This window comes from Cebidichthys violaceus, unplaced genomic scaffold (assembly GCF_023349555.1).
Source record: "Cebidichthys violaceus isolate CVI_PGR_0920_01 unplaced genomic scaffold, fCebVio1.0.p SCAF_21, whole genome shotgun sequence".
Taxonomy (NCBI): Eukaryota; Metazoa; Chordata; class Actinopteri; order Perciformes; family Stichaeidae; genus Cebidichthys; species Cebidichthys violaceus.
This window is the reverse complement of record NW_027176384.1, coordinates 670,156-814,334: the sequence shown is the minus strand read 5'-3', so window position 1 is coordinate 814,334 and position 144,179 is coordinate 670,156. Positions and strand designations below refer to the sequence as shown.

The 144,179-nt window shown below is 42.7% G+C and overlaps 2 protein-coding genes across 4 annotated transcripts; one reads left to right on the top strand and one right to left on the bottom strand.

Annotated features, from left to right (window-relative positions):
- Window positions 1-24,054: 24,054 nt before the first annotated feature.
- On the bottom strand, window positions 24,055-30,985 carry LOC137877118 (uncharacterized). The gene is made up of 4 exons (XM_068716815.1): window positions 30,131-30,985; window positions 29,117-29,175; window positions 28,687-28,778; window positions 24,055-28,092 (listed from the first exon to the last, which is right to left on the bottom strand). The coding sequence occupies exons 1-4, from the start codon at window positions 30,907-30,909 to the stop codon at window positions 24,862-24,864; spliced, it is 4,161 nt and encodes a 1,386-aa protein (XP_068572916.1). The 5' UTR covers window positions 30,910-30,985; the 3' UTR covers window positions 24,055-24,861.
- A 13,478-nt stretch (window positions 30,986-44,463) lies between these two features.
- Window positions 44,464-138,021, top strand: foxp2 (forkhead box P2). Of its 3 annotated transcripts, XM_068716818.1 has the most exons (17): window positions 44,464-44,521; window positions 45,162-45,227; window positions 95,049-95,138; window positions 104,276-104,413; window positions 106,184-106,273; window positions 108,402-108,582; window positions 109,841-110,126; window positions 111,999-112,103; window positions 118,290-118,377; window positions 120,178-120,261; window positions 124,056-124,266; window positions 125,337-125,440; window positions 125,602-125,703; window positions 128,173-128,294; window positions 128,574-128,643; window positions 129,565-129,896; window positions 134,237-138,021. In XM_068716818.1, the coding sequence occupies exons 4-17, from the start codon at window positions 104,294-104,296 to the stop codon at window positions 134,379-134,381; spliced, it is 2,040 nt and encodes a 679-aa protein (XP_068572919.1). In that variant the 5' UTR covers window positions 44,464-44,521; window positions 45,162-45,227; window positions 95,049-95,138; window positions 104,276-104,293; the 3' UTR covers window positions 134,382-138,021. The 3 variants fall into 3 exon arrangements, with proteins under 3 accessions (XP_068572919.1, XP_068572918.1, XP_068572917.1); XM_068716817.1 differs by lacking the exons at window positions 44,464-44,521; window positions 45,162-45,227 and adding an exon at window positions 76,460-77,011 and having other exon boundaries at window positions 125,364-125,440; XM_068716816.1 differs by lacking the exons at window positions 44,464-44,521; window positions 45,162-45,227 and adding an exon at window positions 76,460-77,011.
- Window positions 138,022-144,179: the final 6,158 nt, after the last annotated feature.

Sequence of the window (144,179 nt, the reverse complement as noted above, 5' to 3'; positions counted from 1 at the left end):
CTAATGACTTTGGCGTTCCTTTAACTTTTCATCTAGCTCCATCATCAGGTCAAAATGTCCATTTGTCCGAACCTTGGTTAATGAACAACTACTTGCAAAGCTAATGACATTCATCTGCCTCAGCCATACTTGTTTTACTACCAAATAGCAAATGTTAGCATGCTAACACACTAAAATAAAACTGTGAACATAGTAAACATTATACCTGCTTAACGGTAGCAGTAGGCATTTTTTCACTGTGAGCATGTTAACGTTTAGCTCAAAGCACCACTGTGCATGTCTACAGCCTCACAGAGGCACTATAGCATGTCTGCAGACTCTCATGTCTACAAAGGGTCTCAAAAAATGATGGCATACATTTGTAATACAGTATGAGTGGCCTTGGTGGTAATCATATTCCTAGCTTTAACTGTATTACTAGTATACTCCTCTCACTGGATGAGAGAGAGTTTAGTCACGCACACTAGTGTTGGGGAGGTGCTGACCATGCTGAAAATGCAAGTGTAAAGGGGAGTAGTGGCAGACTTGTAGCCAAAATGCACAAAAAAAGTATTTAAGGATTTCCCAAGCTTTCGACATGACAGAATGGGGTATTGCAGGACAGAAAAATGGCAATAAACAGGGGATAAGGCACAGATGTGCTCAGTCATGGGGAGGAGTGTCCTCAATCACGTTGACATACCAGGTAGAATCTTGCAGCTACCTGATGCATCAGGGATTAAGAAATAACATTAGAAAAACACGTTACAAAAACAGTTTGAACAAAAACTTTATCATCTCTCCTCGCTGCTCGCCCATTATTTTTATTCATTTGCTGCCATATTGTGCACCCTTTTCATTTTCGATCTCATTTGTGTACTAGAAAGGACACAAAATAGCTGCAGTAAAAGGCCTCGAAATAGCACTCTGACATCAGGTGAAACTGAAGGAGAAGAGAAAGGAATAACTTCAATAGCTCAGCAGTGCAAGGGAATTATTCCAAAATGATGAAAGAGGGAAATAACCTTGGTTTGCTGTAGCATTCATTATGATTCTAAAACATTTCTAAAGGGGAGCCTATATATATGGCATACAGCCAGGTTCTTCAGTTCTTCCAAAATGATGTGCCTTATATATTAAAAATTGTGATAATCCAATTGAGTGTTTTCTCTCTTTCTCTATTTTGTTAGGCCTCTGCCACATCACGGCTTGATCTAGACCCCTGTTCCCTCATGCATCATGTCAAATTGCCGCCGTAAACAACCTATTAAGTGACCTATTTATCTGGGCCAATTCTGCTGGCTCACTCACCCCAATTACTTTGCCGGTGGAATGTTTATTCTGGACCACTTCACATTGGTTTACACTTAAATCAATACTTCTGCAGAACCAGACACAATTCCATGTGCTGGTCCCCTCAGCACCACTTCTCATGCATCCTGAACATGTTACATAAGTAAGTTAATGGCTTTGCAGGGAGAGCGTGTAGCTGTACATTTGATATTCTAAAGGGGCAGGAAGAGAAATTCATACTAACTATTTTGTTTGTGTTGTTTTTGCTTTGTCGTTTCAATTCAAAGATAGGCATCTGTTGGGAACATGCATCTCAATGGCTGCCAGACGGAACAGATACAACAACAGAACAATATTATTAATTTGTGTTCTTAAAAAATATGCACTTCTCTGAGTGCAGCCTCCCAGGCTAAAGAATGCTAAGGACGTCCGTTCCATTTACTTATGAATTTGTACCGTGCTTTTTCTGCAATTGAGCCGTCAGCGGCTGTCAGTCAGGGGAAATTAACGAGTCTGCTGATTGCACTGCTGGTAATTACAGAGTGCAGCTGGAGCAGTGCTGTGTCAAGCCTCGGAGATATTTTAAGCTTACGCCTGTCCTTTCTCCCAACAGCCAGGTCAAGTAATGCTCTACAGAGGATCAAGTAAGGGCTCCATTCTCACCACAGCTGATATCTGCTACCAACAGGAATGTCTAGTGATTAGAGACATGCTGCCGTAACCAGAAAGCTGCAGGTTCATGTCCTGCAGTGGCTGATGCATCGCGTGTCCTTCAGCAAAACACTGCTTCTTAACTTCTTGCCCACTTTATCACTGCTCCGAGAGATATATGTGAGAGACATATGCACTGCATACTGTAGATCAGACAGCAAATACTTTTACTCGCTTAGTATAGCATGAGCAAAATATTAGATCATAATGGTGGATTGGTCAACTGAGAAAATTTGGGTACGGATTGTCTTCGGTGCATCTTCTCTTTAAGACTACCAGGATTTCAAAAATGCAGCTTCCTGGTCTGATAAAACCATGATGTGCCTTTCTTTAATTCAGGATTCACTTAAGAGCTGCAATCTTCCCAGTTAGTCAGGTAAAAAAATACTAGGCTATGTCATGGACTGAATAAAGTTTAAGTGTTCTTACAGCAGTCTATAAAACTGTGTGTAACAAATGACCCTGCCACTTAGCCTCCACTGTGGCTTTTAACAGAGCTATCTGGCAGAGAGGAGACGAGGAGACAATGTAACTGTCCTCAGCAGGTCCATTTATTAGTCCACGCACATGGATTTTCCACGATGCAGACACATATTCTGCACACATCCACTCTCCAAAAGGCCTGTGCTCACAGAATGAATGGAATCACTGAGAGTGGTTGCATATGCATATTAGCATGCAGCTCTCTCTCCAGCTGAAGCCTGTCAAAAAGTCAAGATGACACCATTTCCATATTGCCTGTGTAGTCACTTGTAGTCGTGTCAAACATTGGGGTCAATGCTGAACAAAGCCACCACCATAAAGACTTTTATTACCAATTTCCCATTCGTGTAGGTGTAACTAAAATATTTGCTGGAAAACAAAATAAATACACAATCACAATACATATTTTGTTCTTGTGTGCTGGTCATGGCAACAGCACCATCTTAGTTTATTTGTGCATCATTTCTGCTCATTTTGTCTCCTCCTGTCATTCCAGAGCTGGCCTTTTTTTGAACCCAGCAAGTAGTTTTCCTCAGCCCCCCCCTCATCATCTCCTCACCTGATCATCACCTGCTAGAAACCCGTCATTCATTCCCTTAATAAGCCACTCAGTATATATACATCCCCACCTACACACTGTTTACACTTACCTTACCTGACGTGTTACTGACATTGCTTTTAAAGGAATAATTTGACATTTTGAAAGCTTATTTGCTTACAGTACTTGTCAGGAGTTAGGTGGGAAAACTGGACCAGAAAGACATACGCACATTTACAAATAAGCGCATTTCCTAAAAGGTTAGAAAAGGTAACAATTTACCTTTTGAGTTCACACGCCATTTACCAGAATTGTCACAATGCCAACACTTTGGAAATAGTCCTCTGGTTGAACATGTTAATTGACAATGCTGCAACCTTTGTGTTGCGGGCCAGACATTGTTGATATCATTTGTGATCATTAACAAGGGTTAAAAGCATTTCAACATTCGTCTCATCACTCTCCCACCACTTCACATGCTCAATTTACATAGTTAGCTACTTGGAAGTGCTCACATGCCATAAAAAACGAGTGGGCACGCTCTCTGCAGAGTCAATCAACCTGAGGGAAAACTAAATCATACAATTCTGTGCCAGTGCAGCAAAGATGCTATATTGAGATTTTGTGCATAGCAGTGCTTCAGATGGATGTTTTCACAAAATGTAATAAGGACACATAATCCCTGGTTTGTATTCCATGTCTCTGGGGTCAAAAATAGGGCAGTCTGTTCATATGTTGAGACTACCAAAACGTCTAAATATCGATTCTTATTTGCTCAAGCACAACATTTTGCAATGCACTTCTCACCTTGATGTGTCCATCATAAATAACATGGCTGCATTTGCTACTCTGAATATAATAATGTGTTTAGCTGATGCACCTCCCTCCATTTTGTGAGAACATTTGTTTATCCAGGAAATGTCCAAGCGTGTCCAAATCCTTTCATCGCCTCTAGCCAGCACCCAGTCATGCTCACCGAGACAACACAATGTCAGAGAGCAGGCACGATTTGACCCTATCCGAGCCAATCAATCTGACTCGAAAAGGTGTGCCAGCTAGCATGATGGGAAAGGACCCAAGTCCATTCTCTCCTTCCAGCAAACACACCCGGATACACACATACATAGAGCTCAGAATTGCTGTGCCTCAGGCGGCTGTGCTCCAATTTGTCCTTTAAAAGTGTATCGAGATTTACAGAGGTCTGAATCATCCCATTCATACTGCAAGTCAGAACATTATTTGTTTCTAATTTAGTCTCTTTAGAAAGCTTCTACTATGTTTATTTCTCTGGAGGTGGTGGACAGAGAACCACAGCCATCCCGCCTACACTTCATCCAAACCAAAAAAGAACGCAGAAATTGTTATGTTTTATCCATTGCAAAGATGCAACAACAAAACAGTGTCACCACTCCCTAATACAATCTTCCCCTTTCAACTAGCAGTAACTGGCCTGAGTAAAACACGTGTAACAATAGAACGCAGAACAGGTCAAGGAATGAATGTATTGGTGGGGTATATTTCTTGGTCATTCTACTGTTGTGACTCAGCTGTCCATGCATTTGTCACAGCTCTCAAAGCAGTAGCCTTCAGATACTCTCCAGTTAAGGCTTATTGTAACATTATAAAGAAACAAATAACATTTTGTAAAGAGGCTCAGTGCGTCTTGTCCTTAGCAGGAGAAATTCAGAAAATCTAGTTTTAAAGATAACCTTAATTAATGATGGGAATTTGGGATTCTAGTTCATTAGGAAGTGTTTTTATGGCTCGGATGTTGCACAAACAATAAAGAGTTAGAAGTTTAGACCTTGTGTATGTGCATGCTTTGTGTTTAGATATAGTCATTCAGCAAAGGAGTGCTGAAACTCTCACATTATTTGTGTCTGATGAATGCTGCAATTCCACTGCATGGTACGGCACTGCTCGACTCCTCGCTTGGAACCATTCTTTTTAGGTTTTTCATTGACGAAAGCTGCAGATAGTACCTGGTACTTTTTTTGGTACCACCTTGGTCAAGGTGGAGTTCAAAACACTGCAGACCACAACTGATCTGAGATAGTTTCACTATTGCGACTTACCAACTTAAAGCTACCATCAATAGCGGCCACATTTTTTTATTCACTCGACCCAGATTCATAAAAATGGCGGCCCGTGAAACCACGCAACTGAAGAAGTGCAGATGTTCCTCTGTTTGGAATGGGTCGACATGCGCTGGGAGATGGTGTCACTGCAGTTTCACGCGGCAGCGCTGTGTCACTGAGCTAGGAATCCCGCCTATATTGACAGGGCACTATCTGCAGCTGAAAAATAAAAAAGCACCTAGTCGAGTAGAGTCGGGTTGGGCAGAATCATACAGTGGAAATTAAGCAAAGTGAGTAAATGGCACATTTCAGAATTGTCCTTATATTTCAATACATATTATCGCAAAAATTACTGTGCTATTATAAATACCTGCCAATGCCCTCATAGCTACTAAGCTCTTTAGGGAAAGCAAGCCTTCGAAACAGACAAGGAATAAATAACCAATACCTTGTAATTGTCTAAGAGAAAGATGCAGCTCATTGGTTGGAAGGAACACTTCAGAAGCTGCGTAACTTGAGAGCATGATACTGCAGCTGCATCTAATTTCAAACCATGTTAATTAGGAGATGTGGAGATATTGCTGTCTTCCGAACAAGATCAAACACCCTCTAGGCCAAACCGCCGTGTGTGCAGGGGACTACCGGCTTCTGATGTGACCAGCTATCACTATCCTTACGGGGCTGTATTTCCTTTATAAATAGAGTAAATGACAAAATTATATATAAAAAGGATTTAGAAAGCACCACTAATTATCACAATATTTTGCATAGTCCGTAATGAGTTATTGGTCAAAAATGTTGCAATGTTATTAATTGTCTACAGAAGCAAAACACAACTTCTTTGGGAAAAGTCACGCTTGAAGACACAGAACTTTGGCATGAGCAGCTCTCCAAAGCTTTATATGAAGTTTTATATTATTTAAGTGTAAATAAAGACTCATAGAGTTCTTAACCAAACATTAATAACTTTCTTGGAAAAAGAGCCATTGGTTCAGGGTCACCGCTTCAGTTTAGAGTGAACCTTTCATCCAGGGGCAAAGCATTACATAACCCTTTCTTTATTCTCTGCCTCACAGTGGACAGGCCTGGGCCGCTCCAGATGTCTGTGTCTGCATTTTGTTTAACGCTCATGTGCTTGCCAGCATTCTTGTTTGGAGATGTATGCATGCTTGTGTGTCCACTAAGGCTACATAAGGTTCCCTGAGCTGGTGCCAGGAACACAGAGAGAGGAGTGATGTCAGGGATTTAATAACATAATCCCTACAACCTTATCAAAACAGAAAGGGAGATGTCTTTGGAGCCTAATTTAAAAACAACAGCAAAATTAAACCACATTCTTTTTTCCCCCCTCACTTTCTTCTGTTAATTAATTTCTCCCTGCCATCACCGTGGCTTCATTGGTATGGCGTTTCCATCTTTGCCTGGAAGAAATATTCACAATGCAAAGAAATAATGACTCTTACTTTGCTTTGTCTGGTTTGTTTGTAAGCACTTTTGCGCCAATCTATAAATGCATGATTTTGCACACACGGCTTACATAGATTTTTTGCAGATTCCTGGCATTGATTGGAGATGCAATTTGCCAACCTCTGAAATCCTTCAGGCCAATTTCCATATACTTCTTGCTTGAATAACAAACAATGAAAAACAACGAGTGGGGAGTGGAATAATATATTTTGACAATGCAGTGCAGGAGGGAACAGATTGTAGACAGAAATGAAGTCTACTGCATTAACTTCAGCTAAAATTAGGGCCATAGAAAATCTGCTGTTGTGTCACCTTACTGCATGGTTTTATGGGTGTAAAGCTACATTGAAAAACATTTTATCATTTGGTTGCAAAAATAGAATAAAGAGCTACTTGTGAGGTTTAAAATTGAAATACTATGATTAAAATTGAAAGTAAACCGTATTAAATATTGTCAAGCTTGGGTGAATTATGCAGACAAACACAGCCTTATCGCATAAGTCATTGTACAGCCTGAATGCCTGCAACCTTTTGATGGCAAGTGCTTGTGTTACGTAAAACCACAAAGCAGGCATGCATTCACAGAGGGGCATTTTCCTTCCAAGAGACATCCATTTTACACAGAACAATAATACTGTCATGCATTTTCTTCTTCTCACATGTTTGGGCCTCGCTCTCGTGCCAGGCAAAATAAACATAGAGAACGTTCTTAGCCAACAGCAGTTGACCCTCCATCTGACCTGGGGAGACTTGGGAACCTCTGGCACTTGGCCGAGTCAGCACACACTCACTCACACACACACACACACACACACAAAAACGCATCCACGGGTTGCACTTTTTTTTTTCTTCTATGTGGGGAGAGATATCAGCCTGACTGAACGTTATTGAGACCCAGAGGACTACATGCACTCAGGCATGCATGCACACACACATACACAGAGGTAGCTAGCGGAGTAGGACGCAACCTTGAAAAAGCTCCGGTCCCCGGGGAATATCCCTGAATGGCCTGTTTGCAAGAGCAGAACAATTGCTCGTTCACTCCATCTTTTCATCCCTCCCTCCATCCTTCTATTTATCCAGGGAAAGGATACCTTGATTCATGAGCTACTAGTTCAGCGGACAGATGGTTTCCTGGAACACGACACTGGACTATGTAATACGTAATAATGAAAACAAGGAAGTACGGAAGCCAAGGAGGAACACATTATATTGCTGAGATTAATCTTCTGTACATCATTATAAAATTTATATTAACAATTCCATAACGCATAATTTTTTAACATAGCTATCTGCACTGGGAGGTTATGACCCAAACACATCTGTGCTCACTTTCCCGATTCCACTTTCCAGTTGTCCAGAACATCTAATAGGAGTTGCTATTGCTGTGTCAAGGATACATGATCCGTCACTGGCTTCCCATTCATGAACACTGCCAATTGACTGTTCGCTTAACCCCTGCCCCCAACATAGATTGTCCAATTATAGTTCAGCAATGGCTTTGCCTGCCATTTTTGAAGCCATGGATTCAATAATTGCAGTGAATTTTGAATGGTACATCTTCCACTCTTTTCATTTTAAACTACACATGCGCTGCATGAGTATGGAAAGTTGACAAGCATATTAGCAACAGTAACTAAAGGGAGCTGGGCTTACCAAATCAGTCAGTTGTGGTGGGCAAGTGTTTTCTCCTATACTGCCCATACATTGAGATTTGGTTGGAAAATAATCACACAAGTGTTTTACAATCTCTACAGCATGACTGCAAAATACACTGAATGATGACAAAACCTGGAAAGGAGAAAAACTTTGTGGCGCCTCTTACTTGAGATGATGCCACCAGCATCGATATCTTCACTTCATTCACACCTCTAAGCTTCTGTGCAAAGGGTTCATCTCAAAAAAGTCATGTAAGGTTATCTCCGCCAAGGTTCAATCCCAGCCATAATGAGGCTCAAGCACTCAGCAGAATAAAAAAAAAGAGTGGAATGCTAAGTTGTGCTCTCAGTTGGCAGAGGCAAGAGGCTTTTTTGACAACCCTAATATCATGCAGCAACAGAGATAATACAGCTGCTGATATGAGATATGACCAGTCAAATGTTACTGTGATTCCATATCACAATATAATAGGTATAGCATATCTGCTCTAAGCCTTTAAAGCGATGAAGGATTTTATTCTGGATTTGCCTCTGCTAGCTTTTGCATTATTTTCCTGTTTCACCTTTTCCCCACTGGCAGGTTGATTTACACATTCATGCTTCAGCTGTATTGGACCTCAGCAGAATGAACAGGCCCTCGGTGTGAGCTGTGATATGTTCTTCTCTATCTCTCTCTCTCTCTACTCTTTCTCACTCTCTCTGTTGCTGGCTAGGTTCTGTCCTTGGCTCAACCTGCCCCCAAAATGAGTATACATTTGCATGCATTAGGGCTCTCCCGTGGCTTGCCTTCTACCCGCTGTGCCGTCGAGTCTGATTAATGATCCGAGTGTGCCACTTCTCACAGCAGCTGAGCAGACCGCCTGCCTGCCCTCACAACACACCAAAATGCGGGAAAAAATGTAGAATTTAATTTGCTACAACAGCAACAGAAAAGAAAAAAAAACAGATGCTTGCTGACATGCATGCAAACACACAATAATACTTTATCTAACGGCATGTGCGCTCTTTTGTATCCTCACATGCGTGCACATCTGTACATGCTTATGTATGTCATGCACGTACATCTCCCAGCTTGCAGATTTCATCCCTGTGCTTTCTTAGTAGTAATAAAAGAGAGACTAATGAATTCCCAGTTTCTGTAAGAATGAACACACGCTCATCTGCAGAGAAGGTCGCCTCAGGCCATCACATTTCTGAAGATTCCTAGGTATCATACGCTCATGGTAAGGGGACATGGTGAGCACAACCCCAAATGCACTGCAGGAGGACAGTACTGGAAATATTGCACAATGGACAGAAGCCTGTAGCCTACATGTAATTTTATAAAAACATATTGGGCATTAAATCTCTTTGATTCTGGGTGCTTGGCATAAAGAGTGGCTGCAGCTGGAGAGTGCGGGGGTGGCGACTGTCCAACAGTGCATTGGACCAGTATGCCATGACACAGCGTAACTGAGTAAAATGACATTTGAAGGACCTTTTTAGCCGTATTTAGTCCAGTACGTAAATTAACATTTTTGTTTAATTAAATAATACATCCATCCATTTTTTTCCATTATTTTTGCATGAAGATTATCATTTGAACTAGTCCGTAATAGTAATATAATTTTTTAACACCATATTGCATAATAATACAATGTTATATGTACAATAGTGTTGAAGCTACGAGGGCAGTGTACATTGTGAGCAGAAGAAATACAAAAATGAACAGCCTACAAACTTGACATCAATCATGGGGAGGGTGTAATCTGCCTTAACGAACATGGCCAACTACGGCGGTCATTTGGTGCAGCCGCATGCGCTGCTGTGTTTATTAGCCGTTTGACATTTATTTCAAGGCAGAGGAGAGGAGGATGGAAGGGAAGAGAGAGAAAGGGAGGGAAATGGGAAGGAATGATGCTGAGGAAGGTTGGGGGTAGCCGTGGAAACCCTCCATGCGTCGGCCCATGCGTGAGCTGCCATTGGCGGAAACGCTCGCTATGTTGCTGCTAAGGATTGCATCGCCTGGTGCATGGAAGACACCTCTCACATGCTCTCTTCCTCCTTTCTCTCCTCTTCTCTCTCTCTTTCTCACTCTTTTTTCGCTCTCTGAGTCAAGCTGTCTCCTACAAGCGAAGCAGGGGCTAGTTCGTTCAAATGGAATACCCCCCCCACCCCCATTTTCAAAATGAGGGCAGAGAGAAAGAGCGAAAGAGAGGGAGACAGATTTGAGAACAGAAGCCATATAAATACATTCATCTCTTTAACTCTCTCGCATGCCCTTCTGCAGCTGTGTTTGTGGAGGTTAATGAGTGTTCTGTTAGTGTCACTATACCACAGTGGTCACATCTCATTTCCGCTGTGTTTACATTACAGTGCACTCAGCCTGTCAGGTTCGTGATTACTCTCCCCCATCTCCAGTGTCACAGACACTGCCTTGTGAGCTTGGACTGATTTGAACCCTTTGTAATATCAGTAGAGGTGCTGTCTGTGATATTTTATGGATGTTGAGGGATTATAATTGGGCTTGCTATTTAGTGAACAACTATGACAGCACCTTCTGTGTACGTGTGTAAATGTTTATGTGAATATACATGGCTGTCATTTGGTTTTTCAAGACGGAACACACTACTGTCTTATCCTCCATTTGCTTTGGCAAAGCAATGATATGAACCAGCTGCATTTGAGTCCCCAGAGATCATAATATATTAGAAAAATAAACTGAATTCAGACGACTAAAATCATTACTTCTTTAGGTGGTGGCGACTGTAGAGCGTTGTCATGGAAATAGGCTTAAGTACAGTGCATGAGACTCTAAAACCGGTCTGTTACCATGGCAAAGGCTTCATTTATCCGAGCATCAGTCGTAGTTGTGTTAATCATGGCGCGCTCTGAAATGTATGCCTCATAGCGCTTTTTACACATAAAACACATTCATTCCCAGAGATCAAGCATCTGCTACAGAATGATCATTATGTTCCCGCGCACAGGATCCTTTCTGTCCGTTCTAATTCTATGATATGAACCTGCTAATCTTTCGCTGTCCTTCTGGTTTTGCATCAAAAACACATTTGATCAAAGGATAATTGGAATGACACATAATACAAGACCTTACACTTTTATCATTATCTACTCATCAGAAAGGGATGAAAAGAAGAGGCGTTTGTAGTAAAGGGAATGAAAGGGAACCTGAGGTCTTTGTTGATTCTGATGCAAGGCTTTGAGACTCGACCCGCCAATCCTCAAAGGTGACCTGAGGAGAAGTCAAAAGTCGTTGCCACCTTCACATTGCTTCATCGCCATTCTGTATGTATCGGCTGCATTTTATTATGCTGGAAATGTTATTTCTTCAACCTGATTTGTTTCTATGCATTTCCCTTCCATCCCACAGATGGAAACCTAGATGGTGATGGGGGAGGTAAAAGGATAAGACCTCTGTAAACTGCCCACTAAGAACTTGTGGGGTGTATGATTAAATGTATGTGTTGTTGTTGTTAGGTTTTTTTTGTGCAAAAATGTGTGTGCACAGAAGTCAACAACGCCTGCAGGAAGAAAGAAATAAAATAGGTCTGGAAGAAAGAAAAGCAGGGAAGTGTGTCTCTTTTCTATTGATTCAATGCAAAGGCAGTCGCCATGGCAACACAGCGGTCCCACTGTAAGCGGCTTTCACTCTCCGCCCCCTCTTGCTCTGCTCGGCAACAAGGTATACAGGCACCCGCCGACACCGGGCGATTATGATATGTTGCTCTTCCGTTGGAGCATTGACAGGTGGGCTCCACTGCTTTCCATTCATTCTCTAAGTCTATCTGCATTCTGAAGCAGCTTTGAAGACATTTGCTCCGATACTCAGAAAAGGGTGTCTGTCTTCTTATTAGAGAGTCCTCTTAGAAATTAGGAAGTCTTCTTGCCTGAACGGTTCACGAAAGGTCGCGAGGATCGGGGCTCAGTCGTGTGTCTGTGTGTTTTTATTGTTTGTGTGTTGGTGAGGATGGACGAGTGTGTGTGAAAGGGAAAGGAAAGGAAGGGATGTGAGAGAGAGAGAGAGAGAGAGAGAGAGAGAGAGAGAGAGAGAGAGAGAGAGAGAGAGAGAGAGAGAGAGAGAGAGAGAGAGAGAGAGAGGCAGTTATTCACATAAGCTGACAGTAGCAGGCTGAGGTGCTGTTTCCTTTCGCCTGTCACTCAAACTAAAATCAATTGGTGTATAAAGCAATGAGGGAAACTGGACTTGGGCATCCTACTCTCTTTCTCTCTCACTCTCTTACAAACACACACCAAGTCCATTCACACTCTATTTTACTGTACTCTCTCTCTCTCTCGCTCTCACTCTCACACACACACACACACACACACACACACACACACACACACACACACACACACACACACACACACACACACACTTACAGTATACCACACACACCCATCCTCTCACATTTCACTAGCCTGGTAGCTGGTGAACCATAACAGGCCTATCTCCTCTTACTCTCTCCTTGTTAGCAGAGAGAGAGAGTGAGAGAGGGAGGGAGAAAGAGGGAGAGTTAAAGAGAGAGAGAGAGAGAGAGAGAGAGAGAGAGAGAGAGAGAGAGAGAGAGAGAGAGAGAGAGAGAGAGAGAGAGAGAAGTGAGAAAGAGAACTACTGTACATTTTTGAGAGAGGAGGTTCATGCACTTCAAGGAGAAGGATAATAGCTGCTTCCCAGAGACATAATTTCAGCGTAGTGAAGAGAGGCTTGATATACTTTTACTGATATCTTTGGTATACACTGATGAAGGTCCGTTAAACCAAAAGCTCAAATACAGTGTAACACTGCATGGATCTAAGTGAGCAGCTATCTATTGTATAACTGATATCTTTGATTAAAAAAAATAATTAAAAAGGTCCTTTTTTAAAAGCCTAATATAAATGGATTCTATGTCCATCCTTTTCCTTCAATGTCTGACTTTACGATCCTGCTCACAACAATGTCTTCACACAGGTCAAACATTTTTTCTTGGAACACGGCTATGGTAACTGTAGGGTTACGTTAGTAAAACTACTGTTGTCCTACTCTATACAGGTATTGGCGTTAACCTTTCTGCCATTTAAGTTTGCTCATTGCAGTTGCAGATATGCCAGATCATGATTGTGAAGATGACTATTTCATGAAGGGAAAACAAATAAAAAATTACCACAAAAAGAAGTGAATGGCAGCAACACAGCTATTACTGTGTGTCTGGTGAATAGTGTATTCAATATCTCCTATGGTAAAATGTACCTTAACGATTCATGATAGTTGCGCTGTGTGGCTGTACTTCAGTGAAATGCTTACACCAGTATGCCAACGTGCTTGACAATGACCACGTTAACATGGCAAACTTTAGCCGGTAATGCTTACTTTGTTCACCATTTTAGTCAGCATGCTAACATTTGCTAATTACCACTAAACACAAGGCAGTCTCATCTTCTGGGGACCCGTACAAAATTGAACGTCATGCACTCTAGACACACCTCAGATATCGCTTTCACAAGAATTAAATGAATGTGAGGTTCATGCTTGAGGTGAACATTTGTACAAAATTTGAAGAAATTCCCCCCAGGTCTTCGTGAGATTGCGCACTCACAAGAACGGACGCACGAACAGATGCACAGACATAAAGACGTTCAGACGGACAACTCAAAAACATAATACCTCCGGCACAGAGGCATAAAACCTTTTTTTTCACTAAGTCAAAGGACACAAAAGAGAAAAACACTTTAGATCAGACTTAAAAATGGATCACCAGAATTGTTTGTCTCACTTGCGTCTCAGGGCTTTCATACTTTCCATTAACAGAAAAATCATCATCAGTATGTCGTTTTCCAATACTTTTATATTGGGTAAAATAAAAAATCTCTGTGGGACTTCTAAAACAATCTGACACAGCCTGAAATGCTAGAGAAGCAAATGATTTGCTTTTGAGGAAAGATATTGAAAACTAATTCATAACATCCAGACAAATTGCTTGTTGTGTTGAACCCTTTTCATTAACAAGGCACAAAGACAATTTGACAGGGATTCTTCCTCGGCGAGATAAAAACATACATCACTCTGTGAGATAAACCATTCTCAGATACGTTTAAAAATGAGCGGAATGATGAGGTTACAAGAGTTTGGCTGTCTTGCTGTGGATTGGAGCGTTTTAAAAGTATGGTTTGTATCTTGAGTGCCTGTGTGCAATAGTACGCTTAATCATTTTCACAAAACTGAAACACACACTTCCACAGCAGCCAATGAACTGCGATGAACTCCACAGCAAATAAATTGCTTTTTGTACCACAATTTAGAGGAAAAACAGTAACTTTATTATCTATTGGTCTGTTATATGACACTATATTATTTTTCTGTGCTGTGAAAGTCTAGTGCAGTCTCTCTCTCATACATACACACTGATGAGGTAACATATTTCGATACAAAAATGTCCTCTCCTAGCGCCTTATTAACTCTGAAGACATGGTTAGCAGGTCTCATGTTGTACTCTCAGTATGTGGCAGTGTGCGCATGCATAAACCACAGCAGAGTGTGTGTGTGTGTGTGTGTGTGTGTGTGTGTGTGTGTGTGTGTGTGTGTGTGTGTGTGTGTGATCTCCTATTGGGAGTTCTGTTGAGAGAGCATTAATCAGACCCAGGGGACCTGGGGCTCAGACAGCGCCTTCTACAAGGCGCGCGTGTGTGTGTGTGTGTGTGTGTGTGTGTGTGTGTGTGTGTGTGTGTGTGTGTGTGTGTGTGTGTGTGTGTGTGTGTGTGTGTGTGTGTGTGTGTGTGTGTGGCAGTGTTAGAATGACTGCTTTTGACAGACATCTGATGAGCGGACCCAAACGGAATCTGAATTTAATGGAATTTGCTTGTAATAACATTATTTTAAAGGTAACAAAGCAGCATCTCTATTCGTAAAAAAATCTGGAAAATCAGCTTTTTTGGTACCCGGTACTTTTACGGGATCTGAGTCAACGCAAATCAACATTTCCATTCTTCATGATAGGTGTGAAGTGGAGGTGGGGGCTTTTGTGTACGATATTTTTGTGTGTGTGGATAGATAAAATAAATGCACCCCAAGAAGGATTATATGTGCATGCAGTGCTAACACAAGGCCATTAAACAGCAACGTACACTGAGGACTTTAACACCGGGTAACACTTCGGCCAGGTGATTTAAGTCATACACGCTCACATGCACCAAACATATTGTCATAAGACACACACAGACACAGTCTTTCGCTGGTGATCTATGGTAGTGGAACGGTAAAAATCAATTGGATTCAGGGTCATACACAGCGGCAATGTGCACTTCTCATACCTCTATCTGTCTTATCCTCCTTTCTTTACATCCTTTAGAATCCATTCATCTGTTCAACACCCAACATCTCACATATTTATTCTCTGATTTTGTCCATTCCATCTTTCTTTCCCAACACTTGCCTGTTCTTTACCTCATGTTTCCACATGGCTTGTAGCTCTTGTGTGGCAAGTCAAGCGGATTACTGCTGGGCATATCAGTGGGAGAAAAGAGGAATAGTGTAGTTGTGGAGAGAGGGAGGCAGAGATAGGTGAAGTAGGGACACATTCTCAGAAAATGAGAGGAAGCAAGAGCATCAAAGGGATGATTGGGGTGACAAAAGCAAATGAGAGTGGACAAAATAATTCCCTTTCAAAACAAGTAAATTCAACGTTACAGTAATTGCACCGCTGAGATTTTAGATTCTTTTTAAAAAAGTGAAAATGTCAAAACACTTGTTGCTTAATTTGACAGTCAGAATTTTCAATTTACTTCAATGCCATACACTGAAGACAGAGTGCAATTTCTGAGCCAGATGAAATGTATTTTTGATTTGTTCCGTCAGTACCATGATGTGATTCAATCCTACAAAAAAATAGCTTGAGACGATTGCTGCAGGGTGAAACGCAAGTGTAAAATTAGGTAGCAACAGCAGCAAGAGAGTGTAGAAAATAACACAAGTTGAAATGAGGAAAAAGATTGAAGCCAAATCAAAAGAGAAAGACAGATCATACTCATTGTGTGACCTTTTCCCCAAAAATGGAGAGACAGACAGAGTGAGTGAGGGAGAAGGCTCTGTGATGAAACCCATTTGTGTAAGCCCGGCTGCCAACAGTATGTTGGTTCTCAATATGGTGCACTCTTTGTGTAATCCTAACTGCCCACACGCAGCCATATAATGCAGCACACTAGCAGAGACACACATACTCTACACATTCTGCAGCAATTCACACACCCATACCCCCACACGCCCACACGTGCTAAGGCATCGCTATGGGTGCAGGCACACATGTGAAGTGAGGCTTCCCACACATACACACAAGGGTGCACAAGAAACACACACACATGCAATACGCAGGCACAAAACATGACACAGTTTACCTTGGCTCCAGACTCACTGAATGAATCACCCTGAAATCTGTCCCTTCTGTCCAAAATGCTTAGCCTCAAAATCCCATTCTGCTGTAAAGAGCAGGCAACTAAATCATTGGATAATGTTCCTTTATGTCTCTTTGACTGGTCATACAGAGGACAAGGACATTATACAAAAAAATGCTGTAAAAAAAACTCAAAAAATCTTTAAAAAAAAATTAACTTATGTATTGTGGCTTTTTCACCACCAAGTTTTCTTTCTTTTTTTACACTTAAATTAGAACCACAATTAAAGTTGCCATATGGTTCCACAACAGATATATGTATCTTTAGGCATTACAATGTTCTTAGGAGGCTCCATTACCTGTGCAGTTCCCATTTTACTAGTCTTAAAGGGTCCTGAGGGCCTTCGTAATGAACAGACACCGTGAGCTGTGTCTGAGTGATATAAACCTTTTGTATGACCAACATCCAGGATGGGGAGAGAGAGAGAGAGAGAGAGAGAGAGAGAGAGAGAGAGAGAGAGAGAGTAAATGTGAGTTATATGGTTCTGTCGAATGTTGCTCTGACATTTAGGTCAGGCCAACGCTCTAAATGGCATGCAGACAGATTTACTGAGGGCTTTCAGAAGGACCAACTGCTTGTCTTCTGACTGTCAAACACTCAGGGCCTGCCTGGTCATCACTAAAGCTTTTCTTAACCCTTTGCTTCCTTTACCTACATGTCAGTTTCAAAATGTCTTTTTGTCCTTGACTTACCTGAAAGCACTCCTGAATAGCACTTTCTCAATGTATATGTTATTGAAGCTCAGACAGTACAATACATTTGGTCCATGCATGACTGTAGGAGGCTCTCTAGTGCTGCTTTCGCATTCAAGTGCTCTAGTTCAGTTACCAATTTGCAGAGTTTCAAATTTTTCACTCAGTCTTAATATTCTGTTTTCAAACGTTGGTGCTCGCAAATGTGGAACAGCAAACCTAAGCCCACCTAAAAAAGACGGACCAGCCTGAGATACACTAACTCTTTCTATCACTGCAGCGATAGTGAATTAAGTTAGTTTAAGGGTAGTTTTTGCAGCTGGGTTATTTTAAGGGGAAAATATTGGAATGCTTAATATTTTATAAGCTATAATAGAGTGCAGTCAACCTTTAAAAGAGATATATCTGTCCTTAAGTTTTCGTTAAACCTTCCACCCCAATTCACCAGACACTACATTAGCGTTAAGTCAAAAGTTGGTGAAAACAGGCCTTTCTATTGGAAATGAATCGCTATGGAAAACAGCTTCGGTATACTTTACTCTCTGCCGGCTGCAAAACACTGCAAGTGGAAAACAAACTTCAAGTCATTTATAACGTTTCAGCTTTGTTGTCTGTGGAGGCTGAGACTGGACTAACCGAAGAGCGTTTGTGCCTGAACATTTCGACTTACTCAGGATATTTGAGCAATGTTGTGAAACAAATGATTCCATGCATCTACATTAGTCCTGTGTTCCTACATTAGTCTCATATTTACAACACCAAGATCTAATAGTGATGAGGTTATTAATATAAAACCATTTTTTCTTTAGTAGATGTAATGCAACATGTCTGAGGGTACAGGCACATTTTTTAACCTCAGCAGATATTCTTTGTGTTAAAGGGTGACCTTGTTACTTTAAGAGAGTGTTGCTTTATGGGTTCATGGGTTGTTTGTAGCTACAGTGTTGCTATGCTTCTGAGTTTCTAGCCCTGTCTGTCTACAGTGTGTCAACCGGTTGTTAAGTTGAGTAAGTTGTTTTTCTGGCATCAGGAAAAATAAGTGCGAATTGTCTCGATGTTTTTTACTTTTAACATTTTTCAAGAGCTAATGTTGCCTGACAGAAAATATTACTGTCGCGCTCAAAGTGCCAACATCCAGGAGCTGGACAGGACAGCGACACCACTTAAAGGTCACATTTATACTTTATTGGACGTACTTTCAAACTATATGTTCAACTTTACAAGAGAGAAAGCTTCAAGAGACAAGACTAGCTTAAGTGATTGGTTCCATCCAGACACACGGCTAGCCTAATAACAACTATCTGAGTCCACTGATTATTGCAAATTCTCTGCATATTGAGATAGTAAAATACAAAAATGATTCCTCTTTCCGATGACATGCTAAAACTCTTGCTGTTGGCCTCAGTGTCAGCCCCAGAAAATATCAATTATAAACTGAGGTAAACCGGGTGGTCAACATTGTGTTGTCAGGAAGTAGTTTGAGTTGGAAATATCTCTTCTTCACAGAAGACATTTTGGCACGTCACAGCAGGAAAAGCACAGGTGTAAATGATACAATTAATGACGGCTGGATTCCATTTAGCTGCCTGGGTTTCAGCTATGGTATTGTGCATACTGGCTCAATGTCGCACTGCTGTGGCTCACTAGGACAGAACAAAGCCACTGTTGGTTAGTAATTAGTAACGCCCGTGCTTTTCCTACAATGTTTGCTGTGAAAAAAAGGCAAATAGTAGCCAGACGAGGCTTGGGATTGATTAAAGTCATTCATATATAATGCTTTTAGTCGTGGTGGTTTCTGCCATGCACTATAACTAGGAAATGGCAACATTGAGACTTCAACAATGTCTAAATGAGAGAATCATAATTAAAAGGGCATTACTGTAAACCACAGGACAGGGTTTATACACTTCCTGTATTGCCATCCTAGACACGCACAATCACAATATTAACAGTTAACCACTTTCAATTGTGGCTGTCTATGTCAAAATGAAGTATCTTAAAGACTTTGGAAGCATGAGTGATCTACCTGGAGTAGCCTTGTGTATGAATGTATTGGGTTGCTGACAACGTGTTTCCATATTGTTTGCTTTTGAGAAAAAGTCAAATGTGGGTTTCTGGCCTTGAAAATATCAACGAACAACAGCTCGTGGCTACAATGCTTGTTTTCTTGCAGTGAACAAAGAACTGCCTGGCACCGTGGTTTTCTACAAGGTTCAGAGAAAGGCAGCCGAAGGGAAAATGTTCTCAGGAATGGCATGTCTCCTTGTATTAGTTGGCCGAGTTGCAGGACAGCAGAGAAAAACAGCTCAGCGTGATTCACTCTGCACTGCAAAAGCCCCTCTTCAGCCAGCACTTGTGATATTATTAGGTAAAATGGGGTGAGAGTATTTTGGCTACACAATTTAAGGTTTAACGTTTAAGGTTTGATACTATATTTATTGCTTTCGTCTCGATTCATTTGGTGCTGGGCACCAAAAGATTCACCTTTGCACTCCTTCAAGTTCCCTCTCCTTGTCACGCTCTTCTTACTATTCCCTGTTTGGTGCCAAACCATGACTAAATGTGACATAAGCTCATGCATACAGTTATACAGCATTCCTCATGAGTGAAATATCTGCCCCTCCTCCTCCTCTCCTGCTCATCTTCCTCCTTATTCGTTTCTCACACCTCCTCGTTGTGATGAAACAAACCCAGCCAGCAGCACTGAAGATGACAAACGGCACCGTCATCTCATGGTAATGCAGCAAAGCAAGCACAATGGGGGAAAAAAAGCGCCGCCATTAAAGCACAAGATATATTACGGAATGTGTTCTCTAAAAGTGGAATATGTGTTTAAAATGCAAAACAAAGACTGCTATAAAAAAAAATATGGTTATGTTTTGACTGCTTTTTTCCTTAAAGAGGCAAATTATTTAAACAGTAAACACATTTCTGAATGAATAGTTTGGGCAATGAACTGAAACACAGCTGTATTGGTCGTTAGTGAAAACAATCACGTAAAAGTTAAATGAAGTTGATAAAAAAAAGAAACTTTAGCCTCATGATACCACTCCACTGCCTTATTCTCAGATGAAAATATTGCAGCAGTCAGTGTAGTGCAATTAGTGTGGAATGGGAGGTGACGGTGTCCCACGCACGCACAGCTTTCAAATGCCAAGTGACAGCAGCAGAATGCCTGGCTGTCTCAGTGATGCAAGAGCCAGCGGACATCTGGGAATGTCGAGTTGGTGAGGGTAGCTAGAGAAGGAGGCAAGGGGTAAAGTGTGGGGGGGGGCTAGGGGAGATGAAGCTGGCAAGGTTGAAGGTTGAGAGAGTGGAGAAGAGGGCGCCGACAGAGAGGCTTGCGATAAGGCGGAATGTACAGATGGGTGAATAAGAAGTGTGTGGATGGTGCAGTCTGTCTGGTCTCCGATTTGTCAGCGGAGCGCCTCTGTTCCCCCTCAGGCCGCACAACACGGCCCTGCCTCATTTTGCGCACTCATCCACTCGCATACCGTGTCCTCATGCACCCTCTTGTCCACGACAGTGCACTTCACTGCACAGTGATTTCGCCAAGGGGATTAAAAAGGAGATTGTCATGTGTTTGTCGCTTTCTTCTTTGGACTAATCATGCAAAAAATAAAAATAAATACATCTAATGTATAAGGATTATGCAGATGGTGTCAAATGTTTGCTTAAGATGATCATACAATTCCTGTATTATTTCAGTATCAACCAAAACCATCAGCTATGATTTTGGTTTTAGACGTGCATGTCTTTGACAAGTGGAGCTGCATTGTCATCTGCTGGAAGATATGTAGCATTGCAGTGAGTTCATAAATAAATAAATAAATAAATAAATAAAATAAAATCCACTGCAATCCTTTGGTGTACACTTAAAGTATATCCAAAGTGTGCAACAGTATCTTGACATGACATATGAATTGTGGGTAGCCTTAGTAGAAGTGGTATTCTCAAAAAAAAAAGTTGTTGCGCTACCTTAAATCTGGCATGTTTCTTTCTTTCGTCCTCATTTTCTCTTTGTTATTAAATTCCCGAAATTATCACAAGACAACTGTAGGGAGAAACAGAAAAGAGCTATAATCTCTTAAGGCTTTGATGACTGATATTGGGTACTAATACTAATCTAGGAATGCTCTCCTGAGAATATCTCTCACATGATGGCGCGACCCTTATTATAGTTTGCCTGCATACGCACGTACTGTATACCGAGACACATACCAACACAATCCAGTATACACCCTGTAATGTGAGAATGAGGAGAGCATCAATGTATGATGATAGGCTCTCAGTTTAGTTACGACTTGTATCACAAAGTACAGCATGTGATCTGGAGAGTTAATAAATGTGTCTTACTCTGCCCCCCCCCCCCCCCCCCCATGACCTCGTATGAACCAGAGTGGAAGCTATCACAAGAGAATTCTTGAGTTTTAGCACCCATTTTACTTCAAATGGATCTGAAAAACAGTCCACGAGGTGAGACAGTTCTCGAATTAACAACTTTCACTGAATGAAGTGCCAGAATGGGCATATAAAAAAGTAAGTCTGACCTTTTTGATGTTCATATTTTTGATATTGCTAAACAGGAAAAAAAAAAGATAGATAGCAGTTAATCGTGATTTCATGATGTGTGGATATTAAAGTCTTAACTATTATACTTCTCACTGCCATTTGGATTTGTAAATGTGCAACCTTATCCCTCTACCTAGTGCAGCCCTGATTCTGTTCATGTTGACATGTGACTTGGTAAATAATACGAGTAGCCTTGCACCTCAGGGTAACCCCAGCTCATCAAGACTCTGTCCTTGTTTCTTACTTTCTTCCTGTCACTCTTACTTTTTGTCTGCACTCGCACTACAGTGGCTGTGCCAGGTTTGTACTGCGTCCTCGAAGCACTGCCCTGTGAAAAATAGCCTCGCCTTCACCAGTGCCAACATTGGCTTTTTGCCAGTTTTGCTAAAGGTGCCAGCATGGGATTGGAGCCAGTTTACAAAAGGTCAACATACCCCAGACGGGATCGAGTGACTTCTGCTGAGCCACAGTGTCACTCAGAGCGCCACTTTATTGCAGACGGTGTCACACAGGCAGACTTATCTGCTTGCGGTTGATAAGCAATATGTAGAGTGACACAACAGCCTCACTGGCACTGAAGCATTTGTGTTAATATAATACCAGGACGAGAGTTGAGACAATTTATGTTGTCATTATTAGTTGTGAAGTGCATAATATTGTAAAATCCATATAGCTAAAATTAGCTTAGAAACACATGTCAGTTATGTTTTGTTGATATGTATGCTTGTTTAGGGTTGGACATGACTACCATTTGGCTTGTTGCCATCCATCAGATGCTTGCCGGACGGGTTTTGTCATCAATACATGGAAGATGGAAGCATATGTAAGGACACACAACTGACAGACACCCATGGACACATATGGATACATACAGACCTTTTTCCACCCACTCCACATGCTTGAAGATGTAGGAAAGTCTGTTTCGAAATGTTTTTTGTTACTGAAATTGTAAAAAAAATTCAATTACTCTAACTCAGCACTGGAATATTATTAACTTTAATTACTGACTTCACAATGAACATGCACTATACTGTATCTACTACAGTGTGGGTGTAAAGTATATAGCTACCAACACATTTGAATTACCATCAAGGTGAACAGTTAATTAGTTATCTTAATTGAAAAGACTTGTGTCACTTAAAGCACATTTTGATGTCTGTATTATTTACAATTATTTTCTATTACATCCCAAAAATCCTCAATACCGTGTGTATATAATTCACTTCTTCCTGTGCACACTTGTTGCACTTGTTTTATGTTACAGTATGGACAGCATGCTACCTCATACCAGTACTTAAAAAGGGTTTCTTAAATGGCATGTATCCATTTAGAAAGGCATCTGGTAAAAGCAGTGAATTGGACATTGCAATGTGAATCGCCTGAAATGTATCCTATTGTATTATTAACCTTGTTATATAGTGCATTTAGTAAGTCACATGAGCAACATGAGCAGGGATGAAATGGACTATTCGCTATGTTAATTTCACTTAATCCCAGCTCCTGTCAGCAGGCACTAAAATTGAAAGGATAAATGACTCCTTAGAGACAGAGGCAGAGATGGGAGCCTGGTTTTACATTAAAGACAGCCTGCTAAGGTTCAAAGAGTTGATTTATCTGATACTCAACGTGTAATTCTACTAAAGCTTCTGAAGATTATATTCTTCAAAGATCATAATTCTGACCTTTTTCTTAATGTTACGAGTTCCTCGAAACAACTAAATTACCTTTTGAAGCAGTCTCCAAATCCAAGAACGAAGAACTGCTGACTGTCCCTTCGGTCTGTGAAGGGTCTTATCTCAAAGTCAGTGACTTAGTGACTTATTTTATGAGTTATACTGAAAGACTATGTGGCTGTTAATACACAGTCTGTGAACAATTGCCAGGATCCTAATCCTAAAACCCAGAGATAGCAGATAGAACATGGCTACATAATGGGCACAGATAGATCTAGGATACTTTTTGCATTCATCAATACACATTTTGATGAGAAACTGGTTATTTCTTGTTGAGTATCATGAAATAAATATACAAATTGTTTCTAAACTCTCTCTGCTGGTGTCATTTGTTATGAGTGGGGCCAAAATTAAGTAAAAGAAGTACAAAATGAATCAACATATTTCACAAAAAAATTGTAAATGTTGTAAAAGAGCCAAGAAAAAGTTTAAAGTAGTTTTTCTTTTATTGAAGAAAAGCAAGGACAAAGACATACTATCTTTGTTCCATTTGGTGCATTGTAAAGTGATATTGGGCCCATACAACACTGCAAATATACACACATCATACACATAATTGTTTACACTAAATCAGTATTAACTAACGCATTCAACAACAGGTGGATTCTAATATGAATTTCGTCAAAAAAAGAAAATCTAGTACTTTTTATTTGTATTTGAATGTTAAGATGATCAAATTAAATTCAAGATTTGAAAAGATAAATTGTGTTGTTGATTTTATTAACAAAATGTGGGGGTTGGGACCACCACAACGAGTCGCAAGAAATATCATTATATTATAAATAGGGTCAGGATTTACATTTAAAAAAACCACATCAATGTGTGTTTGTCAAACTTTCCTCTAATCATTTATTAAACAAAAAAAATCACGCTTTGGTTGAACTGGTAATAATCTGTCGACTTGCAACAAGTGACAATGGGTCACAAGTAGGAATTGCTTGGTTAGGGGTCACAAATCAAAAAAGGTTTGGAAACACTGCAGTAAGAGCACTTAGAGTTAGAAACAACCAAATATAAAAACACACAACCAAACACACGTTAGTGCTGTGGGTAGCATTTTGTTGTATTGCACCCATTTTTGTAGCTTCCAATGTTTTTCACAATGGCCTACCAGCCTGAATAAACAGTATGACGATAGTCATAGACATGACAACTAATTTGAGAGTGATGTTCTGATGTTTAAAAATGCTACACACAGCAGTTTTTAACACCCTTCCCTAAACTCCCGGCCTATCCCTCCATCCCTTTGTCTTTCATCCCTCGATGTCTCTTCCACTTATAAAACCACCAGCACAATGAAAATATGTAGAGCGCAAAGAATTCTGGGAAGTCATACAGGAAACCGATGAAGAAGAATCCAGCAACTAAGAGGACGCAGAGTAGAAGCCTGGTGAGTAGACTGAGAATGTATAACACACTCCACCGTACAACACTATTGGACTCTTTTAATTTGTCAGAGGAGGAACTCAGATGTTTGTGAGATGTGTGGGCTGATGGATTAAAACTCTCCCTGTGGGTGACTACCCAGTCTTCTATTTGTCTGCCCGGGTCCTGACGGGCGACTGATCTTTCCTGTATTTGAGTGTAGTTTTCCTGATCCTTTGGAGAGCTTTGGGCTGATTCAGTCAATAACGGCCTACTCTGAACAGCTAAAATTGGGGTGAAATCTTGACTGGGATGAGCTCTTGAATTCAGAGGTTCTGAGAGAAAGTGAGTTTGGTCTGCTGTGGTGAGTGACTGACTTGTCTCTTTTGGGGAGTATTCATTGCTCTCAGTGGCTAAGGTTTGCCCTAGGCCTAGACAGAGACTTACATTTGGATCTGTTAGCAGATCTGTCAAGGAAAAGACACCTGAATCAAATGCATCATTGAAGTCCTTCTCAAATGGATGATGGCAATCTTGTGTAATATCAGGTACATCTGCCAGCTTGCCCTCCATTCCATCAACAATATCTGTGTCTCTGGCCTGTTCTTTCCGACCGAACACCTCCTCCCAAATCCCCCTGACCAAATTGTCTCCAAATCTTTCTATGAACATCTCCTCCAATCCAGACTCTATTACTTCAAGTGCTACAGCATTTTCTGCTGTAATAGGGTCTTTTGTTCCCTCTGACAATTTGTTATATTCAACACGTGGAGAGCCCTCAACTTCTGCTGACAACTCTTGTTCTTTCAATTCAGCTGGTGCATTCTCCGTCTCCCCCTGAGCGTTCTCCACATTTCCTATCGACTCCCCCAGTACTTCTATTTTCAGCTTTCCAATACCCACCCTCTCATCTTTGTCTCTCTGACTCGTATCTTTCTCTGTTCTTTCTAATGTCTCAGGTTGGTGTTGAAGCTCTGTTGAAGTGTCTCTCTTTGCGACGTTCTTCTTCGCCTTCGCTTCTTCTGGGCTTAATTCACAGCATTCATCCTCTTTCTGACCCTTCATGTCATCCTGTGAATGAGTCCATCTCATCTTTACCACCTCCACGGGGTTTTGGTTGCATTTATTTGACAGAAAAGGTCTGAATGTATCATAGTCACCTTGAAATACTTTTTTCATTTCCCTTGATTCCACTGTTTGTCTTAACTGTGGTGCTGGGTTTATTCCCTGTTGCTTCTCAATTATTCCATCACAACTCAAACCTTTTCCTTCCTCACTCTGATTTGAGACTAATACTTGTTCATCTGTTTCAGATTCCACTGCATTTTCCTGTATTTGTGTCAATGTTGAGTCCTCTGATTTCTCAATGCACTCCTCTTCCCCTGCTCTGATTGACCTTGGCTGTTTATTATGCACTTCTGAAATTATTGACGTGTTTCCCCTCTGCCATGATAAATTACATTGTAAAGCTTTGTCATAATGTTCCTCATTTAATGCCTGAATAATTCCCTCTTCTGTCTTTATTTCATTGATTGCTGTACAAAAGCAAGGTTCCACCTCTGTCTTTTTGGATACTTCCATGTCTTTGTTATTTGATGCAACATCTTCCCTCTCTGATTCCTCCAATTTGAATTCACTTGCCATAATTTGGCTTTGCCTGAAAGACGTTTGTCTTGAATTGGATTCATCTGCATTTGTCTGTGCAAGTCTTATTTCATTTGTATCACTCTCATTCTCCTGTAATGGATTTTCACTGTTTTGGTTCAGCCTGAATTCCTCATGTTGCTTTTCATCTGCATACCTCTGGGAGATTTCACACTCCTCTGTTTTCCGTGGCCTAAATATCTCCTCATCTGTAGCTCCTTTATTTTCCATACAGTTACTCCCTTCCTCCATGCCTCGTCTGGATGCGGAAAAGACAAACCTCTCCCCATCTTTTGTCCCCTTTCTGATTGTCCCCCTAAATGCCAGCGTGTCATCCGTCACATTGTGTGAGGTACCTGTAACCTCCCCTTCTCTGCTGGAAGAAAGACCCTCATCCAGCCTCGCTCCCTGTGAGATCCTATCAATGGCGTTGGCATTCTGAGACTCTGGCATTGTCGTCATATCTGTTGTCTCTGACTCCCCTGAGCTTGTTACGAAGTCAGCTGTGTGTGGCGCTAAGGGCTCATCGCTTCCTACTCCTTCTGCTTTCCCTTCTCTTTCTTGCTCCCTGATCGCATGCTTGTGACACTCAGTTGAACTGTCAGCATAGCCCTCGGACACAGGCGTTGCCCCCCTGAGGCAAAATTCCCACAGAGTGTCTGTTACGGATTTTGTCGGTGACCTTTGGGATGCATCTTGTGTCGCTGTGTTGTCATCTCTTTGGCTGTCGACACATGCCTCTGCCGGCTGGTGGTCTTCGGCGTTCGCGGCAACATTAGCCAATGCTATTTGGCAAGTATCTGACAGCAGCTGACATAAAGCTGAGGTGTGTGCATGTGAGGTGGTGGGCGCATCTGTGCCCACCTGAAATTCATGCTCTTGACTGCTTGCTACATATTGAGCATTGGGCTCTTTATCATTTGAGGGAGACACGAGCGCTGCTGTCTGCAGCCATTCTGACTCTGGAACAGCAGAATGGTCCGTACAGCTCGGCCCATTAAGAAATGCCTGCCATACGTCGCACACAGAGGTTTTTTTATCAGTGGTATCATCTGTACCGTCACCAAAGGTCCCCCACATATCACTGACAGAAGGTGTGTCCTCTATATTTTCCTCTGACGCTTTTGACAGGGTCATTTTAGCTCTTCCAGTCCAGATGTCGTCCATGTCAGCAGCCCCCCACTGATGATCTTTGTCATTGTTCCAGTCCAGTGTAAGCAGAGGAATCTGGTGGTAGGTGAGCACCTGTGGACTCTCGTTCGATTGTTTCTTTTGGCATTTATGGAGGAAGCCGGCAGAGTTGCCCCACAGAGTTGGCAAAGGCTGAGAAACTTTCTTGCTGTTGGCTGAGTCATGTGAATAAGCCCTTGACACTCGCTGCCTCCTTTGGGAGAGGTAGTCCTGCACACGTGCCATACGTGCGGCTCTGTGTCTGCATTTTACGCTTTCCACCTGTCAAAAAGGCCAAAGGTCAACCCAAGGGTTAATGCTTGATCTAGTTGAACTATATCTAGAGGCTAACAGTTTTGTCGATCTTTAAGGTCACAATTAAATCCTCATACTGACTTGGTGATAAAACCGGATGCAATGGCCTATTCAGTTTTCTTTCATATGTAACATTACTTTGATGATGAAATGCATTGCAACACTGCTGTAACCTCAGCACATGAGCCTAATTTTGTTTACATCATCACCTTTACTGCACCTTTACAAGCAGGTTGCATTTATTATTAATAGTTTGCAAACTTCAGACATGCTCTCAAGTGTCAGGTTAGCTGACTTTTCATATCCTTTTGGGGCCCACTGAGCACCGTGCAGTATGACATGCGTCTTTGCCTCAGCTATCATATCTTTGCAGAAACAACACACATGCTTTCTCACTTTATATTTACAGTTTATATCTGCAGCTGGAGACATGCTGACTGGCATGGATCGTGAGTTGTTTTGCTGTGAACAGTGTTTACTTCTGGGTGATGTCGGTGTTTCATTTTTTACACAGACTTCAAGAAGAGTCTGTTCCTCCAGAAGATGATAAATGAACCTCACCAAAGGTTTGTGTTCTTCCTGGTAAAGTAATGATTGTACATCTGTGCTGTTCTTTCTGTTAGCCTCCTCTGCTTTAAGTGTAGCCTCTGCATCTGCAAAAAAAAAAAAAAAGACAAGACAAGGGTCAAAATTTGCACACACTTAATTCATATACATGCATGCATGCACACACATGGAAACATGGGGAACATTGACCATTTTAGGAAAACATTTTATTATTATGGAGGCTATATAACATGATGGAAAGAAAAATACTGAAACCTGCTCATGAAATCCAATGGAACGGTGAAATCCATGACAGGATTTGGACAGCAGCTAGCTTGTAGTTACAGTGAGGATCAGCACTCCAGGAAGGCCATCATAATAGAGAGCCTCCAGAATAATATCTTGTTTTTTTAAGTGACCGTTGTTCCCCCTTAAGTATACACACCTGCAGCAGCTGTTGATGGGTTACTGGTCTCCTTGGTCTTTTCCTCTGCAGTTCCCCTCCTATGGTTCAAAATGAAGTAGGAATAACATTACATAAGTTAACAGATGTTTTTTTTTATAGCAATTTAATTTTTTTTACGTGCTGTTGTATTTTGAGGGGCTTCATTCCAAAATGAAATCAACTTTTTGACAAAATGTTGCCAACATTCAAACGAGTTAAAATGAAACTCTGTTTTATTCATGTTTGGCTGTATTTGCCTCTGTGAAATGGTGATGCGTGGGATGATCAAACCATTCCAGCTTTTCAAAAGATATGAGCATTTAAATTACTAAAGTTTCATGAAATTGTAAAATAAACAGTCTCTGCATTTTATCTGAGATCCTCAATACCCTTTATTCTGCTGTTTTTCTTCGTCTCATCTGTACTGCCCCTGCTAAGATTATGATACACAGTAAGAGGTGTACACTAAATAGCTGGGATCCTTATTGCCATGCATAAAGCATATGCTTGTACCAGCAGCCTTTGAAACTGAGACAATGTAAATATGAATCGTGTGTAATGTGTTTATCTGCTGTATTATCACATTTCTAGACCTTTACACTGCAGCAAGTCAGACCAGAACAAACATAGATACATAAAGAGGAATGAATGTTCCTAAAGCAGAAACAAAGCATTTTGTGAATTGGAGTCAAAGAGGATAAAGTGAGCATATCTGACTTTCTAAGCCACGGTGAGACGTCATGGAAACCTGGACAGACACCTGACCTTAAATGGGCAATATGTGTTCTGCAGTCCAAACATCCATTACTGAAAAGTTACATAAGCGCTTACTGTAAACACACAATTGCCCTTCCAACTTCCTCCTAATGAGAGAGCAGCGCAGTTTAAACACTCACACTGTGTCACATTTCCTATCATGGCAAATGAGAGTTATTTGGGACCTTTTTCTTGTGAAAAAAACTTTTGTCAAAAGTGTGATGTGACTTCCTTCAGCAGAGAATTAGCTTCTCTCACCTGTTAGCTTTGAGACAGCTCCTCTTGCTCTTGTAGCTGATACTCTCCTCTTGCACTTGAGGCCCATCCTCCTTTACCTGTCCTTTCTGGTGGCAAAACAGCACATAATTCATTTCCTTGTTATTAGCCCAAAAAGTGCCCACTGAAGTTTCATAGCGCAGACATATCTCCACTCTGGTCCCCCCTCTTTCAAAGGGAGGCACCAGAGTATACTTGAAGGTAAACCTGTCTGTTTTCCTATCACTGGATCCAGGCACATACTCCGCTGACAGGTCAAAGTAGTTTGTCCAGCGATCCAGGGTCATCCGGGCATAGACAGACTTGCTGTAGCAAAGGTTGACCACCCTGATGATGCCACGGAGTGTGGTGGTTCCCGGGAGGAGCTCGATGTTTTCGAGCTCAACCATCTGCTCTTGTAGCCTCTGGTCTAGCTCCTCTGGGGATGAGGGAACAGTAAACAGACAGGACATGGAGAAGTCCTCGAAGGGATGGGTCGCCTCATTTTTAGGGGGCTGGCTGATGGCTAACTCTGGTACTTCAGGATTGTCAAACTCCTTGACTGACACCAGGTTTAGGCCGAATGCATCTGCGAATGACACCTTTCTCCGAATGACCTGTGGGGGCTCCGGATCGGAGTCCTCATCTGTTTCTTCGTCCGTGGTGGAACCCATCGGAGATGAGGCCTTCATCCCTCCCTCTTCCCGTTCCCCATTTTTTTCACTCTCCTCCTCCATAATCTCCCCTTCCTCTTCCAGGGCTGGGATGTGCAGACCCTCCATAATGTGCGGTGGTCTGAGAGGCAGCTGTCTGCCCGTCCTGCCGTCTGTCTGGCTTGGAGGGTGGCACTGACCAGAGTGCCCCTAGCCTGGCTGCAGTGATACTGTGGAAGGGAGAGCAGGGAGAGGACGTGACTTGACAGATGGAGTTCGGTTACAGCTGAACATTGTGAGTCTGAGCCAGGCCTATTAATAGGACGCATATAACTGGACCAGGGCAGGCCAGTTATCCTCTCAGTCATCCTCGCACAATATGTTTGTTAGTTACAAAATAAATAAAGGGAAATACAGCTTTTATAAAGCACTTTAAAGTACAACTCGTGTCTAAACAGGTACATGTTTTAAACATATTGACAGGGTGTCTATATTTTGCTCCTTCAAATGTGAAAATATTCCAAGATCTGAGCTAATAATCTGTTTTTTAACTTTGTTGTGGCATAATAAAAAACACAATAATGACATGGCTGAGATGGGAATTTTAATCTGAGTGTAATGGTATAATACAATGTCCTCTGGTCATGGTGGCAGGTGATAACCGAGACTGTCATGTAACCATATCACTTTATTAGCACAAGATTCCGTGCAATGTAAAATACTGAACTAACACTTGCAAGCAATATTCATCAGAATGAACAATATTTTGTTTGGTTGAATTTGCTTTAACTTTAAAAAAAAAAATGCAGTTGGTTCTCCAGACTGAAATATCTCACCATTGATCGCATTGCTATTCAATTTTGTACAGATATTGATGTCTGAATGAATTGTAGTGACTTTGGTAATCCCTCAACTGTTCATCTAGCGCCATCATCAGGTCAAAATGTTCTTTAGTTCAGAGTTTTGGTTCATGACCGAATGTTAGCGTGCTAACATGCTAAACTTAGATGGTGGAGATTGTAATCATCAGCATGTCACCATTGTCATTGTGAGCGTGATAGCACGCCAACATTAGCATTTAGCTCAAAATACTGCTGCACCCAAGTTCAGCATCACAGAGCAGCTAGTGCAGCAAGTTACTCACTGTACAGTAAAGATGCTGTAATTTGTCACATATATTCAGTTACACACACAAATTGCTGTCAAAAATTGGCAATCTTTATCCAAGAAACTCTTCAGTTAACGATTGTCCAATGCTAACTATTAGTAACACTGTTTTTTGGAGAATTTACATAATGTCGTGCAGCAGGATGCTGCAGTGAGTTGACCTGTAGTTGAATAAGCAACGTTTAAGAAGTACTGAGGTATCCCCAGCACATTGTCGCCATACCTGCAGCATGGGAAATGCTCTGGAGCTGATTCTGACCTCTGACCTCCATGTGCAGACAGCAAAAAAAGAAAATTCCCTGTTGAGATCGATAATGTCTCAAATTATTATAAGTGCTGGTACTGTGCTTGAAAGGTCTCTGGATTGAGTATCTACAGATCCTCTCGTATCATTGTGATTGCAGGCAGCCTTCATTCTTTAGGTTCACTGCATCTTGGAACAGAAGACTGAGGATTGTTCTGTTCTTTGGAGCGAGCTGATTGTGTGTGTGTGTGTGTGTGTGTGTGTGTGCGTGTATGTGTGTGTGTGCCACCGTCTCGGATAGGAAGTTCAACTAATCCTCGATGTGCAGTGTAACTATACCCCCAAATCCAGTATATCTTGTAAATAGACTTCAGGGCTGGTTATACAATCCTTCACAGGTAGGTGAGCAGCTTTTTGTCCTCAAAGGATCCTTTGTTCTACGTTTTTTAAGCCAAAGGGTCTCTTGTTGCTTTTAATTGCAGTTTTGGACTTTAAATAGTATCAGAAATTCTCATTTGCAACTTTTGTAAAGGCATTATGAGTAAGTGTTAAACATGCTATATAATAGTAGTTACATATAATTATGCAAGACACTGCCAACACCTCTATGCATACAGTCTGAACAATGTAATAATAAAAATCCAAAAAGTACTCAGCTGCTATCGTACACAACTTTCATTTTAATGGTTCACAATTACACAGTAAGCTGACAAAGTATGAGGAACAACTTGCACGACAAAAAGTAATCAAAAGCTAAATCAACACCTCTTTAAAAGTATTAAAACAAATTTGTCAATTCTATGTCTAATGTATATCAGTAGATGGCACTATGTGATCAGATTAGAAAACATGTCAAATTAGACAACACATCAGCCAAATTAATTTGCTTTTCCAGTTTGTGATAATGAGTTCCAATTGTGCAGATTGTGTTGAAGAAAAAAAAACAAACATTCAACATAAAGAGAAAGGAGAAATAAGAAAACGTCCCAGTTATTTACAGTCCATTGTCTCATGTTACCTCGGACAGACTGTTAGTAAAAGTGACCAGTAGGTGGCAGCATACCACCACAATTCCACCATACTTGTTTCCTCGTCACTTCCAAGATACTGTTTCCTCCTACTTTTTATTTGATGGATTTTTATTTAGCAATAAGGAACTGTTCCACAAACATAAACACAAAAATCCAATAGACCAAATTATTGCATGTTAGGTCATACGATACCTCTGTCCCATTTATACAACTCGAACAATACTTGTTTTTAGCACATTAATTATAATTTTTTCTGAAAATTTTTCTTGAAAGCTAGGCCAGTCTTGGAACATTTTGGATATACTAAATAGTAACGGAGCAGCATATTCCCATTAATGCCCACCAATGTCGGAAAGTTTGATAAGTAGACCTTCTGGGAAGGGATGACGCTATTATATTAATTTGAATAATAATCCCTAATATATTTATGCTTTTAGTCAATAACAAAATCTCCGGGAAAACACACTGGATGCAAATTGTGCTTTTTTTATTAAGGAAAAAAAAAATGCACAAACACATTTTCCTCAATCAGTCAGTATAAAAATCGATATTAACAACATTAAATATAATTAAAAATGTTGACAGATGAGAGAATAATACGTTTTAAAACGTGTCCCCCACCCTTTCTTCTTTTCAGTTCATAATAATCTGGTCATTCATTTCTTGACCGTGAACGTCTCAAAAAAGAGAAGAAACGAAAGACGAGACAGAAGAGAGCAATGCCTTCTACTGTTAAATGTATGATCTCCTATTAAATGAACAAATAGGCTAAATTACCTTGTGAAGGTAGGACAGAGTGGATAAGAAAAAAATCCTTCAGTCAAAAAGTGCATCTACATCTTTTTGTAATAAAGTATTGATTTAGCAGTGATTTAATTAGACGACATTTAGAGTGAATCTCAGGTAGTCTAAACTTATGTTTACATTAAAAATACGCAGTTGCGTATGATAATAATTATAACCCGTAAGATATTACTGTCATTGATCCCCCATCATTTTGCTGTATGCATACACGACCATTAATGCATTTATGTTTCACTGCAAACTGAATAATAAGGTGTAAGTCAAATGTATTTAAAAATAAAAGCTTAAAAGTGTGCCCAGAAATGCCATACATGATGCTGAGGTTTAAATCCGGACTTGAAGGATGCTGAAGATATAGTCTATTTGTTTCCTGCTTTACACAATCAAAAACATGTTATCTTAATATTGTATCGACGTAATTCCTGTTGATTCATTTCCCCAGCAATGTTTAGCCTTCTTATTTATTTTTTAAGTATAAATAGAGTGTGTGCGCGACGTAGTTTACTATACAAATATAACACATAACTTCCTATGAGAATATCTTAAAGATTAGAGAGGACAATAATAGGTTAACGTTAGATCTCGGTCACTATGGAAGAAGATTCCACAGAAAAAGTAGACTTGTTGATATATTACAGGAACATCACGGGGATATTTTTTGTTTTGTTTGTTTTCATGCTGTTTCCACTTGGATGTTTTTGCATCAAAGCGACTTGGTGATCTCCTTGTGAAGAATACACATTCTCAGGTAGAGCAACGGGCGCACTCAGCTTGTCTTTCGGTCGGAAGAAACCGTCCCGTTACTGGAAGGTTACCGGTTCACTCCCCGACAACAATGCACGACTATCGCGGAAGCTTCCTTAACGCTCAACTCACCGACATGGGCGACCGTTAACGGTAGAAATACCACACCGCGAAATGTTTGCAAAACGGGAAACAAACTTTTTTTTTTTAAATTACTTTTTGTTTACATAGCAGGTGGCCCTGACGTCACACGGGGTCGCAGTACGCCCAAAAATAACAACACACACCTCCGCGCACAAGCAAGTGCCTCCCCTGGGGGGGGGGGGGGTTTCTAGTCCCAAATATACTTGCTTGCTGGGATACTGCTTGATGTGTGTTTGAATCGCAACGAGAGAAAAAAAAACAAGCCGCGTCTTCCTCGCATTGCGCGTCATTCAAACAGGACTCGGTGTACTGCTTTCCCCTCTGTTGCATTAGTAATAACAGCGGCGTTGACGGGAGACAGCAGGAGAGAGTGTGTGTGTCTCCGACAGCGGTGCCCAGCGGAGGAATATTCGAGCTTTTTTTATTTACTCTGCAGCTTGTTGTTCATTTTTCTCTGCGTTATGGTGAACTTGGACAGTCACGTGTGAAGACATCTCTGCAAACACAGAGAACGGCGACTCCTCACCTGGTGTGTCCCTTTGACTTTTTTTTTTTCCGCGAGGAAAATAAAAAAGGCTACCTGCCATTTTTTTGTTGTGGTAAGTTTTTCTGCCTAAGAGCATGTTTTCTCTCCGCACTCTTTTGACTTTTTCAAATTAGGAAGTGCCCGCCGGCCACAAGTTTGTCCTGTGTTGTCTCGCACTTTGCGACTTAACTTGCGACATCATTATTTACACGTTGCGCGTGGACTTCCTGTGTTTTTTTTTTTTTAATTACCGACCGGCTGTTAACATATTTCACCCAGGCTATTGTAGATCGCCCTATTCATGTTGGACCTTTAGACAGCTCTGTCCAGGCTTTGCCTGCGCTGATCGCTGCACGCTGACTTCTGAAAAGCCGAGTTATTGTTTCCCATCTGAACATTGTTTTAACATTTGAATCCAAGTTGTAAATGCGGCTTGCAAATTGTAGCGATTTGTATTTACCACCAAGTGATGAATGACATCCAAAACTAATTTTGAAAGAAGTTGTCAGAAATGTGCTGAATTAGGTAATATTTGGCTGTTGGTAACTTATATTTTAATTTGATCTACTCACCTTGAACAGCATATTAATGTCAGATTATATCTGCATTAATGTTCCTGAAAGCCATTTTGATATATATATATATATATATATATATATATATATATATATATATATATATATATATATATATATATATATATTTAGTGTGTGCTGTCATGTATTGGTTATTGTTAAATTGCAGTAATTACTTAAAACAAGTAAACAGTGAAATAATTGTGTAATACATCTCGTTATTGTTAAATCCTATACAGATTACATATGTCATATTTTCTCATTTATTAGATAGTCCAGGATTTCTGCAGTTTTGAAATTCCTTTAGTGTTGTAGCCATGGCATTTTCATCTGTGACACACAAGGGTGGCATATAGTTTTAAAATATCTTTTCTTATCAGTCCTCATGTTTTGAAAATAGCATTGTCACAGTTCCTTAAGATCAAACCTATACACACAAAAAAGAAATGCATAAAGCACACGATGCACTTGTTTGTAATTATCAATGCTTTATCTGCATGATCAATATCTATGATTATCAGCAGTCAACACCTTACCGTGCTTGCTTGCTCCATTTTAATATTCCATTTTTGTCCAGAAACAAACAGGGATGCTGGTAGAATGTATCAGAATTCATGATGATTGATCTAAAATCCTAACTCATTAATCAAAGCAGTAAAAGCTCATAAAGAGCTTCTGCTGAGTCTCTCTATTTCACTCTCTGTGTCTTGCCACTGTTCTCTTGCAATCACTGTGGCCCAAAAATCAATAGATGTAACTTCTTTTTTTTTCTTTTGGTAAAGAAAAGGCTAACAAGGCAGTGAGGACTGCTGAACTCTTCGGGCCTGTCCTCTGATCAGCTTTCACCCCTGGATTAGCTGAAGCGACCCTCCTTGTTCCAGCCGCAGGGTGCACAGGTGTTCCCTCCTCAGTTATGCAGGTGTGGGCCAGTTCCCCCCCTCACTCAGCAGCTCTCACTCTTCAAAGGCCATGCGGCAATAAATGCCCCTTGTGAAATATGTCATAGACGATGCACAATCAGCCCCTTTGTTGAAGAGCCCCCCTGTAATCATTTCTTAAAGCATGTTTAAAACAGTGCATTCTCTCTTGTGTACTTGCTGTCGGGGGGTGCAGTAAGTAAGATTACTTGCATTTTGTGAAAACAGAATGCATTTTTTTTTCCCAAGGCAGTGGCAGAGCTGGAGAGAGACTTGCCATTAGTCTCCCTCCAACACTGACCGTTGTTGGGAGCAGTGCACTTATTACCCCGACTCTCCCCACTCTGCGTCCGTCTTTTGATTGCTGCATTTATCATCGGGCAGTCGTGCTCTACATTATGGTAATAGGAAAATGAATGTCCTCTACAGGATTAATGTGTATACCCTGTCATACGTTTCAATCATTTATCAATATTAAGATTCAGCTTTCAGCTCAGTGAACACTGGTTGATGCATGATTTTTATCTTTAGATATGGAAATTGTTGCTTCCACCTGAGCTGAAGCACAAAATGCTTTGCCATTTAATTTTTTTTTTTAATTCTGAGAGTCCTATAAAAAGGCAGTGCTGTGAATGAAGAGACTGCTCTAACTGACAGACACAGACTTCATGCAAAATGGCGACTCCAGATTCACATTCAGAGTCCAGAAAGGGGATTTTCTGCACATATCACATCCTTTCTGTTTTGAGTCTGAGTACTTCTTAGGCAATGAAACACTTGCTCACTTTTGGATTAGCTTTTGAATTGCACCATCACCCATCCCCCAACACCTCTGTAATGAAACAGACTGCTCGCTCAGCCCTTGAGGTGTTGCTGCATTTTTTTGCGGAAAAATGGGTAAGAAAATCAAGGGAGTGGTGCACCAGCTTCACTTTTTGAAACATCTCACTGAGCCCATCCACGTAAGCTACCCAGTGAGTTTTCAGATACTGCTAACTTGGCCCCGTTACTAAGCTCCAAGGCAATTAAATGGCAAATGTTCAGGTTTTTTATCCCAGTTAACTTCATAGAAATGTTTCCATGACAACCTCCATGCAAGTTAAAGCAACCAGAAGTGATCAAGTTCTTTTTTTTTTTTCTCCTCCTCTTATCCCCCTCTCTCCCTCTTTGGTCCCCCCCCCCCGTAAGAATGGAATTTGTGTTGACAGTTTTGGCCTTTAATGGCACTTTTGTGCCGCGCAAAAGTATTTGTTTATGAGGATCATATACTGCAGGCTGTCGGCTTCGGAGAGATTGACTTCTCCAGATAAAAGAGTGCATTACATGCTTAAGAGGCCACCCTTTTTGCACTGTAATTATCCACATCACAGTAATGATGTTTTGTGTGCCACAGTTACTAAGAGTCTTGAGACGGCTCAGTCTTTTTTAGTTACGCTCTCTGGGTCACTTCTTAAGCCCGACTCGACTCTGTTGTGAGGGAGAAACGTTGTGACTGTTTGGCTGGAGAAAGCCGTGCAGGGTGGGGTCAGGGGATGGGGATTAGAAAAAGAGATTGCAGGCTGCCCACACACTGAACTATCTGAGGAAAGAGTCAGCCGGTGACTTATTTTCTTCACACCAGCCAATCGTTTGATCTCAGTTCACGATCACGCGTACAATTTGTTTGAGTTCATTTTTATGGGTTCCGTGTTTTGCCCGGCCAAGTTTTGAAAAGACTTTTTGCGGTTACGTATTTACTTAGACCAAAACAATCAAGTGTCAAAACATCTTGCAAAGATTGTTTTGCAAAATATCACCTCTTACGTCATCCTACCTCCCTCCAAGGATTGTAAAGCCGCGAGAAGTGTAACATTTGGCTGGTGCGCGTGACCTCGCAGTGTGTCAGATTCTGAAATGGAAAGCGACATGCATGTTAAGTTCTAAAGCAAACGTTTGGTTTGCTTACACAGTATTTCTTCAAAGCTGTGTAAGATAATTTATGCCTCTTCATAAGGTTCAGAGTTCACCTCTTGGCACCGTCGTCTTAACGCTGACCTTGTAGTTTAAAAGTCTCCCGTTGAGCTGACACTCCAAGCCGCCATAAGCTTGGCCTGTAACACTAACTGACTTGTCAGTGTGTTTATCCAATAAACTATGTAGTCATTTGAATCACAGTACACCAACAGCAGCCACAGATCTTTGCCTGTGTTTTTTTTCCTCCCTTGTTGAGTTAACAATTGCATGTTTACTTGTTGGTCAGTGTGGTGTGAAGGCATGGCAGCTTTTCTACAAGTCTCGGTCTGATGAACAGTGTCCTGGTGTGAAAAAATGTGTTGGTTTCGGGGTCTTGCCCTGAATTAAAGATAGAGGGTCACTCATGGTAAAAGGCAAGGTCGCTGTTGCTCCGACCGCATTCAGCCGTCAGCCTGTCACTCGTAAACAGTCAAACCTCATGTGAGACAGCGCCGGGGGCTAAAAGCGGTGGCTAAAAGTCAACCTTTGTTGAGAGGGCCTTTATCAAGACTTCTTTGGTATCTTTTAGTAATGACTACAGCGTTTGATTGTTAATGGTGTGATGGATTCTGATTGCTGCACATTTGACCAAACTAAAAAAAAAGCAACCCTTCTTTGGGTCAATCGCAACCTGATTAATGTCTTGACAAGCAGGGGGTAATGATCTAAAATATAGAGATGAGTTTTTAATGTATGCATGTCTGTAATAGCTGAGCTTCAGCCATAGGATACAGATGCATCAATACTTAATGCAGTGGCTGTTAACTCTGCCTCACATCTCCAAGGACCTTTCCTCTTTACCCAGAGAGACGCAGAGAAGAAGAAGAAAGGACAAAAAAAAAAGAAATGTTTATTTCAAACATGTTGTGAGAGAAGAAAAAAAAAACATTGGGGGGGATTCGTGACAGTAACAGTTTTTGACAGGCACATTAGGCTGCAGAAAGAGCATCCAGCTCGAGGCTGAGGGCATATGGTGCTGCCTTCTGCCGGCGTAGCTCTAGACCAAGTTACAACACTCGCGCAGGGTCACGACTGTCTCAGGTTTGTTCCTTCTCTCTCACTCATCTAAATAAAAACAGGAAGAAAAAAAAATGGAAGTGGGGGGTTGGGTGGTGGCGGCAGTGTTGAGTGGGTTTGGCGGGCAAAGGGGGTGTTGTACAGTAGCTGCGTCTCAGTAAAGGACAAAAGGAATGCTTCCAGTCGAGCTCTTTGGGCCACGACGTAATTTGGTCAAAATGAGGAGGAGAGACATTTGACATTTTCAGAGATGCATCACTGATAGTTTGGGTTGTTACGCAGCAACAGAATTTTTGTCTCTGGCATGGCAAATATGGATTTGAATAAAGCATAATAGCAGTTATCTGGTTACAAGCAAGTACAGTGTACTAATTTCATCTGCTTTCACCATCTGAACACCTAGCGTGTGCCCTTAGATGGCAACCCTGAATCCTACTCTAAACAATTACCTTGTTTTCACCACATTGGCTCTGTTGGGTTTTTCTACTCTGTAATGTGGAGAGGATGGACTTGGATAATGTGTAGGATGACGCAGGGCTCTGGTCTGAAGACAGCGGATCGGTGGGAGGGTAATTACAGGCTACTGTGCAGCTTTCTGGATTTTCCCTGGATCACGGCTATAGGCCTCGAAGCTCAGCCTCCATTGCTCTTCTCTGAGAAGGAAATAAAATAGCTACAACATATGGAGGCAGCAAAACAATGGTTTATTTTTATGATATTTGATGAGTGTTTTTTAATTTAGATTGTCACTTCTGGCAAGCAGCAGGGCAGATGGTGCAGACTTGAGTGCCCATTAGAGCCTAAATACCTCCAGACAGCTGTTGGTCATAAACTTTTTTTTTTTTTTTCATGCATGTTTTCTTTTTTTTTTTTTGCTTTGCGTCTTTTCTCTTTAACATGGCTTGGGTCAAGAGGAGTCAAACCTGTTACAACACCTGTTTCTACATATGCAAATCTGTTGTTTTGTCATTTCATTAGGCAAGGCGAAAAGACAAGGGTCCCTTGTGGTTGCAAATGCGACTGGCACCGGGCCCAGTTGGCATGCTACACAGAAAGATGCTTGAGGCGGGGTGAGGGGAGGGATGAGAAGTTGGGTTTCTGTGGCGGAGCAACTCAGCCGTTGGATGCCTTCACATTACAGCTCAATCCGGATGATGGGTTCCAAAAAAAAGTCAAAGTTGTCTTGGAATTGAGGAGGGGGGGGCCCATTAACCGTTTTTGTCTTTTCTGTAAAGAGTAGCGGTGCTGAATGACGGAGGACATGCCCAGTAGCCAAAATAACCGGCACACGCGTGTCTGGCACACGCAACACGCCCCCTCACCCCCCTCCCAGTGTCCCCCCCCCCCTCCTCATCCCTTCATCATCTGGCACTCTCCCGCAGCGCTCGCCTCTTAACCACATGTGCCAGTGCCGGGCCTGCTCTTGCTCCGGGGCTAATTGTTCACTGGTAAACTGCATGCTTGTTGGTGGGGGTCTCCCCTTCATCCAGGCACACTGCTACAAAGCAGGGTGGTGGTGGCGGTGGGTGGGGGGGTGCAGATCATGATCTCTCCATGCAGTTTATTTTCGCTGTATAAGTCTGAAGATTGTCGGTTGTAATCCAGCCTGTGCTCTGAATGCAACAAATACACCGTGAAATTAAAGGTTATTGCAGGAGCGTAATGCAAAAGCTCTGTTTGAGATTACCAAAGCTGTTTGCAGACCTGGGGAGAAGGGGGGGGGGGGCAGCAGAGTATGTTGTTGTTTCTTGTTTATGACAGTCAGTCCAAGAATCTCCCTCTGAGATTGGATAGGTTTTATCATTTTTTTTTAACAGATGTTTATTGATATTCTTCGATTGGCCTACAGTCCAGTTGTAAAATTTAAATTTTTGCTCTGTTTGTTTTCTTTTCTAGTTGTCCTGTAAATCTGAACTGTGGCGGTGTCCAGTAATCCGTTACTTGTTCAAATCAAGTGCTATTGTAGTCAATTTCTGAGTGCCTTCCTCGGCCTAGACCAAAGAGTCAGATGGATGGATGGAAAGCCGTTGGACTAGTCCCGGTTGTGAGTTAATCTCATCTGATAACCGAGGCCTTCCTCCTCCTCCCTCTCCTGCCTCTCCTTTCTTTTCTCCGCCTCTCTATCTTCCTCCTCCCTTCTCTACTATGGCTTGGTGGGTCTGATTTGTAGTTCTGCTCCTCTCTCACTGCGCAGACGGCATTAAAGCCAGGCCCCACAAGCCCCCTCTGATATGGGAGAGTTCATTAGAGATGTGCCTTTGATGGGCAGCCTTTTCATGTGACTACCGGTTTTTCAAATACCTTGATGTAGAAGCTTAAGAAGGCATTGTGCAGTAAGCCCTCCTTTTGATGCGACTTATTTAGATCTGCATAGCAAATCAGGGGGGAGTAAATAACCAGCCAACAGATGGAAGCAAGGAGATAAGGCACCAGCGAACAATCGCATTTGTATTTTGTTATGATGTTGACAGCAGCTAAAATTCACTAATCTAGAGCCACTGATCTGCATTTCAAAGAAATCTCATTTAGCAGCGGGGAGGATAAAGTTCCTCTCATTGTGTCTATTTTATTGCATTCTTCACTAATTTATCTGGCCACAGATTTAACGTGCAGGGCTCGGTGGTAGGAGCTGGCGTCCGCACGTTGCATAGGGGGTCTTAAATACTGTGAAAGCGGTTACGTCTAGACTGTGAGCTGAGGGTAATTACACGTCTGACCATGAATAGAATGAGTTTGAAGACTCATCTTTCTTCGGGCGGGCCTGAATTGCTCGACTAACACTGATAAGGAGCATTTGGTCCCCATAGAAATATTGCCAGTGACTTTCCATAATGCCCCCCCCCCCCCCCCTCCTTTTCCAACACCAAGGATGGTATTTACTTTTAAGATAAAGTTATTGTGTACAGTAATCTGACTTGTTAGCATAATGTCCGCTTTCATCGCAGGACCCTCCTTTTTCTGCCGTGTGGAAGTATTTGTGGTCCGGGTCTTAAATAGTTTATCTTGACTTAGTGCACGAATGCTTTATGTAAATATCAGCCTATAGCATTATTAGTCCTTCATGAATACTTGAATGCATTTGCCATATTTATAAGTTGATAGAATTTACCAGTGGTTTTGTATTTGGCATGAAGATATGTGCGGTATTTGTAAATCCCCGCGAATTGGAGGTCATACAGACTAATAGCATTCCTAATGCTTTTGCAGTGAATAAAATATGACATCTGCACAGCCCAGAGGTGTTGTGATATTGAAGTCTACTCGGCAGCAAATCATTTTAAGTAAAGGGGCATTAACGGGAAATAGTGCTTTATATCTAAATCTGTTTTCTTTACTTCACGGTAAGGTTGACAGCTGTAGTCATCCCATGCTATCTTTTAGCAAAATCACATTACATCTTTTAGACTTTTGTTCATCTTATTACTTCAGTTGTTCACTGTGTAGATATGTAGATACAATTTAATCCTAGGATTGTATATGATCACTTGGCAAACCTTTTCATGTCTGTTCCCCCAACTTACAGCGCATTGGTCGGTGTCCGCCCCTACCTCAAACCCTCTCACCCCATTCTATTAAATGTTGCACAGCAATCTGTGCACCACTTTCCACAAACTCAAAACATTGAAAAATTATAGCAGTTGGCATGTTTTGTTTTCAGCTGTGCTCGTTGAGCTGAGGGCTTTTTGTACAGTTCAGAGAGCACATTCCTTAGGATTCAGCAGTCGTTGGGTGCCTGTAGGGGTCATTGGAATTCTGGGAGAATGAAGGGGAGAAGGAAAAAAAAGTCTCGGGAGGGGAACATCCCGGCCATTTTGTGCCCCACATGCCCCCGGCAGCAGAATGTTACCCCCACAACGCTCTTCAACAAGGGGAATTATTTATTTTGTTTAACCTAATGCTCTAAACTGCTACACATATGTGCAGTAAAACTGTCCAAAGTAATCTGTAGCTGCAGTTGTGGTTTTGTACACTACTGCTGTAGATGTGGGATTAACACCATAAAATCATCAATACTAATGGTCTCTAAATTATACCAATGCCATAGCATGTGTACTTAGATGCAGACAGTTGAATGGACCTACAGCACATGAGCAATCAATCGTGTCAGTTTAATAGTGTGATTTACTTGGCGTTGAGAGCTTGTGCCTTCCAGGCACTCCACCTTTACTTGAGAGAGAGAGTGAGAAGTGTGTGATGGGGTGGGGTGGGAAGGGGGGGGGGTCCACAGCTTTAACTGTACTGTCTGCTGCCTGTTTGTGCATGCACTCACACACACACACACAAACACACGCACACAAGCTCTCATGCTTCACTGCAAAATCCAGGTGCACTTTGTTGTTCCAAAGTTTATTGCTTTCTCTTACAAGCCATACAGACAATAGTTATGCAAGACACAATCTAGCCCACACATGTTCACAGCAGCACTGAACGCACCTAGGAAACATACAAAAAGATCAGTCGTTCATGAATAGCTTTGGACTAATAGTATACTCTCTGATTTGTCTCACCTCAGATAGCCGACATCGCTGGACTTCTTCTGCTCCTGTGACGGACAACAACAGCAAGTTCTCTCCCTCAGGGTGAGTATTTGAACACGGCCTCCTCGTGTCCATCTGTCAAAGAATCTTTAACCTTGAGAAAGATTAGACAAGCATTACCGGTGTCTTTTCAAGGATCAGTGTTCAAATGAACAGTACTGTGAACGCTCAAGATCATTCGTCTTTCCAAGTATAACTCTTTTGAGGCATGTCTTTCTTTTGTTTGAGTAAAACGATAAACTAATTTAGCTTTTCTTCTTTTCATCACGACCCCAACTGTGTCTTTGGATGTGGTTTTACAGTATTGTTAGCTCTACTGTGTTTGGGTGATTGTATTGGCTAGTAGAGGTCAGGGGCGCCCCATTCCCCACTCAAATGTTACAAATCTTCATCTTGTCCACCTTGATAGAATTCCCCCTCCACTGGGCAACCTTTCAGTTGTGCCTGTTTGGTTTTCACACCCCAAGGATTTTCAATCTACTCTAGCTTAGAAGTTATGATATGCATTATGGCCGGCAAATGTGGGCAAGCTTTGGATTTACTTTGTTGATGTCTTGATTGAGATTTGTAGCCGAACAGAACAGAATGTGTACAGGGTTCTGGTGTGTATTACTCTATACTGGCTTTACAGCAATATGCTCATATTTTCAGTAAAAATATCTATTTTGTTTATTTCTTTTAGGATGAAATATGCACACTCTGTGCCCGTAGAAAAAAGCAGACGACACACATTGTAAAGTCCAAAGTGGTAAGTGAAAGCAGTTTTCCTTGTCCTTGCATGCCTGGTGTTGTGTGTTTTTTCCCCCAGATAGATGTGTCCACTGTAAAGAGCCACATCAGTCATAACTGTTGGTGAGGTTTGGCTTCAGAGTAACACAATCCTGGGTGCTGAAATGACAAAAACAGCAGAGCCAGGTATGAGAAAAATATACCTGTTAGGGACCGACCTAACTTAATTCAGAACCGTTTACTAAAATGGCATAATTTAATAAATAGTAGATGTACATTTCCGGTAGTAACTTCTCAAGGACAGCTTTGTTTTAGCTTAACATCGAATAATAAACATGTATGAGTGAAAATATGTGGGTGATATCGAATATGATCTGTTAAACGGTTAATATCGAATAGATCCGACTCTTTTATCGATCCTGCGTCTTTGCTGTTCTACAAAACTAGGACATGATCAAGGATAGCTCCCTTTTTTGAGCTAATGATACAAGGTGGTGTTTGTCACCAAGTCAGTTCACAAATGAGGGTGAGGAATCTTAAGTTCACGTAATGGGAATCGCCAATTATATCTCCATCATGACTAATGTGGCCATTCTATTGATTGGAGCTCTCGTATACACTCATGCATCCATGCCGCGCGAGTGCACACACACACACGCACGCACACACACACGCACACACACACACACACACACACACACACACACACACACACACACACACACACACACACACACACACACACACACACACACACACATTTCCGAACACTTCCATGTAGTGATGGTGAGAAGAGACACTTTTAGTTGTGTCGGTTTGGCAGTATATAAAGTAAACATGGCAGTGAATAATCACGTTTTTGGTCAAAAGAATGGTGTGTGTGAATGCTTTCACGTGCTGTCACTCAATAGTCAGTCACGTCTATATGAATTGTTTTAATTAGTCTGCCTAATTATTCCAAAGAACAGTGAAATGTATAGTGACTTTATATAAACGAGTAATGTTTGGTTTGAAGCTGGAAACTGTCTGTTTGCTTTGAGGCCGTAGGTTTATTTAAGTATTCTACTCCTGACCTAAGGGAGGAAATCTATACACCATCGTGAAGAGCGCTTTTGAGGTATAGATATGATTAAAGTGTACGGACAGGCGTGAAGATGCTGGGTGGCTTGTCTGTAGAACCAAGTCCACCTCTCCGAGAGTCCTATCTTTCCAGAGTGAAGCAGAGTCCAGATTTCCTTTTCCACCTAAAAGAGATTTAAATATTAGTTCTTAATTTGTCTAGTATTCAGTTAAATCTTCAAAGATGAACTCTTACTGCATATCTGCTGGCCTAAAAAAAAAGTCCTTCTAATCATTGCAAAAAAAAAAAGTGTAATTGCTCCAACACTGCAAGCAGTAGTTCCAATGTAGACATATATAAAAATCTACAGCAATTAAATATATCTTTGGCTGCTTTAAAGAAGCTGCAGTTCGGACTGAACAGCCCTCTGCTCACATTTCCAGTTTGGAATTGATTTCTTGTTATAGATCAGAGACCTCTTGTCATCCCACTTCCAATCCTCAAATGGTTTCCCTGAGCCTGCTAACTGTCGTCGCTGTGAGCGGGCAAACAGGGGGAACCTCCACGGATCTTTACCCAGGGCACTCAGAGCAGTCGAGGGGGTAGAGGCAGAAATCAAAGGGACTTGGATCATTCCCCATTGGCGGCCTCCATTGTCTAGCTGATTTGGGATTGGTGGAGAAGGTGAAAACTGCTGGCTGGAGTGTGGGGGTGGATAGAGATCAGGCAAAAGAACCCCCTTTTTTCCCTCCTAATCTTTATCCACCATTAACCCCACTGCCCCAGTGTGTGGCTGAGATCAGGGCCATTGGTCAATCCCCCATTCACTGCCACCCAGAATATTTTAAAGTTAAGCCCCCTCGCTTAACAAAAAAAGTCTTACTCATCAAAGGTTTACTTTCCCCTCTCTCCCTCTCTTCCTTCCTTATGCTCTCAGTCCCAAGGATCTGCTGCCGTTCTTCATGCACCCCTCTCTCCATGGTCAACTGTTTTGTCTTCACACTTAGGCAAGAGGGAGGGGGAGAGGTTGGAAGTTTTTGGAAGTTCCCCAAGTTTCCATATTTTGATTTAATGAGGTTCGGTTTGAGGTCTGATAGTGCCGTGCTGTGAGCAAATTGGAGCAAAAGGGGATCGACCAATGAAATCCTGCCCTTTGCTGATCTCTGGGATTTGGAGCTGTCCTGTTTTTAAATAGACTCTGGATTTGTACTTACATTATTTCCGCAGAGGAAGTATTTTTCACACCTGTGACGTATAATTTTCCAGCTTTTTTCTTTGGCTCTTTGCTGGTGAGAGGGCCCCATATGAAACCCATCACACGTTGAAAACATAACCATAACAAGGCTGAATTCAGTCCAGACCTCCGACTCCATATGAACATTTCAGATTCTCTCCTCTTTCGCTATACTATACCTTTTTCTTGGCAAGTGTCAGGTAATTATCTTGCACATGTCTGGTGTGAAAGAGAAATGACTGAGGGACAGAATAGAAAGCATGTGGAGATGCAGGGCAGACGGTGAGGAGTGAAGAGGAGAGATTGCATGGAGAGTGTTTGTCCAGAGTGCACAGTTGCCATGAGAATGGAGTTAGAAAGTGGGGAGGTGAGTATAGGCTCAGAATGAGTATTGCCATCATTTCTTAAGGAGAAGATAAAGAGGCTCAATGAATCTATCGATCCTAGTGGCTGCCTGTACGGTTCTTTTCTTTTTTTGTATTTCCTCCACTATCTTTTAGCCAGTTGTTTTTTTCAAATACCAAATCTTCATGTTTTAGTTTTTTTTAACAGAAGAATATGTGATTTGGGAAATTATATTGAGGGAAAAAGATACATTTCACCCTGATCAAACTTTGCCTCAGCATACATAAGGCCCCCTCAATTGTTCTGTATATGTACACCTCATATTAGAAATGACTGCTACTTTAGAGTTGACTGATTGCAAACACTGCATGCGCCGCCTTAATTTCTCCAAACGAGCAGGGATCTAGTGTTTCATGTGTTATTCTTTCCCTGCAATTTAATTGGAGAAAGCTTGGGTGCGGAAGCTGGAGTTGATGGCATCTCTCCAGCAGCCTGAGATTATTGTGAAACCCAACCTGAGGCAGGCATGACATCAGAGCAGCCTGACATTAGTTTGAACTCTTTATTTCAGGTGGGAAGAATTATGAGTGGCTTCACTCGCAGGTGATCGTGTCCAATGAATCGGTCGCACACAGTCGCACATTCTTCTCCCAAGGTCTAAATGCTGATTGTCTTGACAGATTGAACTCGTGTGTTATCGCCAAACTGTCACGCAGCCTCATTTTTTAGCCTGCACACATAGCTCTTTAGTTTATGTTAGCCCTTCACAGTCCAGTGTTTTATAGGGATATTGCCATTATGACATCAACTAAAGCTACACTATTTGAACCCCGCTGATGAGTTCTATTAATCTCAGAGATGGCATACTAGGTCTCAGTGCAAAGAACTATCTTGAGACAAGTCGATGCTGAATTCTTAGTATATGATACATTTCCAACACACAAACATTATGTTAATATTGTCACATACTCTATGTTATTCAAAGAAATTGGCTTCTAAAGAAAACACCTCTCTGTTTTTGTACTAAATCAACCTCAGAAAAAAAATGGTGGCAATGAGATTGTGGCTTCCTGTGGAGAAATAAGACGTACTTTGTTTAAGTAATAAGATACAAAGAAGGTTTGTATGAATGTAAATGAGATTATTTGTTCTGTTCCATGCTATGTGTATATAATGAGATTTTGTTTCATGCGTATTTAAATGGAATGACAACAGCACTCAGAATTTATTGTGTCAACTGCACTTTTTCATTGGTAATATTTATTATGAAAATGACACATTTGTATTGTCTTAACATTCTTAAGATTCCTTCATGAGATAGTGCCCTCCTCCACTGTAACTCACTCTCTCGCTCTCTTTTTTTTTTTTCTCAGTAAAAGTTTCAAATCAAACGGTCACAGCCGATGAAAAAGCTTTTACTCCAGAGGCAACAAGCCAAGTCCTTTGTTCATAATGATCACTTGATCGCGGCCCTGAAAAGGGATACAGGCGGCGGCGAAATCCGACAAGTGCTTGGAATCTGACTTCCTCACCGCAAACCACAAGCTCAGACAGTGCAACTGTTACTACCTGGTTGGAGACGAAATGGGCAGAAAGCATCCGTGTGTGTGTGTGTGTGTGTGTGTGTGTGTGTGTGTGTGTGTGGAACCCCCCCCCACACACACACACACACACACACACACACACACACACACACACACACACACACACACACACACAGCATGCTCGATTTGGGTCACGGAGCTGACAGACAGTGGAATGTGAATGTGTGTATGTTGACAAACTCCACTGCACTCTGAATGGGGTTTGTGATTACACCTCATCATGCGTGCTGCATCGGTCCTGTCCCCGGCCCCCGATCCTTCTCCCTGTCTCTCTCTCCCCTTCACTCCCTCTCTCTCCCCATTTCTCCCTTCTCTCACCACAATGCCTCATGGGCAATCATGTGGTCACACTACCTGACTCGTTGCTGCTCAAGAGTGCAGTTGACAAAAACAGCCCGAGGCCCGTCATGTGGAAAAGATTCAGTCGGCACACAGCGTACATTCTACCCCCCCCAACCCCACAACTCCTCACTTTCCTCCACTAAGTAACCGAAGCACCGGGGTGTTTCCTTCTCCTGCTCACCTGTGAAGGGAAATGGCACGGCTTTCCTCCGTGTCTGAGTGTGTGCAAGAGTGGATATTTTTGTGTTTGCAACTTTGCGGCCGCAGTGCGTGGAACGTCGCTTTAAACAGCCGTGTGTGTGTGTGTGTGTGTGTGCTTTTGCCAACCCGTCTCCCTCCCACACTCTGAAAGACGCAGGCAGTTTCTCTCTGTCAGTTGAGTTGCACTCCTCATGTCATGTAACATAAAGCTGGCGGTCAGTGAGAGCTCTCAGCTGTCAGTCAGCTTGGTGGTCCTGGCCTGTCGAGCTGCTCACCTGTGTTTATTGGACAAGACCTGCTCTACACTACCCAGGGAGAGCACCATGTCTCCATTCCTTTTCTTTCTTTTTCTTTTTTCTTTCTTTCTCCCATGCTCTCTCTTCAACTTTGTTTTTGTCTATTCCTATCATTCCCTTTGTCCGTCTTCCTCACTCTTTCTCACAGCACAATATCACTTTTTATTTAGTTTCTGTCTTTTATTTCTTCAAATCCACCACAACCTTTCCCCACCGGTTCTTCTCCCCCGCTGGCCTGTACAGTTTATTTTTTTCTTTCTTTCTTCCCTGCTTCTCTTTTTTCTGCTGTCCCTGCTGTCCGTTTTTATTTTGTATTATTTTGGGACCTCTTTGTCAGTCCATCGTTGAAAGCCGCGGCGTCTCTTCGGCGGCGGTGTTCATCTCTTCTCCGCACCTGGCTGAGCACACGCCGCTAGACGGCTGATTGAAACTCGTGTCTCAAAGTTGCTAATGTTCACTGAAGCATTATATTGTAGATAAAGTAAATAAACTAGGCTACCATGGGAGAAATCTCTGGAATAGACTGCGGTGATCGGGCAGATGACACACACACACTCACACACACACACACACACACACACACACACACACACACACACACACACACACACACACACATACACACATACACATAGCCGTGCACAGAGGCTTTCTATTTTTTCACATAAACAGGTGTACACACACATCATGGGAATGGCTGAAAAGGTGTCAGTGATGTTGAGGTGTGAGCGGAGCAAAGGGTCGGGAGATATTTTCTATGGCTCAGGAATTTCACAAGTTTAATGTTTTTTTGAGGAGCTCTCTAAAAAAAAAAAAAAAATGACAGTTGGCTGCAAGGGCCTGCAGTCAAGGGGCTGCTTGTATTGTCAGTCCTTAGCATAAAGTCAGTATATAGTATAACTATTTTAATGCAGAGGTCATTTATTTTTCGCTTTGTGAATTTCCCGGAAGCCATACTTAACCAGATAGCTCTCACAGATGTTCAAAAAGTATTAAAAGAAAAGTTATTAACTTACCCACAGTCAAAGGTAGTCTCAATCATTTCAACTTCTTTTATTCACGTTCTCTTTACCCTGAACTCTGTCATTTTGCCTTTCTTTTCAGAAGTTCTTTCGAACCGTTGTCGGTCTGTCCAATTCAAATGTTTTTTGTTGGAAAGACTCATTAGCTAGGCCGGTTAGCATATTGGTTAAATGCAAGGGTGGACTCTTTGTGGCCACAGGGTTTTAAACCAGGGACCGCTGAATGATCCCTCAGGCGATGAAGCCACACATCGAAAGAATACGGCATTCATATTTCCGCCTGGTGTTATATGAAACTCCCTTGTATTTGCCGTGGTTCCATTTTGTGTCGTAAAGTGGTATAGGTGACATGGTAATACATTTGCATTGTGCCCAGTGATAAATACTCTACCAGGTCTTACTCACTCCGCTGCTTCCGAATGTGTCCGGACAGAGCCTGCATTGTCAAACACACAGGCTCATTCAAAACTCAGTCTGCCTCCCTTCCGCCTTTTGTCAAATATTTCTGCGCGGGTGATAGTTTTCTCATTTATTTAGTGAATAGTCGGCGGGTGAAGAAGAAAGAGAGTTTTTACATTATGGAAATGATGGAATGGGTTATAATCTCCCACATATTCATCACGGCAGACATTGGACCCTTGTGATACCGTCCTCCATTTGGCCATTGTTCCGGTTCTCTTTTCGCGAACTGTTCCCCTCAATGGGCAAAGCAGGCTTTAATCCTGTCTCTCTTTGGAATGACAATGTTTACCAGCTATCATTCAATAAGGAGCCGGGAGCATGACACACATCCCTCTGTCATTTAATGTTGTGTGAATGTGCGAGACCCAGATTCAAAAGAAAGGTATTGTTAGCCCTCTGAGAGATAGGATGGAAGGGTGAGGCTAGTTCGACAAAGTGATCGGACGTTTGTGCGTGTGTTTCCTAACCTGTAAAACCTTTTCAATACTTTTTCACCTGAATTTCCTGTCTTACTGTATACATTACATTACAGTTAAAACATAAGCCCTGAACAGGCCTTTGGAGTCCATACGACACACTGACATGGCAATGTTGGGTAATTATTGCCTGTAAGTAGGGATTAGGGTTATGGATGTTGACAGTAAAATGGCTCTCAGAGCATGCGGATCAGACACATTCTTGCAAAGAGTGAAGGTGTTTGTGCATAACACCCTCTTCTTTCATGTCGCCCCTTGTCATGTGTTTATAGTTCACCAGTAAATATGGGCTTATTTTTTCCCACTCACTTATCTCTTATTGTGAAAGGACGCACAAGCGAGCTAATGAGATTTCTGAATATATGAAAGGAAAACAAAAACAAATCCAAGGAAGCTAAGATGTTTGCCTGGCTTTATTTGCCCTCCATTTCCTTTTCTCCCTTCCAAATTGTTTTCCCTTCAAAGTCTTGACAGCATTAGGGATTAGTGCCATAGCTGCTAACAATCATTAGTGTGTTTTCACCATTATGTCATGCACTGTTTTCTACCACCACCGCCCCCCCCCCAGCCTTACCTCCTGCACGTGTCTCCTGCTTTCGTGCCAAGCAAGAAATGAAAAACAATCGCTGCAACCTCCAGCAACCCCTTCTGATGCACAGACAGTTAAATGGTTTGTAAGACGTTTAATTACCAAATGGTATAATCGTTATTCATCTCATCATTAGATGTATGATATTAAGTGAATTGCCTCCCTTGGGTCCCTGTGTTTCACAGATCAATAGATTTAGATGGAGCTTGAAGGGTTGGGGGGGGGGGGCAGTGAAAACACTTCTGAGGCCCCTGATATGAACATGTGCATTGTTTGTGTGATGCACCACGGTGACATTCCCTCATTTATTTATGCAATTAGCTTTTATATAGGTTTAATTATGCTAATTTCTGTGTCTGAACCCAGGAATGGCAGTATGTCACTTTTTCTTTTAATGGATTTGCGGCTCGTGGGTTTATTTTGATGGTGAAAGGACATGAAACAATAGACAAGGTTATGGCACCACAGACTTCCCATCGGCAGAGTGCTTGCGTTTGCACTTTGGGACACTTTGTTGGTATCAAGCATTGTTTGAAGGCATTGTGGAGATTGCTAATGCAGCGTGTACACCTCTGAGGCCCAGTAGCCTGCAGCTTGATATTGCCTGTATTCCCAATGTGAATATGGCTGAGTGGTGATCGGGGACTTGCTGCACCACAAGCTGCTATTCACTGCAGCCGGCACTACTAGCCTGAGTTAATTGTCCATTATCTGCTATTATCTAAGCTCTACCCCTCTCTGTCTCTTTTATTCTCTCTCACTCGTGATTCTAGCCGTCACCACCAGTTTCACTCTCTCAATATGCTGTGTCCACTGCTTTTTTCCCCCTACTTACTCTAGCAACCTTATACCAGTGTTGTAGCCAAGTCCTGGCAACTGAGTTCAAATAGTAATAATGATTCCCTTTGTTCCTGAGGTACCTCTAACATGAAGTCAGCAAAGCATCATATTCATTTCTTGTCTTATCGTCTGCCTACTTGAGTGGGAGGTGCTCTTGTGTCTAATATTCCCATCCAGAGTAAAGGTTTGAAGAATATTTTTTCTGAAAATATATGAATATGTACAGATTACATTTGATTTACACTTTTCAAAATTAATGTTTAATAAGTGTTGGATTGATGACGTATCTGTTTGACAAGAAAGAAGATGTCTTGTTATAGATAAATAAATACTATAAATTGGAAGTTTACAGAAGAAGACTCTCCTTTAGATTGATGAGGTGATAGATCTGCTGAGGAATCCTCAGAAATTTCACTTGATGGCACTGTTTTCCTTTTTGCTCCAGCTGAAGCAACAGGGCATGTTTTATGTATGCTGGGCACAATATGAAAAAAAGAGCCTGGCTGTGCCACAGATATGTGTGTATTCCTTTCTCTTCCTGTCCCTGGGCACCGAGAAACACGCTGGAACACTGACAAACAATAAGATCATGCACTCTACTATTTAAAAAAAATCATTATACTTCAGATAAAATGGTTGAAAAATCAAGTACATATTGGCACAGTTACTGCACAGTTGTTCATTAATTTTTTGGGTGTTTTGGAATATTTTCCTTCTCTCGCTCGATGCTTCTTTTTTTTTTTAAAACAAAAAAAAAAGTTTGAGGGCTTTATTCTGTATTTTATGTCTTGCCTGCTAGGAAAATGTGATATATATTTTAATGTAAATGTTAACTGTCACTATTCAGCAGTTTAAATTAATTAAAATGCATTTCTCCTGTGCTGCCAGGCGATGCTTTAATAATTACATCAACAAGATGATACAAATTATAAAGCCTGGAGTGTTTCTGCAGTTCATTTCAATCATACACCTCTCAACTGATATAGTTGGATTTTCACCTGCAATTAGTCCCCCCCCCCCACACACACACACACGTTTATACATGCATACACTCAATGTAATGCATACATTATACAAGTGCTATACTTTTTGTTATAGTTATAGTTTAGAGTTTAGAAATAAATGCAAAGTATTAAAGCATCAAACTCAGTTGAAAGGGAAAAATGGTTGCCCTTTGTCCATTACTCTCCCTGCTGTCCAACGGTGAGGGAGGGGGATTAAACAGAGTTTAAATAGAGGTTGGATGGATGGATCGGGGGTGCGTAGGGTCGTGGGGGGTCAAGATCATATTAAGAGCTCACAAAGCAAATGGTTGAGCGTTGGGAAGCGTTGGTCTGGTGGCCCTGCCTCATGAGTAGCCTCTAAAGACGCAATATATCACAGTGAAAAATAGCTGGAGCTTGTGTTTCAGTGTCGTGCGCATCATAAATAAAGGTGTGCCGCGTATAATTGAGGCTCGTGCATGGGGAACGCGGCTGGAGATGAGAAATGGAAATCTGTGTACTGGTAAATAGATAATCACACAAAAGTAATTGAGGTTTTCAAACCCCAATCTAGTCTGCCAGCATGAGCTCGTTTGCATGTTAATCACGTCAGTGATTTCCCTTCATCACAGGGAAGTCCGTGCACACTTCCATAACCAGCTTTTAATTGCATTTAAAATGTCACAGAGGTGGAACACATGTAATTTAGCCAGAACTGTGTCCAAATTAATGGGTACTACTGAGACGCTCCATTGGACAGGGTTGGAAATGAGAGAGGCTGTCCATTGTTTGGGTCTTTATTAGAGCGTCTTCCAGTCTCTCCACGATAACATCTCTTCAGTACATATCAAGACTTCAAAATTAAATCTGACAAGCATTTTGTGAAGGATTTACCACTACTGTAGATGCCAACTTCTTGCAAAATAAGCCAAATGGATGGACATTAAAAAGGTGGGAAAATAAACATCAAAGGGAAAGACCACAAAGCCAAAGTGTTGGGTTTTAAATGGAGAAAGAAAGGGGGGAATAGTTTATTTTCTATCATCACCAGGTGTTCTGTGGCGTATAAATTACCAAGATGATGTTTCCATAACACAGCTTAGGGCACTCTAGAGAGGGGAAACCTGCAAAACAGACCTATTTAATTTTTCATTGAGGTAGACCATCAGGAGCAATAAGCCAATATTCCTCTTCCCCTTTTTCCAGATGCCTTCCACACCACTGTATCTCACCAAAACCCAAGCCCCTCTTACTTCTTTCTTTTTTTTTTTTTTTTTTTTTTCAAAAAAAGGAAAAGTTCTGCCGAGACCTACATGAAAGGAAGGAACTGTTGAAATGTTAATTTTACCATCTGCTGTCGAGGCCTGCTACCTTTTTTTTTGTGTGTGTGCATTTTCTTTTTCTTTTTTTCCCCCTGCCTTCTTTAATTCCCAGTAGTTCTGTTCTGTTTCATGAATGTGCTGCTATTTTGGCTGTTTGAAGTCATGGGGTCTCTGCTAGCATGGCTTTGACCAGCTGGAAAATACAATGCCACATGCTGGATGGTGGAGGCCGTCCATTAGTTTCCTGTTAAACGCCCGGTCCCTCCCTCCTGGTAACCCTGTTTCTTATACCAGTCCCTAGGCTCCAGTTCCGCTCCCATGCCCACCTCCAGTACACCGTCTGTCAGTCTCCCTCGCTGACTTAGCCTTGCCCTTGCTCTCTTTCCTTCCTGAGTGTGCATGTCTTTGGGGACCTATTTAGTGTGTTTATCTTAATGCTGAGGATTTTAATCACTCGTTTACAAGACCCCTAGCACCTTTAGCTAATCAAAGTTTTTTTCTCTCTCTCAGCACACATTATATTAGTGTTCCTGTAAGCTCAATAAACCCCAGCATATCCAAGATAGAAATGAAATTCCTGACAACTGTGTTCCTCCATCTTTTTTTTTTTTCGTCCCGTCTTCTCATCAGACAAGTTGACACATTTTAAAAAAGCAAAAGCATATTGCCAAGTTTGCTGTGAAGATTTTGCCAAATGGAGAGATTCCATTGTGAGATTTGATAGTTGGCAATTAGGGTGAGACATCCTGTGTGCAGAGTTGCTTAGCATTTTCCTTGGCTGGGACCAGATTGTTTAGTCTGCTCTCATTGTGAGCTGTTTCTGAGCTGCACTTGACGGTTGTTTGCAGAGCGCTGGGGGAAAATGTGAGAGGGGCCAGTGCCTTTTTCTCTATTTATTTATTTTCCCCGTCCTTGGAGCTGGAATCTGATTTGTGTTCATGTTTCTCTATTCTCTCTGAGCGGTTTTTAAGTGTGGCTGCTGAAATCTAGACTCTGTATGACCTCACTGTGCGGCCTGTGTTTCATTAATGACCAGCCCTGTGGTTTGGGGAGAGGAATATTTTTCATATGACACCGCCTTGCATTAGCGCGGAGCGGCAGCTGCACAACCACAAAACCATCCAATTTTGTGGCTTTGAAAGGTGTGAAAAGTTCAGCTCCCTACAGCAAGCGTTGCATTTATAATTATAGTCAGTGTATACGTGTGCGTGTGTATGTGTCAAAGAGCGGAACTACTGAAGACTTGTAAAAGTAACAACTAAAAAAAAAAGAAAAGTCACCTGCTAATGAAACATTTGTCTTTCATTCTCCTAGGCTGAAGTAAATAGTGGCGATATATTTCAAGAGTGAGGCGTTTACACACTCGCAGGGTTGACATGCTACGCCTAAGAGAAGCCACCTAAAATAACACGCAGAAATTCAAAGTGGTGTAGGTAGCATTTTGACAGCTTGATTCATTTGGAATAAATATTTCATTTCAACATGGTTTCATACTGTTTGGACCCTTAGAGTCCCTAATACAAGCAAGTCTTTTTAAGTCTTTAAAAAAAAAAGTGCCACATCTGGCAGAAGAGGTATTTCTTCGCAGATTGATTGATTTCCCAGGCTTTGTTGGAAGCAACTCACGCGAGCCACACGGCAATTGACTAAGAAGCATGCAACAATTCACAGACACACGTAGCAAGCCTCGGCACCCCTCCCCTCCAAAAGAAAGAAAAAAAAAAAACAGACACTAGACTACTGTAACTCTGTTTTGTACCTCGCAGGATATTGAATATCCAAAAGGAAACCTCGGATTTGTCCCGTCCCAAAAACAAAGAGCCCTTGTGCTGCCGCCCTCCGCCTCTCGCTCGCTCTCACTTTAAAACCAAACCGGTGCTGTCACCATAACACAACAAACGCGACTCATTTGAATACATGAGATAGCTTGTGCGTATTTCCAGATCATCCCTAGCCATTCATCACTGCACTCCCGTAGCCCTGGCAGCATTAAGTGTGGTGTTGTCAGCTTGAAGGCAGGAGGTGGAACAGGGAGAGATTGAGGTTAGTCACCAGGGCTCAGGGAGAGTGAACAAAGGAGAAGATTACCTAATAGTCCTGCTATGTATTTGAAGTGGAGCCTGCTGTTTGTTTGGGGAGGTTCGGGGCTGGATGTGCAGGGAGATGTCTCACAGGCAGGTGATGGGTACTTTTAAGCTGTCAGAAACACCCCCTTTGCCATTCGTCTTCCCGAATAGACGGCAACAGGCTACGACAGGGCCAAAAAGGCGATACAGAGAGAAAGTTAATGATGTTTCCCGAGTTCGCAAACTCTCGGAAATGTTGCCTCCAAGTATAATTGGGTGCCTTATTGTAAATTAAAAGTCATCCGTGACAATGGCTTGACAAGTGTTTTAAGCCACTGATGCACGTTCCACACACATATTTCGGGGCCTGGTGTTACGAAATCTCTAATGAGTCTGCTCTCGACTTGTATGTGTTTTGTAAACAACAGTCTTGCAGGTTGTCACCGATGGAAAAAAAAGTTCTACATTTTGCTCACGATAGAAACGAATTTGCAGTCACAGCACAAACATCATCAACCTGGTGTAAACTACTTAATTACATGCCAAGACTGCACACAACAAACTGAAACTCGTGCACATCTGAGGGTAATTTATTTAATTTGTTGCATCGTTTTCCTAAATTAACCTCATTAAGGAAACGTAACGTTGGCAAGGTACACAGATTTCTTGATTTAAGGTTGTGATATGTGCAACATATTGCGAGTATTTCACCAGGTGAATCAATTTTGTGAACAAAACACTTTTCTTACTTTTTTTCTTACATTTCTTGAAGGTGTTGTTGGACAGTATGACCCAAACCAATCTGTTAAAAACTTTTAAAGTGGTGGTTTCTTTTTTTTTAACCTGTAAATTGCAGTCTTCCTTTCTCCTGTGATTTTGAACAAACAGTTCCAACTCTCGATTCTCTGAAATCCCTGCCAGCCTTTTCTGTTTTGATAAATTGTTCATCTAGTCCTATTTTCAAAGTCATCAGCGATTGCTTTTTTGCCACTCAGAGTACTGAACATGGACGGCTTTTAAAGGTAGTGAGTAGGTATGATAAGTGGCTCAATCCTTGTACTAAAGCATTTTTTACTGAAGATTTAATAGCTACTGTATAATGAATTATAATGTATTCTCTCCAATTGCAAATTTCCTCTAATATAGCTCTTCTGCCGTCGCAAAAAAGTCCATCTGAATATTATTGTGACCAGCTTTTTAAGAATACAAATCAATTGCATGGTTTTAAGTAGTTAGATTCATACTTTTGTCATAAATTTCCCCCCAATGCCAAATGAAATGGTGCTTGTAGAACCGGAATAGCTAACCAATTTCAAGTAGTGACATCATGGTCAGCTCCAAGTCAACTATATGTTTTAGTAGAAAATACAACCGTTCAGCCGAACATTTCAGCCTAGTTTGAACTCATTGAAAAGCGGTAGGCTTATGAATCATCTTGCTGTTCCAATTTAATGGAACATACCTTTCAATGACAGCATGTACCCGCACATCATCAAAGTGAAACTTCCAAAGTTCCGCTTAACTTGTTGCCGAAATAGTTTCTCGTTTTCAAGAAAATTGCAGCTCGCCAAGTCTCAAGAAGTGTATCGGGGAATCTTCCCTGAAGGAAAAATTGCCACTTGCATACTTGTCTTTGACCAAAGTGAAGCCCTCACCCACTCCAGGGGAACACGCGCTGTTTAGGAAGATATATAAAGGAGTAATTTTATTACTCGGTACATCTCCCCTCAGAAGCCATTTCATTTCTCCTTTCAGCTTCCACAGAAGCCTTTATTTGATCTCATATTCCAGAGTATGACGGGCTCAAACCAGTCGGACTCCGTTTATTTTCATTTGGAAAACACATTTAGTGTTGGTGGGGTGGCAGCAGATGGAAGTGGAGAGCAGGGGGTTCGGATGTGGAAGAGACTGAGGCAAGTTTCTCGATCACATGTTAATGTCCTCCTGCAGGGATTTTATTTCCACTGTGCCTGAGATTGTTGGGAGCCAAAACTTTATATTTAATTCTTTCAATTTGATCAGTGTGACTTCCTTCGGTGTTATCAAGAAAAAAAAAATCTTTCAAATGTGTCCACTTCTACTCCTCTCCTCTCCACACAAATGCTTCCTTGCAGATAACTGTTAAGTTTGCATCCGTACAGTGAGACTGATACAGCTGGATACCCTTTACTCAGTGCTTTGAAACTGCAGATCATTGCAAAAGTGTGCCATTTATTAGGCAGCCCACTTAGGCAGCCCAGATGTAGCTGGTCACTTGAGAGCGAGACGTCCTCATAAACTTTGAGACTTTAGAGCGGCCACAACACCCGACTGTGGAGTCAAAATTAACCCCCATCCCCATCCGTCCTTAAACTCCACATCTTTGGCTGTTTACCAAACCTTGGACCAGCTGTCTGGAAGAGCTCAAACTGTATCAGAAGTCCTGCATTTCCTGAAACCCTCTCTCCCTCTCTCTCCTATTTAATAGTGTCTGTGTCTCTGTCTGTGCCTGCAGCACCTACTGTATATCCTCTCTAGCCCTTTTACTGGTGACAGCACAATGAAAACATTTTTTGTGAAAAGTGTCGTTTCAGTGCTACGGAAGTCCCACTCACCTAAATAGTTCCTCTATGTCTTGCGTGTCTCTCTGTTTTCTTTTCTTTTTCTTCTTTTTTTTTCTTTTTTCTTTTTTTGGGGTTGGGGGAAGGGGGGGGGGTCGTAGCCTCCACTGGGCTCAGTTCCACTCGATGAATTACCTCCAGATGTATTTCCTATCCCCCCCGCCTTTCGCCCTCAAATTAGTGGCTAGTAAAAATTAGGTTTGAATTAGCCACGGTGTGGAGAATAGAGGAGTTTGAAATTTCCATATAATGAGTTTATTATTCTTTGCTGGAATGCCGTTTTTCCTGAATTAATTTGATCAGGGGGTTTTTAGGTGTTATTGGTGTCCAGATGAATGGTGTTTTAGTCATGAATGGATAGCCACCGTGTCAGCAGTAAGTCAGAAGGCCGGGGTAATCAGAGGACTCTGAAGTCCGCTCTCCAGCAGAACGCTCCATGCCTCAATAGCTTCTGGAGATGATTCCCAAACCATCTCCATTATCCAATTCGTGGTCGGTATTTAATTTGTCTGTCATCCTGCGTGGAAGTATTTTTCATTGCTACTTGCAAATGCATCGGCAGGATTCCTTGGGCCTTAGATAGCGGTTGTTGCTTAGCATATACAGGTGTTGTGCTCTTTTGACTGCCAGTGGAGCTTGTCTTGCTGCCATTCAACTGTGTAGTCACGGTTCTGGGAATGATAATCTCTTTGGCAGAGCTGGAGCTGTGGGATCCTCAGACGCTACAGATCACTGTCATAAATGGGTTTCAGATTCATCATGAGTGTCTGATACGACTATTGTATTTTTCTCTTTTTTTTTTCTTTTCTTTTTTAGCTGTTCCTTCATCTCGATGACATCTCAGTGGCCGGTAACATTAAAAAACAACAACTCGGTAGTGTTTACTTTCCTCTGAGAAGGAATCTAATTTAAACTGCAACCGCCTTCACTGTATGATAATATCTACTACTGTGAAAAAAGGGAAGTTGTCTGCCATACTCTGCTCTTTCATCTAATTCCAATCTGCTGTATAACAGGTAAACTGCTGTGAGCCGCACTTGCTTGTTTAAATTTACCCGGCTCAGCCGAGCCTTTGATTTCTGCAACTCGTTTAATTCAAATGTGCTTTTGAAGAAAAGCGTTTTTATTTATTTAGCCTTTTATTTATTTTATTTTTTCATAAGGAAGTGGGGTTGGGCATTGGAGCTGTGGCGGTGGGATAATAAGAGGAGGCACAGGAGGACCAATTTAACCTGGAGTGTCTATCGCTAGTCTACTGGCTCCTTCGTTTCAAGAGGCCCGGTCAGCTTGAACTGTCTTGACTTCTGTCATTTCGATCTCTTTTTATTTTTCTGCTGTAATGTATACTTTAATTCCCGCCCGCCTGCTGTCTGCATGCGGCAGCGGTGTCTGCAGGAGCAGCTGGAGGGGAGGTGCAGGTATCATTAAGCCTTGGAGAGGCACCAGCAGAACGCTGCTGAGTGCTATACGTGGCTCCTCGCAGCGCGTGTTGATGTTTCTGGGGGCCAGCGAATGTACAACCTGGTTTATTTTCAATAGGAACCCGAGGCCGGGCCTGGCCGGAGAGTCCCAGCTACACCCCCCCCCCCCCCCCCCCCCCCTCCCGGCTTCTTACTCGGGCTGTTGATATTGAGTCAAGCAAACACTCTCTCAGGGATGTCCTGTTGGGCATTGAGCCAAAGTCGCAAATGGAAGTCACATGTGGAGACTCCCAGAGGAAGGCAATTCACACCCATCGCCACTACGTTTTTTTTTTCTTCCTTGCACAAGTTTTGTGAAAAGCACTACATATTTAAATAATAGTTATTTTGTCGACCAAATCATCAAGCCTTACATTTGTCTCACTCACTGATTTAGAAATTGTATATTTCCCAAAAGGACTGCTATTTCTCAAACCACAAACAAAACAGAATCATGTATTATTGTGATTGCAGTAATCAGGCCCCTCTTTACCTTCACTCCCTGCTCTCAGGTTTTTTGCAGTGAAATACGTATGCAAATATATTTTGGACACTGTCATTATCAGCCACTTAATAGGCATTTCATTAGGGATTTTCTGAATGCACGGTGCAAGGCAAGTTGCCATGGATACCCTGGTGCTTAAGTACAGTATATTAAAATGGTGCTGCCTTCCAACCACTTATATAATCACTGGTCCGTAATGGTCTCTGCTCTCTGGCCATAAGCAACATATCGTGTGATCAACATTGCCCCGGACTAAAAAGAGCCCTACCTCCTCACTAAGCCTTATTTGGATTTTTACTTATTTATTTGTAGGCAGGACTAAGTGGCTCATGAATTGTGCTTGTGAAACATTTGTGTGACATCTAATGAATGGTGTGTGCTCCGTTTCATATACGTGTGGTGTTTTGCTCTTTGGCAACAGTGGTTATCATTGTGTGAGAGTTGTTAGGGGCAGTTGAGCACATTTTAACAAACGGTAAAATCCCTTTATTTTGTCTGACTAGCTCTTAAATGTGAGACTGGATGCGGGAGGAGGGAAGTCAAAAGTTAACATCATTGATGCTCTTGGCAATTTGGCTTCAATAAATATACAACCCCCGCAGTCAGAGAAAAGTCTTTGTGTCCCTGCACCATTCTCTTTGTCTTCTGTCCTCACTCCACTTGTGTATATTTAAAAGGTCACGCATCCTTTTATTGAAACACACACTAAGCGTTTTTTCTCTTCCAAATTTCACTCATTTCTGTCATCAGCGTGCAACGTTTTAGACTAATGGTTGTTAAAGGAGTGATTCACATGGCTGAAGGCCGGGCTGCCTCTGACTGACAGAGCTCACGGCAGCGTGAAACGGCGAGGAAAGATGGGTGCTTGACTTTGTCTTTAGCCCCGGAGGCAATGCACTTCACTGTGGCTTTAATTGAAAATGAATAGTTAGTGGTGGTGTGTGAGTGTAAACTGTGAAAACGATAGCGGTGCCGGGAGACGGGGAGCGACATCCGCCGCCACCGTCGTTGTCTTCGGCGTTGCGCTGCATCGCAGATCCACTGCTCCCCCACTGCCGCTGCTGCTCCTGCCAGGGTTGGTAACCAGCTGCTGCCACCCTCACCCCTCCCCACTGTACCCACTACACATGTCTATCTCTCCCACCCCCCCTCCCCCTTCTTTTTTCTCTCTCTTTCTCCTTTCACTGTTCTGCTGCCGCCACATCAGGACGCTGGTGGGCCTGTTCGTCTCTGTTGACCTTGGCAGCGGAAAAAAAGCGCTGGAAGAAGAGACATAGGGAATAAATACCTGAAGGGAGGAGGCACGCAATTGTCACAGATGTGTAGAAATAGGCATAGCGTTCCCCTAGTGAAGCAAATGTTTCTAAGGCCAGGGGCCTCTTGTTTGTCTTTTCCAGTGAGGCACTCTGAGTAGTTTATTAAAGGGGCTGAAGGAGCTTTCTAGCCCGAAGCCCTGAACATTGAAAGAGAAATGGGAGAAATTACTGACATAATGTGGATGCTTAGAGCAATTAACAGCAGTTGTTTAATGTTAGCCCCCTTTGCCTCTCTCTCTTTGTCGCTGTGTTTTTTTCTTTCTCTCTCTCTCTCTCTCTCTCTCTCTCTCTCTCTCTCTCGCTTGCATTTGCTCTCTTGTCATCCCCCTCTCTCTCTAACTCCCGCCGTCTCTCCCACTCTGCCGAGATTGTTTAGTGTTTACCCTTCCCTGCTTCAGAGCTTACTAATGAAAATGCTACATCTTTTGGTCTGTGTTGGTCTCTAAATAATGATATCATACGGCTGAAATATGCTCCAGCGGAGCCTGGGAGATAATGTGCTACTCAGAGCCTTTTTAAATCACGCCAGTGCACCGCTCAGAGCTGCGAGTTCAAGTGGTCTTTACCCCGTGTTAGGGGCTACGTCTTTTTCTAAATAAATCTGTCATAGTTGCCATGGGGTACCTCTCTTTTCAAACATAAAAGTTCTGGCACTCACAATAACCTCTTGCTGTGGCTGCCTGTATGCCTTTGTGCATGTGTGTGTGTGTCTGTTGGTGTGTAGCTATGAATTTTATTTTGGTGTTGCTCTGCCAGATTTAAATGTTTGTCTGTATTTGATATATGGCACAAACTTATGTCAGCAGATGTAAAAAAACAACAACAAAAAAAGTCTCCTCTTGTATTAAATCTCTCAGGCCCATGTGGCAGAGTGAGCTGGTGGCAGATGGACTGGCTTTCTGCATCTGCTGTGTGCAGACTGGGGGCTTTGTACTCCTCTCTCCTGGGGAAGACCGAGCCTTTCTTCTTGCCAGTAGATTCCTGTCTTTTGGAGCGACTAAGAAAAACATCTGTGGCATGAGAGAGAGAGAGAGAGAGAGAGAGAGAGAGAGAGAGAGAGAGAGAGAGAGCATTAGCCCTAAATGTTCCAGCTCATTGCCTGTTGTGCATTGTTTACAGAAGGGGAAACACGGTGATACATCCCATTCAGCACATCTGAGCCCAGCCCAGCTTAAGTCAGCTCGCTTCAGCTTTCGTCGGCTTCTTTAGCAGGCGGTGGGGACCGGCAGTTTTTTTTTGTGGTCCCAGTTAGAGATACTGAACTAATTCATTAGGAGAGAATTGTTCAAATAATTGAATTCTCATGTAAGACATCTGCACATACACATTTGCGTTTTGTCATGTGGTAAACCAAGCTTTTAAAAACTGTGGCAGAAGGGGAAATGCTGTGAAATGTTTGTCAGCTTGTGTGTTTAACTTCTTTTTATTTTTATTTTTTTATCGTTACAATATTAAAACCCATAGACTCTTCACTGTGTTGTGGATACATTTTTAGTTTGGCCAGGCGTATTGTTTCATTCTTAAAAAATGTACTTGGAGTGTAGACGGTGGTGGTAGCATATTGGCAAAAAAAGACTCAAAAAGCATGGTCCTTGTATTTTATATAAGAAAAAGTGAGGGAGCATTAGGCTTGTGGAGGTCCCCCACCAGTTCTGAACCTTTGTGGTCTCCCTCCCCTCTCAGATTCCTCTACAAAACGGCTCCTCTGAACCCCCCTTATACACACACACACACACACACACACACACACACACACACACACACACACACACACACACACACACACACACACACACACGGTTCCACCCCCCTCACCATTTCTTTGCCAACTCTCGCCACCCTCCGTCCCCTCCTCCCCGCGACCAGCCCCCCTACCCCACAGATCAAGCCACTGGTTTTTGTGTACTATTGGTCCTCCGGCGTCAAAACAATCCACTGGGGCTGCCTGACTTGTTTTAATTAGGCGGCACTGAAACGGCAACTGTCTCTCAGACGTGACCAGGCAGAGGTGCTCTCCCCTCTCTCTACTGTAAATACGGCTGTAAATACTTCTCCGGTGATGTCTGTCACAGGAAGCGTCAGCTAGTTTCTCTTTACTTTTTCTCCCCCCCCCCCCCCCCCTTTTTTTTCCCCCCACTTTTGATGCTCTGATTTCTACTAGCGGCATTTCCCCTTCTCTGCATTTTTGATACACACTTACGCTTCCAGGCTTCTGAGAATACTTCTTCAAATGCTTCTTACTGGGGAGAGTGGATTTCTCACTCATTGTTTCAAAGGTAGGTCATTTTGTCTGTGACTCTGTCACTCTCTCTTTTGCAGTCTATTTATGTTTGGATGTGTACTTGTGGCATCGTAGCAGTGCTTTGTGATGGAGTGTTACTTGGTAACGCATGGATGTGATATGGCTAATTGTTTTTAAGAGCCCTATGCATGCCGGAGCACAGTGTGGTGGCTACCGACTGCCGCTTAGCCCCTCGCTAATCCCATTCAGACTCTGTACATCCACACGCACACACACTTTGACATGCACACAATCGGAGCTGAAAAGAAAAGCACTGAACTGTGCTAGACTGAAGCCAGACACACATACCTTTGCGGCGAACGCACCTCTCGTATAGTGGCGTCCTCCAGCCCTTCTTCTGCCTCCGTTTCCCTCTCGTCTCAGCGACACCGCGCACACAGAGCAGAGTAGAGAGCCTGTCGGGCAAGGTTGTGTGTGAGAGTGTGTATGTGTGTGTGTGCACTTGCACTTGCACAGGAGCGAGAGAGAGAGAGAGAGAGAGAGAGAGAAAGAGAGAGTGTTCAGAGAAGCAGATGTGCGATTAGAGCGTGAGCCGGGGAAGCGTGCAGCCGAGGTGCAAGGGGAGAGAGCCGGCGAGCATCCTGCAAGGAGTCCCAGCACTCCCCGTGTGAAGATCCCCTCACACACACACACTCTCTCATTCACACACAGGACCCACCCACACACACACAGGCGACCTACACACACACACACACACACACACACACACACACAGTTGCTCTGACACATTTGCACCCAAATTTTCATAAAAAAATATTCCTCTTTATGCTTACTTGCAAAAAGTAGCTAATATAAATAACTATAATCATTGGAAGGCAATGCCCTAAATTAAAAGACAGCAAAACAGAAGTCTAACTCGTAATTGCTATGTCTCTCATTTCCAATAAAATGTGGTATGAAATGATATGTAGTGTTTTCCAGTAATTGTGATGTATTTCATCAGCGGCCGGCATAATAAATGATGGTTTAATTATTTCCAGTGAAGAGAGAGAAAGAAGCCACCGTGTCTCTGTCATAAATTTCCATTTTGTACACTGCCCCCCCCTTCCATTCACACTCGCGCACACACACACACATATGCACACACACACACACACACACACACACACACTCTCTCTCTCTCTCTCTCTCTCTCTCTCTCTCTCTCTCTCTCTCTCTCTCTCCGCTGTCCCACTCTTTTCCTCTTTTCCTTCTCTCCCCCAACTCAAGCCTCTCCTATCGGGCCTGCATGTCCAACCCGCACAGGGGCCCCCGGTCGGTAATTGCCCCGGTGACAACTGGAAATGATAGAATAATTGTCAGGAGAGGCGTCTGGGCTTTCTTTTTTTTTTTTTTTTAATGGGGCGAGGGGTGATTTAAGTATGCATGAATGGCACGGTGGTGGTGAGGTGGCGAGAGGGAGAGTAGAGAGAGTGAGCGGGGGGAACTGGGGCGGGGGCTGGGTGGCGGCTGGCGGGGGGGGGAGCTGGCTTGTTTATGATGCCATCCCCCATAAACACGGCTGAAGTGATGACACAGATAGTGTTGCCTCTCCACGGGGTGACACCAGTAGACTTGCGGCCGTTGCTTCTAGACTCCCTCGGCATTGGCAGAGGCAGGCACTCTGTTCTCTGGTCAAGCTCTCTGGCACTCCTCACCTTCAGGTAAAAACAAAAACAAAAATAAGAAAAGTCAGGCAGACTGTCCATCCATCATCCATCCATCAATTCTGTGTCATCCGTAGTCAACTCCAGGCTCTTGGCTGTGTTTAATGGTTGTGTTTTATTGCCGGGCTGTGTCTCCAGCCTTCCCCACTGGTCGTCTCACTGTGTAACCGTGCAGCCTCGGTCTGCGGGCTCTGTTAATCTGCTGCTTAATTAGTGCTGATGAATGGCTCAGTGTGTGTGTGTATGTGTGTGTGTGTGTGTGTGTGTGTGTGTGTGCCTGTATGTGTGTGCGTGTGCCTGTGTATGTGTGTGCGTGTGCATACGTACAAGTGAGTGTGCGCACCGCTCCGTGTTTGTGTGTCCGTTGCGAGCGTGCGTGTGCAACTGTGAACTCACTTACTGTGGTAATTTGTGCTCTCATATTAGCTGTGGTGTTTTTCAGATGTTGCCACTTGCTTGCTAAGCTAATCATTGATCATTAAAATCAAGAGGACGGATTTACTATTGCAGTTAAACAGAATAAAAGGGCACAGCCACTGTACAACCTTTCAAAAAGCTAATAACAGTCAAATATGAATCGGTTGCAGATATGTGTTTTGCGAGGGCAAAGCTTTTGCTTGAAGTTTGACCCATTTGTTTTTCTCCCATCTCTTGGTGTTGGAGCAAAAAAATAAATTCTTTAGAGCAGATGTTTAGTTTGAAGAGAGGACAGGTCACGAGACTGATAATCGGTGAAGCACTAATTATCTTTATCAAAGGCGAGTGGGATAATTTGTTTACTTAAATATTGATGAGGGTGAGCAAGGCATGGTATTGGGCTATTGTGGGCATATTATTAACATTTCATAGGGCTTTGTGCTGGAATGCGAAAGGGACTCTTCTTCATAATTTAATACCCTAATGCATAATGAGCTATGTGATTAGTTCACATGGAGAATTGGCCAAACTCCATTTTGAAGGCAGATAATTTACATTGTTCTCCAGAGTCTGGCATATAATAGGTTCTTTAGCGCAATAAAATTAAATGCTACACATTTTATATTTCAGCTTACAAATCCCCCTGGCAATATTCAGTTTTGAGTCCCTCTCTTTCCACGTCTGTCTCATTTTGTTGAAAAAAAAAAAAATAGAAGCGGGGGGAAATTAATTTAAAAATTGTTTAACTAAAACACATGTTTACCTACATGTTTTATTTAGAATGCACACTGGCCAATTAACACTGTTCATTAGCAGAGCCGCGTTATTTGTTTTGAAAGTTTAACCAATCACTTTGTTATGCTAATTGGGATGTAATTTAATTTGAGTTCCCGTAATGATGATGCCGCTATTATCCACATAAATGATGCAGTTAAGCAGCACGGTCTCATTTGCATGTGCTTGAAGGGAGAGAGGCTGAAAGGAGCCGGCTCCCGTATCACTCTGCTTTAATTTTCCAGCTCTGTTCACTCCTGCCCTATGGGTCTTCCTGGCCTGTCGCTGGCTATTGATGATCAGCACTTTTATCTGAATTTTTTTAATGACAAAGAGGCCTTTATTTGTCTACTAACAGACTCCTAGAACTGCGGTGTTTAGAAATTAAATAATGGAAATATGAGACTATTAAAAAATGCAAATTATTTTTTTTCTTAGTCTATGTATCAAACAGTAATTGAACAATTGATTTGTGTGCCCCCGTGACGCACACCTACTACACACAGATGCACTCCCTTTACTTCACATTTTTATTGGCTCTGTTTTGGATTGTGGCGTGTGGACAGGGGCTTCTTGAATTTCATATTTCCATATCAAAGTGGTGCTTTGTTGGCAAGGGCTTAATTTTGAATCTGTTGATTCCATCCTCATCTTCGGTTTGGACATTATTCAGATGTGGATTGAATAGTTGTGTGTGTGTGTGTTTTTTATTTTTGAAAATGGAGAGGTGCAGTCAAGCTGTCAGGCAGTACACAATCAACCAGTCTCTGCATATTTTTTTGTAAAATCAATTTCTTAATGCTAAGAGGAGCGAGAGCGATCCTTTCTTCCGAGCAGTTTTGAATTCTCCAACCGGGCACGGGGAAAGTGTGACTAAGCCGGTGTTAAAGGCTGCCCATTATCTATTTTTTCTTGGGTTAGACTTTAGTTATTTTTCTGTGGACAGATTATTTTTTCTCCTGACCAGTCCCCCCCCCTTCCCCTGTTATGCCTCTAATTGGTTACATAAATCTTGTCTGGTATGAATGAGGAATGTTGCGGTGTTGTCAACTGCAATCTTCACCCTTATTTACCAATTCATTAAGATCTATCGATGCAGGACTGCTGAGGGGGAATGACAACATAAATCAGAGCTGGAGACATAATGGCCCTAATCAACCAGAAATAACTGGAAACGTCACAATGAGCTATGTCTCTGTAGCTGCGCCGGCCGCCGCTCGCTCCCTGCGCCTGTCCGCTGGATCTGCCGCGCTGTGGAGAGGACCGGAGACTCAGGCCATCCAACTGTGATTAGTTCCTCCGATTTTTCTCTTCTCCCTTTGACAAGTCACGAGACCAGTGTAAAAGAATTTGTCCATTTTTCTCCTTTTTTGTTTTCCAACTCTTGCTCCATGTCAAAGCAGCTCAGTCCTGATTGCTTCAGCTCAGGTAGGGAATAAAACGTCTTTTCTGAGTGGAACACTTCCACGCATGGGGTCTATAAATACAGTTAGGTCAGAAGCACCCTGCATTCACCGGCACACCTCCTCTGCTCTTGGTAAAGATGATTGGACGAGACAATGAGGCCTCCCCTCTTTATAGGTCAATTAGCCCTGATTAGGTGGGCCGAGTTAATTAATGGAATTGGCAAATATGCAAATGAGAGCCGACTGATCAGCTTTCGTCACTGTCTTGCTCAGCCACAGTGATGGGGCTGTCTCCTGCTTCAGCAGAATGAGGTGCCCGTTGTGTAACGTGTAAATGGTATGGGACGAGCCTAAATGCAGGGGAAAAAAATCTAGTTTCTCTCCTCCTCTTTTTCTCTTCTGCTAGGGGCGTGCTGCACTACAGTAATATATTTAACAACTACGGATTCATTGCTTTGTCAAGAAAAAGGAAATAAACTGTAAATTATTATATTTCATCTTAAAATGTTCTTCCCCTTTTTGACAGAATGATTCATTGTTGATTTTAATTTAACATTGTCATGTTGGCCTACCATTCTCTTTTTTATTAGTAATTGGATAGCCCACGTACAACACCTGTTTTGTTGTATTTCAGAGCTGGTTGTATTCATATAAAATGAATTTGTATTAATATAGTATCATGCACACTATTCATGAGTGCCTCTTGCATTTGATTCTGAGAAGACATTGTGCAGACTGTACAATTGAACATGCACTTTACACCGTTTCCTCTGGTTTTCTTTGTCATTTTTTTCCCCTTTCTGTACTCCACAAACACTGACTCTGACACACACTCCCACTCCATTCAGTGACACTCACACACTGTGGCAAATAGTCTGTCTTTTATCTTACTCTGTCTCATCTCCTTATTGTAAATAGAAGAGAATTAAGTTCTGAACATTCTTGACTGAATGTCTCCTATCACAGAACTACGATTTATTGTCAGCTCAAATGAAGAATTGAAATATGACTGAGGTTTTCTCAATGTAGGGCTCATTGGACAGGAGATAACCACATTTGATTCTGTTGCTTTGAATAATGTTAATCCCGAAAAGTCCATTATTCATATTCATCTCTTTTCATTTGGCCCCACTCCTGATTTTGTAAATATGATTTCTTCAGCCCCCTTTCTTCCGAAGCAATCTTCATTCACCGGTGAAAACACTTTTGAAATTCCTCTATCTGAGAGCAGAAACCATTACCATACACAGGTTTATAAGAAGTAGTCATTAATGCTCTTTTATGGTTGCCTTTTAGTGCCAAAAAGGAAGCTTTTAATTCTAAGGCACGGCAGCCTGGCTTGCCTTACTTAATCCGTGGGACTGGGTTTTGTTGAACGCAGCTCTCCAAGTGGTCGTTTTTTCCATCTCCGACTCTAAACTCACTGCTAGAAGCTGAAGGCTGTAATAAACTGCATGTGGTCTCCCTTTTCTGTGACAACTAATTCCCAAAAATTACAGTACACACCCAAGTACAAACAAACTTATGATCATAATCAACAGTTCTTTGAAGGCAAAAATGTATAGCATGCCAAGAAGTTATTGTAAACTTCTTTGCTCTCATTATTTGGTCTTAGATTACATTTATCATTTTGAAATGCAGTGGTTTTAAGCACCATTTTTTTTTTTTTAGTCAGCACATATGTGGCATTTTGATTTATTAAGCAATCTGAAGTATTGGATATGTGAGCCCTTGCCCTTGCCCAGTTACTTCTTTATTTTGTATGCATAGTAACTTATGGCAATGATGAATTAATTTCACTCAAGCACAGAATCTGTGATTATTTAAAATGGTGACCATATCTCGACTTGATCAGAGAGCTGTGAGGAGTCAGCAGACTGTGAAATGTAATTTCTATTATTATTTTTTTTATTTTGATCTCACAAACCAAAAGAATTCCAGCCAGCCACCTGAAATGCGAACTGATAATGAACGTGCGTCTGGGATCACAGATTTACAGGTCACTCTTTTTTCTTTTCTTTGCAATAATTCTTTTTTTTTTTTTGCAACTCATGCATATAAAATGAGGGAATAGATCAGTGTTCTAGATCGAGACACAGTGGAGAACATCCTCACACTGAAAATGGATAGGCCACAGACTCTTAACGAAAACCAGTGTCAACGCCTGCTGTGTGTTAACAACGTAACGTGTGTGTGTGTGTGTGTGTGTGTGTGTGTGTGTGTGTGTGTGTGTGTGTGTGTGTGTGTGTGTGTGTGTGTGTGTGTGTGAGAAATTCCCCCCGTGTTCCCCAGACAGTGTTGGAGTACAGCAGACAGCTGTGTATTCCCACGAGATGGATGGCCAGTGTCATAGTGTGTGTTTACTGCACATGATAGAGCGGGAGACAGGCCAGGTAATGAGGCTACATTAAGGGCTTTTAGAGCTCGCAAACAAAGATGGAGGGCTGCTTCTTTTCCCTTTGATAGGTGTGTGTGTGTGTGTGTGTGTGTGTGTGTGTGTGTGTGTGTGTGTGTGTGTGTGTGTGTGCGAGAGAGAGAGAGAGAGAGAGAGAGAGTATGTGTTTGGGGTGACGAAAGGCTCAATTCTCCTTACACCTTTGCTGTGTCACTTCTCTGAAGATAGGGGAGAAATTCTCCCAATCTCTGCGCCAGATGCGTCGTCAGGACAGTTTCTCAGATTCCACACCTGATGGAGGAGACAGATTCGTGAAGTGCAAGATTTCGAGAGTAAATATTTGCTCTAGCTGAAGAGGAATAGCAAGCAAGGCTATGGTTGCACAAGGAATGAGACAAAAGCTGGAGTTGGTCGGAAGCTTTGCAAATAAAGTGCCTGCCTGTGTCTATCTTTCCTTCATCAGGAAATGCCTTTCTTTCTATTGAGCCTTCCACCTTAATAGAACTGTTGGAGCCATCAGTGATCTTCGACGACAGTAAATTTAGAGAGCGCGGACGAGTTATCTCCGTCTCTCACTATCTTTCCACCACCCCCACAACCTAAACACTTAGTATCGCTATCATCTTCCTTCCAAACGCTATACGTCTACAGAATCACCAGCATATTACCACGGCAATAACAGCCTTCCTCTCTTTTTTCCTATCGTGATAATAAGTGGTCTAGGTTCTCCCTCATTGGAAGATTATGGCTTGAGGAAATAGCATCAAATAGTGGGTGTGTTGAAACGCGGGACACCGGCAATTTATGGGATGCCAAACACATGTGTGGGCAAGCCGGCAGCCTCGCTCACTCAGCATTAAAGCCGCCTGCACTGCCGTGGATCACAGCGAGGGCCCCGGTCGATATTGTAGCCGGGGGTGCCGTGGCTCCTTCCGACCCAGTTGGTTTAGGACAGTCTGAGCTGGGGTCAGGGCTGGTATCCCTCAGGGAGAGGGCACAGGGCATGGTGGACCTGTGGTAAGCACACACACACAAATATAGATACACGCATGCATACAGTCACACCCTCAGGTGCCGAGTATTGTCACTATCTGTCTCTCTTGAGTATTGTGTGTGTGTGTGTGTGTGTGTGTGTGTGTGTGTGTGTGTGTGTGAGACAGTTCCATCACCCCCACAGTCAGATCCGCAGTTCGGTCGCCCGCTCATCATTGCAGCCTGGCTGTGTTTCTAATTGACATTCTAATTGGCAGATTTGAATGCCGCCTTTAGATGGCTAATTAATTTATCTCACCGCTGTCATTAAGGTTAAAGCACCATCTGATCTCTGCGAATATACTTTGCATATATCTGCATTATCATTATCTTGCTGTTAGACATATTGCACCGATTGTATTTTGGAGGAGGGTGAGAAGATTATGGCACTGAGATTAAGCTGGGTGTTTGGGCTTTTATTGTTTGTGTATTAAATTCAAATTATGTCTCCAGGTTGTTGTTTTTTTAACTTAAGCTGTGATGTCTAATTTCTTATTTTCGTCTTTTTCTTTTTATCATATTCATATTTTATACATCAGTAATCACGTGTAAGTGCATTAAAAGCACATTTAATTCGCAATTCTCCTTCGTGGTTTGCATTGCATTCAGATGTTATCAACAATCCTTATTTCCTTGTCTCATATATCTTCAAGTTTTCTGCACATCCATCGCTGTTCCGAGAAAGAAAGCGGAAAAAAAAGAGAGATCCAGGCTCCATTAGAATGTTCCTAAAATTGTAGTAAAGGCAATCAGACAGTCTTTCTCTGAATATTTTAAACATCGAGCATGTAAAATTTATGCCTAATTTGAATACTTATTAGCCGGCTGATCTCGGCTGCAGCCTTGAGTTTCTTATGCTGAGATTCATCACCGGATTGGTTGTCACATTGTGCCAGTCTTCCCCCTCCACCACCACCACCTTCCTCCCTCCCACCCACTCTCCTTTTCTCTCTCTTTCACTCTCATTCTTTTCATCTGTCTCTCTCCGTCACACCCCCCTTACCCTCTCTGCTCCTCTCTCTCTCTCTCTCTCTCTCTCTCTCTCTCTCTCTCTCTTTCTGTCCCTCTGTCTTTTTTCTGTGTGTCTCTCTCCATCAGTAGTGAGCGCTGCGGTGTTTAACAGGGGCCTGTTTGTTCACAAGCACGCCTTGTCCTGGCCTCTTCCCTATTTACTTGTGTCCCGGGCAGCTGTCGCCCTGCTCTGTGTAACAGCTCAGCCCTGTTTGTTCTCCCTGCCTGGATCCTGTTTATCCTGGCTGTGGACATCCTTTAAGGCCTGTCCTGTATCTGCCCCTCGTCAAACACACACACATACACACACACACACACACACACACACACACACACACACACACACACACACACACACACACACTCACTCACAGACACAGGGAAGGACGTGTACACACTTCTATTAAAACGGTATTTACTGGCCAAAGAATAAACATGGTACCCTTGTGGGCTGGGCACAAATGCTCACATGCACACACACACACACAATCATAATCACCATTCGCCCCTCTTTTGTTGCATGGATGTGGATTAGCTGGCATTGGGATTGCACGGAACTTCCTCCATAAGGTAGTGAAAGTTCTTCCAGTTTTTTTTTTATTCCTTTTTTAAAATATGAATTGTCTGAAATATCACTTTTAAATATTATAAATAATTGTTTTTCCAAATAGAGAAGGTATCCATGATTGTGGCTTAAATTGCCTTTTGTTGGGTGTGAGTGTCATTTATTTATTGTGAGAATTTCGACTGATGTTGGGGCTCCTCTCTGCCCCAGTGAAGGTGCAGAACATTAAATGCAGGAGAAAATGATAAAACATTTATTACTGGAGAGAGAGGAGGTAATATGCATAATTTATGCTGTTTTTAGCACAATCATTAGTGATATTCGTGATAGATTTTTTTCTCCTTTTCTTCCTTCTGTTTTTTCCTTTCTCTTTCACCAGTTTACATATCTATTAGATGCCGAAAGAATTAATTCAATAACTTACATTTATTTTTAAAAATTGTTGTCTTGCATTTTAGAACCTCCATCATAAACTTTGATTGCAGATTTGTGTCCCGTTAAGAGAGGATTTTTTTTTTTAATTTTTTTTTTACATATATCACAAAATATATGAATATATCAGGTTTGAATAAAGAAGAGTGGATAAAGGAATCAATCCAATGAATGACATATGAGCATCCTGCCTATGGAAGCCTGTGATTTTATTTAGCCACTGCACAGATGACAAACCCATTATAGTGTTCATCACAAGCCCTCACCATGTGATTTGGGGCCACCTCCTCCTCCCCGACACCAAATTTTAATTTTGCATGATTAGCTTTGCGTCATTAGGCAACTTCATTCAGATGCGACGCACTAAAAATCTGGCAGCCTCAAGACGTCAAATATTTTAGGAGTGCCCGTGCTTCTGTTTGTCTGTCTGTGTAGCCTGGCTCTCCTAAAGTGTGAGGGAGATATTAAGAATCAAGCATATGCTCATTTGTGAATTACATAATGAAGCAGTTATATTTCTAATCCTAATTTCCTACAAATTTATTTATATTATAAATATTGATGGCAAAAATAATACAACTTTTTTCTTAAAGCCAGATGCTTAGATGTATTCCCAAATTGTATGGATAAAAAACATTTGCCACATTACCCCTCCCATTTTAAATAGCACCAGGACGTGCATCTCTTTGTATTGCTTCATTTACACAATGAATGCATAATTGCTCCTCCTGCATCCCCCCTCCCCTTCTCTTTCCCCCCCTCCCTCTTCTTTAAATGCTTTAATTTGCAGTGGGGGACTGAGGGCTTGATAATGGAAGCGTAAAAAAAAAAAAAATAAAAAAATAAAAGAAGGGGAAAAAGGGGGGAATTGTGACTAGAAGAGCCCTAACTGGTGCCTCTTAATCACTTCTAGGTTTTAAATCATGATGATGCAGGAGTCGGCCACAGAGACAATAAGCAACAGTTCAATGAGTCAAAATGGAATGAGCACCCTAAGCAGCAGCCAATTAGAGGCTGGCAGTAGAGATGGGAGATCAAGCGCTGGTGACACGAGCAGCGAAGTAAGCACAGTCGAGCTGCTGCATCTGCAACAACAGCAGGTAAGTTGTGTTTCTCCCCCGTCTCGTCTCTCTGCCGCTCTCTCTCTCTCTCTCTCTCTCTCTCTCTCTCTCTCTCTCTCACTCTCTCTCTCTCTCTCTCTCTCTCTCTCTCTCTCTCTCTCTCTCACTCTGCTTTCCCCTCGCTCTCCCACTCTGCTCTGCTCTGCTCTCTGCTCAGGCAGCGCTGGGGTTTTTCTACATAGACACGAGGCACAGTGAAATATTTTGTTGTGTTTTGTATGGTTTTTAGAACATGGGGGGAAAAAACAAACATTGTTTACTTAATCGGCTGTTTGTGTTGTTGGTACATTTTCCCGGTAGTTTGTTGTGCTGTCAGCATGTTTTGCCTGAAGCTTTTGCCTGTAGAGTGAGGAAAATGTTTTGCAGTGACTTGTTTAGTTAGTTTTATATTTTTTTATTCATTGGCATTTCTAGTTGTATTTATAGAGAGCATGTTGCAGCAACATGAGGCCATGTTAGAGAGTTAGTGTGTGTCTCTGTGTGTGTGTGTGTGTGTGTGTCAGTGAGAAAAAGAGGGAGATAGACAGAGAAAGGGAAAGAATGTGTGCATTGGAGCGTTGTACGGACCCGTTTGGGAAGTGTGTATGTGCGTGTGTGTGTATGTCATGGCAGCGCTGAATCCACCAGAGGGCCTCCTAACTCGGCACTAGTTGGAGGCTCACACACACACATACAGACACTCCAACCACGGACCCACCAGCGGCAGAGAAACCTTTGACCGGGACACTTTTGAAAGACCTATTCGCAAGCAGTTCCCACAACTAAAAAGTAATTACAATTTTTTTTTTTTAAACCTCACTGTGAGACCATTCCTTCTCTGACTGACTTGCTAATGTTATTGTCTTCGTTGGATAGTCATTGTATCGATTTTCCCCTTTTTGTGTCGGAGGCACAGATAACTAATGCCAATCTCTTTAACTTTTTTGTTTTTAATATCCATGTTTTATTGTACCGGCTCTATTCTTCTCTGTCAGAGCAAGTGAATGAACTGTCGGGGTTGTAGGAGGTGGTGGTGAGGGGGGTGGGCTCAGGAGTTGTGAAAGTCAGTCGCCAGCAGAGTAGAGGAGTCAAGTGTCTCTCGTGTCTTTTCACGGTGAATGATGGCTTTGACAGTTTGCCAAAAGAGCAGTGGGAGATGAGGTCAGAGGGCCATGCTTTGGGGTGGATGGGGGACAATGCCGCGGGTTTGTAATGATGCGCGCTGTCCTTTTTGTTTGATGGGAATTTTCATGCAAGTGTATATTCGCGCGTGTGTGTGTGTGTGTGTGTGTGTGTGTGTGTGTGTGTGTGTGTGTGTGTGTGTGTGTGTGTGTGTGTGTGTGTGTGTGTGTGTGTGTAAATTTGGAGGCAGCTGAAAGCCTGTGGTCAGTGTGGTCAGGGCAATACAATAGATGACAGCCTGTTTCTGTGTTTCTGCATCTGTATGTGTGCAGAGGGGAGGGGGGGTGTATTTGGTGTAGCAAAATGAAGCATGTCCCGCAGGCAACCCCCGACTCGCCACCTCTTCCACCCTCCCGCTCCAACTCAACACCCATCCTCCATCCACAGCGCAACCCCAGTGGTCCTGCTGGTGGCTGCAGCGGCATCACAGCGCTGTGGCCCCCCCCCCACCTCCCCATTTATCACCACTCTGCCATTCTTCCTATACACACTCACCTGATTGGGGTCAATTCTCTCCCTCTCTCAGTCATCATTCTTTTGCATTTGAAGGTGTTGGGCAGAGGACTGCTTTCTATCTGTGTTGATGCTCTCTGCAGATAGAGAGGGTAAAATGGAAAGAGATAGAGAGCAGGATAACAAGGTAGTGTTCAACTGTTGTACCGTGGGACCGCACATTAATGTGTTACGTTGCACTAGAAAGTAGAAGGAAACAGTTCTGTAAAAATATTTGTTTACTTATTTTATTATCTTATTATTTGAGATTATATTTAAAGATTATGTTCTTGCATTTTAAATGCTGTAAAATAAAAAAAAAATGTATTTTATTGAAAATTACCTGCGTCTACACATTTAGAGATCCAACGTTACTAAGATCAGTGTTATTGGCATGAGTAGAGAAAAGTGTATGTGAATGTGTGTATGTAAATGTTAACTCAACAAAGCTGTGCCATTTTTAAAAAAGAAAAAAATAATAAACCAGGCCAAGGCAGTGAGAGAGAAAAGCGACGTAAGCATAAAGTGTCTAGTTAAGTCTCTGAGATGGACGTCGACGGCTAAGAGCTCGTAGTGGTTGGTGGGGTTGGGGGGCAGTTGTATGACAGTGTGAGCCTTGTAAAGGGGGCCAGCCCAAGCCAGAGACAGACACATTGAAATGAGCAGTCCAGCTAACAGGTCTCTGGAGGCTTTTTAAAACAGGGGCCCTGTGCTGTTAACTTCACACACACTTCCTGTGGCGTGCTCACACTACGTCTCTTTGGAGAGTGCAGTCCGACGAAATATGCAGTTCTTTTATGCATTTTGTTAGCACAGAGCTGTGCTATTTTGCAGTTGTTAGTGTGCTCATCTGAAGATGGTGATGTTGGCAGGTGTGTGTAAGTGAATGACGGCGTGCATGTGTGTAGGAAGCATGCATTTGTGTGGTCATATATTCATGCGTCCATCCATCCTTGCACTTTTTTTCACCTGTGTGAAGCTAAAAAATTCCAGTCCACGTCTGCTCTGAGTCCATTTTGAAGGTAGGCTGTTGGGTGTAATTTTCCATCCGTATTTGGAATGACATTGAGTGGTCCGGTGGGTATAGAAGCTCCAGTCTCTCATCACGCTGCTGGGGGGATGATTAATAATAAGCACTGATGAATTCTCCACTGTCCCTGTGGGTTCTGCCATTACCTAGCAGCTCCAAAATACCACCTGCAGCTATAATTAGAAAAGCAGCATCTTAAGGTCTCGTCGCCTCAGATTCGGCCAAAGGGCTTATAGGACACGGATCAAGACTTAAGTTACAGGAGCAATTTTTCCATATTCAAATATTGATAGTTTACTTTTCTCCTCAAATCAAATAAAGCACTTGTTTTTATTTTATTGCAAATCCTGTATATAATCCGCGATATTGTTTATAAGGGTCGTTGTGTTCAACGTGAAAGCCACACACACTGTTATCCATGTATCTGAACGATAACCGTTGTGTCACAATTGAATTTCCAGCCCATGGTTTCATCACCCCATTCCCAAGGTTGTCTAAATAGACCTAATTTGATTTGAGATCACAGATTAGATACCCACTGTATCTGATTGCAATTTGCCAGCTGCAGATATGTATCAGAGCAAATGATGAATGTTGCTCAGCCCTAATTACTATGCTAAAATGATCACTTTGAAAGCTCCCATGTTAAAAAAATGAAGAGTAAAAATGTGCTGAGTTCACATTACCAGTCAATTTATCATTGGCCGTAGTATCTAGTAGTTTTGTGTTTTAATATTATATGCTGCTATGTATGTACACGGGAGCTATGCATTGATCTTTGGATCTATATCATAATGTCCTATAATGAGGCTGTTAGTTGATTACAGTGGTCTGTAGACTTAATCCTGCCAGGGTTATCAGTGGGATTGATGAGCCAATACTCAGGACCCCTGCCCCTTCTAAATGGGCTCACTACTGTACGGAGTGTATTGATACTTGGAGCAAGATGGAGGCACCGGCTTATCTATTGTGGTCCGGTCAGGGGTTTTAACCGAAGACCTCTGGATAGCTGTAGGGACCACCTTCTGTCACTACAACCTGCTACTCATCCAGATCACTGACTCATCGAAATAAGACATAATGAGAAAACGGCCGCTTCATAGAATTAGAATCTTTTGTCCCAAATCATACATTTGATATTTCTGCTATTTGTTGTGTATACCTTTTTAAAATGCATGTTTATGAGGGCCGTAATTTCTTTCTTTTGCACAAAAATGCACTTTACAAGAGACTGTCGCGGAGGCTGATATGTTTGGTAAACCAGTTAGGTATGCATTGCGGTGTTTTCCTGAGGCACATGATGCAGCAAAATGCAAACCATCCACCCCTATTTAAAATGACTGCAGCATTTTGACATAAATTACAATAAGTGCGCGGAGGTGCCATCTTACTTCCAGGCTACCCCTGTCGCTACACGAGAGCTATGCAGTGGTCCAACTTGAGAGTGACAGCAATTAACCTGCCTTCCTAGCTGTTTAGCTGGAGGAAATAGAAGGGATGAGAAATATGACAGCAAGTGATGGGTAATATTTAGGGTTTAGGGGCAAATGAAATTCTCCCCAAAATGAAAGCCATTAGGGAGAAACTTACCCCACAGACAAAGGACAAAATGATGTGTGTGTGTGTGTGTGTGTGTGTGTGTGTGTGTGTGTGTGTGTGTGTGTGTGTGTGTGTGTGTGTGTGTGTGTGTGTGTGTGTGTGCGCACGCACGCAACAACCCAAGTTTGTTGTTCAGTGTCGTTAAAGCCTTAAGATATTGACGCACGATGTTCACCTATCGCCTCTCACACACAAACCTAAAGCATCTTTCTCTCCGTGCCCTTTACCTGCCTCCCTGTCATTCTCTCCGTTACATGTTTGAGACACACTCAAACACACACACACACACACACACACACACACACACACACACACACCTAAGATGCAAATCTGGGCTTTGCCCTTGAGCATAATTTAAAGGCCTAATCACCCAGACTGTCCCTTTTGGATGGAAAGGGGAAGGAGGGAGGGAGGATGGTGTCTCTCATTTGCACCCTTACACAAAGAAGCTCATTAGGTTTATCTTTCAGGCCGGAGATTGCCCCACTCAACTGTGTAAATAAGACACTGGCCTTCGCCTGATGCATCAATCACCTCTCCGGACAGGAGACAGACCTCCGCTGAAATATGAACGATTTCATAAAGGAGCCTTTTGTTAACCGTCGTCATCTGTGTGAAGATAAGGGTTTTCTGTAAAGGCGATAGAAGCAATAGGGAAGCAGCATGTACTGTATGTCTTTGTAAAATTATTTCCCCCTTTCAGCGAAAGGACAGCTTTTCCCTGGCAATCCTTGTGTCCGACTTTATTTACAATGAAAGCCATCCTTCTTTTTATTTCAAGCCTGTGTATCGGCAGACAGTCCCTACAGAATGGTACATACAGGCCTGAGATATATAGGCCTGTAGTTTCCCCCTTTGCGATGACACTAAAGATATAGGTTGTGAATGACAGCATAGCTACTGTATGCCCACCCTTCCCCAGACAAAACACAGTATTATTCTATTATCTGTATAGACGCCACTTCTTCCTCCGCCTCTCCTTCCTCCGCCTCTCCATCTGTCTCCCCTTTACTCCCTTTTTTTCCCCTCCGTCTCATTCTTCAGCTCCTCAAAACCTGGGCTGTCCATCTATGTTTAAGACACATTACATGTGGCCTCCTGGAATTTACAGTGGCGCTCTCCCAGTAACTCCATTTCGCACCGGAGTCCCCTGAGAGCATGGCGAAATGTCAAGCTGCAAGGCTTGAAAGAGAGACGAGGAGAAAGGGACGGAGAGAGCGAGCAATAGAGGAGAAGAGAGGATGAGGGAGATAGACAGAGTGAAATGTGCCGGACATAAATACTTCTGGCTATTTTATGCTCAAGCAGTCAGGTGCTGCGGAGTAGGCAGTGTGGCCTACAAGTCGAGGGGCAGCACAGGTAGAAAATACACACTACTTGTGTGTGTGTGTGTGTGTGTGTGTGTGTGTGTGTGTGTGTGTGTGTGTGTGTGTGTGTGTGTGTGTGTGTGTGTGTGTGTGTGTGCGTGCGTGCGTGCGTGCGTGCGTGTGTGTGTGCATGCCGTGTGTGTGGTTATAGGATATCAGATCAATGCCACAGAGGTCACTTGCCGTGATAAGCTCCTTTTTTTCCCGCTCGTATGACATTAAATTTATAGTAAAACAGAGAGTGCATGTAGATAAATATTGTTGTGTATTTTAATGGCAAATAACATTTAATGGCAGCCAGTTGACATCATTCAATCTAGATTAGGCCTTTGGTTTGACCTGACAACGTTCTTTTTTTTTTCCTCCAGTGTAGCGCATTAGCCCAGTGATAAATGAACTGGGTCAGGGTTAACCACCTCAGTATAAATAAGAGGCAACCATTCAGAAGCACATACTGTGGCCAATAGTCCTGTAGTCTCAAGCCAACCTCATGCAGGTCAGGATCAATGGCCACTTCACAACTCATTTCCTTTTACGCCTCCCTAACTGGCCCGCTCCAGCTCTGGGAAATAAATGCCACTGGATCTATAAGTCCACGCACACAAACACATACAGAGGCATGCATACACACTCGTACAAACACACACCTGCACATGCCCTGAGTGGACTGAGCGATCGCTCCGGCTCAATACCCTCCACAATAATTTATTTGCAAACTGCCTCGGTGGTGAATGGCGTATCATCTTTCTTGGCCTCACAATCGAAAACAGGCATTCTGTCATTGTTTGTTGCCACTCCCCTGTTGTTGGCTTAAACAGAGTGCCAGTCGTTAATATGGTCGGGGTGGAGTGTTACTGTCACCCACAGCCTGAAAATACACGTGTAAATGGCTCTGTTTTCCTCTAATGTGGAGTTAACAGGAGGATAGAGAAAACACGTGTGGAGGGGGCTGTTTTCACATGCATACAAGGTAACGCATTGCTGTCTGCTTTTTCTGTAAATGGTCCCCCCCCACCCCCCCACAAAAAAAAAGGCAAGTGGCTTATAGTCATTTGATAGGCCACGACACCGCTATCCATTTAACAGAGCTTAAAAATCCTACATATGCATATGCTGGGGTGTCTTAAGCTGACAACCAAAAGACAGGATTTGCTAGAAGGCAGCTTTGGAGTGTTGTGAATTTAACAAGCATGTCTAGTATTACAGTTCCTCTCCGCTTTAGCCATGAATAGTAACAAATCAGACTCTGAAACGCATGCCCAATGGTTTGTTTTGTGTACACCCCCTTCCCTTCTCTAACTAATATTAAAATGACTTCAAATCTGGTTAAGAAGATGACTAGCAAAAAGTAGTAGCATCTTTGATGTCACCTGTGCTCTCTTTCTCTAATGCGCCCGGAATCTCGACTAACAGATTCCAGGTATCATCAGCTTTTTTTTTTTTTTTTTTTTCTTACGCTTGTTAACACTCTCTGTTGCTCCGATTACCTTCATCCCTGACCCTTTTTTGAATATATAAACGGCTCTATCCTCCTCCCAAGTTGTTTGTAGTAGTAACGCTTACCAGGCTGCAAGGGGAGATGCTTTTTACGCATTGCCTCCAAACACTGTATACATATGTAAGAGAGCCAGCTGGGCTCTCAGCCCTCTCCTCTTCACAGCTTTTCATACAAATGCAGTAAATAAGCTCAGGCCGTGGGGAATTGAAGGCTCCAAACAGACGAACTGACTGACATGTCACTTAGGGCTGGCTTTGGCTCTCTTCACTGCAGGCTTTACAGCTGAAGCTGCTGGGTTTTATTGTGTCCCAGCCAAGGTCAGGCCCTCACTTTGCTGTCATCTGTATCATTTTCAACTTTGTTACAAAGTCAGACATATTATTCGCTATATTTTTAAATGTGTGTGTGTGTGTGTGTGTGTGTGTGTGTGGGGGGGGGGGGGGGTAGAGCAAGCGGTTTGGCATGTATTTAGTCTGGAGAGGTGATTTATGAACAAAATCCACTTACAATCAAGCCCTTTGGGAGGATATACTGAGCGTTTGTTTTGGGCAGATACAGAGAATAAGATGTATTCTCGCCTGAGGTTAATGATGGAAGTCACACTAGGAATCCGTTGCAGCGGAGATAGACAGGCCCACCGCTCTCCAGCCTATGGTCCTGCTCAAACTGCCTGCCATTCCTCATCAAGACCTAACCGCTGCTTATTTACCCACACTGTGGGACTTAACTTGCTCGAATTGATCAGTGATAGCACTGGAAAGCTGCTTGTTCCACTCCGATAAAAAGCGACGCCCATGAGCATATGCAGAACATGCTTTGTGGGCTAGGCGCAGCACTTCAAGCTTGACTAGACACTAAGCTGATATTGGTTTCACGCTTGAGCCCGTAGTGCAGAATCTTCCAATTGAAACCCAGAGATTTGATTGTTTCTGCGTATGCATTTATCAGAAGTTTACATGATAAATATACATTAGCCTGGTGGGTTGGCCATGCGTGGTATTGTTTCAGCGATACTATTTTTCGTGCATTCCTTTCCACCTGTTTGGACTTCATCATCCAATTCAGGTGTGAACCTGATAATCATAATTTGCACAAAACTTGAAATGGTTTGTAGGAGTTTCGGTAGTCATTAGACTTTCCCAGGATTCTTGCCAGAGAGGAAAAACTTCTTTGTTGGCACAAGTTTGAAGTGTGCGAGGAGAGAATCCCTCTCAAATTCACTGAAAATGGCGTGTATTTCTTTTCACTCGTAACATATTCTTTGTGTTAGTAGTGTGCCAACTTGCCTGTGTCTGTACCACGACATAACACTCAGAATTTGAGGTCCCTGCAATATGTGTAAAACAAACCCCCACCCCTCTCTATGCATAGCCCTAACTTAATTGTGTAATGCCTTGACTGCAATCCTAAATGATATGTCATTTATCATTCATACAAATTTCAACCAGAGGTTTTATTTTCTTAATAACCACAGTAATTGTTCTGTCCTTGTACGGAGTGCTATGAAGGGAGCGATCATGCTTTTGGCACATTTATCAAAGCAGAAATGCAGAAAGGAGGCCCTTTTTCCTCACATAGACGCACTAAGTGTGCGACAGAGTGATACATTTTCTTGTTAGGAGAAATTACATCCACTAACTTGAGCTACTTCAGCATGAAATTGAAAAAGAAGCATTTCTTGTGAATTTCCATTCTTGATTCAATGAAAGATGTAGATTAGCCCTTTGGAAAAGGGCGGGGAGCAAGAATGAAACTAAAGAAGTATGACTCTGCTCACGCCGGCTTGTTCTCAGAAGCGTGATATAGGATGCTGTTGGAAAAGGCTTTGTTTATGGAAGTAAAGCTCAGTCAGGCTGGTGGCAGATTAAAGAAAAAAAAAAGTTTAACATCTCTCTCTCTCCTCCTCTCTCTCTCTCTCTCTCTCTTTGTCTGTGTTTGTGTGTATGTGGTATACATTTATGTATTCACACAAAAACCTGATGCAATTTTCCATTTTTATCACGGGGACTCTCCAAGCCTCTTCGCCTACCTTACCCCAGTCACAGTCTGTGCTTGTGATAGCTCCCCTCTCTCCTTCTCTTTCTCACTTTTGACACACAAACACACACACACACACGCATGCACACACATTTGCGCACACACAAACACATTTCACCAGACCCGGCTCCGTCTAGCAGCCTGTTCTGGTGAGGGTGGTAGTAGTGGTGGTGGGGTGGAACACTGATTGATAGACACTGGGTGTCAGAGTGGAAGGCAGATAACTATATCTTCTACAGCTCACTTAAAGGTCAAACACACATCGCTGTAATTGGAATATTCACAAGACAACCACCAAGGTACAATGCCGGGTGGAGGGACAGAAAGGGAGGAGGAGCCGCACAGGAAAAGATAGGTGTTACATAAGCAAAGTGACTGAGAGAGGAGAGGGGGGAGCGAATGTGATCCGTCCACTGGCCCTTACAAAGGCAGATGTAATGGCTATTTATTGAGATGATCTTTAGGGGAAGTGTGGCATTCATTGAAATATACGCCACCCACAATGGAGAGCAGTCCTCCTTGAGGCAACTTGGGGCTGATGGCAAGACAAAGCAGTCCCATAAACTTGTTTAAACTGTGTAATGGCCATTATGTGAAGCCATAAACAGTTGTGTGACTGTTAATGGGTATCTATAAGCTTAAAATAATTGTCTGAAGAATAAACAATTTGGAGGATGTCGTGTTTACAGAATATGTTTTGTGAAGTGTATGTCAGTACAGCTGCAGGACAAATCAAGCTTTAGCGGTGCAGTGGGTGAGGTGAGGTCATTTTTACAGCTGAGGTCAGGGTTCTCTCTCATCGACCCCAGAACAACAAAGTAACAATTAGACTCAGCACTTAATCTGAGCTCTGCAAGACGAGACAGACTGACACTCACACTATTGACCTGCAACAGCAGAGCCCCCAAGACGGGGTCTGATGTACGCACATGCACAAAGCAGGCACACAGGCTCGGTCTGTGTGGATTTTAAATGACATCAGCCCCTTTTTAGTCAATTTTGGTTTGGTAGAAATATAGATGACGGTGACGCTCAGTAGCTTTCCTGTTTTCCTTAATCATTGTTTTGTGTTCCCCTGTAGGCTTTGAGTGTATATGTGATTCATCAGTGGTTTAATGGAGGGTAAACACACTTAAATGCAGTTTACCTACCCAGGATGCGGCAACCTTTTATTTACCACTATAGGCCCGGTCTTTATGTTTGTGCACACGTCTCGTATGCACTCGTTTGTGGCAGCACATTTCTCTTTTTTACTGCATCTATTGGTATTGGCATTCTGCACAAGACAAGCTCTTCCGCGGTGGCTGCTAGTTGTCTGGTTACCCCAGTCAGATTGCCAGTCGCCTCTGGCCATGTTTTAGGAGTAGGAGCCTCTTAATAAGGCCTTGTCAACAAAGACAGACACAAGCTCCATGAAAAACAACTTCATTCTGTGTCTGGTCCGCTGGCAAGAATGGTGCAGACAGCCCTAGTGCAGAAATACAACTGTGTTGTTTTTTTTTTTATAATAGTGTTATTCTGTCATATTCACAGTATGTTGTTGCAGCAGGTTACTTTATGATATCACATTCTTCACCCACATTTACAATTTGTAAGTGTTAAGATAATCACTGTAAAAAACATTTTTAAGCAGCGAGGTCTAAGCAAAGGAGGTCTTCCTCTCATCCCACAATTCCAGCTTTCCCGCTTGGCTCAGCCGCTTTTCCAAATGAACTACGGCTGGCTTGAATGCAACGTTTCATATCAGGTGTTCATCCCGCTGTGTGACCTCCACTCGCCTGGAACTGTGAAAAGGAGAGGGATCATAATCACCTGAAGAGGAAATCAAGCGCTTCAGGAGAGAGAAAGAGTGTGTCACAGAGAGAGAATGTGTGTATTTTTATTTTTTTTGTATGGGGGGGGGGGGCTGCACAGTCGAACACTCATACCTCATGCCAGCTTTGCTTTTGCAAAGAGAACACTTGACCTCACATACAGACACACGCACGCACACACACACACACACACACACACACTGCCCACCTCAAACAAACACACACACCTCTCTTCTTCCACCCACACAAATATCTTCTCCTCTCTCTGTCTCTTTGTGATAGTATTTTGTTGGTAGCTCTCAGTTGTAAAGGCAGCAGTAGATAAAAAGCGTTGCTGAATGAACTTGCTGTCACCTTATCTAAAGGTAGAGATACAGCACAGGTCAAAGTAAAGACTTTGCTCAAGCCAACAGCATAGACGGGGTAATGGGGGCGTTGTGGGGTGAATTGAATTGAAGTAATGAAGCATGGAGGAGATGTGCTGAGACAATGGACAGAAGAACGGCTGAAGAGCAGAACCAGTTATGACATCTGTATGACTAATAGGCTAATAAGCAAGTATTCTGTATGTTAAGTCACAACACATGTCAGATTATTTTGGAAACCAGTATTGTCAGGTCTCTCTAACCTGATAAAAAATTGTCAAAATGATTTATTTATTTTTTAAAGTAGCTGAAAACAATTACTCTCCCTTGCTAGAACAGATAGAATATTGTGTTTGCACAGAATATCCATGGTGATAACAGCAGGAGGTGGGATGTCAGTGAATGTTAGCAGTTGCAGTGAACGGCAGGCAGGCCTTGCTCCTTGCTATTGCTGGCGCGGCTTCCCGACGTCTCGGCAGACACAAACGTATTGGCACATATGCACATATATTCAACTCCCTCTCACAGACATAAACACACACTTTATCCGTGATAGGCAAAACAGACCCGTGTTTTGTTTACGTTAGGGGAAAATTTAATGTGAGGTTACACAATGGAGCTCGACATCCCCAAGCCCCTCCTACCGCCACCACTTTTCTCCCCTATACAAGCTTTCTTCCTGGGGTAGGAGCGAGCAAATTCATCTCGTCAATCCTCCCGGGAGGGTGTAGCTATGCAGCTCTGTTTACTGTGGCAGAAAGTTAATATAAATTTTCATCAGTGGGGGAAGTTTACACATATGATTCTATTTGTCCTTCATTATTAGCACCTGAGTCTGAGGCTGGGTAGGCATAATTGTCTACAGACACAGGCCAAATAGATGCAAGAGAAAGGCAAATAAGCACACCCCAAAATAATTTGATGCTTGTGTGTTACAATCCTCCACCCTAGGAATTCTTAATCTAGAGAATCAATAAACAAGGGGTGAGAGACGTGGGAGAGAAGGGGTAAGAGAGACAGAAGGATGAGAGGAAGAAATGAATAATGTGATATGAGCTATGAGGAGGCGGGAGGGAGGGGGAGGGAGAAAGAAGTCGAGTTGAATTCAAAGTGCGGCGAAGAGGTGGAAAGGAGTTGAAGAGAGCAAGCGATCGATGCGGAAGGTTTTCTTCCCAAACACCTATTAGCCACTTCAGAAAAGAAAGGAGCCCACAACAGTAAATGAACACAAGCCAGATTTTCACTGAAGTAGCTGAAAACACTGAGATAGAGGTAGCAGAGTGGGACACAGAAGCCCATTGTTCTGCTGGATAGCTTTTACCTCCGTCCTGAGGCCCGAGCAGATCCTCCATGGACTTCTCCCTCCCGTTCTCTCTCCCCCTCCCTCGTTCACTGCAGACTGTTGATTTATTGAGTCATACATTAAAATGCTCATTACTCCTACATACTTTCCAAATTCTCCTTTTCTCCCTTCATTCTTTCTCTCTTGGTTTCTCTCCTGCATGATATTTTCTCATGGAAGCACCATCTGAGAAATCACCCATAGGTTTCTGTTGGGACACTGCATTTTGGTGGCCCACTTGCTGCTTCGCAAGCAGTTATCGGAGCCAGACAGTCCAAAGTTGAGTAATAGGAAGGGAGCCTGGGTGAAGCTGATGCGTGGCTAATTTAGATTTTTTTCATATACTTATCAGTCAAGTAAATACACTCTGTAATGTACCCTTTTTTAAGCAGAAATCTTCCTTTGGAAGACACTTTCACATTAGCTTCAAATTTCAACAATTCCATTTACATTTCACATGAAAAAGTATCTAATCTCAGTCATTTTTTATTATTTCCTTTCCAAGTACTCAGCCAAGCAGAGGCGACTGAAACCAGGTGTGTGTATTGTGCTCTGTGTGGGTTTGTGGAGGAGATAGAGGAGTCTGGAGCCATTGTAGAGGCACCGGTGCGTCATCACCAGTTCTGACCTTTTACAAAAGGATAGGAGTCTCTCTTCTCCTGTGGCCGAGTTTCTTAAGGTGAAGGAGATCAATAGCAACCATAGAACCTAAATGTTGTGACTGCATTACTTTAGTGAGTGTTAATTTGAGTGTTCAAAGAGCATCACTAAAAGTCATTACCCAATCACTAATTTCTAATAGACATATTGTCAGAGTGAACTTCTGTCTCGGGACAGTCTTTGTAATCTCAGCGCCATCCAGCTGTGTCCATTCTGCTATTCTTGCATGAAGCCAGTTTAGGGGCCTCTGCTGTTCCGACGATGTTTTCACAAACTCAGGGCCCCACTTTTGTATTCAGACATTGTATGGGACATCTTATCCTTCCCCCCTTCTCTTCTCATTTGTCTATCCTCTCCAACCAGCCCCTCCAAATCCGTATCCATCCATCCATCTGCCCTGAATCCACTTATATAAGAAGATAGCGTGTAAATATTTTGGTGTGGAGTGTCAGCGCATATCTCCCCCGCCAGCGGGCCGGCAGCCTCGGTCCAATCAGCCATGTTTGTTTGTTCAGCTTAAACTGTTTGTGCCTTGTTTTCCGTGGCGTGCGACTCCCTCCAGCCTGACTAAAGTGTAACACTTTTTCCTTCCCCCTCTTTCGCCGTCTGTGTTTCCTGGAAGCGAAGATAGATAAGCCTGGTGATGCGTGTTGTGTGTGTGTGTGTGTGTGTGGGAGTTGTCAAAGCTGTCAGCATGACTGGAATTGTTCTGGCCTACAGCCTAGTGTTGAACAGCAGCCCTTTACTCCCCACAACAAACACATACACACCGAACACGACATCTGTTCTGCACACGACAGTAAGACTGCGTTACCCCGATGCAACCCATTTCTTCTTGATCAACAATTGATGCGCCATGTTTACTGCTACTTTCTGGAACATGGCCAGGTCCTGTAGAGGCCACAGTGTTGTGAAGACGTACCTGTTGAGGGCAGCTTATTTCATACCGGTGTCATCGTTCCAATATGGGCTGTATCCCCCCTAATAACAACAGTTCTCAATGTGACCTACACCAGGAAAGTGATCCACACTGTCCAAACACAATGTCACAGCCCCTCAGATATATCCAATTCCAATGTCATGGCTGCATCTCGTGCATGCTCCAGGTGGATTTGAAAGAGTGACATTCTTGGACGGATGGCTTATTTCTTGAACGTACCCCCATCCACCATGTGTGCAAATAAGCAATCTGGAGATTTGTAATGGTTTGGGCCCAGTACTGCAGGACCTGCTAATGTATTTCATGCTTGTTTAAGATCTTTGCATGCTCCTCACAAAGGTGCATTGTGATAGGTGCTCCTTATTACCCTGCTCTGTACAGTCTAAACACTGGGGCTGGGAGACTGGAGGATAGTGGGAAGGGAGGGATGAATGGATGGCTGATATGTTTTTTGTTTTTTTTTCCTCTTCCCCTCCCTGTCAGTCTCCTCTCACTCTCTCCTTTTCTCCCTCTCCAGTGATCTTTGCATGCCTATTAACGTAGCAGAGGAATGCCTGTGTAAACATTCTTGTTTCTCAGTCCGTTTCGCATAATAGTTGCCTGTATCGCCTTTCTCCTGACCTCACTATCTGAAACCAATTACACCGGATCCATTTGGGCTGAATCTTATTTTCATAAGGATCCCCGTGTCCCCGTGGTCATGGTCGCTCTGTGTGTTATTTTCCCTCTTATTTTTTTTCCCTTTTTTCCAACCTCAGTGATGGATATCAACATCAAATATGCCTCTGAGTGCCTTGTTATTTATATAGCGGGGGCCTGGCTCTTTTTCTCTTTCTCTCTCTCTCTTTCTCTCTGTCTGGCTTGCTCTCTCATTCTGAAGAATGTGTCACATTGTGCTGTTTATACAATGTGTGCATTAATAGACCGAGGATGTCATTTTTTCTTGCATAGCAACCCAGGTTAAATAGGCGGTGCGCCTGCACTCGTCTGTGTTTTTGTGTCCACTCCGGCAGCTCTTCAGCAAACTTTTGATGACTTTCCTTGGCATGTTGTGCTTTTTTTGTGCTTGGAGATGAGCTCCGGCTTGCCATCTCTGTGGAGTGGAAAGTGGGTGGCACAAATTGGTGCTTTTTACTGTAATGGCTGAATACTCTGAGCCAGTGTAAGTGAGCGGACAGGACTTTTTTATTTTATTTTATTTTTTCTCCCTCACCTTCCACGCCGTCACTGACTCTCAGAAAAATGGCTAACCCCACTTCCACAGAGGAAGTGACAGGTAGTTTCAGGCACGACGAGGCACTCTGGAGAAGTTAGGCCGGTGTTGATAAGGTCTGTGTTATGTTTGGAGAAGTACTCTTTATGCAGTCTGAGCAGACTTCTTTTCTAATAAGCCGCGTGTCGTTGATCTCTGTGCTTCACCCCTGTGTGTCACCTCTCATAACCGCACCTCCCTCGATATTTACCTGGCATGGATATTGGAAGTGCAGTTAAAAACATCTTTCTTTATACTCTTGACCCTGTATATTGCAGGGCTCTGTTGACTTTGGATATAACATAGCGAGTCAGTATTGATTCACACACGGATAAACACTTCCTCCTGATAGCTACCTTGGTTTGTGCTCATAGAGCAGCCTTTTCCCTCCAACTACTGTGCGCAGGACTCGATAAACCTTATAATTGCTTTGATTCACCAATCATGGTGAGATTAATTAGGCCCCATGTTTTAATTAGCAAAGCGATTGGCTGCATTCAAGGAATTTTGTTTTGTCTTTCGCCTTCGATGAGAGGAAGCCAAAGTCGAGCAGTGTTTGATTTCCCGTCCGTTTTTGAAAAAGTCCACGTGCAACGAAGCATGTGCCTGTCTACTGCAGGTGTTAATATGTAGGTACTTTTAATGTGTGCCACCACAGGCAACCTCGTGTGTGTGTGTGTGTGTGTGTGTGTGTGTGTGTGTGTGTGTCTGTGTGTGTCTGTGTGTGTGTGTGTGTGTGTGTGTGTGTGTGTGTGTGTGTGTGTGTGTGTTGTGAAAAAAACTCCACGGCTCAGCTTACAGATGTCACATTACACACACACACACACACACACACACACACACATATATATATATATATATATATATATAAACCAGTGGCGACTAGGCTCCTCTTACCAAGGAGACAGATCAATGCAGTTAGGACCCAGTGCCAGTGTAATGTGTTTGTTTACTTTAGTTCAGAAAGCCTGGCTCCTCCTGAGCACCCAGACAGACAGACACACACCCCCTCAGCACCACTACCACCTCGTCAAGCACCCCCCCAGCTCTGTCTTTTCATAATTGATCAGGAGGTGGCTGCGTTCCCTGAGGGGTTAAGACGTGGCAACTTTTTTTTTTCCTCCTTTTTTTTTTTAACTGCCTCTCCCTCTCTCTCCCCCGTCTTCTCCTCTTGTTTGCTCAGGATCTCAATGTACTAGTTCAAACATTGTTCCCACCAGCTGGCAGAGCTGCGCCATATGCACGCCCTGTCAAGGCAGCTGTTGTCATGGATACTGGCAAGCACCAGAAAATAAAATGAGCACCCCTGATTCCTGAGGAAGTGTCACTCTCCATCTGAGTTTTATTTTATTTATTTTTTTCTTATTTCTTGCATCCTCTCACTCGTCCCCTTCTTTTTTCATCAAAAAAAAGGAAACACCTGTGAAGTTGTTGTGTTGTGTGCATATGTGTTTTTCCTCTCCCACTTGATGCTCGTGGGCCTGAAGAATACAAGGTATACACGGCTGTGTGGAGCAGCAGTAGCAGCTGTGCACAATGTTCTTTTCTGCCAGATTCTTTCATCCATCTGCTCTTGAAGAATCGGAGTGAAGCTGCTAGCCCAGCTGCCACCGTACCTGTGAAGCTGGAGCTCGCTCCTCACGCACGTTCAGTGCACACAACCGGGCGGGAGGGGATCTTAAATCCCATCAAACCCTAGAGAAATAAATTACACCACATCCCAGCCTCTCTGATTCTTAGCATCTCTATGTCTGGCAAACACATCAAACGACAAATTTTATATGTGTAAACAGCTGAGAACTAATTCCATCAGACAGCGAAAGGTCTCTTTTTCTCTATGTACCTGTCCATGTTTCTATCCATCTATCACCCATCCCCTGCTCATGATCATCCTTAATGCATAGTGTGAAACCTGGGCTGCTCGTTAATTCACTCGAAATTTGATGTTGATTTTGTCAACTTTAATTACAGCTCCCAGGGACACTTCACATGGCACTGCCTCTACTTCAAATTGATATTATGAATATGCAAATGTGGTGGTAATTTGCCGAGAGAAGTGGGTATTTCAGTTGAGCACACACTAGACAGGTCAATTCTACCGACGCTCTGTCTTTCTTTTTTTTTCTTTTTTTGTTCAGCCCACCACCCCCTCTCCACCCTCTTCTTCAGGGGTGCTCGAGACAAACTGTATTTATCCTTGATCACAGCTCGGTGAATTGTTACTAAAACGCATCTCCAACGCAGTGTTAACCACGTCGGAATGTGTTGCGGAAAATACCAGGTGATATTTGACAGGGTTTTCACTCGGAGATGACTGTTTTGTCTCTGAAAATGTGAATTATTTCCGCTGTCAGCTTCAGGAAATGTAATAGTTTATTTAGTCTTTTCCTCCCTCCTCCCCATCTTTCTTTCTCCCTTTTTTTCACACTGTCTTTTGTCTTGTGTTTCTTTCTTCCCAGGCCCTACAAGCAGCGAGGCAATTACTCTTGCAGCAACCAGGCAGTGGCCTGAAATCTCCAAAGAGCCAGGACAAGCAGCGTCCACTGCAGGTAAAGCAGCTCCCCGTCTAATCTCTTAAGTCCATCCATAATACATGCTTCTCCGAAAAGAAGATTTCCTCTGTTCCACAAGTGTGTTTGGTTTGCCAACGCAATCCTCGGACCTGCCATTTGAATCCTAAAGCTGGACGAGCCAGTCCCCAGGAGGCGTGTGCGTCGCACAGAAAAACACAACACAGACGGATCTCAGAGAGAAAAGTTTCAAGTGTACATTTTATTTGTCAGTGAGGCCTCCATCAAACTGAACAATAATCAATCCGTGAAGTATATCCAAAGGTTGAATGGTAGGATGACAAATAATTTGATCTGTATGCTGTTCTACAGCAGATCCATAGAATTGTTGACAGTGAGAGATCCGGAGGTTAGTTATTATTCGAAAGACATGTCAGCCTAACTAGTGGGTTACACAGACAGCTAATTTTAACTGCCTGCCATTTCCACTCTTCACAACTAATTTGCCTTATTGATTCATAGAGCTGTCTATTTCTGTTGTCAGTGATTTGGAAAAGGTCACACTTGTACACATATGCACACACACACACGCTCACACATGAACAGTTGCACACGACGCCACAGTCACACATATATATATACACAGTAACACAATCTTCTTTCCTTCTGGTGTTAAGATATTTCTCACACTAGCGAGTCTTTTCATTCTGCTCGTTTAAGTCAACAAGACAGTTAGTTGCTTTCCCCGTCCTCAAATTATGTAAGGCCCCTTGACATCTGCTCTATGTTTTTATTATTAGTATTTTTTTTTAATTTAATTTATTTTTATCCGTTTCAAATTGAAGTGTGGGAGTTTGTGCCCTCCACTCAGCTAATAAGTACTATCAAGGAGCAATGGTTTAACTCATTAGGGGCTCTGTGCATTTCATTAATGTCAGGGAAATTGGCGTTAACCTCACCCAGTTGATATTTTCACAGAGTCTAACAATGGCGACACCTTCAATTGGAGTCGCACCCCTGTGTACCTAGTTACGTACTGGCGAAGAGATAAGGGCTGGCAAAGACTCAGATATGCTTTCGCATTTAAATAATTCAACTCAACCCCATCAAGAGTGTTAATACCATCGGTATATTCACACATAATGGCATCAGAATTATAAACATGTTTTTTAAAGGGGTGTTTATTTATTTGTGTGTATATTTTCTGTCTATTTAGCTTTTTGCTAATTGAACAAAAGCTCTCTGTAGCTTATTGTTGGGGTCCATTGCACTTCTACTATTTGAGGTTCTGTATGCCAGAGCGAATTGATTCAAACAAATGGGATCCTGATCTGCAAATGCCTGCATAGTCACCAAGTGCAATACATACATGGCAGGAGGAACAATATTGGTTGAGTGCAGTGTGGGTGCATGATAACCGTCAGCCCATGTCCAAGCCCCTGCCTCTAATAACACCAGCAGATGGTAAATATTGAATATTTACATTTGCTTACTCCATCCTTGCCTCGCGTTGGCGATATGAATCAATATGAATCAGAGGGCCCTGCCGATCGGCCCTGTCCTCAGCTCCCAGCTAATCCATCTGTTGATCCAGCCTTTATTAACATCCTCACCTCTTTGTTCCAAAAAAGTCTCCATGCAGAGCTTCAAAGGAGAGGCACTACTAACTCCCCCAGTGATATACACTGGCAAACAGGACTCAGTGCATTCTGGCCCAAGATCATTTTTACAGTGGGAATATGCTGCTGTGTGCCCTTGAATCCACTCATTTCAAATGACATTTTAGCCTTAATACTTCATTGTGCAAATATCAGTGTGAAGCAGAAGAAACTCCGACTTGATTAAAAAGCCTTGTTTTGCTATTCTTATTGTTCTATTTCTTCCCTCCTGTCACTAACCAGTTGTCTTGAGGGAGTTTACACAATAAAGCTGCATTATTTACCTGGATTATGAGGCCACAATGGGTGTTATAGTGCAGTATTTTATTAGCATCACGGTTTGGCAAGAGTGAGTAGCAATCAAGCTGCATGTTTTCCACCGGAGGAATCAGGCGGATTGATCCCCTTGTATGATTAGCAACGTAGAAAGTGGGAAAGGGATTAATATTACCATGACATCCTGCTTATGGTAGAGATACTGAAATCCTCTGCCAGTCTTTTTTTCCTCTTGTTCTCCCATCTTTGGTATTTAAGAGCGGGAAATGATCCATAGATCATGGCATGTAAATTATTTAGTACACAAGCGTCTAAGTGCCTCAGCTTGCAGTTTTAATTACGCGTATTAGCGGCTAAAGGCTCTCGCCTGACTAATTCTATCCGCTCGCTCATCGCTGCTCCTCAGGAGTTGATGATGCGGAGGCAGGCAGCTCTGGCATTCACATGCACACACACACACACACGTAAAAAAAACAGTCCCACAAACACACATACAAACACGCACACAAGCTGCTTCTCTACATTTGCGTAATGTGACAGGTCTATTATTACACAGTAAGCCCATGGGAGCACTCAATAAACACCTATTTCTCCCTGTAAATCCCCCTGCCTCTGCCATGCTGCTTACACGGCTCTCCCAAGGCACACAACACCCTCTCGTCTCTGCTCCTCTCTGTGGCAATATCCCCCCTCTGAAAGGCATTTATACACTGACATTTGGAATACAAATAAAGAAACGCGGACAAGGAGAGGCGGAGAGGATTACAGCGGCCTATGAATCTGACAGTTGTTTCACTGGCGCGCAAGCGTACATAATGCATCTACACATAGCCTGCACTCAAACGCGGGCACAATGCAACTTAAAGTTTCTACATTGCCAGAAGTGACTTTGTGCAACACTTATTTGTTCGTGGCTCAGGACAGGACAGGATTTAAAGCAGCTTTGCACCACGTTTGGAGAAATTGCTCAAGATTAATGAGAAATCCCACAAAATAAAATGCAAATGTAAAAAAACTTAACTGACTACCTCACCACATCTGCTCATAACATGTCGACCCCGAGACTCCCGTTGTGACACACCCACCACCTCTATATGTTATGGGGCACATATAAAACAGCTAGAATGATCCCCCCCTTTGACAGTGTGAAGGTACCCCCCACGACCCCTCCTCCCTGTAGTTAACATCCAGTTCAAAACCTGCGACTGCTGCTTGTCCCCTTTCACACAATCAAGCCGTGAATACCTTTTTACAAGACTAATAACCCTCAGCCCCATCTGTGCTCTGCTCTAACTATGAATGTTTAAATGTGTTATACTTAAGGTTTTACGGTTTGTGTATGGATTGGGAGAGATGTTGGTTTAGCCCTGTTTTCTGTAATTCTGCAGCTTCCTGCCCAGGCCAGTCAGATTGGCTGTGGGCACTGGGCCATCCGAGGAAGTGTCACACTTTTAAAGGTCAGGTCCACGCGTTCTTACCGCTGAGCGAATATCACCTCGATAGCAGAACTCATCTGCTTATTGGCTTTCATCCGGAACACAGATGCAGTGGAAAGGGCTGCGACGCTAGGCTTGAGAATAGGTTAGCTGACTCCAGCGTGCGTGGCTAAAGGATTGTAGTTCACATTTACATTTATGAATATATCTTTCCACTGCATCCCCTCTGGTTGGATCTGAAAAAAAGAGGGAGAAATTATCACTGCGAAGGTAAAAAAGAGAGGGGGGAAATATTATGTTATTCATGAGGAAAACTTCTGTTGACTCTGAGAGAAAGAGAGAAAAAAAAACGTCAGCACATTTTAAGTCAAACACCCTTGGTTACTGCTTTTGTAACCAGAAAACAAGATTTTTTTTTCTCTCTCACTCCCCATCTCCCTCCCCACCTCTCTTCCCCCCCCCCCCCCCCCCCCCCTGCATTTACAACACCTACAGGACAAGATTGCTAAATTGCGAGGACAGAGCAGGTTCATCATTGTGATGCAAAAGAAGTTGAAATGCAACCCCAAGGCGAGGTAGCTGAGTTTGGGGGATCAAGAGAAAGTGAGAGGGAGGGAAGGATAAAAAAAAAAAAGTAGCTCAGACCTTTGATGTAGCAGCAACAAATTTACCTTGTGACAGAAGATACATGGGTGCAATAAACGAGTTATACCAGCCCTTACACATGCAATCAGATGATTCCGGCCAGGGTGTTAATTGGATCCTAACCGGCAGATCTGATACGCCTGGGCCCCGGTGGTGAGGGGGAAAGCCTTTCCAAGTGATGAACTATAATTCACTGAGCTGCTTGAAGCACTTGTAATTTACTGTGTGTCACTGATGAAGAGGCTGATCCAGTAGAGGCCATATTACCTGCAACATCAGAAGGAAGTGTCTCTCCCCCCCCCCCTCTCGCTCTCACTTGTGCTCTCTCTCTCTCACTTTCTTTCTATTCCAGCACTTGCCTCTCTCTGCACTTTCTTTTTTAATTCTCTCCCCCTCTATCTTGTCGCTCCCATTTACTCTTGAAATATGTGCACCTGCAGGGAGGAATCAGTCGGGAGTGAATTGTGCCAGTTTAATGATAAAGGTGTAACAATTTGCACTGATAATGACACAAACAATGTGCACAAGCAATGTCACACAGCTACAATGCTGTACACCACATTCGAGGGGGCTTAATCAATGACTATCTGCATGTAGAGATAAATCAATATGGAAATTGCGCTAAGCCTGTCCCAATCTCCTCAGGCTTTTTATCAGAGGCTTTTGCATGATGGGTCTTTATGTTATGATAAATTGCACTTCCCATGCACTGCTGCCAAACTGCTATGGAAATTGATTTTGGAAAAACATTCCGTAATCTACTTAGCTTCTGTCCCGACAATCTAGAGTATCGATCTCCCAAAGCTGAAGACACAACATGCATCTGAGCGTGTGGCTCCGATGTGATTTTACGTGTACTTCTTGTGGACCGCACACTTGAACTTCACAGCCAGGCACCAACAGGCTAGCTGCCCTCTATAGCTTTGGTGGTCCTCGAGTGGAGAGTCCCAGCTATTGATAATCACGTGGCCATATTTGGCAGTAATTGGCTCTTAAATGAGCAGTGTCAGCTGAAAGGGAGTTGAGAGGTCAGAATTCCACAAGCTATGAGGGGGGTCTGAGGAGATTGAGATGAAATGGGGGCGGAGGGGGCGGTCACTCCCCTTTTTCTCTCGATTTCTTTTTCGCTCTTCCTGTGTGGAAATGAAGCTAGTGGTTTAATTAGCAGTGATTCTCCCTGCCAAGTATCCCTTCCATTTCTCATTGCAGTTATCTTTAGCAGTGTCTGTAAAGCAGCTCAGTCCCCTGTCCGATGCTGTACAGGAGCAACCTCTGTCGTTGATAACCGCCCTGCGTTCGTTGCCCCCGCGATGTTTATGGCCGACATCTAATCACCGGTCGTCGTCCCATCCCCTGCTTATTACTGCTAAGTGAATTGTACAGAAGGAAATCAAATAAAAGGAATTCCTCTCTTCTGGACTTTAATTGTTTAAGTTTGAACTCTGGAACACCACTTATCTCCTGCTTTAGGTAATTTGACTCATAAAAACTCATTGCTGTAAAGATAAAGTGCCACACAGTGGAGTAGGTGTAATTGCTGGAAGTGTATTTGTCCATGAGTCCAGATAGCAAGAGGCAGAGAGCTGTGTTAGCCAGCCAGTGGAGGTGTGGCGTTTTCTATTTAATGACAGAATGCCCAGTTAGATCACACATAACGAGAGACTTGGGTGCCAGCTTTGCCTGGAAGAGATACCGGAGCTCTCCGTGAAAGAGCTTGACCTTTTGCGAGGCATTGGACAGGCTGGTTACAGCCTGCGGGTGTGACAAGAGTGGTGTAATGATCGGCTTGTTCTGGTGAGGGCCCCACCAGTGTTTTCACATCAGGAGCCAATTTAAAGGTCCTTTGTTGTGCTCCCCAACTTTGAAGGCAAACCACATGGCTGCAAAATGTATGTCAATACAGCTCATCGTTCTCTTTAAGACAAGGCACATAAACAAATAGGGGTTAGAATGGTGAATACATGTTTTTTACAAATGTTAGCAAAGCAGGGGTTCAATTCAAATGACTTAATTTGGCAATTGTAATTTGCAGACTACCCTTTCCATCCAATTGTTCTTCATTAAAAACAGGAGAAGCACCTTCTCTGTTATTAAGTTCCCCAGTGGGCACATCAGCTGCAGCTAATTTCAAATGATTTAATAAATCCCATCAATATTTTTTGTGTGCTAGATTTGGAAATATATCACTACAGTGCAACAGAGGCACTGCCCAATTGGGTATCATGGTTCCTCATCTATGAGAGAGTCTTCTCACGACGCATGGATGTTTACGCCACTGCCATCGTCGAGTAAATGCTCATTAATTTTATCCCGCCGTGGCAAAATCATTTCTAGGAGAGGCAATTCAGCCGCCTGTTCCTTTCAATTCACCGCTCACGTCAATCAAGCCCTTGTGCAGTATCCTGCAAAATGGAGGTGTTATATTCCTGCAATTATCATGTCATATACTCGAAAATGTAAATGAACGTGTGTGTAAAATTAAATTTATGGGTTGTCAGTGAAGAATAAGAACCAGGAGAGCAATTACTTATCTGCTTTCATCTTGGAGCCTCCGATACGTCAAGCAGAAAAGCATGCAGTTAAACGCTGGAATTAGCATTGTGCTGCACTTCACAATGGACGTGGGCCAGTGCCTTTTCTCCCCTCTCTTTCTTCCTCCCGCCTTTTCTCCCTTTTCCTTCCCCTCTTTTTGTTTGGAGCGTTGGTGAAATGAAGATGATTATCACCTATAATGTCTCTGAAAAGCAAATGAAAGTGTAAAGGGAACTTCCCAATTTCATAACCAGGTTGTTGTTTTTTCCCGCTGTTCTTTGTTGAAGTCAGTTGGTGTCACTCTTCGGTGCTGAAATCCTATTATTCATTTACAGGTATCTGACTATGAATGCTTATATTTCACAACTTACAAAATGAGGAAACAGTGTGAAGTACAATTTAATTTAATTCCACTTTATATATGCGTGTGCATACGTTGGTGTTAAATCCTACATATCTAAGCCTGCATCCCTTTTGTGAACCAAAACATCTTTGTGCTAGCATCCAATTAATAGTCTTAATGAGTGCATCACTCATGTTGTTTCTCAGCTGCACTCGTCCCATTGCCACGGCATCCAACACAAAACCAGGAGTGACTGCGGGGGTAATTACTTACCTAGCAAATGTACCTTTAAGGGTTAATAACATTGAAGGTGTAAGCAGAGCATTTGCATAATTACACACGGACTGTTTAATTTGGAACTTTTTGACGGCTTTTGTTCAGCACTTCGCGTATTGTGAATGCATTTTCTTCTGGCACTCTTGCATAGAGGAGTCCAGAGAAGAAAAGAGATGTACCACAACATCCTCCTCCTCCTCTCCCACCTTAGATGGAGTCCCTTCTCTCTAAGACCCTAATGAACAATGGAGGCAGGATTTGTTTGAATATGAATATGAATGTGCAGCGGGGCCGGCTGGAAGTTGACCTTCAGCTGTGATTTTCAGTTCATCAGGATTAGTCAAGGCGGGCGATCAGGAGCCACTAATGCATAATGACTTCTAAAATGAAAAATGTGTAGTGACCATGCAAATGTCTCGGCTAATCAAAGAGGGGGGAAAACCTGGGGTGGGGGGTAGGCGTTGAGGAGAGGAGAGCTAAACAAGGACGTGTCAAGGCCTGACAGAGAGAGGGAGGGAGGAGAGACATGCATGGAAAGTAATCAAGGCAGCTTGATTAGCTGGCGATGAGGACAGGGATGTCTTATTGGCCCCTTGACACACCATATAGGCTAGCTACTGTCATGGCAGCTCCATGCCAAACACTGTCGCAATTAATGTCAGCGAAGGTGTTACGACGTGTTGATATTTTAATTGTGTTATAAAGCTTGTCTTTCACGAATCTTTGACAGGATGCAACATTCAGCTCTAAAAAAATGTTACATTAGTACATTGTTGTGCTAGAAGCTGATTGAATTACATTTCAAGTCATATAGGGAAGGAAGAGGTGATTCGAGCCACTTCAATCAGGCCAGCGAAGTGTGCGTACGTAAGGGGAATCAACTGGTAAACCATCGCTCACTTGTGTTGATTTTATTTTCCAAAGCACCACCGAAAAGTCAACAGCATTTAACACAGTGTTTTCTATTCCCACAAAAGTTGTTACATTTTTAAGCAGCTACGAGGAGCTGAAACTCCATAATGGGACTGTTAGCCCACACTCCCCTGTTAGAATGTGTGCACACTGCACGCAATCAAAGGGCGGATAGAAACGCATCCTTTGTCTATTGATCTGCTGCCTCTGAAGTCGTTTGCGCTGCCGTCTTAGAAGAATTTGGCGGAAACACAGGATATGTATTTTTTGTTTTGTTTTGGTAAAGTTTTTCTACTGCAGTTTGACGGCTCGTATTTTAATGATTATCTCCCTAAAAATGACATACATTTTTTAAAATGGCATGTCGGTAGAGAGCAAGACACAATTGTGCTTTTGGCTGCTTTTGTGAGACTATAAAACTCCAAAAAACGTCACTGCAGAAGGCATCGAGTAAAGAAACTGCCCTCTATATAAACAGAAGTGTCCATGTCTTTTCTTTTTTTTTTAACGTATCTCCCTCCCCTCCAACATAAATTTATGTTAAGGGTGAAGCCACGACCCACCTCATCATGCCGCCGATGTGTCCACTTCATCAGTGTAGTTTTAATCAACTTTATAGTTGTGCACTCACGCTGTTTCACCATAGCAGCACTGATAGGTGTGCTAAAGTGGGGGAGTTCAAGGGTCCTGCTAATTAAGGTCTACGTCTATTTAAATCCTCTACTTTTCCCAGCGGGGTGGAGGCAGAGAAAAATAATATGAGCAACACAAAGGCACAGCACCCATCTGTCCTTCAGCATCTCCTCTAGGCTGCCAAGCGTCACGGCCATGGGAGGCCTGCTCTCCCTACCTCTCAGTCACCAATTACTACACTCCCAGTAGATCCATGCCAGTAGCCCTGACGCACCTCTCTAATGCTCTATTTTTCCTTTTTTTTTTACTCGTCCCTGCATCTATTTCCCGCCTATGTTTTCGTTGTTTACCCTTCTCCCTCTTTTTTTCACACACTTTACATCCCATACGTCTCCTGTCATCACCCCACTTTCTGCCTAACGTTCTCTCTCTTTTTCTGCCTCTCATGCCCTCCTCCCCGTCCAGGTTCCAGTGTCAGTGGCCATGATGAGTCCCCAGGTGATCACGCCGCAACAGATGCAGCAGATCCTCCAGCAGCAGGTGCTCTCCCCCCAGCAGCTCCAGGCTCTGCTCCAACAGCAGCAGGCTGTAATGCTGCAGCAGGTACAGACACTCACATTCATGCTTGCATGCATGCACCCCAGTAGACAAACATTTTTTGGCACAAACACATGCAGACACACGCACGCCAGGATGCGAGCCGTGCCCCATCGCATCTACACACATGTCCTTGTAGTGGACACACAAACATTCACTTCCACTGACCTGGAGAGACGCATACACAGAACGACTACGTGCATCCAAATCTAGACCTGCAATTACACGTTACTTCATTTAATCCTTAAAACATCGTCATCAGGTGGGGTTTTTTGTCCGACGTGTGTGCAAACATCCACATAAACACACCATAACCCTCCACACCCCCGAGGCACTCCGTTGCTCCAGTGTATCACAGCCACCAGCCGCTCATGCCGACTCATAACAGCCCTGTGTCCTTGACACGCTTACCAAGAGGAATCTGGAATTGACGTACTTGTCCACGTCACCTCTAATTAACTGTCTCTCGTGTGTCGCCGGTTCAATTCCCTGACAAGCATCCATCAGGGACTGAGAGAGTAGGGCACAGTTGGATTGAACACCAGGAGCTGAGTGATGGGTGACAGATGATGTAATATTTGGAATCAGCTTGAGAAAGCACACACTTGGCACAGTCTGGTGTCAGAGTTGGAATGCATTTGTCATTCGTTGATTTGATTAAGGGAAAGAGAATTGTTTAATTAAGAGTGTCAGTCATTCTGATTATTCCTCTTCATTAAGAGCACCCAGACTCTAGATTTGGTTTCAGTACAGTGGCGTGCCTTCGCGCAGCAACCCAAGGCACTTAAAATTTTCAGTTTACCTGTTTTTTTACGTGGTCAGTCGTAACATAGCAGTGAAGCATCCATAATCCTAAATCACAGGCTCACAACCTGTCCTCAGTCAGCACAAGAGTGAAGTTCTATTATTGATTTATGTTGATTAAGTGACTACAGCAAGAGTTACAAAACAGGCTCCAAGGGCTTAATATTATTGTCTATAAAATCATATGGATATTTATATGGCAGTTAGCAGAGAACCGGACCATGTATTCCATTGGCCTGTTTCATGAACGTCTCTTTCAGGCCAAAAAAGCCATCTTGAAGATTATATGAAATAAAACTGATATCACTGTGTAAATAGCTGTCATAGTATGTGTGTTAAAGGAATCAGTTCAATGTAGCGAACCTGTTCCTGAGAGGGTTCATTCTGTTCATTTCAGCCACTCCAAAGGAAGCCAGTGCACTCTGGCAGCCAAATGCGTTGTTAATATGATGAATTGTTGCCCCCTACAGAACTGTGGGATTATTAAAAGTCCATATGGAGAGGACTGTGAAAGACAGCAAGGATACAAATGCCAAAAGCAGTAGAGAATGTTATTTATAATGCGAAACAGTATACACATAACCAACATGTGAAGTCCAGCTGGAGCTGAAGAAGTGCAGGCTTCGGAGTAAATGTCTACTTAATTATTAGGGACCTAAATTGAGGTTGTTTTTTTTTGCATGTAAATCAATTTGAAGTAGTAGTACATCCACAAATTTACATAAAGTCTGAGTTATATCATTTAGAAAAATGAAAAGAAATCAAATAAATCTTAAAGCAACCCTGCTTCATGGCCTTTGAATATAGCAGCATTATTTAGGGTTACTCTGCATTTGAGGCAGTTTAGAGATGTGTACTTGGACAAATGTGTATTTACCCATTCTCTTACTCTAAACTCTTTCTCTGTCTCTCGTGTGTGTGTGTGTGTGTGTGTGTGTGTGTGTGTGTGTGTGTGTGTGTGTGTGTGTACAGCAACACCTGCAGGAGTTTTATAAGAAACAACAGGAGCAGCTTCATCTGCAGCTTCTCCAGCAGCAGCACCCTGGCAAGCAGGCTAAAGAGGTAGGTGCACCACATGCACACTTATTGTCACCTATGATTTTTCTACACAACCGATGATTCAAAATGAGTACAAAACCCCTTAGAACTTTTTAAAAAATGGGAAATTTGATTATTCTCTCCAGATGACGGATTTCTTGTTTTTTATTTGAACAAAATCAACTGGTTAATTTGTGATTAGTGAAACACTCACACACCACTAATGAACTGTTTCAAGTGACGTTCACACACACTACGCACGCACACATGCTCACTCGTCTGCTGATTTCCATAATATATATATATAAGGGAGACCAGAGACAAAGTGTCCTCGGTCTAAACTCCTTAATGAAGTGTTCCTGCAAACGTACAAACACATGCGCCGCCGCTAAAGTTACAGCGTACGGCGCCCATAAATCACATTGACAGGCAGCCGGTCGACACGACAGACACGGCTCCGTCTCGTTCTCTTTGGCTATCAGAGAAGAGGAGACGAGCAAGACAGCCTTAGCCACATTTCGCATAGTCGCGTTTGAGCGTCACACGGTGCTGAACCCTGAGAGGCAGTCCAGGGCCACATCCAGGCAATACTGTACGTGTGGAAGCAGTTTAATTGATCAGAAAAAAAGGTATCACACAACACACACTCGGCCTTTCGGTCTCTCTCTCTCTCTCTCTCTCTCTCTCTCTCTCTCTCTCTCTCTCTCTCTCTCTCTCTCTCTCTCTCTCTCTCTCTCTCTCTCGTGTGTGTGTGTGTGTGTGTGTGTGTGTTGCACCTCTCCGTGTCGTCTCATTATGCTGCCCCTACAGGAAGCTGCAACTGACCTCCCGGCGGCTTTGTTTCTGTTTGGATTTGTGAATAGAGTTTTTCAGGGGCCCCCGCCATCAAATATGGAATAGAAATTGCTCCCTTATTTCTCTTGAGGCAGGGCGGGGGAGGAGGGTGGGGTGAACAAACTGCCTTCTTCCATCACTCCATTATGCAGCCTGTTTTCCAGTGAGCGCATCGCAAGTTTTACCCCCCCCCCCCCAATGCTTTTGACCGTCCACCATGATACTGACATACAGAAAGACATCAGCATACCATGCTGTATGCACATACACTTGTATATGGAGAGGAGAGGAGCGCAAATACTGACAAACATCAAAATTACAGCCAAAATTTGACCTTTGTGCATCCTCTCTTTTGACATCACAGGCTAGAAGGACTGAACGTGTTCCATCAAATCTAATAGTGTGCACTTATAGCCAATTACTACTTGAGTTTTCAGATTCAAAGCTTTTTGTTTCCCCCTAAAAATGCACTCCCTCTCTGACTTGTTTTGCTGCGGTCACTGAGTTTGATGTTTTTCATTTTGTTGTTGTTTTTGTTTTGCACAGGGCTTACGCAATTGGCTGTCTGACCCAGCGATAAACAACTCTGTGAGGCAGCGAGGAGAGCTTGAACGGGGGAGGAAGTGGGGGGGAACGGGCGTTGGGCGATGTGTGTGCATGCGTGTGTGTTTGCACTTGTGTCTGTGCATTCACACGCATGTGATGCTGTAAATCTCTCATTCTGCCAGCTCCCTCTGGCCACATAAGCTGTAACAGACCATCAGTGAAGGCGAGACAATTAACTATCAGGGGTGTTGGAGGGGGTTGTGGGATGGGGGATTATACCAGAGGCTTAGTATCATACACAATCACAAGCCACATACACTGATGGGCTTGAGAGCTGGTATATCAGTCTGTCTGTGTGTGTGTGTGTGTGTGTGTGTGTGTGTGTGTGTGTGTGTGTGTGTGTGTGTGTGTGTGTGTGTGTGTGTGTGTGTATATGTGTGTGTGTGTGTGTGTGTGTGTGCTCCCAGACATGGGCACACAAAGAGAGGAGAAGGCAACAACACTGTGGTACAGCCCAAAAAACTGGAGGGAAGACTAAGTGAGCACAGACAGAGAGGGAGAGCGTGCAGGGAGACAGAAGTAGAGGCAGAGAGGTATAGCTAAGGTCACGGCAGAGGCGAGTGAGCGCAGACTCTCTCCACGCACAGCGCAAACACCGCTTCGTCTTCTCGCTCCTCTCCCACTAGTCAGTTGTTAATTTGTCTGTAATTTTCCCCTCCCTCCTCTTCTTACCTTCGCTCCTCTCTTGCTCCTCTCCTCCTCCTCTCTATAGCAACAGCAGCAGCAGCAGCAGCTGGCCGCCCAGCAGCTCGTCTTCCAGCAGCAGCTCCTGCAGATGCAGCAGCTCCAGCAGCAGCAGCACCTGCTCAACATGCAGCGGCAGGGCCTGCTGTCGCTGCCCGGGCCCGCACCCGGCCAAGCCGCCCTTCCCGGACAAACCCTGCCCCAGCCAGGTAAGAGGAAGGAGGACCAGAAGGGAGAAGAAGCAGTGGGGAGGAAGAGGGAGGAGGGAAAGTAGTCGTGTTGTAGTCTGGAGCATGTGACTTGCAACAGTAGTGGTCACATGCTTCCTGTGTTTAGCCTGCAGGTGTAAGTTTCTGCTTCTTTCACCGTCATTGTCCCTTCCTGCTGTCAGATCTCCATCTTACATCTCCCTGTCTGTCCCGTTCCTCTTCTGTCTTTCCATCATTCCTGTTTTTTGTTTTTGTCATTGGTATGCACCTGAGTCCCCCCCGCGTTATCTCTAAGTATGTCTGTATGTCTGCTTGCCCCTCATTGGTATGCTCATCTACCATCCACTTTGTCCCTAACTCTCCACATGATCGTTTTGTTTAGTCTTCCATTCTTCCTATCTCTCTCTCTCTCTCTTCTTGTCTGATTGTGGCTTTCTTTGTCTACTTCTGTTTCTCTCTCAGCTCTGCTCTGCCTATGTTTGTGTTTGTTGTTTTTTCTATCTCTGTTTCTATTCCCCCGCTCCCCAGCCCCCTCCTTCCTTTCCCCGGTTGTTGTTGTTGTTTACTGCCTTCACTGAGAGCCAGGGAGAGCAGAAAGAATAAAAGGACAGAGAGAGAGAGAGAAAGAGCAGGCTCCACTTCTGCTGAGCCAAGTAAACACCTATGTTTGTTGTTTACCGCCAAAATGGCGCTGAGAGAAAACAACAAGCGGGGGGGGGGGGGGGGGTGTTAGAAGGAAATCAAAGTAAGTGAATATTGCCTGATTAGTTCCCAAGCTGAAAACAAGCGGTGGACAAAGCTGGTTTATCTCAGATAAAAAACGTGCACACACTCATTGCAGTCAAGGTTTCGTAGTTCTTCCTCTTTGACACTGAGGACTACATGAGTGATCTGTCAACAAGTTTAAATCATGACTTACAGGGGCAGAGAAGAAGAACACACTTAGGTTCATTGAGCAGTGCAGTATGAGTTCAAATTCAGGTCTGCAGTGAAGCAGCATCGGATGATAGTCTTGCTGAGGACAAGGCCGTGAGTCATGCAGCTTTTTACAACTTTGATGGCAGTTGGATAAAGTTTGCAGAGATTAGGCTTTAGCTTTTGTCTCTTTAGTTGAGCAACCATATTGATACAAAACTGCATACATTTGATTTAATTGTCTCTTTTACTCATCTACTCCCTCCTCAACCCCATTTTACTATCCTCTCCTCCTGCTCTCCTCTTTGTCCTTCCCTGTCTTGTCCCCTCTCAATTTTTCTAGCAGGCCTGAGCCCAGCAGAGCTCCAGCAATTGTGGAAGGATGTGACCGGAGGCGGCGGTCACGCCATGGAGGACAACGGCATCAAACACAGCAACAGTGGCACTGGCAGCGGCGGGGGTGGCGGCGGTTTAGACCTCTCCACCAACAACTCCTCCTCAACTACCTCCTCCTCCAATCCCGCCAAAGCATCGCCGCCCATCTCTCACCATTCCATTGCCAACGGACAGTCCCCCGCCCTCAACCACAGAAGAGAGAGGGAACGGGAAAGGGAAAGGGAGCGAGAGAGGTAAAGCAATTGAAATGTCACCCCCCCCCCCCCCTTACTTTTTTGATGCAGCACCAAGGAAAAAAAGCAGAGAAGATGAAATGTTTGCAGCGGCTTGTTTGCGACCCGTCACACAAGCTTGTTTTTTTGTCTGTGCCATGATTCAATGTAGGAACACATCAGAACGCCGCACTCCCATCCAGAGTGTTTGTCTTCGTTTAAAACAACAGCATTGTTGCAACAGGGAAAACAAGATGTTTTGTTTGTTTGTTCAATAGTTTATTAGTGTCTTAGTAATATTAAAAAGGTAACAGCCTTGTTCTCCCAGGGGAGCACGTGTGCCATTGAACGCACTTAGCTTGCACACAGATATCAAACGCAGGGAGAGGAAGCCATGCAGGCAGGCGCACTTACAACAAGCCTCTCTGGCAGGCAAGACAAGGTAACCTCCTTGTACATTAAGTATTTAGTGCTTTCTCTCTTTTTTCTCTCTCTCTTTTGAAAATTACCTTCTTTGCTTGCTTGTCATGTAAACAGAATACGTGATGCCTTGAGTGGCGTTTCCAGGATGTTTATCCTTGTGATGGCGTCTTTTATAAATGCACCCAGCACCAAAACACTGACTGTTCACATATCTGCCTATCTGGCCCATGCATTATTCAAAGACTTTTCTTGGGCGATATTATAATAAGGACTTAGGGTAGCAGTGTGCGTGTGTTCCTGTGTGGATGCTGGGTAGAGACTCACACTGAAGGTGGAAGTGCTGTGTAATTGGTTTAAAGTAGATGCTATCTCTCCAGCACCACTAAAAGGAGGCTTGAAAAAGATACCTTTAGTAGGACGACAGAGGGAAAGACAGAGGTAGGGAGGGAATGAGAAGAGAGGAAAGAAGGGAGAAGAAAAAAACAAAAAACGTTTTATCTGCTTCTGTCCCGAGGGGTGTGTGGTGTCTCATAATGATCGAACAAGGAGTATTGTCAGGAGCACTGCTTACTAACATGCCACGGATCGATGTGGGGAAAGCCCCTCTGTAAAACATAGTCTGAGCTCTGCCAGCACTAACACACACACACACACACACACACACATATTCTTGGGTCACACACAGGCATGCATGCACATAGTGGTCGACCACACACATACATGCACAGGCCTAACCAACAAGCAGACAAACGCACACAAACTGCGCGCAGCGCAACACACTCTCGTTCACATTTTCCACACAGACAGACGCACACACCAGTGCCAAGCCTAAAGGTTAAACTGTCATCTTTAATAGGATGTGCTGTCTAGGCAGGGTCGTAACTTATTTGGGTGCCATTTGAAAAACGCCAGAGCACCCCTGCCCCCACTGTCCTCAAAGAACATAAGTTACACAGAGTATTAATCTCCTGATGAAAATTATATGGCTGTCTGGATTTTTAATGTTTACTTGAAAGCGTCCACCCCTTCTCCCCATAATGGCTTTACAAGATGGGATGGTGGCTGTGGTGGAGAAGGAGCTGCAGATCCTTCTAGATTCCCATTGGGGATGTTATCTCACACATTAGTCTACGCTGCCTCTAAGTTAATGGAGTAGTCTATTGTGACCATTTTGATTGATTGGAGATGAACTGTTGTGCTGCGGCAACACACTGTATTATTCCTCCTGTTTCCTGTTTTAATCGGCCAATATATTTGTATGTGTCTCTTTCACTCTGGCTTTTCCTCTGGTTATTGACTAATTCAACCTAACTGACCTGTTTTGACCCCTTTCTTGTTGATTGTCAACTGACATGCATTCAATGCTACCCTCCCCTTCTCGCTCTCCTGACCAGCCTCCCTCTTCTTCTCCTCCTTTTTTGCTTTCTTGTCAGCTTATTTCTTGTTTTTCTCTCTTGTCTTTTGCTTCAGTTCACTACATGAAGAAAGTGGAGGGACCCACCCCCTGTATGGTCATGGTGTGTGTAAGTGGCCCGGCTGTGAGAACATCTGTGAGGACTTCGGACAGTTTTTGAAGTAAGAGCGTGCTGCAGTGACATTTTTTTATGTCTGTACATGAAGCTAGTATCTATTTTATTGTGGAACACACAGAAGTTACCCCCCCACCCCCCACACACCACAGCACCTCCTTTCTGTGGCTACAGAGTGGCCTGACAAAGAAAGCATCACTGCCTTTCAAAGAGCGCATTTTGACCTTCCAGACAGCCGGTTGACAGGGTTCAGCTCTAGCAGTGCAGGATGCATACCAACTCTGATCCATAACAAATCTCCTTCCTGGCGTGGAAGGGCCTGATAGGTTTGTGAAAAAGCGTCAAAAGCTAATGGCAACTCGCACGGCCGCACACTTACCTCCGCAACAAAGGCCCCCATTCACTGTTGTCATGGTGCAGGCGCCAGAGCGAATTAACTCTTCATGCTCCATCAACAATTTAGTTAATTAGCTCATTTGTAATTGGCCGGCTTTGTTGCCAGGATGTTAGTGGGGGGACATCAAAGGAAGAAGGTGTTTGCAGCACTGCCGATTACAGGTTATCACATTGCCACTCAGAGCCTCTCTCTCTCTCTCTCTCTCTCTCTCTCTCTCTCTCTCTCTCTCTCTCTCATACACACTATCACTCTTTCCCTGGCTCTCTGCTCCCACACAGAGAAGAAAAGAAAGGGAAAGCTTTAATTTGAATATTCTAATTAGATTTGTAATTAACTGTGAAATAACGATCTGGCGAGTGTTTTTCACGGGCTGTAAATGTCCATGTGAATTCGCATAAACTATTGAAATCAGGACATTATTCGGGCGTATTTTCCAAATTATGCATTTCTCTACAGTAGTGACTGTAATAAGTTGCAGAAAGCTTAAAAAAATGTACTGATACAATAAACTAGTCCACCCATAGGGGACCCGCTGCAGGATTTAGGTCAGGCTTTCACTAATTCTACAGCAGCTTCTGAATTATTGCTAAAAGGTGTATCTGTGAAATGATGTGACTCTAATAAAAAACTAGTGTTTACCAGTATTTGAAAGACGCAGCCAGACATGACATTAAGCTGCATTTTCACACCCTATCAACACATACAGTACACTCAAAGGAACAATAACAGTGATGGATTTAAATGAATCAGAGGTGAATATATATATACAGTATATCCCAACTATTGCCTGACAAGTGTGTTTGCTTATCCCCTTTGGAAAATGTGTCACATGTCAATGCCAAAATCCATTTTCTTCAGTGAACGCAGCACATCCAGCTAGTATAATTTCAGAAGCCATGCTTATGAAAAGCCAGTTTGCTGTGTGCACGGCATCATCCAACCTGGACCACACGCCCACAAGTCCAGGTAGAAGACTTTGCCTTGCAGCTTGGGAACAAACATGAGTGTGTGAGGAGGCAAGCCAGTATCAGATTAACAGGTTTTCTGATTTCTTGTCCTATCACCTCAGTACACTTACTTAAAGAAGACATCCGGCTGTCCCTCTGCACCGTGCGCTCTGTTCACGCGCAAACAGAACCTAAGTCTGTGTGCGCTGAGGATACTGTGTCTAGGTAGCTTAGCATGGTTATTTAGGCGAGGGGCCGAGACACACCGTATAAAGCGATGTGCCTGTGAATCCGGTAAGCTGGTAAGCCAGTGCAAAAGGATGCACGGTTGTAAAGACAAACTGAGCGAGCGAGAGAAAACAGGTACATTTCAAACTTTAAAGCGAGAGCACAGGTTGGCAGACGGTTTTGTAAGAATGCTTGCCAGAACATTGGCTGCTACAAAACAGAACAGTGTTGTCGCGCCCCCCCCACACACACACACACACACATCCCTGCAAGTCAGAGGCTGGCTCTATACTGTAACCCAGCCAGCACATGAAAACAGGCTCCAACAAAGAAGGCAGACTCGTCATCAGAACAAAGATGGCTGCTCGGTGGTGTGCCTTGGAGCAGTGATTGTCGGTGTCAGAGGGAGTCCTTTTATGTTTCCGGAGATGCCAGTCAGCTACACACACACACACACACACACAATGTGCACATGCACACACACACACACACACACACACACACACAGGCACAGTTTAAACAGGGTTACATAAAGCGGGTGTCAGATTTAGATGACAGTTTAGATGTTGGTAGTGGGAGGGAGTGGAGGGGGTACCCAAGTCAAGCTGGCGTCTCGTAGCTCGCTGTAGGAGCTCAGCTCAGCGGCGGTGACACGTTTAGTCATTCGTTGTTTTGTTGCATGAGGAAACTTGTCAAGATCAGCATTTAATAGCTCTTCAGTGTGCTTTTAAGTGTTCTCACCTGGAAAAGGTAGCCGCGAGGTGGCTGGCACCCTGAATTAGCTCTCTGAAGTTCAAAATGAAATAATATTGCTTGGGAATGTTTCTTGAGTGGTGGGTGTTGGGGGTTTGTGTGTGTGTGTGTGTGTGTGTGTGTGTGTGTGTGTGTGTGTGTGTGTGTGTGTGTGTGTGTGTGTGTGTGTGTGTGTGTGTGTGTGTGTGTGTGTGTGTATTTGCGTTGGAAACAGAAGAAATACAGAGACTGAAACATGAATGCTATTAGTGCATGTGCTGGAGCTATTTGCGTGTCTTTATGGGAGACACAGAAAACAGAGAATGCAATTAATGCTTGAACATTAAGCCACTTCATATGCATCATTTTACATATCTGTGTAAAGCCATGCCTGTACAAAACCTTCTACTTACTTATTGCAGTTTATGTAACGACTACTACACTTATTGGTATAAATCACTCCTGTTTTCAAGCTTCTCTAAGCTTAAAAAACCCAAAACTTGATTATCACGTCCAGATTGTTGTTTTTCTTCTCTAATACATACATGTCGTGTCCCCCTCTCTTTTGGCCTTTCACCTTGGATATCAATATCCTCCCACCTCAATAAAATACAATCTTACCCAGACATAAACAGATAATTGCTCCCACACACACACACACACTTAACTCTTCCACTCTCTGTCACCCATCTGCTCTCCTTATTACAGGAATGCCGGCTCCATGTTAAAATGGCAAGCTCGGCCGCTAACGCGAACCACGGTGTCTGTAACCCACTGCTAATTAAACCCACAAGGCTGTAGCCAAGTGTATCCGTCTCAATGTAATGTACACACACACACACATACACACACACTGTGGAGGCAGGCAGGCAGGCCCCTGGCCCCTGGATAGCTGAGCTCCCCTCTACCCCTCCACATGTCTGCTGCACTGTGACAAGACCTTTAAAACGGAGGGCATTACTTATGCACCACCACCATGGGGAGTGTGTGTGTGTGTGTGTGTGTGTGTGTGTGTGTGTATATGCTCTTGTTTATTCATGCCAGTAGGTGTGCAATGTGTGTGTAGTTGCATATGAGTGTGTATGCATTAGTTTGAATTTAGTATTGGTGTGTGTTTGTGTGTCACGTGCACAGTAGACAGTTTGGGGGCCTAACTTGCTGTTATCTACTGGGCCTTTGTAGCCCCTGATAATACACACAGACAATTACAAAAAGTGTATCGTCAATATATGCTGGCTTGAGTAGATTTATTATTGGGCCCTTAGTGGACGTTGATGGCCTATACATATTCATATACACAGCTGTGGGGGAAAACCTTTGAGATGTTTTGTTCCCTTCTCTTAAGCGAGGAGAGAAACTGCAGCATCCAATAAAAAAAAAAAGAAATCGTTATCAACGTCTGTGTCTCACCTCTCCCTCCCCCTCACTCTCTATTTATCACTCTCTTTGTCTCTTTATTTGCTCTGAGTTCTCTACCTTTGCTACATCCCTCAGTCTCCATCCCTTTCTTCACTGTTCACACACGGTCTCTTCATCACGCGAGTAATTCCCTCTTCAAGGCAGAAATCGATGTTCCTCTAAACTGTCAACATAAACAGGAGCCAGCCAGGCCTGACAGTGAGACCTCGACCTCCAGGTGTAACATATTACACCTGGATGCTACAGTTAGTTATGAGTCACTTCGACTCTTTTGTTTTTCTATTTCGTCATCCAAATTTTGTTTGTTTTCAACGACAAATTATTTAGACGCTTTTATAATTACAGGACCAGCAACCAAAAGGCAGCAAGGATCAGAGCTACAGTGTAATGACATTTTTCATATAAGTGGAGAAAAAAAATCATACAAGAGGGAAGGAATGGAGGGAGATAAAATAAGAGATGAGAATAACATTTTGCCCACATTTCAGTAAATCAGGCATTCTTTCATTAATGTTTTTTGTCTGCCCATTTGCCCCCCCCCCCCTCTTTTTTGTTTTTGTGCGGCATTATTAATGCACAGTAGGACACACTGCCATTTGAATATTTCATAAATGCATGTAGTAATCTGGCTGTAATCACCTTGCTAACTGGCCAGCGGTGGAAGATGTGAGTGTGGAAGTAAATAACTAGCTGGAGCACTGTCGAGAGGCTTTAACACACACACACACACACACACACATTGACAAAATGTGTGAAAAACAAGCAGCTTGTCGATGAGAGGCAAACTTAATAAAGATTTTTCCCCCCTCTATATATATTTTTTTTTTTGTAATGAGGTATCTTCAGGGACAGCGAGCAGCCCGCTCTGTGCTTTTGAAGCAGCTGTAATTCATGACACACGCCATACATCAAGTGCATAAGATAGCATTATGGGCAGTGAAATGAAAAGGGTATTTGCAACATTAGTTCCCTCATCCTGCGAGGGACGTGATTAAATGATTAATGTAATGCCCCCTTTTTGCATGCGCATTCTGAAACAGCAATTAGGCACAGGACTGGAGAAATCCACCAGTTTGTCCCTCCCCTCTCTGCCGCTATCCCTCATCCATCCCGCTCCCCACCCCTTCTTTTTTTTTTTTTTAATGCTACCTCATTCTTGATTTATAATGAAAAAAATTCTGAGCATTTGACCTGAAATGGTGACAAAAATATAAGCGTGGATGAGATGGAATGGTTTTAAATGTGTGCAGTGTAATTGAAAGGTACAGAGCTATTGTGATTACAAATGTTCTATTCAGCTTTTGATTGGCAGGCCAAGAGAATCCGGCTCAATGAGTTCTTGTTTTGCACATTGCAGATAAACAAGAAGTGAGGGGTGTGGAAGAGAATCGAGGAGTATGTGGTGGGAGTGTGTATTTTTGTGTGTTTCTGTATCGGTGTGTGTGTGTGTGTGTGTGTGTGTGTGTGTGTGTGTGTGTGCCAATCAGTGTTTGCGCAAGTTCATGATAATGTAAGCAAGTCTGTGTGTTCTTAAATAAAGCGAAAGCCAGGGAGAGAGAGAGATTTTGTACTCCCTCTAATGCACTGGAGGCAGCGCTGTAAATGATCATTGAAAGGTCTGCAAGCTAACCTATAATTACTGGAGATAAAGTGGCAGCTCTGGCATTTCATAAGCATGCCTCCTCAAAGCTTGCTTTGTGAGTTTGTCACCAATGATCATTTAGATAGAGGCTCATTACCCAGCATCACAACACTTTAGAAACCCCTTTCGCCCCATATTTGCGCGCTCGCTTGTGTGTGCATATGTGTGCTTTACCGGGAATAAAGGTCTATCTTAATGGTGAGGATCTTTTGTTTCCTACAGACGAAATCCAATCAAGACAAAAAAAAAAAACTCATTGACTGTTATGGCTGTCTGGCTGCCTTTTTCCTTTTAATGAGGCGAACACACCAGATACATTTAATATGTCTGCTGCTGGATAATGCACCTTCAGTGGAAGAGCTGCTTTTGTGTGTCAAATGTTGCCGGTGTTAAATTGTGTGTATTGTTTTTGGTAAACGAAGGAGACAAAGTCGTTCTGCTGGGCAAGCATCTTTTATTCTCTGCAGAAAGCAGCGCTCCGGGTGGTGCTGAAGTTAGCCATCTCAACTGGCACAGGCCCATTGTCATGTAAAACATGGCACCACACACCGTCATGTTGCTTCTAATTACCTCATTTCAGAGTGGAACAATGGTTCATAACAGTATCCTATAGATAATTGTCCCAGTATAGAAATATTATCATTAAAACAAAACAGTGGTGAAGTTGATATTGTAATTATCATCCTCCGCCATTTGGATCATGGTGAAAATGAATAGAGTTTGCTGTCTTCTGCTAGCTTTGACATATTTGATAGATTTTAATTTCTCTCTCTCTCTCTCTCTCTCTCTCTCTCTCTCTCTCTCTCTCTCTGTCTGTGTGTCTGTGTGTGTGTGTGTGTGTCTGTCTGTCCCTCCCTCCACCTCCAGGCATTTAAACAGTGAACATGCCCTTGATGATCGGAGCACAGCCCAGTGTAGAGTCCAAATGCAAGTCGTACAGCAGCTGGAAATACAAGTAAGTTTTCTGTCGAGTAATACAGAGCAAAAACACACCTCAGTGCAGATTTGGAACAAAGCTATATGTATTGTCACATTTTTGCCATTGTCCCATTCTACTATAGTGAACTCATTTCTCATTTAAGTCACTTATCATCCAGTCAAAACAAATTTTTCGAAAGTTATGTGAGTGAGAGAAAGGCCATACTGTGGTCTGCTTAATACTTCCAGACAAGCAGGACCTGCTGAATTCAACAAAGCCACTAAACAAAGGAATCCTCAGGCCTTACAACCAAAGCCATTATGGCTGTTTTAATTGAATTAAGCGTGTGCTTTATTTTCTCTGCTTTCTTTTTTTTCTTTCTTTTTCTTTCCAATTAATAGCGAGCGCATCTCTCCCGGTCTGCTGTGTTAATTAACTGCACTTTGCACCTGAAGAAAGCTCAAAAGGAGGGAACTATTTTCAGTAGGTGGAGCGTGACCTTATTAAGAAGTCATGCTGGCTAGATAATGAGAGCGCTGATTGAGCGACATTATTACTCAGCACTGCCGACAACCGCTCCCCTTCCTTTAGAAACAAATAGATACGTATGTTTTAAACTAGGCTCAAACAAAGTGCCGGCTGGAAATATTCAGTCTGCCAGTTGAAACCGGGCCATCATGCTTTGCACGGTAGCGTACTTTAGGTCAGATATAAAATTATTATAATTAAAATGAGATCAATGCTTAATAATTTAATGGTAAAAGGGTTTACGTTATAAAGAGATCCATTTGGAACTTGTGTTCTTTTCCTAGCAAAGCCAAGCATCTCCTCAACCACATACTTATTTTCTGGTCTGATAAACAGTTTATATTTAATTGTTAGGCAGCTGGTCTTAAAAGTAAATACATTCTGTTGGCCTGTTAAAAAAAGGAATAGAAAAAAAGGATTTATGTTATTTTATTTCATTTTCTGTGTTTTTTGTCATTGAAACACAAATCTATTGAAGCTTGTGCTTTACAGTGTGACCAATTACAGTGCACTTGTGTTGTCTTGTCCTGTCTCTTCTCTTTCCCCCCTTTTCTTTCATTCCTTACTCCCACCATCCCTCTCTTCCTCTTTTTTTTCCACGAGAGCCGTCACTAGTAATGAGGCCCAGCTCTGTCTATGTGTGCACCTCTGTGTGTGTGTGTGTGTGTGTGTGTGTGTGTGTGTGTGTGTGGGTGTGGGTGTGTGTGTGCATGCCTACTCGCATGTGTGTTTCTCTGTGTGTGTGTGTTTGGTTCTTGTGTGTGTGTTAAGGGTGTGGGGGGGTTGAGCCTTTCACTTGGTCCAGTCCCTGTCACTCCCTGTGAATTAGATTGATGATAGGCGATGGCCGGGGCCACTAACTGGACCGGGGAGGCGGGACCGCCTGGCACCCTGTTTGGAAGACCCCTTCACCTCTCAGCAGCGGCTGGCTGCGCTCCATCCCCCTAACAGTGTCCATAGGACTTTGAGCAGACGCTCAGGACCACCTAATTTATGGCCCAACTAGCTTGTTACTGTCAGAGTCTCGCTGACCTAAATTTTGCTATTGACAAAAAGATGAAATGCTATTTGTTTGGCCTGACCTGTCTGCACCCTTTCCTCCCCCCAACCTCTTGTTCTCCTTACATCCCCGGCAGAACTGTTTCTTTCTCGCTTGGTTTATATGAAACATCTTCTTTCTTTCTGTCTGTCTTCTCACTCTACAACCCCAATGTTATATCTTGTGTTATTTATTCTCATCCTTCTTTCTATTCCTCTCCTCTCCTCTAATCTACTCTAATGTACTCTCTTCTTCTTCTCTCTTAACAGCTTTCTAAAGAACGTGAGCGTCTTCAGGCAATGATGGCCCACTTGCACATGCGGCCCTCGGAACCCAAGTCATCTCCCAAACCAGTGAGTGCATATTGCTCTGGCCACCGTAAACAGGCTTGACTGTGAATAAGGACCCCACACAGAAAATGAACAGTTTAACCACCCGGCAGTTGTGTGAGCGACAGAAGATGAAAGGGGGGAATGGGATTTGTAATACAAAGTTCCATCTGCTTCATATCAGGTATTGTGCGCCGTGAGAGGACAATAGAGTTTGCAAGTGTATTAGATGGCAGTGGAGTCCTCGTCTAAAATACAGGGTCATTTCTTTGTGATGGATATAATAGCCAAAACAACCTGTTGGCTGCTGATGACTGGCTCGGTGGCCGCAGTAGCACTCCAAAACGGAATGAGAGAGAAGAAGATATGTCATTTTAACAACAAACACCTGTAAATTACAGCTGAGTGGAGAAGATGATGTGACGTTGACATAAATACCAGCAGTGCTGCTGAAATTGGTTGCAGAAAAAAAATATCCAAAATTGTGAAAGGGGTCCTCGAAGAAGTAAAAAGATGTCATTCTGCATTTTCTTTCTCTCGCCTTTTACTTTTAGATGGAATGATTATGAATACAGTTCTCCCAACCGATATTTGAATTTAATAAGATGATACATTTGAGCAAACATTATTTCTTTCCAGTTTTAGATGTTTTTTAAATACTTCAGAGCAAAACATTGTTAGCGTGTTTCTGCTGCTTAGTAAGTGCCTACTTTCAATAGAATCATTTTCCTCATCACCTCTCATCATAGAATGTAGATAATCATAAGATAGCATAATTATCCCATAATTCCATCAGGAATCAAACTCCCTTTTTATTAATCAATCTTTCTCTCTCTCTCTCTCTCTCCCTCTGTAGCTTTTTTTTAATCTTCAAAACTCCAGCAGCTTGGTTCCATCTTGCCCAATAAAGAATTTGCAGCCTATAATCCACGCCTGAATATGAATGAATGATGCTAATGAAGTATTGCATTACATAAAGCACACATGAAAGAGCGGCTAATTGCATTTGATGGTGGGGGCAATTCAGACAGAATTCTTAAACGAACAGTTAAGTCCTCAGTTTTAAGGCTCCCCCGCTTTTTAAGATGAAGATTTGGCGCAGCGAACAACATCCACGTGTGTGTGTGTGTGTGTGTGTGTGTGTGTGTGTGTGTGTGTGTGTGTGTGTGTGTGTGTGTGTGTGTGTGTGTGTGTGTGTGTGTGGCAAAAGTGAACAGACATAACAAAAGAGAGATGGTTGTCAGATTTCAAATGACAGCATGGATTTACGCCCGGGAGAATCACAGGTGCAGGATAGAAACAGCCGAGACATTTGATAAATATGAGTAGTCTGTGTTATAAGTCCTATTTTTTCATTAGTGAAGCTCACGAACAACCAATGCCAGACGAATACAAGACACAAGCGCACTGTCTCCAATATGACCCCATTTATTCTCTGAATCACACTTCATTAACTGCTACCTTTTGGCCATGCCATGGATGGATGAGAATCAAAGTTAGCAAGGCTGCAAGTTCTGAATAATAATCTCTCTCTCTCTCTCTCTCTCACTCTCTCTCCCTCCCTCAACCTTGAGTGTGTATTCAGATGAACTCCTCCATCCATTTGACCATATACAATTCTATTTAGCCAAAAATAATGGGATAGCAGACCTGCAAACATGTCACGCTTGTCGCTGTGTCTCGTAGGTGAAGAGGCGGCAAAAAGGACAGGAAATTCTGATTCAACATTATAAATATACATGCCTGTACTCACAAATAAAGGCCTTTATTTTTAATTTAGTTTCTATATTTTCAGGTATTTCCTGCCATACAGTATGTGAGTGTTTATCAAATTCTCTTTTGAGCAAAATGCTGTTGGTATTTCACAGTTTAGGGTCTGGTTTGGGTGCATGTAGAATGCAGGGAATGAGCAATCATTATATACACACACACACACACACACACACACACACTGACCTCAACCACTATGAAGTTAATGGCCATTTGCACATTACATATTTAATATTAATAAATTAATGTTAGTGATCAAGTGTGTGTATGTTGGTGTGTGTCTGTCAGAAAAAAAACATAGTTAACTGAAAAAGACTGACCATAATTAGTAGTTTTCTTAAAGCAATGTCCATTACATGGCTGTAGTTATTGTTTTAGGTAGATGTTTCTGAGAATTGGCTCTGTATATACATTCTGACCTATTGAAATGTAGTAATAATACTAATCAATAATAATAATAAACTTTATTCATATAGCACTCTTAACAGTGTTACAAAGTGCTTCTCAGAAGGAAAGAAAACCAAACAAGGCAGATAAAATGAGAATAAGGCCAAAGGACGTAAAGACAGTAAAGATCAGACAAATGGGAATAAAAACAGTATAAATCAAAAACTTTCACAAATTGATGTATATACTTGCTCAACTGTTGTCAGCAGAGGCCTGTACTGTATATATGCAGCCAGCCCTGGTCCCAGCCCATTGTGTAGCAGCTCATTACAGCTAAGTGGGTATATAATTATCATCTGAAAACCCCTACATCCACTGGAGTCTCTCAAACTTGACATTTCATCGTATTTATCAACACATGCCACAAATGACCGCCAATACCTTCTCCTCAGCCTCACTCCTCCATCTCTCCATGCCTTCGGCCCCCCATTCCCTTCCTTCTTTCAAGTCGCTTTTAATTCAAACTCTCGCATTGAATGCATTCCACTTGTAGACTCACAATTAAGGCAATTTGGTCTGAATATGTAACGATGTCATTACCATTCCAACTAAATTAGCGCAGAGACTAAAAGGTCAGTTAGGAATTTTCTAGTCGGTTAGAGCCTCTCACATGAGATTTGGGAAGCAGGCGCAAAAGTGGTGGAAAAGCCGGACGATTAGCGAGCCCAGTTGGCATTCGTGCCAGAGGTGACTAACACTCTCTGGTCCCTGATGTTGAAGGAGTGGAGGAGACAAAGACAGAGTGAATGTGAGTGTGAGTCCATGCAGTATTTTTTTTACTTAAAAGTGTCTTTTTTTTCTACCTTAGAGAAAGAACGTGAACCTCTACTAATTATTATACTTCCTCGTGAACTGGAAGTCTCACTGGATTAGGGAGGATAAATCTATAACTGTAATAATGACTTCCAGTTGTGCTGTTGATGATGTTTTATCAGATTTAACGGCGCAAGTCTTTTATGAATGAGCAATCAACCAGGTTTATCTAGCCCGGTTATTATACTCTCTCGCTACACAATCCATTTAGGATCTTTGGCCTAGTGGGCTCAGAGTCGCTGCCAATATCTACGACAACGCCGCCGCAACAGCAACTTCAGGGTTTCCCTTTCATACCGAAGTACAACATAATGTCATGAGTTGGGTGGTGGTTCTGCACCTGGCTCGGATAACCCGATTCGCACAAACAGCGAGCAAGGTTTCACCAGCTCATTGCTCCAGTGTGGAAGGAGTATGGGTGATTGTAGTGGGGGAGATAGAGAAGGAGGGAGGGAGTGATAAATAGAGAGATAAAGAGAGATGGGGCTGGGATAACACGGAGGCTGATCGTTGGATAATCTTGAACAGCATGCTCTAATTAGAATTCTTATGATACAATTTGGTGGTTGTAATTAGTGGAGATGGGCTGGCTCCTCTCCACGAGCCTTGTTAGTGGAAACACAGCTGTGTTAGAGAGGAGGAGAGCAGACACTCTGCTCTGTCAGAGAAACCACAAAATAATGCTTCCCTCTCTCTGTCTGTCTCCCTCCCTCTCTCTCTCTCTCCCTGCTGTTTGCATCTGTCTCGTTCTCACCCTCCGCCCGTGCTTTATCTTCCTCCAACCCCAGCTCAACTTGGTGTCCAGCGTCACCATGTCCAAGAACTTGCCCTCAGCATCGCCCCCCAACTTACCTCAGACACCCACCACGCCCACAGCACCTATCACACCCATGGCTGCCATGCCCCAGGTGCCATCAATACTGGGAGGAGCAAACGTCCCCAGTATGGGAGCCTTGCGCAGACGCCACTCGGACAAATACTCCATGCCTCTGTCGTCAGGTAGGACCAACTACTCAGCACTGAACATGACACAGAAATATGATCATACAGGGCTGAAAGTTCACTGTCAAGCAAAGTTTTACAATATGTTTGATTGCATGTGAATCCTTAGAAAATAGCAATATAAAGGTTTTGTGTTGTGAAATTCAACTCCTAAATTGCTTGAATATATTGTGAATTGAGCCTGACGCTGAGACAAACACACAGACTGATGCATTAAGACACTGGCCTATTAGATGTTAATTTAGCTCAAATTCTCATTCTGTTTCTGAATTGTGTCACTCATTTGACACATTTGATTAAAATTTAAATTCAGAATTTGTTAACTTGAACACTTATTTTTTCCCTTTTTAAACAGAATTTATATTATAATATAATGACATAGAAATTGCAAATTACCTCAACCCTGAACACTGCACTATTAATAGTACTCAACCCATAATTGCGTTGCAGTGCTTTTTTTTTGTGAATACACACACACTCACACACACACACACACACACACACACACACACACACACGTACACTGACAAACACACACAACCACATAGGCTTGTTGGTCTTAGCAATGTGAGACGTCTGGTGGGTTTATAAAAGCAAGCCTGTGTTTAATCACTCTATATGTAAATAGACAAGAACTTCCTCTGTGCATAAATATTACATGAATGTTAATTAAGTTCAAATAATGGTGGAAAAATACAATATTTATTACATTAAGACATTCCGTGTGTTAAGCTTAGCATTTTAAACGGTCCGTCTTTGATGTTTATATTTACTCTCTCTGTGTTTAGTGTGGAGACGTATAAATTATTCAACTTCACCCTAACTAACTACACGGATCTCATTTTATGGACGTATGAGTGTTTAAGATCTCTCACGAGAGAGATTAATTAAAAATGCATTTTGTTAGACATAGAAAATGCTGATTTGATGTGCCCCCTCTAACCCCCCCTCCCACCTTACCCTCTTTTTCTCCCCCTCCTCCTCTTTCTCTCTCCCCCCTTTTAATTTGATGTAACCTTGAGTAAATTCAATACCTAAAGGAATAAAAATTTACCCAATTATTTCAGGTGGTGACACAGTATTTATTTTTCCAGAGATTGCCCCAAACTACGAGTTTTATAAGAACGCAGATGTCAGACCGCCATTTACTTATGCAACCCTCATAAGACAGGTGAGTGGGAAATAAATTAACTTTGCCTGATTAGATTAAAATTAATTGCTGCATGAATCATGGCAGCTTTCTCAATCCGTTGGTGCGTGTGTGTGTGTGTGTGTGCGCGTCAGTTACGTGGTCTCGTTAGTAAACCATTATTTGATGTCATCTCATTTCAGGCTATCATGGACTCTGCCGACATGCAGTTAACGCTTAATGAAATCTACAGCTGGTTCACACGCACGTTCGCCTACTTCAGACGCAATGCTGCAACTTGGAAGGTAACCCCAATGTACCCTCAGCCCCCGATGCAGCCCTCCACCTCCACCTCGCTATGCCCTTTCACTCGTCTTCCTCCCGCTGAAGTCAAAAACCAAACCTTAAGAAAGCACATATTTACCCAGCGCCCGAGCGATTAATACTCCTATCCCCTTCTCCCTCACCTCTCTCTTGAATAGAGGCCATTGTTCCTCTTATTTATTTTTTCCTTCATTCCGCCTTTTCTGCTTGGAGATGACAGAAGGAATTATTCTGCCTTAGCTATCGTTTTCCTAATTTGGGTGCAATTAATAGCGGAGGCTCGGCGTCGAGAGGAGAGCGCTGTGATGCACTAATTATACAGCAGCCACTCCATCATCAGCACCTTTTGTTAAGAGAGACACCCCACCTCCTAGTCCTGAAACCACCTTCTCCCGCATATCATTGGTGAATTAGTAAGAAAGATGGCTGTTTGTCTTTTAACCAGCTCTCAGCTTTGTGAAGGGTGTAGGCCAAAGATGCACACTCACGGGAACTCACATGTACACAAACACATAACTGTGTCTGAGAGTGAGTTTAAGGGTGTGTTCATGTGGAACTAAAGACAGGGAGGAAAGTGAGAATTGGCCTGTCATGGAGGTAGCACTCCTTATTTATCCACACAAAGGGCCCATTTGTATATCTGTCCTGCCAACTTTATTGTCCTGTTTTCCTCCCCAAAGATGATAAAATAAAATGTCTTTCCTGCAGCACATGTTTTAACCAGAAGCGTGTCTGCCTGCTGATAAAGAAAGCCTCGCTGAGCGTCAGTGTTTTGTCCTCGTGGCCCCTGCGCGTCATTCGTTAGCCGCCTTTAGCCTTTGTGGCTGAACGGAGGACTGGAGGGGAAACCCAACCAGCCGCTCATCAGTATGCAAGACGTGGCGCAGCACTAGATTTAGCAAAGTGAATTAATTTGGATTTGGGATGCAAATGAGCACATGGGCGTGTGATCACCAATTCAGGAGGGCATGCAAATAGATCGGTGCCCTTTTCCAGTTTGTTAGGTACAGTGCGTGCCATGTTTTGCTGCGTAGTACTGTTATGACAAGATATGTTCTCAGAGGTTTTGTGGCTGTTGTTTGCTGCACACCATCTCAAATGTTTTTTGTTTTTTTCTTGCTTTCCTGAAAAAAAGCTCCTCTGTTCCTGTGATACAATAGCAATGATATCACAATGACATTAGAAATATCTAGTCTCCTGGCTCGCACAATAACCAAGGTGATCTATTTACATCCACATCTCCACATCTCCACAATTCCCTTTGTAAGCATTAGTGGGATGATCAGCGTTTGGGCTTGTCATTTGATTAACGGACAAAATTTGTTTTGTTTTTTAAAAAGAGAGAAGAAGAAAAGAAATACTGAAATGAAAGGTAGTTTAATATCTCAGCTTGGTCTCAACAGCTCAAAAGAATGCCCCCCCCCCCCCCCCCCCCTTTCCTCTCTCTCTTTTCCTCTCACCCAGAAGCTTATTAGTTCTAACTATATAGCATGCATAATAAAACTGCTCATTTGCTCATTAATATTAAAATTATCATATTCAGAGCCATGGGCATTAAGATCAATCAAATCCTGGGATTTTCAGGTCAGATGCGAGATCTGCTTATGAGTTTTTTTTTTCCTTTTTTGAGTCCCTTTTTCTTGGAGAAAGAGCAGTACACACCGAGCTAAGGCAGATGATAAATATGAGAGGCAGGGATATTAAAGCCAAGGTTATTATATGTAGAGTCTGATGCATGTTTTAATTATGGTCATATGGTCATATTAATTTAAGAGGGCTTTTTTCAATAGGTTTTCCTTATTTTGTAATTAATGAAAACACCTTACTGGTTTATTGTATAAAAGATATATGCCGCTTTAATTTAAACACAGCTTTTCATAATACATTTGAGAGGTAAAGTGTCATTTAAGCACGTATTCAACACCCGATGTGACACCACATGGAGAATATTTGGACTTATAGATGTCAGATGCAGTTCACCTTAATCCTCCTTATTCTTTCAGGCCCACACACACACTCTTTCAAACACACACAAACACACTGACACAAGGGCCTCCTGATGACTGTCTTTTTTCTTGCAATACTGTCATCTTTTAAGCGATGTGTCCATTAAGAGAAATGCTTTTCTGGAGCAGAAAGGGTTACTGACATCACCATTATCAAGGCCGGCATTACCACTTCTGTCACCACCATAAGCCATTCGCTATGCTGATTACCTCCTTTTAGCCTACTTACTCTGATTGATATGTACTGTGTGCAGGACTTGTAAGAGCATTCGCTCTCACTCAATTTTTACTAATTAAATCAATGGTGCGTGAATGTTAAGAATTTCTTCAAAATGCAAGAAAAAAAATCAATTTCCAAGCCTTCTTTTTTTTCTTGATGGTTAATGAATGAATGTGACTCGTTTTACCTCATCCCTCTGACCTGTGTGTCATGTCTCTCTGCAGAACGCTGTTCGCCACAACCTCAGTCTGCACAAGTGCTTCGTGCGTGTGGAGAACGTGAAGGGGGCGGTGTGGACGGTAGATGAGATGGAGTACCAGAAACGCAGGTCGCAGAAGATCACAGGGTACGAATCCTGTCACCTCTCCTTAGATCTAGAGCTGAAGGTCAACGACATGTAGAGGATCAGAGGGCCCAAATTCAGTCCTCTTCTTGGAAACGCACCCTTTCTCCGTCTCCTTTTCTGTCCAGTTATTTCTTACTTCTTAATTATATGGACTGTTTAGTCTTTCTGCTGTGCAATTTGTTCTTTAGTTACTAATATTTGATATATTTTCACAACAGTATTACGAACAAGGCAAGTTACAGGTTGAACTCATTTCTTTTTTTGTTTGAATGTATCCAGAAGCCCATCACTTGTCAAGAACCTGCCCTCCAGTCTTGGCTATGGAAGTGCACTAAACGCCAGCTTACAGGTATGAACCAAAAGCCTCAGTGAAGCTCTGACTCACCAGCTGCCTGTTTGTTTGACTGACAGGCTAGACTACTGCCTGACTGATTGACCGAATGTGTGACTGAATGAGCATAGTTGCCGTGAACAATAGGGCTCCACATTAGGACACACACACATAAGAGAAAGCAGGTTCTTTTTGTCCTTACACTCAGGTTTCTGCCTCTTTCTCTTTCTCTGTGTTTCTGTATCTCTTCTCTTACACCTTCCTCTCTCTCTGTCTTTCTCTCTCTTTCTCCTCCTCTCTTCTTCCTGTACACCGTCAGACTCAGAAGGCCACCCTGTGGTCGAATCAGGAAGCAACTCCCCCCCTCTTTCTTTCCGTCCTTTTTCCCCTTCTTTTTGCTGTGGCAGCCACCCTAGATTGATAGTGGCATGTGCAAATGCAAGGGCATGTGCATTAATATTTATCTAAGCTGTCATAAATGATTTGGCTTCATAGTGTACGCCGGCGAGGTGCTCATGGCAAAAACTTTAAAAATTTAATCACTGTATATAACTTTAATGCGCAGCAGGCGAAAGTGTCAGGAGTTTTTATTATTTTGAGATAAGGTTTTGGGGGACTTTTTTTAATAGCCACACCACACAAGGGCACATGAATGGCAGCTGGGGGGGAAATAGCCAGCAACAGAGTAGAAAAACTTGAGCATGAGACAACTGTGTTTTAATAATTACTATGTTAAATCTTACCATTCTCTTACCTGCTCCTCTTGTATCGATTTTTATGATTCCCCTCTCTCCCTCCACACGCCTCAGCTGCCTCCGACCCTTTACACTTTTGAACTCTCTCACCCCTTTTGACATGGCTATGCCCACATATCTTTCCTCCATCTTCCACCAAACTCTAATCCTCAATATTCCTTCTCAATTTCCCTCCCTCCTGCAGGCTGCCCTGGCTGAGACCTCCCTGCCCTTGCTGGGGACCCCCGGCCTCATGAACAGCGGCTCCACTGGTCCGATGGGAGGCAGCTGCCACGGCCTCCTGGGCGGAGATCCGTCCATCCTGACGGGCTTGAGTCCACCCGGACTGTTGGGCGGAAGTCCACCCGGAATGTTGGGCGGGAGTCCGCATGGACTGCTGGGTGGCAGCCCCCCAGGTATGCTGAGCGGCAGCCCCCCCAACCTGTTGCACTCTGCCCATGATGGTTTCAACGGCTCACTCGACCACCTGGACACCAACGGACACGGCAGCCCCGGATACTCCCCACCAGTACATATGTGAGTTCCAACAGATTACTCCTGCAACCGATACTCCATCCAAGCATGAATGCAAAAGATAACTACTATTTTTATTTTTTCAAACAATGTATTGGTGTTCATTTGATTATTATAAAAAAAACAGTAGTCAAGTGAAAATAAGAATGTAAACCAACGAAGTGAACTCATTATCCTTTAACCCAGAATCCCTTCTTGAGATAATTGTGTCACACATCCTACATTTTTTTATGAGTACCTATTTGAGAATGCAAGCACATGTTCAACCACCCACCTCCACTCCTACACTCACTGTCCTTATGCCCTTTGTTAGTTTAATTGCTTGATATTTAACCCACAGTACCAGTATGTTCTTCAGTATGCCATGACCCGGGGGCAAGGTTCAATTTCCAGTATGTATCGCATCAGACCTCTCTCTCTGTCTCTGCTGTGGTTTTATTTTAATGGCATTGTGCTAATACCTGAGGTGAGCCTGACGTTTTGGATAACAATTTGGTTCTAACTCTATAAATAGGCTCTATTACACATTCATCTTTGATTACACCACCGTCTGCATTATAGGGTTTTAGCTGCTATATTTTATGCAAGACTGTTCCTATTAATATTGAGTAAGTGTAATTACTTTAAAAATCACTCCTTTTTCCCATCTCTGTTTTAATGGAGCTGAGAGAGAAAGAGAGTGTTTTTAAAAAATGAATCTCATGTGAGTTTCAGGAAATGTCTGAAACAACGTGAGCGGGCGATGTCCCTCGCCGTGGTGAAAGTAGCATGCAGGGAAACACACACGCTCACGAGGCACACGTGAGACAAACAGAAATCGCACATTAATGATTCTCATCCACTGTCCATCAAAGCCCATGTTGCAAAGTCGGGCGACATTAGCTAACCACTTCTGTAATGGATAAAGGGTGCACTCAGGCTGCATGCCGCTCTCCGAGTGTGTCTGTGAGAACAGAAAAAAAAGTGTTTAGTTAGCCCTACCAGACATCTATACGTTAATCTATTTGGACGTGTTTACCCCTCTCTGAAATGGGGTGTTAAGTGGAGCAAATCTGCCCGGCTCCAGACAGAATCCCAGTGTTACCACTCCCCCAGGTCATTTAACTTTTAGTAACCGGACAGCATTGACTTTCTCTTTCTTGCTTGCTCTCTCTTCTCTCTGGCCACGCTGCCTTGACACTGACATGAGTGGCTGTGGAGGATGAGATGCATTCATCCATCCCTCCCTCCATCACCGCCTGCCTTTACACAGCCACGACAACCTCAAAATGGAAGAAATGTGTTTTTCATGACTGGCTTTTCCGGGATGTTGTTTAAATAATGGAATGGCTTGTAGCACTAAACTAAATAGCACATCACCTTGAAGGCCTTTCTCAGGAGAGGACTCCTCAGCACAACCAAGTCAATCCAACAATTAGACAAACCTCTCCTTCCCTGCAACGTCTGAAGGTTAATGCTATCTGCTTAACCGCAAACCAGATCGCCCCAGGCCATGCTGGGTGTATGTGTGTGTGTGTGTGTGTGTGTGTGTGTGTGTGTGTGTGTGTGTGTGTGTGTGTGTGTGTGTGTGTGTGTGTGTGTGTGTGTGTGTGTGTCTGCGCTTGTGTGTATGCGTGTGCAATACACTCATGTAGACCCTGAGGGGTGAAGCTTAAAAGAAGTAGTACTGTATACCAGGAGAGCCTCTGCAACTGTAAAATCAGCGTGAGCGCATTAGCAACTCCACACGAAATGAGAATGACCCGAGAAGAGCATTTATTCCTAGAAACCAACTTCCAGCTGGAGTCAAATAAAAGCAAATCAAATCTGTGTAATATCACTCTATTTCATCGGCCGTGTCTTGTGCTGTCACATCAAATTGTTTGGTGTTAGTTAATGAATCACAGTGAGGTGTTATGAATATCTTTGGTTGCCCCCCTCAGTCCTCACCGCCTCCCTTTACTGCCCCCACACACACCACCTCTCCTGTCCCCCAACCTACCATTAGGCCCGTGGACTAATGACCTTATTTGCATCCCTGACATACCTCTGCATGATTGCTGGTGCTAATCTCCAATTGATGTGAGAGCAGGCATCTCGAAAGCACGCACACACAAACGCAGAGCACGACGTATTTATTACACCGCAAAGTCCAGCGTTTACTCCTGAGCGACTCAGTAATGGCAGCTAGCCATTAAGTACTAAATGGCTCATCCACATTTTTTAATACAGTGTCAGAAAGCTCAGGCCTGTGAATATGGTCCTGCATATTTTTCTTCAAAGCCACACAAACAGCTTATGAGCTGCATATTCGAATAACAGAGGAGATCTTTGGTACGCAGTATATAAACATTAATAAATGGCGTGTAGCACACTATGATGTGGTTGTAAACAGATTAGTGTTTTATTAAAGTATTTGTTGACAACTTTAACTCCTCCTGTGGCCACCCATAATTTGAGGGTGGTGTATAAAAACAATGAATGACAATACAGTAAAGATTTGTATTTTTTGACAAATACTGTACCTGTAATAATCACTTAAAAATGCCCTTCTAGTTGGTACATCACATTATACTGTATTATAAACCCTTAATTATTAAAAAAAATCCTGAATAGAGGGAATTAAATCCTTAAAATGTACCTTTATCCTTATACAAATGTTGGCAGTATGTTTCAATGTGTCTAAATTGTTATATCAAATGTTTTATCATTTAGGACTTTTGGGCATATAGATATATGCCCAAAAGTCCCAAACTGAATTTACTATTCTAATAAGTAGTATTTAAAAAGGCTGGAGACAGAGAGTGTTTCTCGTCTTTGTTTCGTTCATGAATAAATATTGAATCTGTTGTTGATACATTCTCTGCGTTAATATTTTTACATAAAAGAACAAAAATTTGTACGGTCGGATTTTACTGTATTTCACAAAACAACGACAGAATTGAATTTACTCCTTAATAAAAATGAGTCTTTTCATTCAGTCGGGTCTGTAGTGTCAGGTCACAGTGTTTCTGTTTGTGTGTTTTTTTTCTTATTCCTCTCGCTGCCTCCATGAATCTGAGGGGCAGAAACAGAAATATTCATCGCTCCGCTTGCATCCTGCTAAGATCAGCCTCTTCTTTTCATCCCGCCACATCAGAATATTAATTTACAGTGTTTGGTTTGAATATTAAAGTCATCTGTACCTTTTAAAATTCTCTTCAAATCCAAAGCCCCTCTTCCTCTCTCCCCCCCTTCCACTGATGAAGGCAAACCCAGGAGAGAGGCTATGAGACGCGTCCTAACGCACCACCACTTGATAAGTCTCCCTCTCTCTCCACTCTCCTCTTTCATAGTCTAGGGGGATTTTCTGATGCATCCGATGCGTCAGAAATAATTAGGTTTTGTCAGATTTATCATCGTGGCACAAACCCCTCTCCCCAACTAGGGCCCCAGATCATGTTATGCCTTGTTTGTGTGTGACAGCATTATTATTCTTTTTACTCGCCCAACACTTTTTTTCCGCCCACTCCTCTGTTGTTCTGAGGGGAGCGGCGTCCTGCTCGCAGCGCCGCTGCTGCTTCCTGCCCAGCGCTTATTGACAGTGGCTAAAGATATTCATCCATTTAGAGTTAAAAACATGTATCATGGTGTCCGAGCCAACTGCCGGGGCTGAAGTTGATTAATGGCAGAACCTAGCTGCCGGTTTTGCCTCTTGAGGAGCGACATGCACAGCCCCTGCATATTAACGAGTGGCTGCGCTTTCTATTAACTAGATAAAAAAGCCTCTCCTCTGCCTTTGCTCCAGGGGGCTCAGGGATGAAAAATTCTCCATTATTTATCATGTGGCCTGTTTTTTTTCCCCCTTTTTTTCCTTTTTCATGTATTTCAACCTGGTGTCATCAGTAAACTTTTAAATGCCAAACATGTCTGGAACATCACAGCTTATCGGCCTTACAGGGGCCATGTTTTTCATGCAATTTTCATGCGCTTACTTACAGTAGACGTGAGGCATCATGTCGAATTAGTGTCTCGCAAACAACACGGTTGTTACTTTCACTAGATGATGCATGTAATGGCTGTTATCTGCCTGTTTTCTGATACAACAAAATATTTATCTGTGAGCTGAACACCACATTGTGTATTCCATGTGCAGAAAAGGGGCTTAATGACCAGAAACCCTTTCTCTCTTTTAAATAATATTATTCTATGACGGTAATAATTAGCTTTTCTTTATTTTCTTGCTCTCTTAACTGCTAACGGCTGTACATTTAGCAGGTAATTCAAAATTACATCAATGAGGTCAAACAAGTGCTATTAGCTGCAGAAAATTTCCCATAAACCATGAAAATCTAACATTTCTCGTCGATGTGATTGTGTCGTAGGCCTCCCATTCACGTGAAGGAGGAGCCACTTAACATGGATGAAGATGACTGTCCGATGTCACTGGTGACGACAGCCAATCACAGTCCAGAGCTGGACGATGACCGGGAGCTGGAGGAAGGGAACTTATCAGACGACCTGGAGTGACTAGGATACAGTTTTTGGTCAACGTGTCCCTTCACCCAGCCGCACTGTTTCTCTCACACAAACCTCCTGCAAGACGACAAACCACTCCACAGTCCAAGCAACCACAGCTGACTCTCTCTTTGTCTCTCTCACCACTGGGACTATTTATTGAGCATGCATCCGGATGGAGACCGGTCCGAAGGAACTCTTTGTTGCAGCCCTTTGGGATCCCCACACATGACAGGCATGAGATGTCTGATTAGAATTAACTCTTTGAGACCTATTTCATTAGACAAGGCGTAGCCACACACAGTACAAGGATGATGGACTCATGGATAGGGGGAAAAAACATGTAACAAATGAGCAAATCATGTTCCGTTGAAAGCTAGCGGCCTCATATACTGCCAAAAAGGAAGACGTTTTATGTTTGTGAATAATCCAACCCCCAGTAGTTGTTCGTGTGTAGAGACAATTGCTGGTTCAATTCAAGTTGTTGCTCTGTTATCATTTGCACAGGAGTAGTCTCAGAAATTTGTGTCACTGCCTGTATGTTGCTACTATAATGAAAACCAGTATATTATTTTTAGCTCCTTTTTTTTTTTACCATTGTTAATTTCAAAATCTGATTTTAGACACCAACAACTGTAAATGCCATTCCCTGAATCACACCAGTAATGGAAATGCGGTACCAAGACTGTTGTTGCAGCTGTCCAGAAAAAATAGTGAGAAAAAAAAAGAAAAAAAAAGTTGGCTTCCAGTCTATTATCTGTTTGTGATTAAAAGTTAAAAAAAAAAACTGGAAATCAAGTTGGGGAAAATAGTAGTTTGTATAAAGCACCATTTACAAAAACAAATGCATTTCCGCATAATTTTCTTCTTGCTGTTCTCCTTACCTCCTCGTTCTAAAGCTTTGTCTACCTGCAAACAGTCACAGGCAACAGCTAGAAACCAAAGCCAACACTAGCAATGGCCAATAGCTTATAGACAGAAGCCACCAAACTCCTCTTGGTCCGTCTTCTGTGACTTTAAACTAGTACAAAGAGAAGCTTTTGTTCCGCAAACTACCTTCGAATAACCTCTGGGATTGTTTCATTTAGCCCTATACAAAGATGATCACGAGATAGAGAGAGGGGGGGAAGTAAATGCTGATTTTGATGTGTAATTTGATAACTCATTGAACGTCCACTTTGGAGATTTTCTGCCAGCCGTACTGTAGGTAAAAAGGTGATGTGATATTTGAACTGCAGGCATTTTTGTGATTTGACTGGTAGAGAGCAGCTAACTGTAAAAGTGGATCCTGACCAAAACAAAACATTTGTGTATTCAATGGAAGTGCAGAAACATTGTGTTGTTGTGAAGTTTATTTTTTTTTTCTATTTTAATTTTTTTACTTTGTTTAATTAATGCATAACACATCACACGTCATTGTTTTATTTGTTTTACGTTCTTTAATTTCTGACCTGGTGAATATGTAATGTTCTAAGTGGGACTGTCAAAATAATGTCACGTCTTATTTCCGTGGCGGTTTTGTTCCGAGCTGCGTCGAAACCGAAACTGAAAACATCGCTAACCAAACATGAAAAATATCTAGTGAAGCCAAATAAGTCATAATTTCAAGTTGATATGAAATGGCTCGGTTACCATGTGAAAGCAAATAATAATAGCCATTGCAGAGGAGGATATCTAAGGTGAAAGTTAACCTTTTCTAGGTGATATTTGCTTTAACGTCATCAAGTACTCATCGTGTGGTTCATTGCTTCTAAACTATACAGACACAACTGGTGTAAGCACTGATGTTCTCTGTGTAGGTAACCAGCTTTTTATAACACACTTGGTATTTAAAGAGACTAAGAGAAGTAGTTAACCTGGAGACTACGTCTCATCATTTCCCTCACGGCTAATGTCATCTAGAAAAGTGTTGTTGCTTTAATGGTCATTTCTGTTTTCAGTAAACCAAAGTTACACAAAATTCTGCCTCCTCTTGTATGGGATAACAAAATGCTAAAACAACCACACACACACACACACACCCTGTCAGAGACTAGCATACATGCAGGCGAACAGACACACATACACAGACCCCTGAGCTTTTGGTCTGCCGACCTTCTTGTTTCGGTTAACTCTCCAGCTGCAGAACATGTATGCTGTCAAAGAACCGACGAGTGGCTTTGTATTGTGCTGTAACGACCAAAATGGAAACACTGTGCATATGTTGTTTTCAAGCGTTGTGCCAAGCCAAGGAGTTGGCTGTGAGAGCTTAACACGCAGACACGTGCAGTACTGTACAAACACGCAGCATGTAAATACACACACACTCACACACACACATGCCAGTTCCACGTCAAGAGGGTACTGGGCCCAGGAACAAAGCTTATCCCTTCAATACTTAGCTGGAGTCAGCAAAGCGACTTGAAGACGACGTTCTTAATAATCTTATCACACCAAATAAAAAGGATGCCGCGTCTTTCAAACAAAAAAGAAGAGAAAAAAAAGGGTTCTCCCACTTACCCAAAAAGGCTTTCTAAAAGCTTCTACCTCTGCACAACAAATTCAGAACAATTATGACAGATTGCACGAGTTATTAGAATGCCACAAGAGCTGTTACACTTTACAACGCTTGTCTCCCAGGACGTGGCTCAAACCAACGTTTACATTCCCTGCGTCAAGATACGGAAGATTTGCATTGTAATAGGTTGTCCTCAAACATTTGTAGAATGATAATGTATAGATTACCTGTAAGGGAATATTGTGTTTTAAAAATGCATGTCTAAAAATCATTTGGTGGACTGGAAACAAGAATCAATAAAAAGAATAATAATAAAAATCATCGGGACGATGGCCTAAATGTACGTACAATGCATAGGAGTGCGTTACCTCAGATATACTGTTTTGGGAGGGATAAAACCTGTCAGCCACAGAATGCATATTACCTGTAGATTTGCATGGGTTTTGTATAAATTAAGTTAAAAAAAAAAAAATGTCTAAAATAGTTGCTTGCACATAATACCAGAAAGACCTCCAGAACTGCGATCTGCTCCTCCACTAGATTTTAGGATTGTCTGGATTTTCTGGGTTGATTTTGTCTGTATTTTGATAACTGTGCATACTTATGTAAAAAAAAATGTTGGTGGACCCATAAATTTACCAGACTTTTTTCTAAGAGAAAAAAAAATCTCAGTGTTTCTTTTCTGACTTACCTGAATTTTTACTGTTTCTCTCTCATTGCTCGCTAAGAATAGCAAACCTGCTTTTTCTGCATCTGCTTTGCGTAGCTGTAAGGCTTAACCTAATGTGTGTATTTATTGCTTGTACCTCTGTGCATACTTTATGAAGCATTATGTCTGGCAGTTGAGTCATGTATCCTTTCTACTGCTATCCTTCTCTAATAATTGGGAATATGATCCCCCTATGTATACAGTAAATTGGGACTGTAGCAAACATATGTTTATGTAATTGGTGAAAACTTTTTTTAGTTTGTTTCATTTCCTTTTGATCGAGATTCAACTACTTTTTTTGATACTTTTCATTACTGTGTACTGTGTCCATACGTTAAAGGTTCTCTGACATTAGAAGGTCATGGTTGAGAATTGTAACAGACGTTATTATTTTCTGTATTCATGGCATTTCACTGCTGAATAAAATAAAGGACCAAAACTTGGAATTTGAAAAGCAACTGTCTACCTCCAGCATCAGAGACTAGATCCCCCCCTCCATTGTTACACATATATCTTTTATTCTACAAAGGCACAGCCATGAAAATCTAGCACACTTTTAACGTTTCAGGAGCTGCTACTACGGAGATGTGAAGGAAAGGGTTGGAAAAAATAATAATTAAAGTTTAATGTATATGTTACAAGGCTTTGTTCGGGCTTCCAGCACCTAGAGTCTTGTTTAGAAGAGCGGGACAAGGCACTGCATTGCCCACCCCATGGACCCATAATGGGTTTAGCCTTTGTATGATTCAAGCCCACTGCTTTCACCACAAGCATGTCCCAGTATGCACGGCAGTACTGTTATGTACTTTTGAAATACTTTTGTAAGAGCGACTCACCCGGCTAGGCTTCATTTCTGGGCTACATACTGCAAAAGTGGTTTTGGCACAAACCATATATTGTAAAGTCTGTTGTCATGCTCATGTAGAAAATTGTTAACATCAAGGTACTGCATCATGTGGAGAAAACAAAGACGTATAATTTCATCAGACATTTTTCATCCGTCTTCAAGGCAGCACTTTCCCCTTGACACTTCAAAAGAAAAAAAGAACAGAAAAGAAAACACGCCTTTTAGCCTTTCGATTGATGGATGTTGACCGATAAAACGCTATGACAGGCCGTGTGGCTAAATCAACTCCAGCAGGCCTACCACACCTTGTCGGTCATGGAGCAGCCACACACTGACACCCTCATTGAGATTCAAACTGAATCTACCATGACCAATAGGTTGCCCATTAGCTCGTCTATATGCCGAGAGCCTTCTACACGTTCCAAAGGGTGCTCTGGGACATCGTGGGACCCTTTGAATCATGTCCGCTGGTCATTTAATGGTAACGCTGATGCGTGTTCTTTTTCCTTACCATATGATGTCCCATGAGAGGTCAAAACAACAGCGTTTTTCATAAAGGCACACAGACACATTTCTCTTTCTCGCCCCCCCCCCTCCAATGACAGTTCCAGGCATCAGCCATGGCAGACCCCTGTTATCTCCTCAGCAATGGCGTTCCAGAGCATTAGCTAGCTGCCAAGGCACTCGCCTTCCATGCTATTTATGCACTTGGAAGTGTTTGTGAATTCAAGTGAGGGATCGCATACGGAGTGCAACAAGGGCCGCTGTGTACTACACAACATCAGAGGGAGCTCCGACATTAAAGTGTGAGAGCGCCTGCTATAGACCCTTCTTTCAAAGGCCATGAAATAATAATGGCTTGTGGTTAGAGAGGTATCCGTGAGTCACACTGGCTGCTTTTCATAAAGTGGAGTTATTTACAGTACGATGAATAAAAGAAAGGGTAGCTGGTGGTGCAAGTCTTTTCCACATGAATGCTGGGGGGAAAAGAAGTCCCTTTAATATACAGTGGCAGAGCAGTATACTACATGAGAGGCTGGGTAACAGAGAATGCACTGAAATTTGAGTTAATTTTCTTGAAAAAGCGAGTGATTTGTAAGCTTTAATGCAATAGTTCAGCATATTTGGAAATAAGCTGACTTAGTTTGTATGAATGATATCATTGCATGTTGAATGTGATATCAATCTTCTCGTCTAACTCTCTGGATAAAGTGCACGTTTCAGGCAAACTACTCCTTTAACTTTCTGAGATGTAATAGCTATCTCCTCGGTACAATGGTAAGAGGCCAAATGGCTTACATCCTGCCCTTCTGAATTAGATCCTGGCATCATTCATTTCATCTCCAACACTGACCAATTAGGTCAATTTATGAACCGTCCCCTTGTGGGATTGGGTGGTAAATATCTCTAGTCTTGCAGTTTATTGATTAAGAGTGCCAACTCTCTCTCTGTCTGTCTCTTTCTTCCTCTCTCCACCACTTCTGACCTGACGATGCATGTCGGCTCCCTAGAAGACCCTCGCCCCCAGGCTGCAAAATTGCCTGCTAAATAGTCCGAGGCAATGGCAACGCTAATTGAGATCATCATTATTATAATTGCGAGCCCTGAAAAGTGCGTCTTAAATAATTTGCATTGCTCTCAAGTTGATATTGGACGCAGTGCAAAAATAATTGCATAGCTCGGAGGCATGATGCTCGGTTCGGTGGTGGGCGAGGGGACTCTTGTGCCCGCTCCCCGCCCCACCCGGCTTCCAGTGACCGCCCACCCGGCGCTGAGTTGGGTGCCACAAAGCGTTTCGCTCCATGTTAGATGCCTTCAGGAGTCACGTGTTTGTCGTGTCAGCAGCGGTGGAGGTTTTGGTCCATTTTCTGGTTTAGGCGGGTCAGGTTTTTGACCATTTTTATGTAAAAACCTTTTTTATCAAGACCTCACAGTCAGCAACATTTCCACTCAAATCAGAAGACTTTCAAATAAGAACTAACATTCCCATGAGATCAGGCTTCTTTAATGTTTGTCCCAGTGTTGTGTTCTCCACTGGTCACTGTGATTTGGATGTAAATCTGAATCCACCTGCCCCATCGCTACATTTCTGATTTTTCACTCTGTCGAAAGGAGCTGCTGAGATAGACACAAAAAAAAAAACTGTGTGACCCCGATACATAAAACTTCACTCATCATTACATCAGAGGGACCTGATGTAAAGGTACTTTTCACTTTGTGTGGATGTGATGTGCAGGCACCAGTGTAATGTATGCAAGAGAAGCGCCTATTTCTCCAACTGAAACAAGGGATTAACCCAACAAAATGGTGAGAAACTGCTGATATTCATGATTTCTTGCCTGTGGCATTATCTACCCATACATACACACACACACACACACACACACACACACACACACACACACACACACACACACACACACACATACACACACACACACACACACACACACCCACCCTATCAGGTTCTCTCTCCTCCTGTCTCAGACACACACCCACACAAGCACAGAGAGACTTGACAATGAGACTAATGAATATGATATGGTGTCATGATATAGCTCATTATTTGTTTTCTTTATGCTTTACCGACAACAACAACAACAAGCCTTCCAGGCTTGAAAATAGGCGCATCAAACAAGAATGAAGGGGTAGAATCAGATTAACTAAATCCTCTAAGAAACAACACTCCCCTGAAACACACTCTTTATCACCTGCGTGTCCCTTCTCTTTCGCATGTCGTATCTCTCTCTTGTACTTTCTTCCCCCACATGTAAGTGGAGATAAATCAAGCTGTTTGAGGTGGATAGTGTGCAGGTGGCTGAAGAGGTTATGCCAAAAAGAAAAAATCCAAACTATCATCTTTAATCCATGGTAATCACCTCTGGCCTTAATCACCAATTCATAATGGAATTTATAATGGCATGATTTCAATTACCTACCACCACCGGCACCGGAGTACTGCAATTAAATTAGGACAATGCGGTGGTATGTCTTTGTCTCAAATCTCAATATGTTTGTGTTTCAGGAATATGGTGCCGTTTTTTGGTTTGTGGAACTTCTGGAGGAGAAGTTTGATCTTGTGAAAAAGAAAGATGTTTTTTTTTTTTTTTTTTTAAAGGAACAGAAAACCTTGGGAGTTGATCATGTGGGGGTTAGGGGTTGGTAAAGAAAAAAAAGAAATATCTAGCATTAGAGAGGAATGGTGGGTTAAATCACTTACTGAGGATTTTTAATGACATTTCAGTGTTCCTCGTATAATTACTCTTCATCCGAGATGGGCCGTAATGCTGTTGGACAGTCGCGGTTCAGGCTTGCTAGCTCGCTTCATTAGCGTGTCATTCCTATTTCACATCAGAGGCTTTAATTGTAATGCTGAATATGCACAGCTCTCCACAGAAGCCTAATCAAAGTGGATCCACTTGTATTATTAATATCAGAAATCAGCCCGCTTGCTATTTTTTTATAAATAAAAGAATACAGACGCATAAATCAGCTGTCATTTATTAGCATGGCCCTGGCATATCCGCCAGACATGCAAGAAGAGCAACCCACCCCACCTCCATTCCTCCCTGCATCACTCATCAAGATTTAAAAAGAAGAAAAGACAGAGAGGAGAAAAGAAAAAAAAAACTGCATTAAATATGCATACTAATTCTGCCATGAAGTAATCAGATTACAAAGCAGGAAACAGCGGGCGCAAAGAAAATGTGGACGGCTGGCAATAGTGAGGGGATGGAGAGGTTCAAGGGGAGAAAGGAGGGATGGACAAATACAAAGAAAAGGTGGGGAGAGGAAAGGAAAGGGAAGAAGGGAGGATTAAAGATTTACATTGAAACGCAAATGCCACAAGAAAAAGACACTACAGTGCAGAAGAGACAGCGTCTTTGAGGAGACTAAAGAGACTGAGTGTGGCTCTGCACAGGTTGTGCTGACCAACTAAAAAAAAACAAAAAAAAACAGCTGTGTTTTAAAATCCTGTGGCAGTGGGAGTCAAAGTGCTGCGAACCGCTAATCCACGTCAGTGGAAGGCTTTGGTGCTGATGCAGATGCAGAACTGCAACCCAATACCTGCTCTGTCTCTGAAAAAGAGATACTGGCGCTTTGGAAAATGAACCTTTATTTTGTGGAGGAGAATCATGTGTATGATTTTTTTTACAATGACAGAATAAAGTGCAATGCAATGTGGTAGCTTATTATTATTCAGCATATAGATGGATTCTGAAGGTCTTAATTTAAAGATAATAGATAATCAAGGCAAAGAAGAGATGTTGTTATGGGTTTTTTTATCACCTAGGGTGAAGAAAAAAGGTTGCAGTAATGTGGAAGAAGTATTAAGATCCAGTATGTTAGAATACTTCTTTTACAGTATTTAGATTTGTCCTCGTCAGTCCTGCTCACCTGTTCACACTTCCCTTGTTAGTCAGACACATTTGCACCACCTCAGTTCCTTTTGTTCTTTGTCCGTCCTTCTTTTGTTGCCGGAAGGAGTTTTCGTTTGCCAGTGTCTGCCCGGCTGTACCTTCCTCCCCGTTTTAATCAGTAAGCTTTTTGTGTCATTTAATTATCATCACTGAATCTGCCGGTCTCCACATTCTGTGTTTGGGTCACTCCCTTCCTGTCCTGCTGCATGCATCATGACATTTGTGGAATAGAAAATAATATTTCCCTCTGAAATCTAGTGTAAAAGTAACATAAACTAAAAACACTCAAAGTCCCTCAAGATTGTACTAAAGTACAGCACTTAAATTAAGAAGTTAGATACTTTCCACCACTGGGAGAAATCTTGTCATTGTACTATCAAAAATGAATTCATGCAGGGTCAATACACGTTGACAGGCTGGGAATGATATGACATTATGCAGCTGTGACGCCGAAAAGACAAAAGCATCATGAAACAAAATCCAAATCTGTTTACATCGTGACACAAAATGCTTTGTTTTGCCAGTACAAGTCGCAGCCCGATGACAAAAGTACGTGCCACGAGACAACATTGTCACATTTGATGTCGGCATACAAGAAAAGTTGAGACGGCTTCAGGTGCATGAGACAGACATGAATAATTAATTAGACATTAATGGGGAGACAGACATTAATTAGGCATTAATGTGGAGACTCCTCTTTCAGAGCCACTTCCTTCCACCCGGTGCCTATCTATAGCTCGGCCGACACCCCACCCATTGCATGTTCTCTGTGTGGTAGCGGCAGATGTGAACTACACTGTATTTAGACCTGTAGGTTGATATTTTACATATCTAACTAAATTGAACACCACTCAAATACTTCAAATACTTAGAGCTGGTGACATTTTTGTCCATCACAGATGCACATTCCAACTCTGCTCGTTGTTTTGTTCTGTGAACGCTTCACCTTCCTTCCTGACATTAATCTGTTTTCTAGAGCTCGCATTGTGCTGAGGCAAGGGGAAAAAAGAGAGAGTGTGTCTCTCTGTACGGCTGCGACATGCAAACAGCCCGCTGTAGTTGCCAAACATCAATTCAGTGTCAACATGTAAGCGGGGAATTCACCACTGCTTTGAGACTTTGAGGTTTGTGTCTGTGTAAACTGTACATTCACCGGCTGATATGAATAGGCTGTAGAAACAGAAGGGGAAGAAAAGTACTGTATAAGGAGAAAATTACTTTCCAGTGTACTGTACATGCTATAATCCTGGGAGAAGGCAGGCGGGGAAATGATAGTGGCGGTGGTGGTGGTGGTGGTGGGGGGGGGCAGTGTTCAAGTACAGGTCAGCTCCATTAC

Excerpts from the sequence above, each read along its gene's own strand:
- LOC137877118 (XM_068716815.1), bottom strand. The coding sequence starts at position 30,909 with ATGGAGGGTCTGCACATCCCAGCCCTGGAAGAGGAAGGGGAGATTATG. Across the intron at positions 29,176-30,130 it reads AGCTGTCTCAAAGCTAACAG|GAGGGGAACTGCAGAGGAAA; the intron begins GTGAGAGAAGCT and ends TTTGAACCATAG. Across the intron at positions 28,779-29,116 it reads CCCATCAACAGCTGCTGCAG|ATGCAGAGGCTACACTTAAA; the intron begins GTGTGTATACTT and ends TTTTTTTTGCAG.
- foxp2 (XM_068716816.1), top strand. The coding sequence starts at position 76,835 with ATGATGATGCAGGAGTCGGCCACAGAGACAATAAGCAACAGTTCAATG. Across the intron at positions 95,139-104,275 it reads ACAAGCAGCGTCCACTGCAG|GTTCCAGTGTCAGTGGCCAT; the intron begins GTAAAGCAGCTC and ends CTCCCCGTCCAG. Across the intron at positions 125,441-125,601 it reads ATGCAACCCTCATAAGACAG|GCTATCATGGACTCTGCCGA; the intron begins GTGAGTGGGAAA and ends ATCTCATTTCAG.